The sequence below is a fragment of the Sceloporus occidentalis genome, unplaced genomic scaffold (assembly GCF_023333645.1).
Source record: "Sceloporus occidentalis isolate IW3139 unplaced genomic scaffold, rSceOcc1.0.p SCAF_1, whole genome shotgun sequence".
Classification (NCBI taxonomy): Eukaryota; Metazoa; Chordata; class Lepidosauria; order Squamata; family Phrynosomatidae; genus Sceloporus; species Sceloporus occidentalis.
In genome coordinates, this window is record NW_028316981.1 from 163,474,217 (window position 1) to 163,618,395 (window position 144,179).

Genomic DNA, 144,179 nt, shown 5'->3' on the forward strand with positions numbered 1-144,179 from the left:
TAAACTTATCTGCCTCTGCTAATCTTTTCAACGAGAAACCTCTCTCATTTGTATGTAGGGCTCATCCCAAAAAAGGTAGAATTCAGTTCCACTGCTGTTTGCCGTAAGAGAAGATTTGGTTGAATGTGGACTGCTTGGCCTGTTGAATCCCAAATAGCAAGTAATATCCTGAAATCATTCTGTACATATCCCTGGGCTAAATATCCATGTGGAAATCTGTCTTTTCCCAACATGTGCACCATTTGATCTGCTAGCAGCTCTGATAGGCAATTGTATTCCTTCCTCGCTGTTTTGAGCAGAAATGAGGATCTCACATGGATAAAGTCCTACCACTGTTCCTGTGGTTTGCATTTCTCTTTGGTTCTGTATTGTCTTAATAAATCTGTACAGCATATAGCTTCCAATGGGATGAAATATTAGCTTTGTGAAAAGATGCATGGCTACTATTGCTACTGTTATATACAGTTTGCCTTGGGATCTAATGTGACTTTGTTGTATGCATGTATGTTATTTCCAGCTTACAGCCTCCCTAAGGTGACCCTATCATGGGGTTTTCCTGGCAAGATTTTTTTTAGAGTGTGTTTTGCCTTTGCCTCCCTCTGAGGCTGAAAACGTGACTTGCTTAAGGTCAATCAATGGGTTTTCGTGGCCGAGCGGGGATTCGAACCCTGGTCTCCAGATGCTAATAACTGACCTGATTTGCTGATTGTTGATCTCTATGTATCAAAAATGGCACCATCCATTTTCAGGAAGAAAATGGCATTGCAAAAGTATAACAGATATTTAGGGGGAAGGGAGGAGCATTACAGGAATGGATCCCAAACAACTCAGTAAGTTCTGAATGTGCTCATGGTGCATACAATGCTGACTGAATAATTTGTTAAAAGGAAAGAGTTATATGAAGAGAACAGAGACTCATTGACTATTAAGAAAGATGGGAAACTGAGGGATGGGGGAGGATAATGCAGTGGAGTACCTTGGCTCCTGAAATCATATCCTCTTTTCAATCACTAATAATGTGAGGCAAGAATTCTGGAAATACTTTTAAATTCTTGCCAAGGTTTATGCCCAAAGTGCCATTATGATTCCACATTTTGAAACAGCGCCACCATTTTGCATTCCATCAACCATGTGTACTGTCTCACCCATTCCATGCCTCTATTTAATTTTACCTCTCCTACTGAGGTGGGGTGGGAGAAGCAACATAGAATGGCTGGTGTGCCTGATTGATTTCTTTTAATAAGTCCCTCATGAGCAAATATGCACAAATGCAAAATGCAATAAAGTAGCTTTATTGGAAACAAAAAAAATATCCAGTAATGGCATGTGAAGAAAGCAAGAATAAGGAATAGAAACACTTGGATTAGGGAGCGGAAACGTCTGAAAATAGTCAATTAGGCAATCCTTTCAGTTACAGCTAAAGTTTTGCAGGACCAATGAAAATGGCCCCAACACCTAGCATTTAAGACCCAAAGTTTGCTAACTGTTTTGTAGTATTCTGGTTTATCCTAAAGATACTTTATAACTTTTTTATTAGGAAGTTTTGGTTGTTTCTAGAGGTATTTATCAATGGCTTTTTTTCCTGGAAAGGTTGATCAGGCAAATCCATCCAGGTTGCTGTGCTTGTAGCCACAAAACAGTAGAAAGTACGATCATTCTAAAGTTTTTTCCAATATGTCTTTAGTTGGCTCCAAGAGCCAACATGGCATAGTGGTTTGAGTATTAGACTATGACTCTGAGATCAGGGTTCAATTCCCCGCTTGGCCATGGAAACTCACTGGGTGACCTTGGGCGAGACACACACTCAACCCCAGAAAACTTGTCACCTCAGGGTCAACATAAGTCTGAAACACCTTGAAGGCACACAATAACAAGTCTGGTTCAACTTGAACAGTGTTACTAAAAGTGGTGGTTTATGAACCAGTGCTTGCCATAAGGCAACAAATGTTCTTTCCAAGTGAGGTTTCAGAGAAGTAGGTAAATATGATAATGGCATAAATAATCAATCTCTGGCATGGGGAAAATGCTGGTCCATCAGAGCTGATATTAGGTTTTGTTACCTGTTGTTTTCATAATACCAGAGGTCTGAGGTCACATGGAAAGAGCTGGCAACATAATTACCTCCCATGACAGCAACAAACTTTTGCAGAGCTAGATCTCCTAGCTGCCAGAAAAAGAGCCAAAAAGGGGGAGATGGAAAGTGGGGAGGGAGATATAGTAACAAAAGATATAACCTTTCCCAGCCCAGGCACACAGCCACAATGCTGACACAAAGTTAGGACCAGGCAAGCTTAGTCCTAATTAATTTCTATTACTGTACTTCCTAGCTATGAAAGAGTTTGGATTCAACTCAACCCCAGCAAGCCTAGAGGTAGTTCAACTAATTCTCAGAAATAGCCATGTTAGTCTGAAAAATCAGTGTAGAAAGGATTCTGATAGCACCTTTGAGACTAACAGAAAGAAAAAGAGTTGTCTTAGATGTGAATCTGCTTGTTCAAATGCAAGCATCTTAGGAAGTAGACTCAAGTCTACAAAAGCTCACGCTACCAGCTTCTTTCTGTTAGGGTTTGTCCGCATGGGCCAAAAAGCCTGTGTTATTCCTGGCCTTGTGTCATCCAGTTCAGATGATGCAGTCCATAACCCCAGGGCCAGGATCAGGCCCAGTTCTGCCAGATCAAACATGGATCCAGTGGATCTAGCCTGATCCCAGAGTAAACAGCCTTTACCCCTGAGTAATTTGATTCCTGGGTTGCTGCAAAGTTTCCTAGAAACTCTGCAGCACCCCGGCTGTTTAGACAGCTCTTTGCAGTCTTTACCTTATTTACACTGCTGCTCATACTCAGAAGCCCTCTCTCACCATGTCTAATGTGAAAATGGGGTGCCTGGCCATGTAGGTGCAAGCAATGTTGCAGCAAGGTAAGGAGCAGGTGCTGTTAGCAGTTCCTGGATTGGTGTGGGGACAGGCGTGTAAACACTCACCTGTCACCGCTTACCTGGGTACTGACCTGAGTGAGCACAGAGGCCCGAATAACCTGGACTCAGCCTTTGCATACTGGCCCTCAGAAAATTAGCATGGCACTGTCAATCAGGAAGTTACTTCAACCAGAAAACAGATATTTTATTTGAGGACCAGATATTTCTATTTTTCTATTCCCACTTTCTCTCTCAGTCCACAAGGCATTAACAATCTCTTGCTTGGCAACAATTTGAAGGACATTTCTAGTAGCAGGTTCAGAAGTATTTGTATTTTGTTCTGCCTCACAGACTCCTTTATTTTCCACACAGAGGCACAGATTAAGTATGCAGGGGACACAAAACATAGTGTGGTGTTTGATAATTTCACAACTTGAAGCTCTAATGAGAGACATGTGTTGAGGAACCAGAAGAACTTTCAGGCATCTTCACAATCTGAAGGGACACTTTCTGAGGTTGGACTGCTGTCATGGGTGGCACTAACACTGCCAGAAACATCTTCATTACTCTGGTTGGTTTCACATGGAGAAATGTGTCCTGGTCCAAGACGGAGATTACCATTATGGACAACTGCTCCCTCACTTCTTTGGACACCTGAGGGAAAATGTTTACCATACATGTTCATTTTCTAGAGTATCCAGAACTGGTTCCCTGTTAGCATAAAAGACACGCCCATATTGAAACTCCCTACTTTGGTGATAAATTTGCTTACTTAGCTCAGTAGTATATGTAGGCAAAGGACCTGTTGAGGTCTGTAAATCATAATTAATAAATAAGCATGGAACCTCCATGTTGAAAGCCACCAATTATACATGACGGTTAGTTATAAGGGGAAAAAAGTCATAACAGTAATAGATAAGCATAGAACTGCCATCGTCAGTGTTAGTAAGACCCCAATGACACATAATAGTTATAACTTTTAAAACTCACAATGATAAAGATGCAAAAAAATCTCCATATTTGGAGGCGGTACACCACAATTACAAGTGTTGGGAATAATCAGTCAAAGATGCCTATTTCCACTAGGGCCTAGTTATGATTTACACTGGAGTTAAAATACTGTACTGAACCAGATAAAGAATGGATCTGATCTAGCAGGGCAACTCTTATATTCCTAAACTAGCAAGCAGGTGACCAATTTGTTCTTGTTCCACACTTACTACTTCCTTTGCGGTGTGGATGGATGGAACTCAGAGCTGTACACAGTTGAAAATTCTCAATTGAATGAAATCAGCCATTTGAATTTTTCAATTGGTTAGTTGATGGATGCAGCATTTAAATCTACATCATTTTTTTGAATGAGAATGGAAAAAACAACAGTATCTTTGAAGGAAATAGGAATACTACTGAAGCTTCAGATGTTAGACTGATACATCCCACTAGGCACCATTTTAGATGGTGCATTCTGTCACTTGGGAAAAGTTTGGAGTAAATTCTCTTCCCAGCCTACAACTTATAAGTACTTGAGTTTTTAAAAAAGATTCCTGCCTGCTGATTTAAAAGGTGATACCATAAAATAGGAAGAGACCACAAAGGCCATCCAGTCCAACTCTCTGTCATGCAGGAAGACTCAATCAGATCACGTTGGTTTAAGATCAATCATAGGTAGGAAACTTGGTGTCCTCCAGATATATTCCCAGACATTTTGGAACACAGCTTGCATAACCTCAGACCACATTCTATGCTGACGGGCTGAAGGGCCCTATGGTTCAAAAAACCTAGAAGGAACCAGGTAATCACATCCTTGCAATTAAATATGATGGGCCTATGAATGATATTTGAGGTGGAGTTGTAAATATGTGTGGTTTGTGGGGAAATATGGAAGTGTATTGGGAGACGATCCATCACCATAACCACCATCAGGACGTGCACTTGTATGTTCTGCACAGTACTTGTTGGATAGTATTTCTGTCCATAAGCAACTTACGTATGTTCACAGCACGATCTCCTTTGTTCAGCCTAGTGGGAGATAGAAAAAATGAAAGAAGACCTCTAGTTATATCAATGGTTATTTCAGATTATCTCTTAGGGCACATTCACACATGGGATGTTCTTTCCTAATAACCTGAAACTGGATGACCCTCATTCTAACGAATGAAGCATCTCTACTGAAAAGCAGTGTGCTTGTGTTGACTAGCCAGTGTGGTGCAGTGGTTTGAGCACTGGACTACAATTCTGGCGATCAGAGTTTGATTTCCTACTTGGCCATGGAAACCCACCTCGGGAATGTCACACACTCTCAGCCCCAGAAAACCTGCTAATAGGTTTGCCTTAAGGTCACCATAAGTCGGAAATGGCTTGACACAACAACACGGTTTGAGGAAGCTTGAGCAAAATACTCTTTGCCTCCTTTCCTACTGCCATGGTACCACCTGTCACCTCCTAGGTTAGCCTATCTGGTAGAACAGGTGTTTCCCCCTCTATTTTTTAAAATTAGAGCAACTGGAAAAGCTAAGGTATTCATTTTGCTCCACACAGCCCTGACTGAAGTGCACTGCTTCCCACTAATGGGAAAAAGTGTGTGTGGGGGGGGGGGATGTAGAAAGGGGGGGATGTAGAAAGGGGGAAGCTGGCAACTGATGTAATCCTCAGTGGCTCCCACTGTCTCAATGCTGGCCTGTATAAAGGTCCTACGGATGATGATTTATCAGTGATTACTGTTCTGCATATGGAAATCATTGCTTGATGGTACTTTTAATGGCTTTTAATAACATTGGTGCTACATTCTAGAATTTGAAATTGTGACAAGCCCAGAAAATAGAAGAAAAGGCAAGATTTTGAAGCCCTAAGGGTTAAACTATGGGTGACACATATATTTGAAATGCATTTTCTTAGTTCTGAATTTGAATTCTAGATTTTTCATGAGACAGCCACTGAAGATAAGCTATTTTAAATATTATCACCAATTTTAAAGGCTGGGTTTGGGTGAAATCCAACATTTGGTAGGAGACAATAGCCTTCAAACAAGGATACTAAATCCTTTATCTCTATAAAGGTATTGTTTCAGTCTTCAGCTGTCTGTCTTCAGACATGTGAAAAGGCAAACATTCAGGAAACCTCTTGCATGTTAAATTTTCTGGAAAGAATTCACCTGACTTTTAACCAATGGTGCTTGAAGGTTTCCATATCAGCAGGGCTGTGGTTCTGTTCCAAGTGTTACTCTTAATTCTAAAAGAGATATCCAAGGGTGCTGAACGGTATCCCCAAAATTGTGAACAGCAGTTTTCAAAGTAACCTCTTAGGATGCCTAAAATTATACTTACCAGCATTCCTCTCCTTCCATTAGCTTCCTGTAAGTAGGAATAGGAGGGAAATGTCAGTTTTGCTTTTTCTGCAACCAGCTTTTTTTAAAAAAGTTTTTTTTCTGTCTTAAATATGAAAAAAACTGACTTTGGAAAATCCTAGTGATGATGATCTGAAACAACATTCTTCAAAATTTGCATTGGCCAAACTCAGTAGGCACACCTAGTCCCAGCATAGATAGGAACATGCTGTACCTGCCTCTTAAGTAGCCATGAAAAACAATGACCAGAACTGAGAAGTGGCAACCTTAAACAGCATTAAACCAGTTGAATACCCAGGAACTCAAACCCTGATGTGTTAGTTGTTAGGTGGGGAGTTTTGGTCCCTACAGATGAATCCAACCCTTCTGCAGTCCTATTCCTGATATAGCATTTCATAGCTGGCCACACATCTTTCTCCATGACACCATTATTGGGTCACTTCCCATTTTTATATCTTTCTTACTGTTCTTAAATGCCTTCTAAGACTTAGGGCTCTTTCACACTACACAATTAATAGTACTTTGATTTCATTTTAATTACCATAGTGCCATCCTATGGTATCTTGCAATTGGTAGTTGAGGAGGGGCGTTTAGACATCTCAGTCTCACCAAACTACAAATCCCAGAATTCCATAGGATTCAGACATCTCCTAAAGTGGTATCATAGTGTTATATTTGTGTAGCATGAAAGGGTCTTTAGGTAACTGGCAATAAGAATTTGAAGCTAAAATATGTTATTTTTGGATCTATCTATCCTTTTGCCTTTGGCTCTGTCCACCACTGGAAGGCTGCCGCCCTTAAGAATGTATGCAATTTCATTTGGTTTTCACTCAGCAAGAAGTTTTCAACCCTTATTTTGGGTTAAGTACCCAAAGACACCACAACCTGTCTGATCTTAAAAGCTAAGCAGGATCAGCCCTGATTAGTCTTTAGATGGGAGACCATCAAGGAATACCAGATACTGTCAGCTAACTTTCACAGGAAGAAATTAGCAAAACCATTTCTGAGTATTGTTGCCTATGAAAACCCTATGAAATTCATGGAGTCTCCATAAATTGACAGGAGACTTAAAGGCACACTCACATACACCCAAACACCCAAAGTCCTAGATTTGGATGGACAAATATCTTTCTTTCAGTTTCTCCTATGTTCTGAATATTACAATCTATTTCCTCCCATTCTGAATAAGAAGATTGTAAATGTTAGTTAAATTCTAATTTCTCACCAAAAGCAGGCTAACCAAAATTCTCACTTATCCTTACTTATAAGCAGCAATCTCAATCTTTAGAGCTATCTTGACATTCATCAGGCCCTGATATTCCCGTAGTTGGCATGCCATGTCCTGCTTTGCCTTGATCAAGGCCTCCTCCCGACCATTCAGCTTGGACTTGGCTTCTTTCACTGCCATCTCTCCACGTTCTTTAGTTCCAGACACCTCCTCTTCCAACTTGCAACACTGTGAATACAGAGCATACAGGACATGTTCCCATGGATCCTGGTAGGAATACTGAAGAGCCATTCCCAAGTATTTTCCCTTTTCCTTTTGTTGAATTCTTACTGCCAGTTAGGACAAGGAGCATTTGAAGGATGCCCTCTCTCACCTGAGGGTATCTTAATGGGAGTGGATTGGATTACATTTATTTCTCTACTCTAGAGATCAAAATATTCTGGGCCAACACAGACATTATAGAGGTCAATCTTCTATTTCAAGGATATCTCTGTTTGAAGCACTGCCCAGTCCATGTCCAATTTAAAGTGTTAAAGAAAAACATGAGAAGAGAGAGCAAGGAGGATCATTCAAGCTGCTCATACATCCTAAGGGACCACATGGATAGCAGACTGAGGAGACAGGCACACATGGCACCTGGTCATAGCCTTCTCCGCCATAGTGAGGTATACTGGGTTTCTATATAAATTACAGTGGTTGCTTCCAAATGTGTACCTATACATCTAAATTGGCATATGCACAATTCTATGTAAATCTGTGTATTCCTTTGCTGTACTTTTGGCAGTGCATAAGGAGCCAGCCTACATACACACAAAACATGTGCTTTACCATTGTTCCTGAGATAGTCCTTGACCTAGAACATCTCCCTGAAAGATTATAACCTTCCTATCTCATATCAGTTCATCAGCTGCTAAATTTCGCATGCACCACCCTTCTTGGAAAACAATACAGGTTGAGAATCCATAATCCCAAAATCCAAAATGCTCCAGAATGTGAAACTTAGCTGAGACAGAGACAGTTTTGCTTTTGGATGGTTCAGTGTACACAAGCTTTGTTTCTTGCACAAAATTATTAAAAATATGAAAAATACTTTCTGTTTATGTGCATAAGATGTACATGTAACATATGTTTTCTATATGTGTTGTGCAGTGCAGCTGCTGCAGCACCGACAAGTGGGAAAGATGGGCGGCACAGAGCCCTCCGTCTGTACCAGGCCCAAATCTTAAATCTCCGCACAATTATGTCCACTTAAAAGCAGCTTTATGGGGCCGCTGAGTAGATTAGAGCAGTGCTGCCAGGGGTAGTGTCAACCTTTCATATCCTGATCCAACCTGTCCCTCACAAACTGCTGTTGTTTTCTTGAGGGAAATATACATAGATTTTTGTCTTTAGTAAAGCACATGCGTAGAAATACTGAGGAAGACTGGGATTTTGATTAGAAAACAATAGGAGAAAGACTTTGCCACCCACTCCCTGCTTTCTCAGTTCCACAACTCTGAATCATGCATGATCATTGTAGGGCAATTGAGAGGGAAAGTGGCATTCATAGGCCACAATCCTCCAATTCCTGGAACCACATATTATGAGTATGCACTGGAATGGCCGCAATAAGGAAAGTATGTGGCATTCATAGGAATCTGCCCTTCTGTAGTTTTCACATATGATGATGGAGTTTCCAAGATCTTCTCTTCTGCTAATACAGTCAATTCTCCATATCCACTGAATCTGCATGCACATATTGAATCATTCAGGGTTTGATTTTTTTTAATTCCAAAACTCAAACTTTGATTATGCCATATTAAATAAGGGACACCATTTTACTACACAACTATGTATAATGGGACTTGACCAGCCATAGATTACGGTATCCATGGAGGGTCCTGGTACCAAGCTACAGCAGATGCCAAGGTCCCACTGTACGATATTCAGAATTGCTGGCCATGCACCTGGTGACTTCATGAGACATCCTTTCAACTCACCTCAGCTTTGATATTTGAAATTTGTGATTCCAACTGGTGTGCAGTGCGGGTCAGAGCCTGGATTTCTTCCTTGACATTGTTCAGGCTATCATTGTTCCTTGCTGCTGTAGTCCTGAGCTCTTGATACTGCCATGAGACACAAAATTCCTCATTTAGAAGTGGGATGGGTCATAGTCCCAGCATGTCTCTGGATGGGTAAGACTCAGTGATGCTTCCCCTACTTGCTTACCTGATGCTGGAACCAAGCTTCAGCCTCAGCTCGGCTTCGGGAAGCAATGCGTTCATACTGACGCCGGCACTCCTCAAGGGTACGGTTCATATCTAAGGCTCTCCTGTTGTCCACTTGCACCATGATGCATGTCTCTGAAATGCAGTTCTGCAGCTCAGAGATTTCCTGCAGTGACACAGAGTGGCTCATTTGTCATTTTCAAGTCAGGCTTCATGAAGTACCATTGCTCTGAGGTCCCACACTTTCAACCCAAAGTCAGACATTGGAAAAATAGGTTGCTTGGACCCTTCCCATCACTGCTGATGTTGGGTGCATCTACACTGTCGAAATATTGCAACTTGACACAACTTTCAGTGGTGCAGTGTCATCTTATGGAATTCTGAGATTTGTAGTTTTACAAGGTCTTTAGCCTTCTCTGCCAAAGAGTGCTGGTACCTCACCAAACTAAAAATTCTAGCATTCTGTAGGATGGAGCTAAGGCAGTTAAAACAGTGTCAAACTGCATTATTTCTACAGTGTGAATGCATCCCTAGTTGATCACCTTGGTAAAGGTGTGTCCACTACTGTAATGGACCCCTATGTAAACACAGGGCACAAACTGAATTGTGGGCATATCTTTAACCCACATTCTTCATCAAGAATAAGGAAGGAGAAGAAACTGGTTTTGTCCACATTTTAATATATTCTAATTTATACTTGTCATGCCACTACATGAACTGAAATTCAAATAGCCTACATTTTTCACCCTACACTAAATTTTAAGCTGCAATTTTCCAATAAAAAACAAATGTGCACAGAAATGTTCACATGATGGAAAGTACATATAGCAATACATATGGTGGGGGAAACTGTATAAAAGAGATGCATATATTTGGGGGAAATTGCTTACAAAATTGTGTACAATAGGTGAAATGTGTACAAAAATGCAGAGATAGTTTTATGTGAACTTTTAGACAAACATTCACAAACTGTTGTGAAATGGGAAGGAACACACAAAAAATGCATTATAGGAACTGAAACAAATTTTATTTCTATCCTGTGTTCCCACCAAAATTGGGACTCAAAGCAGGTCACAATTTAAAAGAACAATACAAAAAGAAAGCATTACAATAGAATTAAACTATTTACAATATTAAAACAATTCACATTCAGTAAATGAATAAAGTGCAATTTAAAATATATATATTTTTAAAAGTCATTAAAACAGTTTATTTAAAACAACACAGCACTCCCTAGATCATTCTGTAAAAACTCTCTGTTTTAAAAGCCTGTCTGAATAAAAAGGTTTTCATCTCTGACAGCAAGACAACAAGGAGAGGGCCATTCTGGCCTCCCTGGGAAGCAAGTTCTAGAATCTAGGGGCAGCTACCAAGAAGGCTCTCTCTCAGATCAGCACCAACTGTGCTTGTGATGGTGGTGGGACTGAGACAAGGGCCTCTTCTGATGATTTCAAAGCCTGGGCTGGCTTGTACATGGAAATATGGTCTGCTAAATAGTCTGAACAATATAGGGATTTATAACTCATAACCAGCACTTTGAATTGTGTCCTCAAACAAATGGGCAGCCAGAGGATTTTCAACAGGGGCACAGTATTGTCTCTGTAACCTGCCTCAGTTAATATTTTGGCTGCAGCTCTTTAGACCAATTGAAGTTTCTGAACACTCTTCAAAGGAGCACCAAGTAGAGTGTGTTACAGTAGTCCAAACAGGATGTAACTAAGGCATGTACCACTGTGGCCAGATCTGGAATCTCAAGGAATGGGTTCAGTTGGCACACAAGCTTTAAATGTGCAAAAGCACTTCTGGCCATCATATAAACCTGGGCCTCCAGTTCAAAGCTGAGTACAAGAATACCACCCATGGTTGATGGTACTGAAAACCTGCTAAGAGTTCCAAAAGAACCAACAGGATCACATTCCCGCTGTCCAGTTCCTTGCATAGGTCATCGAGGTGACCAAAGTTGACTCTGTCCCATAGCCAAGCCTAAAACAGATTGAATGGATCTAGACAATCCATTTCACCCAGAAACCTGGAGTTGGGAGAATATCACATGCTCAACATCCTGTCCAAAAATGGTAAGTTGGACCCTAGCCAATAATACATATTGATACAGCATGTACTACACCACTGAGGGTAATGGTTTCCATCTGATGTAAGAAAAGCAGGGAACAAAATGGCTTCTGATAAGGAGTCTGAATGGCCTTCTCTTCACACACCAGAGGCACTTCATGTTTTATGTGCCATTTTCATGATGCTGAAAGGCCTGTGAGTCTACAGACCCATCCTTCTAGATCAGGGATGGATTACTTGCTACCCTTTGACTGGCCTCATGTAATCCTTAGCCCAATTTCAAAAGCTCTCTGCAAGGTCAGGTTTTTCAGAATATGCTGTACTGTTTTTTTTTGTTGATTTCTTTTTAATGGTCATGCTTCTAACTTCTTTAAATTCTATTGTTAGTTTAATTAACTTTGGTATGATGTGCATTTTTTTTCTGTATCTGTTTTGACCTTTGTAAGCTGCCTGGATTCCTGAACTGGAAAAAGGCAGGATATAAATAACAGCAGCAGCAGCAGCAACAACAACAACATCTTGACCACTTTCCTATTAGGTAAAGCGAAAACCACCAAAATACATTCATTTGTACACATACTCACATGCATGTAACTCACATGCAAAGTTATCATAGAAAAAGAGCAGAGAATCACCTGGTCATATATATGTTTCAAGAAGCTGATATGTTTGGTCAGTTTTTCAATCTTGGCATCAAGTTCTGCCTTGTGTGCAAAGGCACAGTCCAAATCCTGCAAGAGAAACAAACCAAAGATTTGTACCATACTGGATCTCTTTGCTGTAGTATTTGCTGTAGTAAAGTCAGGAAATCATGGAGGCAAATGTGGGGGTGTCAAGAATATAAACAGGGGATTGAGAGGGAGCAAGTAAATGCACACATTTAAGGAAACACATTAAAACGTGTGAATGTCAGTGTGGGAAGAAAACACAAAGTCTAGAATAAAGCCTGATATGAACTAAGGAGAGGAAGAAAATGAAGATAGGATAATCAAAACTGAGGGATACTCGCATCTGTAAACGTGAAGTGTTAAGTACCACAGGATTTTTATGTGAAATAAAATGTGTTGTGCCTTTGTGTGTGTGAGGGTGCTTCTTATGAGCAAACATTTCAGACAGGTATGAAAAAAGCCAAATACATTTCTATAAAATTTATAAAGTTCCATATATCCCTCGACATTCATCACCAGATTTAATCTAAAACTGTGCTTTCTGAATTTTCTGGTTGGGGGATTGACAATTATTGTTCCCCTATGTGCCAGGGGTTGGCACCCATTGGCTATAATTGTTTCTTTCTTTCCTGGAAACTCTTCAGGGCCCATCAGCTGATGTGTTGTGGTCTCGCACAAAGTATAAATGGGGCAGAACAAGTTTAGCTAGGGATGAGGAAGATAGAAGGAGTCATGGACAAACTGGACTTTCCCATGCCTTGTGGGGCAAAGTGAATGAGGGGGTGGGTTCTTTCCCCTTCCCTCTTTCTTTTCTAGCTTGCTCAGTCCCTTGCTGTTAATGAGAAGGAAATAAACTGCCCAGATCCATAGCTGATACCATTTCTCCCTAATTCCTGGGACATGCATCAGGAGGCATCCATGTCAGTGGGGTGATGAAGATGCTCCAGATTTTAATCTGATCATTAAAGGAATTATTGAAGGCATTGCATCCACCCTCCAAACAGGCTCACCGCCTTAGATGTAGCTCCTTTACTGTTCAAACTAAACTCAGAGACAATTCACTGCCCCACTGTTTGGAAAACCACCAGCTCACACTGTTGTTGGGGGAATGACAGGCCATTGGATCATGAAGATTCACTGCCTCCCCTGGTCCAGCTCCCCCACATTTCCTCCTCATTCTTCTCTGCCACTGGAGCATCTATCAAAGGAGAAATACAGCAGCAAATGTTTTCATGGCTAGTTGAACTGCTTCCGCAGTGCAGAAATAATCCAGGTTGACACCACTTTATCTGCCAAGGCTCAGTGCTGTAGAATCCTGTGAATTGTAGTTTTGTGAGCCTTCTCTGTCAGAGAGCTCTGGTGCAACAACAAACTACAGTCCCAAGATTCCAAAGCACTGAGCCATAGCAATAAAAGTGGTGTCGACCTGGATTATTTCTGCAGTGTGGAAACAACCTTAGAAGTGGGCTTTCAAGACCCCTTCCCCACAAAGCAGAAGATGCATCCGCCTAGTTCTACAGCCCCTGAGAGGCTCTTCTAAAGTAACATCCTTGCAAGGTGACCCTACTCACAAGGAAGTCCAGATGAGTTCAGTGTGACATGCTCCTGTGTAACTGGGGTACAAGATTTCCCTAGATCTGTTTTATTGCTGGAAAAATATCAGAACAATTCCAAAGGAAGCTACAAGAGATGAACCAATTTCTCAGGTGGAAGCCAAGTAGTAGTAAAGGTATGAAGTCTTGGAATGAAGCTTAGAGAATGGAAAATTCTACTTCTGCTCAAGAGAAAATGGAAAGATGTTGTGGATTGGGAGGGGGGAACACTATTCTCCACTTTCAAACATTTGAGTGAAGAGGCCCACAACTTGGACACATGCAAAAGTGCGCACAAGGTGTCATAATCTACTGTGGGGAGAGAGTGCCCAACTCTGATTGATTGCATAGTGATAAAAATGATTATATAGCTGCCAAGATAAAAGGAGCAAGTGCCAGAAAAAATATTGCTATACTCACCTTTTTAAGTAAGACAAACTCATTCTCAGCAGTTGCCCGTCTGTTCAGTTCTTCCTCATACCTAACCCAGTCAGAGAAAAGATTCTTGAATCAGTGCAAAATAACAAAACAGTATTGAAGGACATCGAAAACTGCAACCTGGGCATTGCATGCTTTGCACATTTAAAAACATGACTAGACTATATACCAATGCTTCTCAGACTGTCTGACATGGGAGTGTGGCTTTTTTCCCTAATGTGGGAAAAAATCAGTACTGTATTTATGCCCATTGGCATAAATAAAAGAAATGTGCTTGTTATTGTTGTTGTTGTTGTTGTTGTTGTTGTCGTCATCATCGTGTGCCTTCAAATCCTTTATGACTTATGACAGCCCTAAGATGAACCTGTCACACAGTTTTCTGGGGCTGAGAGTGCATGATTCACCCAAAGTCACCCAGTGGGTTTTCATGGCTGAGCAGGGAATCAAACACTGATCTCCAGACTGACAGTCCAACACTCAAACCACTATACCACACTGGCTCTCATCTTATAATTACACCAACCTATTTGTAGAATATACTGTTTAAAATTGTAAGTATAGTTAGGTTCACCTGCTTTTGTTGTTCTCCAGAGTTTGCTCCAAAGTGTCATGCTCAGTCTTCAGCTCTTCCCTCTCATGCTCTACACACTCCAGCTCCTTCTTGAGTTTGCTGACATGTTCATCAAAGAGGGGCCCCATGTCACTCTTGTGACATTTCTTTTCTTGCACAAAGTCCCATTTTGTCTTCAGCATCATATTGCGCTGCTCCAGCAATTGGACCTGAATCCCCAAACCAAGGAGAAAATGTTTGTGGCTATCCTTTTTAGAAACCGTATTCCATTTGGGGGCAGGTTCCAGTTATCAAAGGAATGAACAAGAAGCAACTTTGAGGCAATGAGAGAGGTTTCCCCATTGGCTTCATCTCATGGCACTGTGGTAACTTTTCAAAGCCAGATCTCACCACATGTATGGCACCAGTTCTACCAGCTTTTTAAAACTGTGATGAGGTTGGTGGTCATGTGGGAAAACTTTAATTTTTTAAAAAATGTTCTTTTAAAATTTTATTTGAAAACATGATCTTTTACCACATTTTCACTTTAACTACATGAAATCATGTACATGCAAATATATTTAGGATATATGTATGATATTGTAATTTAAAGGTATAATTTCAATTTTGCTAGTTGTTTATGGACTTTTTCATACGGGCAAAAGAGAAGGGAACATAGCATGACGTCGTGATAATCCCGCCATTATCCCGTGAACAAAGAAGAGTTTTCCAGCCACTTTTTATTCATGGGAAAGCCCTGTGAATGAAAAGCGGCTGGAAAACTCCTCTTTGTTAATGGAATAATGGCGGGATTATCTCAACATCATGCAACATCATCTGAAAATCTTCACCAAATCGTGTGACATTATACTCCCATCTCTTTTGCCCATATGAAAAAGCCCATAGTCATAACTATTACCATTACATTAAGTGATATATGGAAATTATGATTTATGAGCAACATTAGTGCAACAAACATTACTAAGGATTCTGTATAATGTTGAAAGGGAGGAGGTCAAGAAGAGGACACCATTAGTTACCCTATTGGGTGACACCAACCCTAGTGTCACCATTCTAGCTCTTACCATAGGAGTTCTTAACCTGTGGTCCACAGGTTATCTCATGGATCTTAGAGATCCCATGAACCGGATGCAAAACAAAAAGGGGTGGGGAGGGGGCTAAGAATCACTGCCTTGCCCTGAAGACCAGGCCTATCTAACAGTACTGAGTCTACAAGGCTCCATGGCAGTTCTTTTGCAAGTGCAGAATCAGAGTTTATATTAACACTAGGCCCAAACCAACTCCCATGTAACTAAAGGAGAACATCAAAACCCTAAAATTATGCATCTTTGAAAGGATATAACCAACAGCACTCCCTGATTCTAGATTAATCAGGTTAGACTGGTTAATTAGGTCCCTTGGCCTTTTGCGATGGGCCTAAGAATTAACACCAGGATCTCATTCAGAACTCCTTTTCATGATAATCACCCTCACACCAGTTGATTCTGTGTGAACTCCATTTTCTCCCTTTTCACCCTCAACTCACCTTATCAATGAAAGATGCCAATTTGCTGTTGAGACTCTGGAGCTCATTTTTTGCCTGACACTTCAGTGCTAAGGCTGTGGTGTCTATTCCCAGGTCAAGAGGTTGCAGCAGGGACTCATTGCAAGTGACGGCAGTTATGCCTGATTTGCCAGGAGAACCTCCTCCGGTATTCATGATGACATGGCTAGACCCAGTGCCACAAAAGTTGTATGTGACCCCAGCATTACCCTGATGCCCATTTCCAGGGAAGCTGCTCTTGAAGACAGGCCAAGGTCCACAGGAGTTGACACTCTTGCTGCTAAAGCCACCTGCCCCTCCGTGACACATTCTTGTATCTATAGGAGGGCAAAACATTTGTTTGCAATTGCACTGGCATCTTCTATGGGACAGAACCTCTGAACAGGAGCTGTAGTTTCTTGGACCACATCCAGACATGATGTGATTAGGCATGATTTCTCAGTGGAGCGGGATGAAAGCAGATGAAAGAAACTATAAAAGAGACATGCTGGGGGAAGAAAAGGGAATTATAAAAGAAAGAGAGGTGAAGGCTTTGTAGAAGGCAACTTGTCCTTTATATCCATTTTGGCAAGCTGGATTTGATTGCCTCCTTGTGAGGGAATAGCAATTTCATGGCATTTATGAGCTGGGAGTTTTCAGCAATGCTTCTCATGTGTGAGGCTTAATAACCAAGCCAAATATAGCTCCCTTTCTGAGTATGTACATGAAGAAGCTCATATAAAATTACTGGATCAAATGCACCCTGGAGGATATTATATCTGGAGCAAGACAAAACCCACTCTGATTATAAGTTTTTCTATAAAATGCCTGCCTCATCTTTTGTGCACTTTGATTTAAAAAACAAAACAAAACCTTGCAACTTGGCTAACTAAACCTAAATAGGAAAGACAACTAGGAATAAGGGCTCTTGATCCTAAATGGAAACATTAGCAAAAATGTTGTGATAACTACACCAGAAGCACATTCTTAAGTGCAAGACACTGCATGCTTCTTGCTGAACATGATGCATACTGATGACCAGGGCAACATGCTGATATGATGCTCAAGTCAAATGCTCAGCCCTCATGATGAAGGATGCTGCAAAGGTAATAATTAACCTTGTATTTTTGTTGCCATTCTAGTTTCAATTACTAATAAAAACTATAATGGTGGCGTCTGTCGCTGGTGCTGTTGACGCCCTTTGGAGGGCCTCCTTCACTATCATTAATGGTCGTAAGAAATAAAAATCAAAGCTAGTAAAGAAAAGTTATTTTAGGTATGCTTCATGATGATTAGCTGCTGTGCTGCTGTTTTGTTTTGAGAATCCATGGTATATATATGTAGTCTAGGTCATCCATGAAGGCAAAAGTGGAACAAGGCCTGAAACTCTATTGCTCTTCCTCTTCCTAGATAAAGAGACAAATATATGCTGTCGGAACCAGCTTTTCTGGCACATTTTTGCTAGCTTTTGCATTGTTAATTGACACCTGTAATTCCTATAGTGTGCACATCTCTGGGGAAATGGAAACCATGTGCTGTTGCTGACAAATTCAGTGTAGAGAAGAAGAGACAAAGTCAAAAAGGAAAATAGGAACCCAAAGAAAGTGTCAGTGCAACCCCCCATAAATGTATTCAGAATTCTGTGCCCTTTGGTTTAATGAGTCTTCATCCCAGGAGAGCTGTCATAAAACTGAAGCCTGAAGAAAAATAGAGAGAACATTGTTGTGTTTTTCCACAATGGAGAATGGAGAAACAGAGAACTTTAGATAGGGCAAGGTGAAATTTCACAGCCTCCTTTGCTGGATAATGGTTGGGAGTATGGTGTCTTGGAAGGTGATTTGCAGGATTTGCAGACTTCCAGGGTTTCTTCAGACTTCCATCAGGTTGCTACTCAACATTTTCACTGTCCCATATCTTGTATTCTGAATGGTGTAGGAAAGGGTTTGGGGATCTGGACTGACAGCTAGATAGAGCTTTTAAAATGTCACACTCCAGAATCACTCTCTGACTCCTAAAAATGAAATTAAAAGGAAAGAGGCAAAGATTGTCTTGTTTCCCTTTCCCCCAAAATTTCTACCCCCCCCCCCAAGAAATGGAGACCCTCTAGATTTAATAATAATGTGGATATCAGAATGTATTCCATGTTTTCTCAGATCCCCTGATATTTAGCAATACAGCCACACATTGGATCAATTTCCAGGGGGTTAGGCATGTTAGTCTATGGCATCAAAAACAACAAAGCATTTTAGCATTTTAAAGGTTGACAAATTTTACTGACACATAAGCTTTCATGGGCCTTTTTATTCTGCGGGGAGCCTTTTTTTATTTCAGCAGTTTGTTCACAAATTTCCTTGAGTACTCCAGGAGGTACCTGTAAAAATGGATTTCTTTTTGTGTGTATATTTTAAATTGTGTTTTCAAATCTGCTATAATAATTAATTTAATTAATAATTTGTTTTATTTATATACCGCTATTCCAAAGATCATAGCGGTGAACAGCAAGTAAGCTAATTAGCAAGTAAGCTATGTTTGGGTTTGGGGTTTTTTTGTAAAAAAAAGTATTTGTTTTGTCTAGTTTTACTGCAAATTGCTTTGAGTTTTAGTTCTGGCAGAAAAGTAGGACATAAATTCCTTAAATAAATAAGTTGTTTTTTTAGGTGCCATTCTTTGTGTTATTTTATTTTTTATTTCATCAGGCTACCACTGATCAAACAAACACAAGGCATTAACTGTGTCACAAGGACAAAGCAGGTGCCAAAAGTACATGTGCAGCAGAAGCCAAATGTTGGTATTCCTGGCCTAAAATAACAACATGAGAGGTAGATAACACAGACTTAGTTAAGAAAGAAAGCAGTTGGAGAGGGTGCTGCAAAATAGTGATCCATGTTATAGACAGGCAACACTGAGGCTGAGACAAGTCCCAAGGGCAGTCATACAAGTCATGGTGCATAATTCATTGCACATAAGGTACACACAAATACATTAATTTTATTATTATTATTATTATTATTATTATTATTATTATTATTAAGCTTTATTTATATAGCACTGTAAATTTACACAGCACTGTACATAAAATCATTTAATTAGACGGTTCCCTGCCTTCATGCTTACAATCTAAGAAGACACGACACAAAAGGAGAAGGGAATGGTTGAGGGGAAGGAGATCAGATCCAGCATTCTTCTCTCCCTCTGAGGCCTGGACCAAGGCAGATGGACAGATGGAGGGCTCTGTATCTTAAGGATAGGCCTGATGGCATTGGCCCACCCTCTCTACCAGTGTTCATAAGTGTACACATGCATGTGTATGTGTGCCCTCATGTGTACACACATACATGTGTATGTGCGCACACAGAGAGACAGAGGATGTTGCCAAACTGCACAATTAATGCATTTTGACACCGCTTTAACTGCCATGGCTCCATCCTATGGAATCTTGGAATATATAGCTTTATGAGGCACCAGAGCTCTCTGACAGAGAAGGCTAAACATCTCACCAAACTACACATCCAAGAATCCCCTAGCATTGAGAAACACTGAGTTTAGGGGAAATGAAGCTAAAAAACTGTAATTTTATTGGAACAATATGTTGAATACTAAAATAAGAGTTAAAACCTGCTGTGAGGCTTAATCTGGCTCGTAAGCCACACTTAGTAAGTTAATAGGCAGAGCTGGGCTTGAAAACTGCAATTCCCAAAATAATACAAAACTATAACAATTCCTCTGCGTCTCACACCTTGTATAGAAATGAGTACACACAATATTATTATAGTTGCAGAGTGCACAGACAGAGGCTTGGATGGAAAGGGATATACAGTATGCCCAAAGCAGATAAAAGTGTACAAAAGATTCAAAAAAAGACCAGACGCGTTTCGACAATTGTCTTCATCAGTGGTCCAAAGAATTAAGCCACCTTGTAAGGTAGAGCATGTGGGAACCACCTGTCCTTTTGGTAAGTGGAAGGTCAACTCAGACCTTGAGCCGTGCCTAGGCTGGGGTGTCCCACTCTGCAACTATAATAATATTGTGTGTACTCATTTCTATACAAGGTGTGAGACGCAGAGGAATTGTTATAGTTTTGTATTATTTTGGGAATTGCAGTTTTCAAGCCCAGCTCTGCCTATTAACTTACTAAGTGTGGCTTACGAGCCAGATTAAGCCTCACAGCAGGTTTTAACTCTTATTTTAGTATTCAACATATTGTTCCAATAAAATTACAGTTTTTTAGCTTCATTTCCCCTAAACTCAGTGTTTTTCCATTTGCTTCTTCGTTTAGGGAATCACCTCCCAGTTTCCTTTTTTTGCCCCTAGCATTGAGCCAGAGCAGTTAAAGTGGTAGCAAAATCCATTAATTCTGCAGTGTAGGTGCAGCCCAAGTCATAATATTTATGCAAGAAATATGTTTACAAAACTAATTATTAAAAATAAGAAAAGGTGAAGGAAAAACAATCACACCTCTGTCATTTATATGATGATTTCCAACCCTGGCCATTAATCTGCTTATGAATAATTAGTACAATGGCTGTGCTATGCAAATTCCCAGTCCTATTTTTCCTTGTTATGATCAGCATGCTACTGTCATGCACACCGCTTTGTTCTTTGCTAGCAGCAAGATGAGTTGTTCAAACATTCAGATATTTAACTATTTACAACATGAGGGTTGTGCAGGAGGGTGACACCACTATTCCCAAAACATCTGCCTTTTGGTCTGTGGCGTTCACCTGCATCCCTTTAAAAAGCTGAAGAGATGGGGTGAGTGGATGAGGCTCAATGTGATGAGAAAGGAGAGGCCTCAGGGTTTTTTTTAGAAAAAGTTTTTTAAATTATTTTTAATTTTTCTTTAAAAACATCACATATTACCAAATTTTCATTTTAACCACCTGAACCTATGTATATGTTAATACATTTAGGGTGTGCATATGATATTGTAATTTAAAGATATGATTTTAATTTTGCTAGCTGTTTTACGTCAACATTATTGCCATTGCATTGAATTATATGGAGGAATTACTACTAAAAAGTAACATTAATACAAAATAATAATAATAATAATAATAATAATAATACACTAAGGATTCTGTATGACCTGTTATGGGAGGTGTGTGTGTGTGTGGGGGGGGGGTGACACTATGAGTTGCTGCACTGAGTGACACCAGCCCTGGTGATGCCTCTGCAAATGTGGCTACATTTCCAACATTTAGTCAGGTCACAAAATCTGGCTTGGTGGGTTCAGAACTGAGCCTTCTTTCAGGGCTGACCCACATTCAGAATTCTGTGTAAATATGCATGAAAACATATATTTACATATATGTCATTGTGCTTATTCAAGTTTTTGAATGGAAATTGGAAATGGAACAGTTTGTATGTATGAATGTGTGTACATCAAAACTTATCCTGAGTTATTTAGGGTCCTTTATAGAAATAAGCATGTTGAAATAGAGCAGGCATAGTATAAATAGTCTGAGTATTGGACTATGACTCTGGGGACCAGGGTTTGAATCCCTCATAGCCATGGAAACTCACTGGGTGACCTTGGGCAAGTCACCTTCTCCAAGCCTCAGAAGAAGGCAAAGGTAAACCTCCACTAATGTCTCCACTAAATACAGACATGATGCTAGGTGGTTCTTATGTCCCACTGCTGTATTTGATCCAGAACTGAGGAGCAGGAAAGGAAAACATTAATGTACTCACCCCTTTTATTTCGCCCAAGTACTTCTAGTAGGGAGAAGTTTAAGAACATTAGCTGCCATCCTGTTGGGAAGTTATGCCATTGTAACCCAATTTATGATTGTGTACAGCATGGTGGTTTTAGTGTTGGATTACAACTCCGGAGACCAGAATTCAATCCCTGCTCGACCCCAAAACCCACTGGGTGACCCTGGACAAGTCACATTATCTCAGCCTCAGAAGAAGACAAAGGCACACATCCTTTGAATACATTTTGCCAATAAAACATGTGGTAAATTCATCTCAGGGTCACCATAAGTCAGAAATATCTTGAAGGCACACAACAACAACTATAACTGTTGAGATATTTATTCCTTGGGAAATATGTTTTCATTTATATTCTAGATTTATCAGGAAATCCTCTCTCTGTGTGTATGTGTGTGTGCATGCGCGTGCATGTATATACAAGTATGTATAACATTTATTCTAATAGGAACAGTACATTTTGTTGTTGTTGCTGTGTGCCTTCAAGTTATTTCCAATTTATGGAAACCCTAAGGTGAACTTCTCATGGGGTTTTCTTGACAAGATTTGTTCAGAGGTTTGCCATTGCCTTCTGTTGAGGCTGAGAGAGTGTGACTTGCCCAAGGTCACCCAGTGGGTTTCCATGGCAGAACTGGGGTCCAGAGTCATAGTCCAACACTCAAAACACTAAATCACACTGGCTCTAACAGTATACTTGAGATATTATTTACCTCAAATAAAAAACTTAAATTCAAAATAATATTAGCCTTAAAACAGCAGCAACAACCACTGCCACTGTTATCATCACTTGGAAGTACACTCATCCCTCCATATTTGCAGATTTGATATTTGCGGATTTGATTAATATGTTCTCTTTAGGAATACCTAGGTCCTCCAGTGCAACTCTATGGTCAACTTTAACTAAAAGTTGCACTGAAAGACCTAGAGATTCCTAGAAAGAACACTCTACTAGGCATTTGTAGCTCCTCCAGAGCAGTTCTATGGTCAGTATCTGTCAGACATTGACCACAGAGTTGCACTGGAGGACCTAGAGATTCCTAGGGAGGTGTCCTCTTAGATAAAAACATGGCATTTTTGTTATTTGCAGTTTTTCCACATTCACTTCTGCCCCTAACCCTAGTGAATATGGAGGGACAAGTGTAATTCATTTGGAAACAACTAATTACAAATTGTTGCTGCGTTCAAGTCATTTCCGACTTATTGAAACCCCAAGGTGAACCTATCATGGAGTTTTCTTGGCAGGTTTTATCAGTCTCTCTCTCTCTCTCTCTCTCTCTGTGAGTGTGTGTGTGCGCGTGCGTGCCCCATTGCCATCCTCTGTGGCTGAGAAAGTGTAACTTGCCCAAGGTCACCCAGTGGGTTCAGCTCACCGAGCTGGGATTTGAATTCTGGTCTCCAGAGTTATAGTCCAATGCTCAAACACTATACCATATGGGCTCTCACTTATAATTAACATTCTGGTAATGAATATATAACTACACCAGATTGTGATTGTAAGCTAATGAGCAATATGCAGTATAATGAGTTATACTGTTATGCAACTAACTGTTAGGTCTACAGCTACAATAATGGAGTCTCACTAAGCAGCGGAGGTGGCATATCTCTTAGTGCCAAGGTAGTTCATGTTGCTGCCTTGGAGCTCTGCCATAGGCACTGGGAAACAATGAGGTGGGCAGGCAGTGTGTCAGTTTTGTGCCATAGTTTGTTTGTTTGGTTTTTTCATTTCATTTTATGCCATCTTTCTTCCAAAAAGAGACCCAAGGTGGCTCACAAGATAAAACATTAAAAAAATTAAAATAACACAGTTAAAACAGTATAAAATTAAGATTAAAAACATACAAAAGTTAAAACACAGCTACCCCACATAAAAGCCACTCTGCCATGATTTTAAAAAGCCTGCCTGAATAAAAATGTGTTTATTTGCCAGCGAAAGGCCAGCAGGGAGGGGTCAGCCTAGCCTCCTGAGGAAGGCAGTTCCAGAGAGTGGGAGCAGCCACTGAGAAGGGTCTCTATCATGTCCTTACCAAGCGAGCCTGGGATCTTGGCAGGACCAAGAGAAAGTCTTCTCCTGAAGATCCTAGGAATCTAACAGATTCATAGAGTTCATAGTTTTCTTGGCATATTTCTTCAGAGAGGGCATGCCATTGCCATTCTCTGAAAGGGAGAGAGTGTGACTTGCCCAAGGTCACTCAGTGGCCTCCAGAGTCATAGTCCAACGCTCAAACCACTGCACCACAGTTAGCGACACTTATTTTAAAATTAGGCATGTTCTCTTCCCCATGTAATGCTCAACACTGAAAATAAATTATTTGTCATAACCAGAGGTGTATGTACTTCTGAGCCTTTCTGGTTCTGTTTTCTGGCAGTCCCTGAAACCTCTGGAGCAGTAGTTCTCAAACTTTGGTTCTCCAGATGTTTTGGATTTCAGCTCCCAGAATTCCTGATTGTTAGCCAAACTGGCTATGGTTTCTGGGAGTTGAAGTCCAAACACCTTTGGGAAACACTGCTCTGAGGGGTCCCAAGGAGCTGACAACCCCAATCCTCAACCATGAAACTTTCCATGGGCACACTAGCAGAGGAAGTTGACTTGGGCTGGAAGTATTCAGAGTATGGAAAATACACTTTTGGGTACTACATTACCCAGAACATTCCAGCCAGTGGCTGTGCCAAATAGATAATTTGAGGAGTCATCCCAAAAACCCACTTGTGGAGTGAAAAGTGGCATTCCCATATTTGGGCTGGATCTTGGGCTTGTGGGGGGGAAAGATGGAGGATATTGAGTTTATGGGGTTGGGGTGAGGGGAGAAGAAATGCATCCCTCAGAGCCAGTACAGAGCCCACACACACACCAGGTTTGTCAGTGGCCATCTTGACTTTGGCGGGTGGAAGCTACAACAACTTACTAGACGAACTGTTTGGATAAGAAATAATTGGATACCATTATTATTATTATTATTTATACCCCGCTGTTCAGCCAAAAAGCTATCAGAGCAGCTTACAAATTGTTAATTAGACATTTCCCTGCCCTCAGGCTTACAATCTAAAAAGACAAGACACAAAGGAGAAGGGAATTGCAGTGGGGAAGGGGAAAAGTCCAGCAGATCTTCTCTCCCTCTGAATCCTGGACCATGACAGATGGACTGGAGGGAGGACCCCTTCCTCTTACTCTAATTAGGCCCGAAGCAGCTGGCCTGGCCTTCTCTCTGGATGGTGAATGGAGGGAGGGCCTTCTTCTTTTCAGGTAAGGCCTGATGGAGTTGGCTTGCCCTTCTCTCCCTTTGGATGATAGTGGATGGAGGGAGGGCCTTCTTCTTTTCTTTTCTTTTCTTTTCTTATTATGCAAGCTTTAAAAAAATCACAAGTGCCTGCATAAGTAATGTTCAAGTGGAAAATATCATATGAAGAGTAGACTTAGACTTGGGAAAAGGAGGAATAAAGATAAAAAGAAGGAACATCAACAATCTAAGATATGTGGATGACACCAAACTATAGCAGAAAATATCATAGATTTGGAACAATTATGAAGGAAGGTAAAAGAAGAATGGGTAAAGGCAGGCTTAATGCTGAACATAAAGAAAACAAAAATAATGACTATGGATGATTTACATAAATTCAACCTAGACAAAGAGGAAATTAAAATAGTAAAAGATTTGTCATAGCTTGGATCAAGCATCGACCAGAAGAAGACTAGGAATGGGAAGGGCTGCTATGAACGATCTAGAAAAGATCCCAAAGAGTAAAGATATACAACTGAGCCCTAAAGTCAAAATCATCAAAATCATTGTATTCCCCATTACCATGTATAGATGTGAGAGCTGGACCGTGAAGAAAGTGGATAAGAAGAAAATCAATTCATTTGAGAACTGGTGCCAGAGGAATGCTGAGGATACTGTGGACACCCAAAAAGACAAACCACTGGGTTCTTGAGCAGATCAAGCCAGATCTCTCTCTGGAAACCAAGATGATCAAACTGAGGCTGTCATACTTTGGCTACATCATGAGAAGGAATGGATCATTAGACAAGACAATAATGCTAGGAAAGGTGGAGGGAAGCAGTAAGAGAGGAAAAGCACATGCTAGATGGATGGACTCAATTTGGGAGGACAGGCATTAAGTTACAGGATCAAAGTGGAGACAGGAAGACTTGGAGGTGTTTCATCCACAGGGTCGTCGTGGGCCAGAGATGACTGAAAGGCAGTTACCAACAATAACAGTGCCTCAATTTCATCCTGTCCCCCAAAATGTGATTGTTCCAAATTCTGTTTTTTTGTTTTTGTTTTTGTTTTGAAATGAGGTTGTTGGGTTTTAAACAGATTGCCTTTCCTGATGTTGAATTTTCAGTCTCCCACCCTGTCCAACTGAATCATTAATGCCCCGGTCCACTACAGAAACCAGAAAAACTGGGGGGGGGGGGGGGGGATATGAGTAGTGTTTTTTTTTCTTTAGGCAGGGCATTTTTGATTATGACTGTTAGCATACAGAGTATTATTTATAGACTCCATAAGCTACACTTTCCCTTCTTTTATGAAGCAAAAGCAAAGCCTTTGAAGCTCATAAATGCTAGATTTTTTTTCTGATCTCCTCATGATGAAGCAACCAAGCCCAGATCCCCAAAGAAATATAAAGGCCAAGCTGTTTTCGGACAGAATCAGACTGTTTCTCACTGGCCCTTCCTGCATTCTTACCCTCTTTGTTTTGCAAACACATTCTCTAGAGAAGCAATGTCTTCTTCCCCGAGCCCTGGAAAGAGACCTAGTAGCTTCACATCTTGCTCAGCTCTCCTCCCATCAATTGGGAGCAGAGACCACCTTGGTTTTCCTTCTACTTCCAAGGGATATCACTCTGGTTTCAAGGGAGCTGGTTACTTTAGCAGCCAAAGTCTGAGTGGATCCAGCTCTCATGGACCTAGGATCGCAGGGGGTAGCTACCATTCTGCAAGATATGGATATGGCCAACGGGGAATTGGCCCAGGATATGGCAACTCTGGTGCTGGATATGGTTACAGTTTGTTTAGCTCTTATGGACTCAATCAAGCTGGGCATGGTATGACTGGTAATCCCTCCATCACACCAGTAACTTGTAATAAGGCTTTGCTGCAGCCTCTCAATCTAGAGATCAACTCGTCAGCTCAAGCAGTGAAATGCCAAGAGAAGAACCAACTCCAGTGCCTGAACAGCAAGTTTGCCTGTTTCATTGACAAGGTAAGAAGGAAAGAAGTCCTCTACTTTATAGATTGGAGAAGAAATTCATTTTGGTTTCACATCCATGCAAACTCACAGGATTTGGCACATTTGAAGCCATATGTGAGCCAAATTTTATTTGTTCAGCAACACGTTGTTGTTGTTGTTGTTGTTGTTGTTGTTGTTGTTGTTATGTGACTTCAAGTAATTTCTGACTTATGGTAACCCTAAGGTGAACCTATCATGGGGTTTTCTTGCCAAGATTTGTTCAAAGGAAATTTGCCATTGCCTTCCCCTGAGGCTGAGAGCATATGACTTGTCCATAGTCACCCAGTGGGTTTCATTGGTGAGCGGGGAATTGAATCCTGGTGTCCAGAGTTGTAGTCCAATGCTTAAATTACTACACCATACTGGTTAGTTTTCTCAAAATTTCACCATAGCATTATCCACTTTTTAAAAATGCATACAAAAATGTGCCAGTGGCAGAAATAAAAGTGAAAATCCAATATAGTTGGGAAACTGTTTGCAAAAACGTATCTATTGGGGAAAACATTATACAAAAATGCATCCACACAAGCAAGTGCAATTTTTCACTTTATATAAAAATGCATCCATACAAGCAAGTTTAAATTTCCACTTGAAGTTGGCGGGGGAAGGGGATCTTAAAATTGGGGAGTAATCAAATTAAATGGTGCAAAAAGATGGGCAGGAATCAGCCTTAGGAATAGCTGGACTTTAAATTGGAAAAATCTGTTTTTAAAGTGTTGTTTTAATGTGTGTGTGTGTGTGTGTGTGTGTGTGTGTGTGTTGTGAGCCACCTTGGGTCCCAACTTGGGAAAAGGCAGGATAAAAATAAAATCATAGAATCATAGAATCATAGAGTTGGAAGAGACCGCAAGGGCCATCCAGTCTAACCCCTGCCATGCAGGAAATCCAAATAAAATCAGATTGGAAAAATGAGAAGTGTAGGGAAAGCAAAACTGACAGATCTGGTCATCCTTACTCTGAACTATCTGCACCAACCTCAAATCCCAAGATTCCATAAGGTGGAACAAATGCAGTTAGAGTGGAATCATAGTGCTATAATTGCATAGTGTGGAAGGCTCTGGCTCTCTTTCAATTTGTTTTCAGTGTTTTATATATACAAATGCAGTTTTTGGGGGGAGGGATTAGAAACAAATGAGAAGCAAATGATTGACTGGTATGTTTTAAGGATCTGATGTTGATGCAGCTAGTGTAGAGCAATGGCGTCACTTGCTAGGGTGTCACACAGTTGGAAGGTGTCACCTGGGATTGGAAGGATGTGATGCCCTGCAATGGAGCAGCCAAGCAGGGTGCACATCTGCCCCTCCTGCACAGAAGGCAAAGGATGGCCTAACCAGGTGTCACCCTTCCTCTGGAGTATAAGCTGGAGTGATCACACACACACACACACACACACACACACACACACACACACACACCCATAACACCATTGGTGTAGATTAAAGAGAGACAGATATGTCAGTTTTGGTTTCTATACACTTCTTATTTTTCCAGTTTTGTCTGATCCTTTCCCAACTTTTTATAGCCTTAAATTTGATTTATCTCAAATTTTAAGATTTTTCCCAATTTTTTTTACCGCCAAGCCATAAATTCACTGAGTGACCTTGAGCTATTCACTCTCTCTAAGCCTGACTTACCTCACAGGATTCTTGTGAAGACACCTTGATCTCACCAGAGGAAAGGCATTAATGGCAGGTGATGGCTTCAATGTCAATGTGGTGGTGAATTCACTCTGGGTATTAGTCTGAACTTTAAGGAAGGTATTCAAGATGAGGACCTGCATCCCCCAGGTTCAGTGTCTTGGAAAATTCCTTTAAAAGTGGAAGTAAAACCCAGAGTGGATTCACTGCTCTGTTCCTCCATGGAAGCCACCAACTGCCGCTGAAAGGAATAACTAAATCAATGTAACTAATTCATAAAGAACTTAATTATGTCTGGGCTTTACCACTTGAAAAATACTTGATTTTCAGATTAATTACATAACTACTTACCATTGACTATGCTCTCTGGGACTTCTGGAAATTCAAGTCCAAAATGTCTGTAGAACCAAAGTTTTCCTACCCTTGTCTTAGAGTTTTGGATTTTAGTAATTAATATTTGGTTGACTGAATGTCCTGGTAGTCTGGTGCCATGGGATCAGAACAGTGTCAGTTCAGGCAATTCACTCATTCTCAAGACTGACTTATTTAAAGGATGTTGGAAGAAAAACGTGTCAGTCTTTGGAAATAGGCCCTAACCTCCACTCTGCATGCATTTCTTTTGTGATCTTGGGCAAGTCACATCAAGTCCAGTATTGTGCCAGAACGCTGGGAAAAACTAGCAAACAGTACATAGAGTCAACCATTGTCTCTTTTTGCTCATAATCACTCATCACTTCATCCAGCATCAGATGGATGCTGAAAAATGTATATCATTTTACATGCAAAATTTGGAGGAGTGTGCAACCAGGCAGGTGAATAGATTCTAGTGTTCGTCCAGGGAGTAAAAATTTGATCAGTGCATTTTAAAAAATGAACAAAACATCCCCCCCCCCTCCAGTTTGAGCAACAAATTCCTATATAATTTCTCTGTAGTAATAATTTCTCCAAAGGGAAAAATATATTAATTTTTTTTTAATTTTTTTATTTAAAAAAGGTTTCCTAAATGTTGCAACAAGTGAGAGTTTTTGCAGTTTGGGGCTTATTCTGAGGAACAAAGACATGTGGGTTTTTGCATACAAAACACCTTTTTCTCTGCAGAAGTATTATTTTCTGTGCAAGAATATTATTTTCTGCACAGAAAATGTTCTTTTCTATACAGGAAACTAAATTTCTGTTCATTTAAAAAAATGAATTGTTTTGCACAGAACAGTTTCCAAAGGGTGATTAGTCTTCAACACTAGTACAGTTTTAAGTGATTTCCCAGAAGCAAGGACAAAAATGGATAAATGGTTCATTCTTGCCTGAGAGAATTAAATGTATGATGATTAAGATCACTATGCAGCATCTGATATTCAGGGTTATGCTGCTTTGAACATGGAGGTTTTCTTTTACTTCTCATGGCCATGAGGCTTTCATGAGAAAAATAATACTCCTGGTTGCATGATTGATCCATCAGCATTTCATTTCTGCCTTGAGTGAATGCATCCCTTTCTAAGGAGCACTGCCTCCACTATTGAAAACATGAGGAAGGAAATTGTACAAGACTATCACATATACAGGACTGAATCCTATTCTTAGTCCCAACGAGAGTCAACCCACTGCATCAATAGGACTTAACATAAGTGTAGACTCTGTTGTTGTTGTTGTTGTTGTTGTTGTGTGCCTTCAAGTCATTTTTGACTTATGGTGACCTTGAGGTGCACCTATCTTGAGGTTTTCTTGACAAGATTTTTTCGGAGGAGGTTTGCCATTGCCTTCACCTGAGGCTGAGAGCATGTGACTTGCCCAAGGTCACCCAGTAGGTTTCATGACCAAGCAGGGAATTGAATTGTTCTCCACAATTGTAATCTAACATTCAAACCACTATGCCATATAGACTTACCCAGTTAATTCAATGATTCAGTTATTGTAGATGGGAACAATAAACAGATCATGATCAGGTCAGCTCTACTATTAGAGAGGCTGAATTAAACAACTGACAGAAGTTCCCAGTCATCCTCATTTATTGGAAGGCAGAGCAACAGATTCCACATATCCTTTCTTCTTTGTACCCCCCTGCCCCCCTCACACATCAGCCCATTGCTTGTTTTGTGGAATAATAATAATAATAATAATAATAATAATAATAATTTATTTATAGCCCGCCCAATCACAAGGAATCCAGGCAGGTTACAATAATAAAAATAAAGAGAATAAAATAAAATACAAAAAAATAAATAAAATACAATAAAATTAAAGAGAGTGAAGTGAGTACATTCACAGTTAGGCCTGATGGAAATTGGGCCTCTTTTTTTCATTCCCTCCCAGGTCTGATGATGATGTCATGGAGGGAGGGCTCTTCTTCTTGAGGCAAGGATTTTATTTTAAATAATTTTAATTTAATTCTTCTCATTAAATTTAAGATAAGAATTGGTGGACAGAGTGACGTAAGTCACAGTAAATGGGGAGTGGAACTAGGTAGGGAAGGCCTGCCGGAAGAGATCCGTCTTAAGAGCCTTCTTAAAGGCTGTAAGAGTAGAAATGCCGCGGATCTCCTTCGGCAGGTCATTCCATAGCTTTGGAGCTGCGGTGGAAAAGGCCCTCTGGCTGACTGAAGTTAGCCTAGATTTTATTGGCTGAAGTAGATTCTTCCCCGAGGATCTTAGAGTGCGGGATGGACAGTATGGAAGTAGGCGATCTTTTAAGTATTCTGGACCCAAGCCATAGGATACTGTCCTGTCAACTGGCAGCCTATTATTCATCTACTCCGCAGGGAATGGGAAGGAGATGCCCTCTTGTAGGCAGCAAAATGTATTGGGCTAACCCAGGGTAAAGGTGCATGACATTTGGATTATTTACTATTTCAGCAAAGATTTCTCCCTCATTTGGATAATACTGTTAACTGTGCAAGAAACCAAAGAAAGAACATTAATGTGCTGGCTGTTCTTGGAAATGTCCCCACCAATCATTGCTGCCCCTATCCATTTACTTTAGGTTCGATTCCTGGAGCAGCACAACATGATGCTGAAGACCAAATGGGATTTCTTGAAAGAAAAGAAGTGCCAGAAAAGCAACATGGAGCCCCTATTTCACGAATACATCAGTATACTAAAGAAGGAACTGGAGTGTCTTCAGTGGGAGAGGAATCAGCTGCAGGTGGAAATGAACAATTGGAGAGATACAATGGAAGGGAACAAGAAGAAGTGAGCAACAGGGGTGGATTAAATGTTATGTTAAGTACTCTGAAAGAAGGGTGCTCCAGCACAATAGCAACTACTTTGCTTCAATTATCTAGAGCTTCATTGTATGTAACATACTTACTGACAGATTGTCCAGTTGGCCATTTATCATGGAAGGACAGGATGAACCAAAGGGTCTTTGTGAATTATTCACTGAATTGCTCAGACAAGGCAGAAGAAGGTATAGGGGGGAAATCTCAAACCTACAAAAGAAGAGTGCAAGGACATGAAGGAATAGCAGGGGATAGATTGGCAAAATATAATGCTGAAGAGTTTGACCCAGGGGACTATGATGAGATGGCCAAAGGCAAGTGCCTGCAATGAAATAAAAACTGGAGGAAAAAAACAGAAAGAAGAGAGGCGTGTGGTGAGAAGCTGCAAACATTAGTAAAGCTGGAATTGATTCACATTGGTTTTGAGGAGGTAGGCAGGGAACACAACCCAGAATTGATTAAAAACACAGGACACGTGAAAATGGGGAAGAGTAGCTATACAGTCGGCCCACCCCATACGCAGGCTTCCCATACACGGACATGATGTCACACGGAAAGGAAGCCCCATTTAGATGAATGGTGCACGTGCCTGTAGCATGCACGCTACACCACACATAGGAGTGCCCCATTCACCTAAATGGGTCTTGAGCATGCGCAGAATCCACTTTATGTGAGGGGTCCGGAATGGATCCCCCGCATAAAGCAAGGGTCAGCTGTACTGTGAATGGACACTGTTGATCTCTGTGGTTGATATCTGGTCTGGGTGCTGTCCAACAAACATTTTATTGTTCTACCAACCTGCCTCTAGAATGGAATGGTGGGGAGGTTAAATGCCTGTATGGTAGCAACTCACTCACAAACCATAAGGTTGTGAGTTCAATGGCTCAGGCTTGTATCCTTCCAAGGTCACTCAAATTAGTACCCAGATTGTTGGGGACAATTAGCTTACAGTTGTAAATTGCTTAGAGATTGCTGAGGTGGTATGAAGTGGTATATAAATGTAGCTGCTATTGCTATTAGAAGCCTTCTGCATGGTAGCATCTTGGGAGGCAAGTGGGGAGCAGAGATAAGAGCAGAGTATGGAAAATTACTTTTTTGAATCACCACTCCCAGATCTATACACCCCTACCAGCATATCCAGTGACCATGTTATTTGGTCCAAAAAAGTAATTTTTCCAAGCTCTGAACTTAATAATGTATACTATAACTGGTCCTCTTTGAAAGGGTCAGACTACAGCTTTCACAATGCTGGGTAGGAATGATGGGTCCTTCAATCCCTCCAGTTCAATCCATGAGGAAGACAGCTTTACCAAATCCAGCTTTACCAAATCTATGCATTCAGGTACATGCATTATATTTTTTCAGGCCTTGCACGCAATAGGATGCAGCATGATAGTTTGACAATGCAATCTAACACATGTTTACAGAAAAATAAGTTTCTATGGGTTCAACAGGTCTTACCCCTGATCATGTGGATACAGGATTATTGCCTAATTATTATTAGTTCCTTACTAATACATAAACTCTTGCTAATCTTCCCAGATACGAAGAAGAATACAATAGGAGAGCCAGTGCTGAAAATGAATATGTGATACTTAAAAAGGCAAGTAGTGGCTAAAATACATTTTTGATAACCACCTTGGACTTCAGTCTGGAGAGCCAACATGGTATAATATCTGTAGAGTAAATGAGAGAGTCCTGGATTCAGAATTGAGCAATTAATCATAATACCAGCCAAATCTATGTCAGGAAAAGGTTGTGGTGCCATCTTGGTCTGTTTGTGGGTGTGTTTTTCTTGAAAAAATGTATCTTATACACAAAACCAAATGCATTTTGCACAGAAATAATGAAATTTGCACCAAAACTTTTTTTTTAAAAAGTGCAGACTCTAATACTCTCACCCAGTGAGGAAAGACAAAATCTTTTCAGATTTTACATTTGTATATGTTAGAACAAAATATAGAAGAATTTAGATATTATCAGCCCTTTTGAACAGCTGACTGAAGGAGGTTAGGTGGAAAAGGGACAGAAACTTCAATTCTCTATGGAGGCCCAAGGATTGGTCCCATTCATAGAATGTGTTGGAAGAGGCCTTTCTAGATGGGCACTGCTATTACGATGTCACAACCACGCCGCCTCTAAATGGGGTGCCTATGGCGCCCTTTCAGCGGTGCCAGAAGGAGCTCTGAAACGGAAAGAGATCCGAGCGGCCCCTTTCTCTTGTTCCCCGCCGCTGTCGGGGTGTCCTTGGGGCATGAAGCCCCAGGGACACCCCTTTCCAGGTTTGCAGGGAAGCGGCCTTTTGCCGCTTCCCTGTGGCCTGGAAAAGCGGTGGATCAGGGCCTCAGGGCTGCTGCTGTGGCAGCTGAGGCCCTGATCTGTCAGGGAAAGGTGCGGGTTCAGGCTGCCCCAAAGGGGCAGTCTGTACAGCGCCTATGACTATATTTTGAAATGGGCTGAAATTTCAAAGGTCCAAAATCTTGTTCAGTATGTGCTGAGCACATATACATACTAGTATATCTGTGTGATACTATGCTGCAGTTGTACCACTCTTGTACAACCAGTGGCAGAGCATATGACAATGACTTCACACTTGCCTATTGCAGAAGAGTACTTTCATTTGCACACCCCTGATAAGATGTCTAATCTTGCACAACCTCCAAGACAGTGGTATCACTTCCATCCTGATATTTTGTCATTAACAGCCCTTTAGATGGCTCCAACTCATGGTGATCCTGTGAAGGAGACATCTCCAAGACCCGCTGTCCTGTACTGCTCTACTTAGGTCTTGTCATTTCAGGCCCATGACCTTCCTGATTGAGTCTATCCATTAGGTGTGCAGTCTTCCTCTCTTTCTACTGCCTTCTACCTTCCCTAGCATTATCGCCTTTTGTAGTGACTCGTGCCTTCTCATGATGTGGCCAAAGTACAACAGCCTCAGTTTTGTCATCTTGGCTTCTGGGGATTGTTCAGGCTTGATTTGTTCAAAGACCCATTTGCTTGTCTCTTTGGCTGTCCACAGCATCCTTAGCACTTTTCTCCAGCACCACATCTCAAATGAGTTGATTTTCTTTCTGCTGGCTTTATTCACTGTCCATCTCCCACATCCATACATGGTGATGGAGAATACAATGGATTGCATGAGTCTAACTTTTGTTTACACTTTACACTTTACACTTTAGGATCTTGTCTAGTTCTTTCATTGCTCCTCTTCCCATTCTTGGACATCATCTTATTTCTTGATTGAAATCTCAATTCTGATAAATGTTTCATCTAAGGTATGGGAAATCTTCAATGATTTCAATTTTCCCATCATCTAGGTTGAGTTTATGTAGATCATCCATAGTTATTATTTTTGTTTTCTTTATGTTCAGCAGCAAGCCTGCCTTTGCACTTTCTTCCTTGACCTTCCTTAGTAGTTATCCCAAGTCTATGATGTTTTTCGCTAATAGTATGGTATTATCTGCATATTGTTAAAGTTCCTTCTTCCTGTCTTCATTCATCCTTCTTCTGAGTCCAAACCTATTCTTCATATGATATTTTCTGTGTACTAGTTGAGCAGGTAGGGTACTAGAATGCAGCCTTGCCTGAGCCCCTTGCCAATTGGAAACCATTCTGTTTCTCTATGTTCTGGCCTAACAGTAGCCTCCTGTCCAAAGTACAGATTTCTCATCAGGACTATCACTCGTAGTGGCATACTCATATCTTTAACAGCATTCCATACCTTTTCATAATCTATGCAATCAAAGGCTTTCCTATAGTCTATAACAGTGATGGCAAAGCTTTTAGAGGCTGAATGCCCAAATGCAACTCAAAACCCACTTATTTATCACAAAGTGCCGTGTCCCTCTGGCTTTCTAGTAAGAAACTCTGGCAAACTCTGTGCTGGGGCAACGGCACACATGCCCACAGAGAGGGCTCTGAGTGCCACCTCTGGCATGCGTGCCATAGGTTTGCCACCACTGGTCTATAAAAAACATGCTGAAATTCCTTTGTGCTCTCCATTAACCATCGTATGTTTGTAATGTGGTCCCAAGTGCCTCTTCTTTTTCTGAATCCTGATTGCATCTCAGGGATTTCATTCTTCATATATGATTGGAGTCAGTGATGCAGAATTTTGAGCATATTTTATTCATGTCGGAAATTAATGTTGTGTTCCTATAGTTGCTGCAGTCTTTTGTATCTCAAAATCACCAGCAGCGTTGTGAAAAATGACTGTTAAGGATCCATACATTTCAGATTTTGTGGAATTGTGTAGATGGGATAAGTTTTGAGTGGCTGAATTTTTAAGTCACATACATTCTACTGGGCAAGCAATACCATGCATTAACAGTTCTTTCTTTCTTTCTTTCTTTCTTTCTTTCTTTCTTTCTTTCTCAAATGTATTGGGCTGAGTACAAATTTGATCTTTTCACATTTGGAGATTTTAGTGAATGTTGAATTTTAGTTAAAATTTGCTCCACCATCATTAAACATGTTTTTCTTCCTCCAGGAAGTGGATTGTGTTTTTATGGACAAGTCAGAGAAAGAAGCCAAAGTGGAGACCCTGATGCAAGACATTTGCTTTTTCAAAACTAGCTTTGAGGAGGTAACAGCAACACATTAGTACATTAAATAATCCTCCATCACCACTCTAGGAAAGTAGCTTCATGTGTTTTTCTCACAAACAGTTATGTAAGATGAGAGGGAGGGGGCAAAGTGCAAATCCTGGGAACCACCTACAGCCCCCAAGGATGGAGCTAGAGCACTAAAAGTGGTGTAAAACGGCATTAGTTCTACACTACAGATGTACACTGTACCCATGGGAAAGGTAACCCTCCCGTATTCCAAACTCAGCTTTCCTCTTCAAGGCTTCATCTGTACTACAAAAATAATGTAGTTTGACACCACTTTAAGTACTATCAAATGGAATCCTGGAAGTTGTATTTTTACAAGGTCTTTAGCCTTCTCTGCCAATGAGTAGTGGAGCCTCATAAAACTACAAATCCCAGGATTCTGTAGGATGTAGCCATGACAGTTAAAGTAGTGTCAAGTTGCATTATTTCTACAGTATAGGACAAAAGGGTGAATTTCTTCTGCACTGTGTAGTTTCATGTTGTATTTAGAGTCCTCAGCAAGGGAGTTCCTCTGGGGCCTCTGACCAAACTACAAATCCCAGGATTCCATAGCATGGAACTATGACTGTTAAAGTAGAACCACAGTGTTGTAGCTGTGTGAAAGGGCTCTAGGAAGTCACCAGGCTTTGATATTTACAGTATAAATATGTTGCAGGGGCCCTCACATTGTTAAGCAATGGACTTCTAGCAACTATCAGGGCTTTTTTGGGGTGGGAGGGAGGGAGTAGCATTTTTGGCAATCTGTCTAACCCTCAATGTCTCTCAGAGACAGAAAATTGCTCCCTTCAGTCGCCAACCATGAGTTCCTAGGATTCATTGAAATAAATGGAATGTCCGTATAAGTTATTATATATAGGCTCTGGGGAGGCAAAACCAGATTAAAGTAGTTAGAGCCCTGGAGTAAAAACAATGGGCCCATATGCATACCCTCTAACAGATGAAAACTAGGGCACATATGGCCATGCAGCATCAGAATGTGATCAAGAAAGAATAGACAATCTAAGAGAAAATGAAGCATTCTGATTGTGCCTGAACCTACTGGGAAAGACAAGATTCCACCCTCCTCCCCTGCTAAATTAAATACTTGTTCAGTGATGGAAATGCATTGGGTGACCTTGGGCAAGTCGCATTGTCCCAGCCTCAGAAGAAGACAAAGACAAACCTCCTCTGATACAGAAATCTTGCCAAGAAACCTGCCATAAGACTTGAAGGCCTTTAACAACAACAAAAGAACTGAGTTGTGAAAGCAAGACAGTCCAATAGCATCAGGTGAAATACTTTGTGTTCTCTGCAGGAAATCTGTGAGCTACAGTCATCTATTTCAGACACGTCTGTCACAGTGAAAATGGACAACAGCCGAGACCTGGATGTGGCTTGCATCATTGAAGAGTTCCGCTGTCGGTATGAAGACATTTCATCCCGGAGTCGAGCAGAGGCCGAGGCTTGGTGTCAATGCCAGGTATGTTGATTTCAGTATCCCTAGTATGATCTTTGCAAATACAATGCCCATGCTTTGCCACTGAGCTGAAGGTGTCGCATGTGAATTCTGATTAAATATATACAGCAATTTTAAGGGTTGGACTACTTATTTTTATTATTATTATTATTATTGTTATTATGTTTATTATTATGTTTATTTATATCCCACCTTCCTCCCAATACAGAGACTCAAGGCATCCATGCAGCAGGGTTGGCATTAGAATGGCTTCCCTGTGTTGTATTTTACCCTTATGCAATCAATGCAGCACTAGAGTGAGAGATCTCTGGGTTTCCAGGTTCTGTTGGTCTATAGTTTCTGCAGCTCCTGACCATTGACTATGTTGGCTACAGCTGATGTGAGCTGAGATCCAATAGCATTTGGAAGCCAGAGATTCCTCGCCTCCAATGAACAGGAATGTACAAATAGACCAGAATCATATTGATGAGTCCTGACTAGAGTAAAACCAATTGGATCAATTGTTCAATGATGATTCAACACTTATGTCAATCCCAGGAATTCAGTGGGTCTGCTCTAGATGGAACTACCAAGGATTACAGCTCAGGGATAAACTAAACATTTTGTTGTGCAAAAAGCTGCAGGTTCAGTGCTCCATATATTCATGTGGATTTCTGGTGCACTGATCGTTTTTTGTTCTTAACTGCCATCAAGTTGACTTTGACTTATGGCAAGTGTATGAATGAGAGACTTCTAAGCCAACCTATCATTAACCACTCTGCTCATGTCTTGAAGACTCAGGGCCATAGCTTCCTTGATTGAGTCTATCTATCTGGAATGCAGTCCCTAAACAAACATTATCTTTTTTAGGGAGTCATGTCTTGTCATGATATGGCCAAAGTATGACAGTTTCAATTTAGTCATCTTGTCTTCTAAGGATTGTTCAGGCTTGGTTTGTTTGAGGACCTGTTGATACTTTGTTCATCTGTAACTTCTTCCACTGCAGTATCAGGAACTGAAGACCACAGCTGCCAAACACTGTGACAACCTCCGCAATTTCAAAGATGAACTTGACGAACTGACCCGGACAGTTCAGAGATTGCAAGCTGAAATCTGCAATGTTAAAGCCCAGGTAACCAGGGACTTAAATCCAACAGCAGTGCTACAGTAGTTGCTATCTTTATTATGCTACTATACCATGGGATGGTTTTCTGGCTATTGTACAGTCAGCCCTTCTTATACACGGATTTGTTATACACGGATCCAAGCATACACGGTTTGAAAATGTTCCAAAAAAGGATAAATTTCAATGATGAAACCTTGATTTTCCATTTTTTATAAGGGACATCGTTTTGCTCTGCCATTATATTTAATGGGACTTGAGCATACACGGATTTTGTTATACATGGGGGATCTTGGAACTAAACACCAGCGTATAACAAGGGTCCACTGTATTTCTAAATAACATGTTATCAAGCTAGTGAAGGGATATATTATTGGGGAACTACTGGGCTTGTATTGGCCTATAGAAAGAAGTAGGCTGATTCAAACATTCTCACTCTGCTAGATGACACAATAAAATAATAATAATAAAATAAAATTTTTATTTATACCCCGCCCTTCCGAATGATCAGGGCGGCTAACAAAATGCACCGAAGTGCAAACAAAATACAAAGTTAAAAACATACAATTAACATTAACAATCCTAAAAACAATAAAAACCCCTTAGCCCATCCTCACGGCCACGAGAGAGGAGGGAGGCCCACAGGATGTTTCAGTCGGGGAATGCCTGATTAAATAGGAAGGTTTTTAGGCCCTTCCTAAATTGGGCCAGGGTGGTAGATGAGCGGAGCTCCGTGGGCAGCGTATTCCAGAGGGCTGGGGCAGCTGTGGAAAAGGATCTTCTGGTCGTAGCAGCCAACCTAGCCCCAGGCACCTTCAGGAGTTGCTGCCCAGATGTTCTGAGGGTGCGAGGCGGAATGTATGGGGAGAGGCGGTCCTTCAGGAATCCTGGGCCCAAGCCATTTAGGGCTTTATAGGTAATAACCAACGCCTTATATTGCGCTCGGAAGCGAATGGGCAGCCAATGGAGGTCTTTAAGCACGGGTGTTATATGGCTGGTCCTGGGAGCACCAGTGACCAGCCGTGCTGCCATGTTCTGCACCAGTTGCAGCTTCCGAGTTTGGTATAAGGGTTGCCCCATGTAGAGTACATTACAGAAGTCCAGTCTCGAAGTTACCAGAGCGTGTACAACAGTTTCAAGGTCCCTCTGAGCCAGGTATGGGCGCAGCTGGCGAATCAGCCGGAGCTGATAACAGGTACTCTTGACCATCGCATTCACCTGAGCCGTCAGGTGAAGGGAAGAGTCAAGAAGCACCCCCAGACTGCGTACGGAGTCCTTCACGGGGAGCGTGACCCCATTCAGGACAGGTGGAACCACCGCCATTCCTGGACCAGGGGAACCTATCACTAGTACCTCCGTTTTCTCTGGATTAAGCTTGAGTCGGTTTTCCCTCATCCAGCCCATTACTGACTCCAGACAGGCCACGAGAGGAGAGACGCCATCCCTGGTCACTGCATCAGTCGGAGACATAGAGAAAATGATTTGGGTGTCATCAGCGTACTGATAACCCCGCGCCCCATGTCTCCGGATGATCTCTCCCAGCGGTTTCATGTAAATGTTGAATAGCATGGGGGACAGAATGGCTCCTTGAGGAACCCCAGTTTTAAGGGGCCGCTCGCTGGAGCACACGTCCCCCAGCTGCACCATCTGGGACCTCCCAGAGAGGTAGGAGCGGAACCACTGGAGCGCAGTGCCCCCGATTCCCACCTCAGCCAGGCGGCCCAGAAGGATACCATGGTCTATGGTATCGAAAGCCGCTGGCCCATTAGAGCCAGCTGCCATGCAAGGATGATCTTGTCCCTACTGATTCCATGGCAAGCAAAAGAGACCAAATATTCTACTTTGCTTTTTGGAAAATTGTAGTAGAATTTTCTATTTCATTTTTGGTTTCAGGTTATCATTCTGTTCAATATCATTTTAGGCTATGGAGAGAATTTTTCTGTCTGCAATGTTCTGGTTTTCTATCTGGTGGGTGATACATTGTTTCTTCCTAAACCCCCAGGTAGTAATGGTAATCCTGGGAGTTAAATCTCAAAGAAGAACCTATTCCAAGCTTTGGTCATTTTTCATGGGAAGCATTCACCTGTTCCTTCACTGCCCACTAGTAGCATGAAAAGGGACTTAATTATGTAAACAAAGTGGCCATGGGAATAGGGGTCCCTCTTGGACACATCAGTTCTGGTGATATTTCCAATAATGAGAAATGGGCTGCCTTCACATTTTAAGTTTACGTCTTCTAGAACTTGAACACAGAACCAAACACACTTGTCAGTCACAAATCTGTATATTTTTGAGCTTTAAAAAACCTTCACAAAACAAATATAACGTGTTGAGCGGGAATCTGCCCATTTGAAAAAAGAAATGTGCACAAAAATGCATCATTTTTAGAAAATCTGCATGGAAATAGAAATTTATGTATGAAGCATAAAGACGATAATCCCAAAGATGAGAGCTTCAGTGGGAGGGAACACAAGATGTGTATGCATTGCTCATTTCCAATATTGTCTAACAAGAAGAGAGGTGAATCTGGCACAAGGCATGGAACACACCTGACCATATTGTCACAGGCCTGGGAATTTGCCATTCACAAGCTGTTAGAGGTTTTCCTATGTAATAACCATAGGAGCCCTGGTGGCGCAGTGGTTAAATTTCTGTACTGCAGCCACTCACTTAAAACCATAAGGTTGCGAGTTCAATACCAGCGAAAGGGCTCAAGCTTGACTCAGGCTTGCATCCTTCCGGGGTTGCTAAAATGAGTACCCAGATTGTTGAGGGCAATTAGCTTACAGTTGTAAACCGCTTAGACACTGTTAGTTCAGTATGAAGCGGTATATAAATGAAGCTGTTTGTTTGTTTGTTTGTTTGTTTGTTTGTTTGTTTGTTTGTGATGAGGCCCTGAGTTCAGTATAGGTGGTATGGATATTCATCTCTCTGTGTTAATGGTATGGCACCTTGCTCTTGTCTGTTCCCCTCCTTGTTTCTTGCCTCTTCTCTGTTTCCCATGCCCTACAGCGCTGCAAACTAGAAGAGGGGGTGGCTGGAGCAGAGGAGCGTGGGGAGATGGCCGTGAAAGATGCCAAATGCAAGCTGTTGAATCTGGAGGATGCTCTGCACAAGGCCAAGCAAGACATGGCTTGCCAGCTACGGGAGTATCAGGAATTAATGAATCTCAAGCTGGCCCTAGATATTGAGATTGCCACCTACAGAAAACTTTTGGAAGGTGAAGAATACAGGTAAAAGAGATGTTTCTGGAAACAACAGGAGGGCTATTTATGAGGCTCTGCTGGAATATCAAAGTAAAGTCGTTGGCAGTGTATTAGCAGGCAGCAGATGGAAATGTTAGGCTTGTTTGGAACTGTTGGTAAAGTAAGACAGTATGGCATGGTGATTTGAATTTTGGACTAGGACTCTGGGAGACCCAGATTCAAATTCCTGCTCAGCCATCAATATCCTTGGCAACTCACACTCCCTCAGCCTCAGGGGAGGGCAATGGCAAACCTTCTCTGAACAAATCTTGTAGAGAAGACTCTGTCATAGGTTTGCCTTAGGATTGTCATAAGTCAGAAATACCTTGAAGGCATACAATGACAACAACAAGTTGAGAAGGTGCTCAAATCTGAACAAGACCTCAATACTGAAAACTGCAAAGAGTAGGCACATTGGCCCCTCCAGTATTTCATATGTTTTCTTGCAGTAAATCTGACACATGTCTATTCTGTACACCCAAAGCTGTATACAAGTACAGTGGAGTTTGATTCCAGGACCTCCCATGGATACCAAACTGCATGGATGCTCAAGTCCCATTAAGAACTAAGCAGGGGAAGTGGTGGTGGTGGTGATTTTCTTCTTAAGAATTTACTACTGAAGCTTGTGTTTAATGTTATCTATTTGTGAACTCTTAATATTTTTGCTGTCTGGACAGTGCAGCTTTCTTCTTTAAATACCCAGGTAACTCCAGCTGATATAGGTGTACATGTGTCTGCAGTGGTGGAGTACAGGGCTGAAAATGATGCAGTCGTCCAGATGCTGTTGGACTGCAATGCCTATCAGCCCCAGTCAGCATAGCTAATGGTAGCAAAATGCTGGGAGCTGTAATCTAACAACATCTAGAGGGCTATGTAAGCCCAGCCCACCAGGTAGGAGCACATTCTGAAGTGCAAGCATCCATCATGTCAGTGCTCATAGCTCCTCCTCCCAACCTGGGGAGTCCAAAAATGCAGATGGCAGTGTGGATGCAACCCAACAAACCAATTCTAGCATTTTATCTCCGCCAGCTACAGGTCTTTTTTGACAGTTGGTAGAGACTGCCATAAAGCATTGTATTCACGCCGATACTAAGGTTAGGGAGCGCACACCAACCACATGCTCCCTAACCCTAGTACGTGTGGACAGTGCCATCGTTACACAGCGCCGTACACACGGGGCATGTGACGATGACATCACGCATGTGTCGCGTTCAAATAGAGTGGCACATGTGTAACGTCTCCACGCCGCCCCAGGCCGCTTATGGTGGCCTGGCTACAGCATGGGAAGGGGCTCCGAAATGGAGCTCCTTCTTTTCGTGCATATCGTTCCTGCGGCAACCAAACAGCCACGGGAACAATGCCAAGGGGAAAGAGGCCAGGCGGCCCCTTTCTCCCATGGCTGTGGCTCCTGGGGTGTCACTTTTTGTCACTTCTCTGTGGCCTGGAAAAATGGCGGATTGGGGCCGCAGGGCTGCTGGTGAGGCTGCCCTGGCCCCAATCCAGAGTGAAAAGAGGCGGTGCAGGCCGGCCCTTTGGGGCGGTCTGTACTGCGCCTTAATTAGTCTCAATTGCCCATTCAAAACTAAGTATGTTGCAGTACATCAGGCGGGATTGCTCATAGTGACTCCACCACCATGAGGCAGTGAATCCTCTCTGAATTGTACTGCTGTTTCTCCTGCAGCTGCTCCAAGTTGTAGGAAGCTCTGTTAGTGCTGAACCTCTGAAGAGACAGATCTCAGGCCTGATAGATTTCCACCAGCTGTCCCCCTGACAACAGGGATAGCTTTTACCAAGGTACTGTTGTAAGAAAAGTACATCTTCTCAAACTGGTGTGAGGAATGCGGCTAGGTTTAGAGGTAAGACAGAAATCTGAGCAGGATAACCAAGAAGAGTATCAACCCTGCAGATCAAAACATCCCACCACTTTGACTCTTCCAGCCCTGACTCCACTATTACAGTACCTGTCAGGTTATAAATCCACATTCTGCTGCTATATGTTTTAGGTCATTTGGTAGAACCCCACACATGGCTCTGTAGCCTCACCATATACAGCAGAGTGCAGATATGAAACTGCTTGTGAACTGGGTCTTCATCTTCAGCTGCTGAGATTTTTCACTCTGTTTTTTTCCCCTTCAGAATTGGTGATGGAGAATGTGCTGTGAACATCTGTAAGTAACTCAGGGAGACCCCCTTTCCCCAAATTGTTCCTGCTAATTTCCTTCATTCTGGTGCATTCTTCCTGTAAACCTCACTGTGTGGTCCTTCTCTTCCCAGCCGTGCAAAAGAGTCAGGGGGCTGTCGTGTGCAACAGTGATCTCACCAGTGAGCCAGGGAGAGGGGGAAGTATTCGGATGAATGGAACAGACTCTTGCAGCCCTGGAGGCTTCAAACGAGGCTTGTCGCCGGGTGGTGCCCCCTGTGCAGATCCAGGTCCACCAGATGGAGACATGTGTAGCCCTCCTCCACCACCACAACCGCATGAAATTGTCATCCCAATTGGGAAGGGCCCTAGTGGGATTTCTGGAACTGCACCAGTTCCTTGTGCCTCAAGAGGGTAAAGCTAGACAGAGGTTTCCTAGCACAGAGAAGCTTAAAGAGTTGTAGTGATATGTCAAAATATAACCATGTTAGTCTGTTACAGTCTAAAGAGATATAAAGAAATCAAGTATCACCTTTGAGTCTAACTGAAAGAAAGAAATTTCTAGCATAAGCGTTTGTGGATTCCAGTCCACTTTTTCCAAGGACTTCTAAATAGTTCTGTCAGTGTTCTGAGCTTGAGTCAGCAATTTTCCATCTCTACATAATCCCAGTGCCTCTTAGTCTTGCTATCTAATCTCGAATCAGTTTCAGTTCAGAGTATGCCTGAAGTAAACTCTACATGTCACCAGGATCCTGACTGCATGGGCCAGAATACTCTGGGAGCAGTCTGGAGCATTCTGGCCCCAAATCTGCCTCAATATCCCCCATTATCTGGGGCTCTTCATTACGACACCAGGTGGCTGCCCACAGTTGCGTCATGCTGTGGCATCTGGTGCTACCACAGCAAGTCACTTGCTCTGAGGTCAGAATGAGACTCCCATTATCAATCACATGTTTAGGTACCTTCCATGTGAATGACTTGTGCCGGAGGCAGTGGCCATAACAGGTGACACAGCAGGACTCATTGTAAACAGCTACCTAGTGTCGCAGTGAAGAACTCTCGATTTTTCCAGATCTTCCAGGAAGAGAATGATAAAACAAGAGTCCCTAGCTGTTCCAGGGCTTTCCTAAACACTTATTACAGTGGATGTTGCTTATTTCAGGGTAAATGAAAAGTCATGTTGCAATTGCTAAAATGCTGAAATATATTGAGACTTTACTATTTGTGAAGTCAAAGGTTTTCATGGCTGGCTTTGGGTTTTTCAGGCTATGAGGCTGTGTTCTAGAAGAGTTTGTTCCTGATGTTTCACCAGTGGCTGTGGCTAGCATCTTCAGAGAATGCTGGCATGGAAGAGAGTGGTGTATATATACTGTTGGCTGAGAGGAGGTGATTTATATGTTAATCTATGTATTTTTCTATGGTTGAATGGACAAGAAAATCTAGCAAATCTATACAGGGACCACCAAATGCAGTGTTCAAACATGAATCAAGGAACATGAGAAACACTGTAAACTGGGGCCAACCAGAAAAACCAGCAGTAGCAGAATACGTTATATACCACTTTGAGCATGAAATGCTGTTTGAAAACACTGAATTTCTGGACCATGCCAGCAGCTAACAGATCAGAATGCACAGGGAAGCCATTGAAATTTATAAACACCGGAACAATTTCAACAGGAAACCCTTAAAGTAAACAAAGTTTGGCTACCAGTCCTGAAAAACACCAAAATCTAGCTCCAGGAAATACAAATGACAACCACCCAGGGTGAGGGGGGGTTCCCAGCAGATAATGGATTATTAAATAAATGGACACCCTGTAGGCTTTATCATTCAACAATAAAACAATACACAGATTAACATGTAAATCGCTTCCTCTCAACCAACAGTATATATACACCACTCTCTTCAATGCCAGCATTCTCTGAAAATGCCACCCACAGCTGCTGGAGAAACGTCAGGAATAAAAACTCTTCTAGAACACAGTCTCATAGCTTGTAAAAACCACAAAAAACAATAGTTTACTATTTCTTTTTTTAAAAGTAATACTATGTCTGCATGATCATTGAAAAGAGGGGAAACCTTTTTAGTTGCAAGGACTTGGAGACATCAGAGTGGGGCATGCTCTACCCCCAAGACCTGCCCTTTCCTCTGATATCATCAAGGCTCACTCTTCCTCATTTTCTCTGTGACATGATCTTCCAAGCATCAGCCAAAGCATCTTGTATGGTGCTTGCCATTCCAAATGATTGAATATGAAAACATGATTCTTTTTTAACATGGATATCTTTCTGTCCCAATTGGGCGTAATGAGCAGTGTGAGTGGGGAAATCTAATTGTTTTCTCCAATAAGTGATGACTAAGATTCTCCCCTGGCCACCATTTCCCCTGTGCCTTTCATACCAGAAGGACTGGCAGTGGAGGGGGAAGCCCCACTGCTCTCTCTAGTCAGTGATCACCATTAATAGGTGAAATTCTCTGCTGTGCTTTGTCTGTCCCAGCTAGGAAGTTATACAGTATTTCCCATTCCAGTTGGAAGGGCTTGGAGACAGGAGTGGGAATTTGGGAGAGGGACTTCCCACAGTGTTTGCAGGCCAGATGAGATCTGAGACCAGAGGTTTCTTTGATTTAGAAATATACACCCTCTATATTTGGATGTCCCATTTTGCTATTTGAATTAATAGCCAGGTCAGGTTCATTGTTCAAGAATTTGTCTGTTTTAATGTTTTTATGCTATACCCTGGTTTATAATACTAGCTGTTTATTCAAGTACAAGATATATAACCTAAGCCTTTTAACATAAAGAGACAAAGCATTCTCTGTGATAGTGGTGAAGGAATTCAGACAGTCTAAATGTTGGCACCTGACGAAAACAGTCTTCTTTGGTGAATAAGCAAGGATGCTGGGTTGCTTGTTATGAATCTGCCAGCTTGCATTTCAATGAAATAACTTTGCCTTTGCATGCAAAGAACAGCAGAGAAAGCTGTGCGAACCTGTTTTCAATAAAATAATTACCTAAAATTCCACTCTACAAAACTTTTTCTTTTTTACTAACAGGGGAGTTCATGGTAAGTTTTAGCCACTTCCCAAGTATTGCCCAGCATCTCTGAATCTGTGGATAATCTCACAGCTGCCTTCAACCACCATATCCAACTTCTGATGTCTGTATCATCAAGTGATGGTACACAAAGGTGGAGAGACTATCACCAATGGAGGCTCATGGAAGGAGCTTTCCTGTCTATTCTGATAAGCTCAAATGTGGGACAACTTCACCAGTGCAGTTGCCAATGCACCACCTTGGGTAATTGAGTATACCGGATGGTATAGCACTGGATTACTTGAACTAAGGAAATAATGTCATAATCAATTTTAGGATGACATTAGTCTCCACACTTAACACCCAACCAACAGCTTTGATGCTCTCTGTCCAATAGGTTCAAGGTACATTTTGATAGCTAGGCACTTATTGTAACAGTTGCATGGTCACATAGCCCTCCCCAAAGAGAATCCAAAAATGGAGGCAGATGGCTTGTTCCATCTCTATATGTACACACATTTTCTGTTAACAATAGTGATAGCTAACAGCAATATGTTGTTGCTGGGGAGATCTATTTCTGCCTCCAGCTACAGTCAGAATTGGAGAGGCTGAGAGGGTGACAGACAAAAACACTTCCCTGTTTATTAGAAAGTCCTAGTGTTCTTCCCCACAACTTTTGACTGCTGTATATATTCATGTATAAGTCTAGAAAAAATTGACCCCAGAAACCTGACTCAACTTATCCATGGATCAATGTAAGTTCCATACTCTAACTCTTACAAAAAACAAAAACAAAAAATGGAACTAGTCTCTAAGAAAAGGTAAGAACTTACTCTGTCCTGGAAGCACTGATTCCCCTCTGTTCTCTCATCCATCCAGTCTTTAGTTTGAGCACAAACGGTGATGTCTGCTTGAATTTTGTAAGTTTTTTTGGCATAATTTTCCTCGACTTATCCACATGCCATATCAAAAGCCATAATGTTGGTACCCAAATTTGCCCTCAACTTATACATAAGGTTGACTTATAGTGGAGTATACATGGTAACTATAAAATGATCCCCAAGCATAGGCTAAAGCCTTATATGCACAGGTCAGGATACCCCAGAGGAAGACCACAGAATCCAAGCCCTAGAGTGCCTTTACCTTCTGCCATTACCTGGCCCCCCATTCCCACACAGGGGTGTCTGTCTTCATGGGCATCCTGCTGAGCCTCCAGACATATCTGCCATCACTGTGAGTTACTCACTTCTGAGGTCAGAAGAAGGTGGCCTGTGATGATCACATGGCTGGACACCTTGTCTTGAGCTCAGAGAAGGCGACTCACAGTGGCAGTAGGCATGCCAGACAGCTCAGCTGGATGCCTGTGTAGCCAGCTGCCCCTGCATGAGAGGAGAAGTTTCCAAACAGGATGCCACCAAAGTGGGGACAGGACAGGATGGGACAAGCCTTTTGGCCTGGGCTGACAAGGCCTATGTTGATCTCACCCATCTATTCTGTTTCTTTCTCCTCCTCACTTCACTCAGTGACAGAAGAGGGTGGGATGCTGATTATGCGAAGTGATGTTTTCCACAACACTATAGAGTCAAAATTTCACAAGCACATGATATTTCTATCCTGCATACTACTAAAGATAACTCTGCAGCTCACCCAGGAATTTCTTTAGGGTCCTATAACTGATAATCTTTGCACAGAAGAAATCACACCTGTTTGCTTCAAAGCTTCTTCATTTCAGCAATACTTGTCAGGGAGACACTGAGAGACGAGGGGCTTCTCGCATCTTTGGGCAGAGGAAAGGTTTTATCTCTGTGATCACTGCTGATCAGAAACAAGGCCTTTGGGCTGGAAGAGAGAGAAATCTGGGAAGGAGGCTGGTGGGAGACATAGAAAACTCCTGAGGACTATATGTGGTTTGCCAGGTATAGTTTCTACATCCCTGCCCCAGGCCATGCCTAATAAAGGGTGTGTCTACACTAACAGGAAAACTCATACTCACCTTGTAGCTGCAGCACATATTTCTGGTCCATAGTGACCCTGTTAATGCCGAGATTGGAGTAACCTGCCACACTTTTCTCTCAGGCAGACACATACTGGTATAGAGGGGTAGTCCTATGATGATCTTGTGTTCCATACTTCATAGTGTTTTTGGCCACATGCCAGCCACACATCTGATTATCTGGATTTTCCAGGCAAATGCAGGGTAAAAAGACATTCTCTTTTAACTGGATTTTTGGCAAAAAGCCCCACATTGCCTGTGAATTTTCATAAACATGATGTGCCAGGGTTGCAGTGGCTACAAAGACAGTACAGGTTATATTGGACAATGCAGACATACACATAATCATTAAAGCGTCTTATCTGCTATTTTGTAAAGGAGCTGAATGAATATGTTTTATTTAAAAAACAAACTTTTTTTTCTCGAGAAACCTCTAAGGCAGGGATTCCCAACCTGTGCTCAGGGGAGCCCTTAGGGTTCTGCATGCACCTCCCAGGTGCTCAGCGGCTGCTCCAGGAAAATGAAAGAAATAAAAATTCTTAGATATAGTCCTAAACATCATTAATTTGTAAGACATAGGGTAGGCCTCTTAGGTGTTCTGCCATAGAAATAAGGGCTCTATGAATCAAAAAGGTTGAGAACCCTAGATCAAAAGTATTTCTTGTTTTGCCCTCCAACCACCCTGTCTTTTGGGCTTTCTCCCCAGAAAAAAAATGACATTGTGGAACTCCTGAAGCTTTTACTGAAGACTGAGGTGCTGTGCAGACTGCCCCTACCTTCGCCAAATTGGGTTGCAGCAACAGCACGCTGTGGCCCTGATCTGGCTTTTCTGCAGCACAAAAAGGAGCTTGGTATAAAAAGCTCCTTTTTGCAACCTGGAAAGGGCACCATAGCTGCTGGTACCGTGGCTTTACAGTGCTCTTTTGGTGCTGTGTCATCTAGGTGTAGTGCCAGAGGAGCGTCCTGATGCTATGCACAGTGTGGTGCAGCGTGCAGTGTCATGCTGGCCTGGGGTAGATTCAGGGCATATGTTGTGTAGATGTCATGCCCCAACTCCACCCCCAGACCAGCCAAAGATGCCAATCTGCACAGCCCCTGAAACCACCTTTGGAAAGGACAACCTAACTTAATCCAAGCAATATAAACAAGAGGAGGCAAGGAGCCTCTTGGTATAATTTCCTTTTAGCAACTCTATACTAAGCAGTTAGGGTTCTTCAAGCCATGCTGCATCTGGAAATGGCTCCTCCCACATTTTAACTTTTAAATTCTCTGCAGTACTTTAGCACCCAAATATACTACATTTTTGTGCTTGGTGGATTTCCTTACACATACTGTTCCATGCCCTGCCTGCATGCCCAGGATACTCAGGAGCAGCCCAGAATATTCTAGCCCCATAGTTGCCCCAACCTCCCCCATTATCTGGAGCCTTCATTTCAATTTCAGGCAGCTGTTCTGCCATCTGGTGAGGCCACCACCATGTTGCATAGCTGGGCACCTTGTTCTGAACTCGGAGTGAGCAATACACAACAGCAGGACTGTACCTAGTGCCAGAGTGGGATGCATTTTAAACAGCCACCTGGCATGACAGTGGCGGGCTTCCTGGAAGATCTGGAGCAAACAGGGAGTTTTTAAAAACTCTATGGTTTTTAGACTATAGCAAAGCCTTTGACTGCATAGATCATGGATAGCTCCCTTAAAGATATGGGAGTACCAATACATCTGATAGTCTGGTGAAGAATCTGCACTCAGGACAAGAGGCTACTGTCAGAACAGAATATGGAGAAACCAAATGGTTCCCAATTGGCAAAGGGGTCAGACAAGGCTGCATCTTATCACCCTACCTGTTCAGCTTATATGCAGAACATATTGTAAGAAAAACAGGCTTGGACACAGAAGAAAATGGCTTGAAAACAAAAGGAATGAATATTAACAATCAAAGATATAATACTAGCAGAAAACCTCACAGACCTGGAACAAGTATTGAGAACTAGGAAGAAAGTGTAAAGGCAGGCTTACTTTTGAACATAAAGGAAACAAAAATAATGACCATGGAGAATCTACACAAATTTAACCAAGACAATGAGGAAATAGAAATAGTAAAAGAATTCTTACATCTGGAATCAAACATTGACAGGAACAGGGACTGCAGCCAGGAAATCAGAAGAAAATTAAGAATGGGGAGAGCAGCTATGAAAGAACTAGAAAAGATCCTAGAAAACACTGACACAATTTTGGACTCCTTCTTAATATCTGCTGTACAGTGTATCCATCTGAAACTGTGCTGTTCCACATGGCCCTTAGTGTTTGAACAGCTTTGTTTCAATTGTTGAAAATTTGTATTTTAGGGTTGTTTTGTGTCTGTTTTAAAAGGTTTTTAAAGAGTATTTTAATATTGTTGTTTTTTTCAAAAAAAATCTTTGTACTGTTTGATTGCTTTTATTTGTAACTACTTCAGGAGCCCTTCTGGCATAGAAATGCCAGAAGCAAGCAAATTAACAGGCAAATTTATTTTAGAGAATTTTAAATGTATCATAAGTTGTTCTGATAACATTGTTTAAAAAGTAAGATATATCAAGTGGCTACTGTTAAATAAAAGAAATTTGGGTATGGAATGAGAAGCAGCTTACTCCATGAGTTTCTAAAGGTGCATCTACGCTAACAGGAAAATCCTGCTTAACTTTGGGTTACCTTGATCTGCAGGGCCACAGGCTTGTCTACATACACTGAGGCAAGTTTGGGAGAACTGTTCACACAGTTTTTCTTTCCAATACATCCTGGTCCAATAAATTGGTATGTACAACCACAAGGCCTAGCTACTCTGGGTTTCCCCCCTCTCTCCGGCCCCAATGTGTGGGAATGTACATATTTCTGAACTCCAACCCTGGCCTCACACCAATGCTACCATGGAGCACAGTCCACACATGCACATTAATATCTCGATTTTCTGGTTGAAACCAATATAAATCTCCATCATTTCCCCTCCAAATTAAAGCCCTGAGGTGATGAAAAAGTCCAGATTTAGCCCCAATTGTCCTCGATGTCATTTGGACAGCTCACTGTAGAAACTAGGGGAGACCATTTTGTTTGACACATGTAGATGTACCTTAAGGAAGTCTTTAACATCAGAACTCACCCACATATAATTGTGTTGTATATGCAAAGGCTGGACCTGTTGCTATGCCAAATGCAGTGATCTCAGGAAAAGGATACTGTGGGCAGCAGTGACAGACTCCAGCCATTCCTCCTGGATCTCCTAACTGTTTTCTCACTAACCATGTCTTCTGGTCTGTGAAGGGTTAGATAGTGTCTGCAAAGAGAATCACCCCATGCATTAGGCAAAGTGAAGTTACTTCCTCAGGCAGCAGATATATTGGGAGTAGAAGTGGGAGCCCTCTAGTCTTTGCTTCTTGGTGTCCTGGCCATTCTCACCGCTGGAAGATAGAGATGTGTAAGGTAGCCACAAGGACCATTCTGTATTGGTTAACCCAGCTGTCCTCAGTTGCAATGGAGAATACAGTCCAATTGTTAGAGTTGAAGAAAGATCCAACCACTTGTCCAGCTTGCTTTTCTACATGGAATTTGAAGCTGGTATGCATGTGTGACAATGTTGTATCTTGTTCTTTAGCTCAATCAGCAAAATGTTTAGGCCAGAACCAAGGTATGGACCACTGAATTTCCATGTTAAGATTCCTCCATGCTTCTGGTAATTTCTCAGCATCAACCCCATCATGCAATGGATGTATATACTCTAAGAAGCCAAGCCCTGTGTATGACAATTTATAGACTGCTCTAGTAATAAAATTATAGGCTGTGAAGATTTTATGACCATACTATCATAGCACAGCTACAGCTTCAATGAGATAAAGCAATGTCATGAAACTATATAATGGTAATTGCAAAACATGTGGGGTAATCCATTTTGCAACATGTACTCATTTAGGCCATGATTAGTAACTTGATATCTAGCTCCTTAATACTAGAGATGTTACTCCATAAGAAGATTTAAAAGAGCTGTAGCTTGATGATTCTCTTTGCATGATAGAGAAAATGAAGGTGGAACAACAGCAACTCATCCTAGATCACCTGCTTTAATAGGAGAGAGAATGGGTTTGTAAATTAACAGCTAAATTTGGACTACATTAAGGGATGCAACATTTCCTTTCAAATTGTTGCTGACCTTTCTCATTTTCCTTGAAATCTCTTCAAATGTTTCATCTTATTAGGATACTCCAACCAGAAACCTCTTGCTGTCTTAGGTTTTTGTAAGTTTTCCTGTGCCATCAGTTGGATCCCCCCCCCCCTTATTCAGAAGGATCATATTCAGTTCATGCTTTCAGAAACAGAGTTGTATCTGTGCCACCTTTGCACATGCCTGTGGAGTATACCTGTCTGCACATAGACTATGTGCATTGTGCATGGATGAACATGGGAGCTCACGCATGTTGTGTATCTTTGTGTGTTTGATTGCCACTCATTTGTGCAATGTGGGAATTCATTAACAAGATGGTATTGCACAATGTTATGCTCCAGCTCCTTGATGTAGGATCTTGACCTCTGACTTTACCTTTCATTAAGTATCTGATAAAATTGTCTAAATATGTTTGCCCCTTGCTTGAACTTAACATGCAGCTCCAGCCCCCTTCTTACATTACACACACAAAGGGGGCCCTACACACAAGGAGTAAGGGTACCATGCTCTGAGCCTACCCCTGATGTCAAATGACCAGGGTTTCACTCCTGCATTCCTTTCTCACCCTATCTGTATGCAGCTTCCTATCCTATCTCCAGTTAATGAGTATGGGGATTTGAGTAAAACTCCTGATAGTCTCATACCTATGCAATGAGATTGCCTTGGGTCAATTCCTATCTGGCGAAATTCAAGAGCCATAGCATAACAAACTATTTCAGTGAGATCCAAATTTGCACTCTGCCATGGCAGGAGTGGAGGAGGTCTCCATTCAGAATGAACCCACAGGTGAAGGTGCATACAGCATGTTGGAGAGCTTGCCACTGTTTCTAACAAGTGGGTGTTCATTTCATGCCTATAACTGGTTTCTTAATGCTTTGACTTCATGGAGAGCTGCTTCCTCCGCAGCTTAGAGATTTTGCAAAAGATCCCATTACTTCATGAAGCAAATACTCACCTACATCAAAGAGGCCTTTCATCTGCAGGCAACAAATCTAATAATTGAGCCTTGGCAGCATTTATTTATGTGTTTATTTATTTATGGAAAGAGAGGGAGAGATAGAATGAAGGAGAAGGAAGAGGGAGAGAGAAGGGGTGTATCACTACCTCTAACTGGTCTATAAACTGAGCCAAAGGGAGGTCATACAGCTTGTTGTCAGCATAACCAGAAAAGGTAGGCAAGCCAAATCCAAGCTTCTTGATACATCCATGTGTTAATTACAAGTCTTCTTTCCTCCATGTGTAAAAAAAAGGGGAGGATGGAAAAAACATTTTAATATGGCATTGTAAGTACTGTAAGCAAAGGATTTGTGAAATCTCTGAAACTTTTTCATGTGCCAGATGAGCAGCCATGGGGTGGGGTGGTGAGCATCACAGGACTTGGTTCCCTTAAACGTCCCAAGCTAATAAATTCTGGGAAATTGCTTGTTCCCCCATTTTTATGCTGGCCAAACCCAGCTGGCCCAAACAGATATAAAGTACATCTTTCTCATTTGGGAAACCACAATATCTTTGCACCTTTCACTCTGCAGCTCTGCTTTCCCCCTCTTACACCTTCTCTTCTCCTGTCAAACCATGTCTTTTCACTCAGTCCCTGCATGTTGCCCTAGAAATTTCAGTTCTTGCTCAGCTGTCCTACAATCCACAGGGAATACATCTCAGACCAGCAATCCCTGCTCTCCTCAAGTCGCTGGGATCAATCATGGAGGAGCAGGTTGCTTTAGTACCAGGAGTTTAGGAGGCATCAGACCTTGTGGTCCCAGAATGGCTGTTGGAAACTGCCCGCCTCCTAGGTGTGGATATGGCTACCAGAGTGGATATGGCTATTGTGGTGCTGGATATGGCTGTGGCTACAGGCACCCTGGGATTTGTATGCCTTGCTCCCCAAACATCGCCTCCGTGACGTGCAACCCGGCCCTTCTGCAACCGCTCAACTTGGGGATTGATGCCACAGCCCAAGCAGCCAAGTGTCAAGAGAAGAATGAACTACAGTCCCTCAACAGCAAGTTTGCATGTTTCATTGACAAGGTGAGCTGGGCAGAGGAATGAAAAATTGCTTTAAACCCAAAGCTGGGTGATTAAGCTCTGTTCTTTAAATATATTTCTGAAGCATACAGTAACAGCACAGAGTATATATTGGCCTGTTACTTGCTATAGGATTGGGAAAACAACCCATTCCCATCACTCCCCCCTTGTGTAACTTGTATTTGTCTCAGTGCCAATAGACTTTCCTGTGAACCAGCTTAGGCTGCATCTGCACTGCAGAAAAATGCAGTTTGACACTGTTTTAACTGCCATGGCTCAATGGTATGAAATTCTGGGATTTGTAGTTTTATGAGTTATTTAGCCTTCTCTGTCAGATAACTCTGGTGTCAGAGGAAATTAAAAATCCCAGCATTAAGCCATAGCAGTTAAAGTGGTGTCAAACTGCATTAATTGTGCAGTGCAGATGCACCCCCAGGCTATACTGGTCTTTCACTGCTCTGACCCTATTTTTAAAATGATTCTTTGTCTACGGACTCGAGGTCTACTTCTACTTACAATATCCATGCTATTCATTCTTTGGGTGACAGGTCAGATTCTTGGAGCAGCACAATATGATGCTGAAGACCAAGTGGGACTTCCTGCAAGAGAGGAAGTGTTGTAAAAGCAACATGGAACCCATGTTTAAAGAATACATTGCCAACCTGAAGAAAGAGCTGGATTGCCTGGAATGTGAGAAAACACAGTTGCAGTCAGAAATGAAAAACTGGAGAGAGACTATGGAAGTCAACAAAAAAAAGTGAGTGTGTTTATTATCATGGGCCTGTGATAAGAATGACAGGTTGAATGCATAGCAGTAGTCCACGTCTATTGACTTGATGCAGGTGCCAGACATGTATGGTGACCCACCAGGGATGTGATAAATTTCCTGCTTGCCTGGGATTAAAACAATTCTAGGATGGGATGAAGGCCACAATGCCCAGTTAATAAACAGCATTTAGCAAGTTAGGTAGTTTTCCTCTAACTATTCCTTCCCTCCCTTGTTATAGCTCTGCCATATTTGGATGGACAAGAAAGAACACCTCAGAGCTTGGAAAATTATTTTTAAAATTAGATCTTACAGTGGACATGGAATTCTAGTCATAGCTCCCAAAATGTAATTTTTGTCTGCTCTGCCTCTTCTGTGAAACATAGTTTACAAGTATTGCTGTCCAAGCAGAGTGGGACTTGTGAACTTTAGGAAGTCCAAGGGCTGATGAATATGGAACTGAATAATCTTTTCAAGGAGATTATTACAGTAGGAAGGCTTTTGTTACTGAGGAAGGCTTTGCAAGCTTGTCAAGTGACTCCCTAAACACAACAAAAGGAGAGTGAAAGAGCAAACAATTAGCATAAAGTGTGCACATGCCAATTAAGATGTTTAGGTACATGTTTGGAAGCAATAATTATAACTTAAATAGAAACCCAATATATCTCACCATGGTGGGAAAAGCTATGTCCTGATAGGTAGCCCTAGTGGCACAGTGGTTAAACACCAGTACTGCAGCCACAAGGTTGTGAGTTCGATTCTGAAGGCTTCAAGGTTGACTCAGCCTTCTGTCCTTTCATAGGTCAGTCAAATTGGCTTTCACTTTATAAACCGCTTGGAGACTGTTTAGCTCAGTATGAAGTGGTATAGAAATGTAAATGCTATTGCTATTGCTTATGTGACTGTCTGCTCAGCCTTCTGTCCAAATATTAAAAGTTGATAGGTAGCTTGAAGGCCTTTCCCTGGTTCCGCTTCTTGTGGCTTTACATCTCCATCTTTAAACCAGACTTCATCTTAAATCTAGCATAGTCTCAACTAGAGTAGACCTACTGAATCAATGTAAACTTAGTAACTCAACACTTTCATAGGTTCCATTGCTTCAAGACGTGCAATCTAAATGGGGCTAGAAATTGAGTTTGGGTCTTGGGCCAAGAAACCCTTCCAGTGGAGATCACTTTCAGACAGGGACTATCCCCCTCACAGTTCTTCGGGTAGAGGACTGTGAGCATTAGACTATAACCCTGGAGACCAGAGTTTGAATCCCTGCTCAGCCGTTGAAGTCTGTTGGGCATCCTTGGGAAAGTCACACTCTCTCACTCTCAGAAGGCAGCAAAGGCTCTGAACAAATCTTGCCAAGAAAACCCAATGATAGTGTCAACCTGAGGGTCACATTAAGTCAGAAACTACTTGAAGGCACACAACAACAACAACAACAACAACAACAACAACTTCTTTTTTTAAAAAAATCACGTGGCCAATACTTCAGGAGTTTTTGGCTACATACTTACTTATTTTATTTCTTGGATTTATATGTCACCTTTCTCCCAAGAGAAAGCTGTTTTTGGCATAGTTGTTGGCATTGGGTTCTCTGCTACAGTAGAATTCACAGTCATCTTAGTCTCGGTTATCAGTATGCAAGGGGATCTTCTAGCTCCTTTGAGATTAACTGAGTGAAAGATGTAGCATAAGCTTTCACAGGAAGTACACTCAAAGGTGCTTCAAGATTCCTTTGCATACTAATATTCCACACTCATATGGCTATGACTGTCATTTTTCACTCAGTTAGTCTCAAAGGGTTTGCTAGAGGAAGTCATCTATGGAAACCTAAATGATGTATGATACAATTCCAATTTAAAGATTATATTCAAGTCTGATCCTAAATTTAGGAGGAATGGGGAATTTTATGAGCACCACCTGAAATAGCAAACTCTTTCAAATGTGAAGAAAAAAAATTTCACTTCCCTTTTCAGGTTTGAAGAGGAGTGCCACCGACGGACAAGTGCTGAAAATGAGTATGTGTCCATTAAAAAGGCAAGTGGCAAAAACACTTCTGAAAAACACCCTTTGTTTCTGTATTAGGTGTGGTTTAGGGTTTTTCTCTTTTCCAAATCTTGACTGGTGGTTATGGTCAAGGACTGAGATTTCTTCCTGAAATTGTTCAACATTTCCCCCTTTAAATTCCATATTCCTACAGGAGGCGGATTGTGTCTTCATGGACAAATCAGAAAAGGAAGCTAAAATGCAGGCTTTGATTAAAGATCTTCACTTTTATAAACCCACTTTTGATCAGGTAAGATGTTGTCTTCTTCTAAACCTGCAATGCTATGACCCTAAATGTGCATTCTGAGGAAGGATTGCTAAAGCTCAGAAAGAAATCTAGAGAACTGAGATGTTACAGCACTTCAAACATAAAATGGATGCTTTGGCTATAGCTTCCATATGGCTTTGTAGGTTCAGTACTAACAGCTAGCATGGTGTAGTGGTTTAAGTATGCCCTAGAAATCAGGCTTCAGATCCTGCTTAGCCATGGAACCCTTGGATGAATCACACTCTCTCAGCCCCAGAAAACTCCAGGATAGGGTTGCCATACATCAAAAATTCCTTGAAGCCACACAACAACAAACCTCTGCTATCAGCTGTAAGAGTGGAGTAGTGCTACCTCTGGCAAGGAAGGAACTCATAATCTAGCCAGCTAAAACTAAGATGCTGTGCAGTGGTATGGAGCTCTCACTCAGAAGCTATTCTTTAACCACAACTATAGCATAGAAAGTATGGGTGAATTAGGCCATAGTCTAACCTTCCCTCCTTATGTCAGGTAACATATTAAATGGTGAGTAATCATGGGAAATTAATAGAAAACACCTGGAAAATTCCAGAGTGGGGAAGTTGCCTTTGTCTTACTTTAGAGTAGAGGCACATAGCACAGTGTGGGACTGCCTCATGCATACCATCCTGAGATCTCAGGAAGGATGGTGAGATAAAGTATGACAGACTAGTAAGGATATAAAGAATATTTGTGAGTTTTCTCATCCTGGTAGGAAAAGGGGTTTCAACACATTGTCTCAGCACATTGAGACACCCCACTGGAAAGTTGTCAAGTGCTACAAAATTAGGCACTGCAGCACATCAGTAAAAAAAAATGAGTGATTTGTGTGTAAGTGTGTGTATGTGTATCTGTGTGTATGCAGCAATAAAAAGGTGCATTTTGCACAAAACATTCAGTTCTTTCTTGCACACACCTCCTCTCCTTTCATGAAATCTTCGCTGTAAAAATCCCAGAAAAATAATAACAATTTTAAAATGCACAAAAAAATCTTGCTCAGTAGTGAAAAAGCTTTTGAAATTTTTCATCCTTGCACCTGAGAATGCAAGAATCAAAGCCATGCATTCCTGCTGATTATAACTGTTTCAGGGGGAAAGAAGAGAAGAAGGAGAGGAAGAGTTAAGCTATTATCAAGGCCAGTGGTTTTTAGATTTAGATGCCTGGGATATTTTGGTGTTGCAACTCTCAAAATCCTTTCCCACTGCCTAAGCTGCCTGGGGATTCATGGAATCATTGAGTTAGAAGAAACACAGGGGCCATCTAGTCCAACCCCATGTCAGGCAGGAACCCTCCATCAAAGTATCCCCGACAGATGGCCAACCAGCCTCTGTTTAAAGACCTCCAAGGAGGGAGACTCCACTACATTCCGGGGGAGTGTGTTCCACTGTCAAACAGCCCTTACTGTCAGGAAGTTCCTCCTAATGTTGAGGTGGAATCTCTTTTCCTGCAGCTTGCATCCATTGTTCCGGGTCCTATTCTCTGGAGCAGCAGAAAACAAGCTTGCTCCCTCCTCAATATGACATCCCTTCAAATATCTAAACAAGGCTATCAAATCACTCCTTAACCATCTCTTCTCCAGGCTAAACATACCCAACTCCCTAAGTCTTTCCTCATAAGGCATGGTTTTCAGACCCTTCACCATTTTGGTAGCTCTCCTCTGGACATGCTCCAATTTGTCAGCATCCTTTTTGAATTGTGGTGCCCAGAACTGGACACAGTATTCTAGGTGAGGCCTGACCAAAGCAGAATAGAGTGGCACTATTACTTCCCTTGATTTAGACACTATATAGCTATTGATGTAGCATGGACTAGCATTGGCCTTTTTAGCTGCCGCATCACACTGTTGACTCATGTTCAACTTGTGGTCTACTAGGACTCCTAGATCCCTTCCAGACATAATCTCATTCAGCTAGATGTCCCCCATCCTGTATTTATGTATTTCATTTTTCCACCCTAAGTGCAATACCTTACCTTTCTCTGTTTTGAAATTCATTTTGTTAGCTTTGGCCCAGCTTTCTAATATATTAAGGTCATTTTGAATTTTGGTCCTGTCTTCTGGGGGATTAGCTACTCCTCCTAATTTGGTGTCATCTGCAAATTTGATAAGCATGCCCCCTATTCTTTCAGCTAAGTCATTGCTAAAGATGTGGAATAGCACTGGGCCCAGGACAGAACCCTGTGGCACCCCAATGGTCACTTCTTTCCAGGATGAAAAAGAGCCATTGCTGAGAACACTTTGAGTTTGGCCAGTCAACCAATCACAAATTCATTTTAACAGTTGCCTTGTCTAACCTACATTTTACAAGTTTCTTTGCAAGAATGTCAGGGGGACCTTGTCAAAGGTCTTACTTAAATCAAGATATGCAATATCAGATTAGTCGGGCATGACTTGTTTCTCAGAAACCCATGTTGACTTTTTGTGATTATGACATTCCTTTCTAAATGTTCACAGACTCTCTGTTTAATGATCTGCTCTAGAATCTTTCCTGGACAATAATTGTTGGGATCCTCTTTTTTTCTCCTTTTTGAAGATGGGGACAATGTTTGCCCTCCTCCAGTCTGCTGGGACTTCTCCTGTTCTCCAGGAGTTCTCAAAAATTATTGCCAATGGCTCTGAGATTACATTTGCAGGCTCTTTTAATGCCCTTAGATGTAGTTTATCTGGCCCTGGAGATTTGAATTCATTTAGATTAACAAGGTATTCCTGTACTATGTCTTTACTTATTCTGTGCTACATTTCCCCTATTGTGTCCTCTGCTCCATTTTCCTCAGGTTGAGCACCCTTTGCCTTTTCTGAGAACACTGAGGCAAAGAAGGTGTTGGGTAATTGTGCCTTTTCTCTGTTCCCTGTTAACATTTTGCCATCTTCTCCACATAATGGCCCTTCCATTCCTTCTTCTTCCTTTTGATGTAAACAGACCCCCAAAAAGCTTTTTAAAAATATTCTTAACCTCTCTAGCAAGCCTGAATTCATTTTGTGCTTTAGCTTTTCTGATTTTACCCCTACATGTGCTCACTATTTGTTCAAATTCTTCTTTGGTGATTTCCCCCTTTTTACATTTCTTAACCATGCTCCATTTAAAACTTAGCTCCATTGAAAGTTCTTTAATCATCCATCCTGGTTTCTTGAGACACCTCCCATTTTTCTTCCTCATTAGAACCATTTGAAATTGTGCCTTCAGTATCTCCCTCTTGAGAAATTCCCATCCATCCTGGACTTCCTTCTTTTTTAGTATTCCTGACCAGAGGATCAGCTTTCCTGAAGTCTAGAACGTGTGGCTTCTCCTTTCCACTGTATAACAAATTGCAAGAGAATATGATCACTTCCACCTAAACATCCCACCACTTGCACCCCATTATTCAAGTCATCCCTGTTGGTTAGGATCTGATTTGACCGCCTTGTTGCTTCTTCCACCTTTTGGACAATGAAATTGTCTTCAAGGCAAGTGACAAATTTGCTAGACCTTTAAGTTTTGGCTGAGTTTGACTTCTATCAAATATCAGGATAGTTGAAGTCACCCATCACTACTACATCTCTCCTTTCTGAGTGTGTAGTCATCTGTTCTAGAAAGGTTTCATCCAATTCCTCAGTTTGACAAGAGGGTCTGTAGTAGACTCCCACAAAAACATCCCTGTTGTTTTCCTCCCCTTTTATTTTTATCCAGATGCTCTCCACCTGGCTCCCAGAATATAAATCCTGGATCTCTTCACAGGTGTAAACATCCCTGACATATGTTGCTATCCCTCCTCTTTTCTTGTTTGGTCTATTTATCTTTAAAAGGTTATATGCCTCTATTACTATATTCCAATTATGAGACTTATCCCACCAGGTTTCAGTGATGCCTATTATATCATATTTGCTTTGTTGTGCTAGGAGTTCAAGATCATTCTGTTTATTTCCCTTCATCTGTGCATTAGTGTAGAGACATCTAAGATCGTGGGCCCTCTCGACTGGCTGCCTGTGTAAGGCTTTTTGCCTCTCCTTGTTGGGTCCTTGCCCTATTTACCTTGTTCCCTCTCTAACTGTTTGACTATTATCTCCAGCCCTTGATCAACTTCTGCCTTCCAATATGCTGTCTCCCTCCCCCATATAACTCAGTTTAAAGCCCTCCTGATCAAATTTTTGAGTCTATTGGCAAAAACGTTTCTGCCAACTGGCTTGAGGTGCAAACCATGTCTTGCCAGAGGTCCCACCTCCTCCCCCGCATGGCCCTCTGAACCAAGAATCCAAATCATTCTAGGTGATACCATCTGTGGAGCCAATTGTTTACATCTGAGATTTTCCTCTTCCTTCCTGGACTATGACCTCCCACTGGGAGATGAGATGAGATGACAACTTGTGCATCCATCTCTTTCAGCTTCCTACCCAGAGCCTGATAATCCCTTCTGATATTCTGAAGGCTGTGTCTTGCAGTATCATTGGTTCCCACATGAACTAAAAGAAATTGGTAATGGTCAGTAGGCTTGACAAGTCTTGTCAGCCTCTCTGTCATATCACGGATCTTTGCCCTAGGGAGACAGCACACCTCCCAAGAGTTGTAGTCCAACAACATCTGGGAACTCAGGCCTGGCAACCCTTGATCTAGATTAAGTTGAACTCAAGAGACTTAGGTTAAGATATTTATGAGCCAAGCTCCCAAAACCTTAGATCGTATTTATAAAAAATGGAAATCTATTATGCATGACTGACTTTTGGCACAAATGGATTCCCACAGCATTTCACCTGGCAAGCTTCCACATGTTTCTGGGATGTTATCCAGAAGGTGAATGGATATTTGAAACTTGAAAGGGTAACCCACTCCTCACATTGCTTGAAGATAATATGCATGAGGGGGATATCAATTATGATCTTCTATCTCCTCTGGTGTCATGATGTGAGCTGGACTATGACTCTGTAGACCAGGGTTCAATTCCCGCTCAGTCATGAAATCTGAAGGGTGACCTCGGGCAAGTCACATGCTCTCAGTCTCAGGGAAAGGCAATGGAAAACCTCCTCTTAACAAATCTTGCCAAAAAAACACAACCCCAAACCATTGTAGGTTTGCCTTAGGGTTGTCAAATGACATGAAGGTACACACCACACATACACCCATCTCCTCAGAAAGCTAAAGGATCAAACCCCAAGTCAATTTTGTGTTAATGAAAATAGAATTCTGTAGTATTAGCAGTTACTCCCTGCTTACTGTCTGATCTGTCCTGTAGGAAATCCATGAGCTTCAATCTTGCATCTCAGACACCTGTGTCACAGTACAGATGAACAACAGCCGAGGTCTGAGTATGGATCGTGCCATTGAGGAATACCGGCAGCTGTTTAATGAAATCTCCTCCAGGAGCCGGGCTGCAGCTGAAGCATGGTGTCAGTGTCAGGTAGGCCCCAGATCCAAAATGCAAAGGCACCAATGTGCTGGAAAAGCAGGTGAAGGGAGATATCTGACAAGTCACACTGACAACTGCAAGGAAAGAGTGGGCACTCTGAGAAGAACCGAAGCAGGCATTGTGGTGAGAGCAGTGTCCTTTATGGATGGGAAGCAGGAAACAAAGCCATGGCCACCCATCCTATGAGTTAAAGTGCAACAGTCACTTTAGTACATTAGAGCATGGGAAATCAGCCAAGGGGTACATATGGTTTCTAACCATAAGAGACTGATCTAACCACACTTCCCCATCCTTGGTCAATAGGCAGCCCATACCCAACCTGGGCTTATCCAGCAGCCTTCAAGAATGGAAAAATCTCATTCCTGAAAAGCTTCCAGAGAAGCCTATAGGCTGCCTACTGCCCGGGGACAGGGCAGTGCTGTAAGAACCATCTCTTTCGGTTAGAATAACCCATGGCTGATTTCCTGTGCGATAATCTCTTTAGACAGCTGATTTAGAGTGCTATGAAAAAGTAGCAAATGGTTAGCTATGTAATTCATTGTTATTGTACTTTTGCTCCCAGAGAGAAGAGGCACTTGTGAGATTATCTGCCTCAGGTGCCAAAACAACCTGGAAAAGTCAAAGGCTTTCATGGCCAGCATCCATAGTTTTTTGTGGGTTTTTCGGGCTATGTGGCCATGTTCTAGCAGAGTTTCTTTCTGACGTTTCGCCAGCATCTGTGGCTGGCATTAGCCTCCCAGCCTGAGGCCAGCCATCAGCACAGAACAATACACATGCAAATCACTCCTGCATTCTCAGGCTCACACAGTATATATACACCCAATTTTTCCAGGCAAAGCATTCTCTGAAGATGCCAGCCACAGATACTGGTGAAACATCAGAAAGAAACTCTGCTAGAACATGGCCACATAGCCCGAAAAACCCACAAAAAATCTTGGAAAATGTCTGAATAAGGCAAGAGAAATGTCTGAACAAAGCAAGAGAAATAACCAAAGCAGGTAGTAGCCAGAATCTCCCTTATCCAGAATTCTGAAGTCTGAAATACTCCAAAATCCAAAATTGTCCACATGGGTGGCTGAGATTGTGACATCTTTGCTTTCCAATAGTTCACAAAATTGGCTTCATGAACAAAATTATTTAAAATATTATATATAAATGATCTTCAAGATATGTTTATAAGGTATATGTGAAAAATAAATTAGTGTCATGTATAGACTTTGATTCCATCTCCAAGATATCGCATTATGTAGTTGCAAATACTTCAAAATTTAAAAAAATCCAAAACATTTCTGGTCCGAAGTATTTCAGATAAGGAATCCTCAACCTGCACAGTGTCCCTTCAAATTAACTGTGGTAAGGAGTGAAGGACCCCCATGAATATGGAAAAACTGCAAATAATAGAGTACTCTTCTTTTTATCTAAGACACACTGCTCTAGAAATTTCCAGTTCCTCCAGTGCAACTCAATGGTCAACATCTGCCAGAAGTTGATCATAAATTCATGCTGGAAGGCCTACAGATGCCTAGAAAAATGTTTTCTCTAGGAACTTCTAGACTCTCCAGAACAACTCTATGGTCAACGTCTGGCAGAGTTGTATTGGAGGACCTAGAGATTCCTAGAGAGAACATATTAATCAAAACTACAAATAATTAAACCCACAAAAGTCAAAGCCGCAAATGCGGAGGGCCAACTGTATTTAACTAAATAGTTAATATAGAATAATGGCTTTGTTTCTTCTCCAAAGTGTTTTTGAGTTCCATTTTTTTCTTCTTCTTTTATTATAACTTTCTTTACTGGAGGCTGGATATTATGCCTATAGCTACACAGTAAGTGAACTTTTGTAGGGGAGCAGAAGAATGAGTGACACATGTATGATCCAGTTTCCAGTGTTTCCAGCAATCTTCTTTTCTCTTAATCGTCAGTATCAGGAGCTGAAAACAACTGCTGCCGAACACTGTGACAACCTACGTCTCGTCAAAGAAGAACTTAGTGAGATGACAAGGGTGGTCCATAGGAAGCAGGCAGAACTTTCAAGTATCAAAGCCCAGGTGAGAAGGGACAGAGTTGGCCTTGAACTGTGGCTGTGAAGTTGGCTATATGTGTTGCAACAGTCTATTGGAATAATCATGGCCACTGTACTATATGTGTTAAAGGAGCCACTTGACCTCTACCTTTGAAATAAATAAGGTGCATAGGCCAAGGTCTTGTGCATTCAACTATGCCATAAGAACATCATTTCACAATCTGAACACATATTTAACTCCTATTCTTTTCTAAAACAAGCAAGAGCAGGATTGTTTTCTGATAATGTCGCTCGAATTAAGTTTAAACCCGGGAAAATCCTAAAGTTAAAAAGCGCTGTGATTTTGCCACTTTTTGTATGGGTTAATGTCACATTAAGGCTTAATTCGCAGGACATCTCTGAAAACAATCCCACTTTTGCAGGATTTTCCCTGGATTTAAACCCTGTTTATGCACGAAATTTGGATTCTTTGCCTCCTGTGTGATAAACTCCTTAATTAGTGTCTATTTTTCAATCTGTTTTGACATTAAGTGATTACAGAGTGGGGGGATCTTTGGGATCCCTGAACTGGTGTGAATTATATAGAAGCATTCCCGACCCTACTTCTTTGGATTTTGAGCTGAAAAAGAGGAGCCATTACAAGAACTATGCAATGCACACATGTCCTGCTCTCATGCTGCAACAGAATGTAGAATGCAACAGAATGAGAGCAAGACACCTGTTCATTGCATAGCTATTGTAATTTCTCCTCCTTTCAGCAGTATCCAAAGAGACAAGTGGGGTCCAATAAATAGTCTGGGGCAAGAGCCATAAATCAAAGCAGAGCCTGAGTAGGAGTAACAAAATATCAGCATCAAGAAACAGTCCAGGGTTATAAATCATAGGGTCATATCTCTCTGCAAATGCAGGCTGAGAGATAAACCAAGGCGGGTTACAGACCGCCAAAAAATACGCTTCTGCACCCCCTAACCCTAGTACGCATTCCATACGTACAACATGGCGGCGCCCCTTCCACATGGGGGCCGCCATGTTTACATATCGGACGCATAGCATCCAGACGTGTTGCGGCGCCTATGACGTCATAGAGGCGCCGCAAGAAGGAACTCCATTTTGGAGCTCCTTTTTTGCTCCATGCAGGAGCCGCGCGGTGTGGCTGCTACAGCTCCCTCACGGAGCAAGAGGTGGCGGCGGCAGACCGCCGCAAAGCGGTGGTCTGTAACCTGCCCAAGTTTGCTTCCAGCAAATCAAATGGAGAAAGGCCCCTGACTTATAAAGACCATATTTTAAGAGGATATTTTCCAGCTGCATGTGCACAGTCTGTCATTTTGCATGTGGGGAAGGACAGGGTTTTTGCCAAATTCTGAAGCCTTTGCCTTTCCTGAGGACTTGGAGGTCTATCTCTTTCCTCCTCCTCTGGAGAACTCTGGTGGCTATCAAACTGAGCCCCATGGCTACATTAGGTCTGTTTTGTCTTCTGATGCTCAGTTCTCAAGGGGAGGTGCATGACAACAGGTAAGAAGATTAACTAAGCTTGGTTCATGTGTTATTAATTAAGACCCTGTGACTTAAACATTAGGAGGAACTTCCTGATAGTGAGAGTTGTTTGACAGTCAAACACATTCCCTCGGCGTATGGTGGACTCTCCTTATTTGGAGGTTTTTAAATAGAGGCTGGATGGCCATCTGTCAGAGATGCTTTGATTGTGAGTTCTTGCATGGCAGGGGATCGACTGGATGGTCCTTGTGGTCTCTTCCAACTTTATGATTCTATGACTTTCCCTCATAGCGGGCCAAGCTAGAAGAAGAGGTGGCTGCTGCTGAGGAACGTGGGGAGATAGCTGTGAAAGATGCCAAATGCAAATTGGCTGAGTCGGAAGATGCCCTGCACAAGGCTAAGCAGAATATGGCTTGCCAGCTGCGGGAGTATCAGGCGCTGATGAACATCAAGATATGCTTGGATATTGAGATAACAGCATACAAGAAGATGCTGGATGGAGAGGAAATGAGGTGAGCATCCTACAAAAGAATTTGGTTAATGAGCACTGTTTATTAAATGAAGTACATCTATTATGTGTTAAAGAAGCCCTTGAGACAGTTTTTTGTGGATTTTTCGGGCTATGTCGTCATGTTTTACAGGAGCTTGTTCCTGACGTTTTGCCAGCATCTGTGGCTGACATCTTTAGAGAAACCCCTGAGACTTCCTAAATCACCTGTTTAACTCCTCTCCCAAGACAATCTGCTCCCTGAGGCAAAGGACAAGATGGTGTCCACTTTCTTTCCATGAACAGAACCAAATTGGACTAGCAGTTGAATCTTAGTTTAGTGGTGACACTGAGACAGCATCCTGCAATGTTATACGGGACAGCAGACTGCTTTAGGGGTCCAGGCCAGACTGTGTGAAACACCCTCTCACTATGGGAATGGACAGTTGGCTCAGGAGCAGTTGTTGGGAAGCTGCCACTGCTGTCATGGTGTTTTAAGTAGATGTCTATTACCTTTCAACCTCCATGTTTTGGACTTCAGCTTCCAAAAGCTTTAGTCCATACAAAGAAAATAAAAAATGGGAGTTGTAGTTCCATCCATTTGGGAAATTCAAGTTTCCACACCTGTTCTTTGAATGACGGAACAAGCTTTTAAAACTGATATTTTAATAAATCTGTGAACTGTGCATAGGAACAATGTGGATTCCATAGCACAAGAATACATATCTTTAATCTTCGTCCATTTGGAGGGAGCATTTTCATCCCATGAACCACATGTTTTGTTGCAGAATTCAGACAGAACTAGAATGACAAGGTAGAAACTTTCGGAGATTGTCACCTGAAGAGTTGTACAAATTTTTTCACATTTCAGACATGTATTGGGATAAAAATTGTACCCGCTCCTTGCCCAAATCTACTGCTTTTTGCCATTGGTCTGTTTTTTCTCACCCATTGTAATGTATTGGGGCAAATGCCCTGTGCTCTTTATTAGCAAGCCATGATGCCCAGGCACAGAAGATACGTATTCTGATTGGCACTCAGTTACCCCAGTGGGCAGTGGTGTGCTACTACAACTCTCAAAAGGTACAAAATACAGATGATGTGTAACAGTAACCCTTTAACAATAGCCACAACCTTAGCCCTCAATATATTGGAATTGCCATGGAATAATAATAAAAAAATAACCCTGCATTCACTCCATGAAAGTTTTTTTCTTTTAACTACCTGGATGAAGGTTAAAGGTGTCCAAACACAACCTTTTAATTTTGCTTTTTTACATTCATTTTATTGTTTCATGGGGCTAATTTGCACTGCAGAAATAATGCAATTGGACTGCTTTAGCTCAATGTTATGTAATTCTGGGATTTTTAGTTTTGTGAGATATTTAGCCTTCTCTGTCAGAAAGGTCTGAAACCAACTACAGATCTAGGATTCCATAGCACTGCACCATGGCAGTTAAAGTTGTGTCAAACTGCATTATTTCTGCAGTGCAAATGGAGGCCCTCCCCCAACTTTTTTTTTTTTTTTTTTAAGAAATGATTTAATGGAGTTGGTTGGATTTAATGCTTTATAAATTTGTTCTACTGTACTCCATCTGATTGTTTTTATGGAAAGGAAGGATAGAAAAACAATAAATAAATATATTTAGTAACTGACTTTCCATGTCTTTCTCATTAGGATGGGTGATGGAGAATGCTCTGTGAATATCTGTAAGTATCATGATGACCCTCTGCCCTTTCTTTATTGTTATATACAGAACTGTGCATAATACTGTCATCTGAAACAAGGGCAGGAGGTGGTGAGAAACCAAAGCCAAACTGAGAGGAGAAGGATTTTGTGATGACTAAGGGTGGAGGACCAGAGCGTTAAAAACAGGAAAGGAAGGGGACCAGGAGCTGTAAGAGAAAGGCTTACACAGAGATGAGAGCAAATGATTTAGATGGGGAGGCTTTTATAGAGCTGTGAGAATGTTATATTTTCCAGATTTGATCTTGGAATATCCCAATTTCTCATGTTACTTCTTGCCCCAAACCTGATCCTGAAGTAAAATTAATATCTGGGGCAGGCAGGAGTTGCAATTTGCACATAAATTGTAATATGTTCCTAATATGTTTCTTCCTCCTCCCTCACCTCACCCGCCACTGCAGCTGTTCAAAGGAACCATGGAGTAGTGGTAGGTAACCCTGAAGCACGGCCTCCAGGTGGACCTCATGGGCCATGTGGACCCAACAGAAGAATTGTGACAACCTGTGGCCCAAGCAGAGAGGTGTGCACAGGCACTACACCTCCCTGTGCTGCCCACTGTGTCAGCACTTGCCCACCTTGTGTAGAACCATGCCCTCCTCCAAGGGGATTCAGCTGTGGGAGTGGAAGGTGCTCTAACATCAAATTTGTAACACCTGCTGGCCCCTGTGGGCAACAATACTAGGAACAGCAGCAGATACCTGCCACTGTGAAAAGCCAACAACACCAACTAAACATTGCTGCCTATTAAGAGCAATACTTTCCTCAAAAAGAGCAGATTTGCAGATGAGCAAACAAACACAATCCATTGCAGCTTGGGAAGTTGCTTTATAGTCAATCAGAGATGTGTTCAGAAATACTAAAGTGATCCACACCCCACCATACTTTTCTCCAAAGTGTATGAAATCCCAGGTTCACTCTATGATTGTTGCAGTAAAATGTGTCTCTCTCAGTGCTGTAGTAGACTTCAGCTATGCCATCCGGATACTGGAAGTAATTTGCAATTTCTGCCACCATTGTTGCTGTTAGGAGGACTTCAAAAGCATTCTTGTCAGTCAAGATAACAATGTGAAATGCAAATGTAATGAAAGAGCTTGTCCCTTCAAGCATCATAGTTTTGAATAAAGCCTTTAAATGAAGATGGTTGGAAATTCTGGTATGGCTGAACCCTAATATATTCTTTTTCCAAATATTTGAACTGGTTTTGACATGAAACAATTTATTTTCATCAGTTCATACAACGGGTAACTTGAAACTGTAATCCTGTGAACACCTAGTTGACATTAGGCCCCATTTAACACAGTGGAATTTATTTCTGAGTAACTGTGCATAGGATTACATGGTCTGTGTGCCATTCCCCTCCAGCTGATTATCTGTTTCATAGTTCAAAACTCTTCTTTGTGATAAGTTTCCGCTTGCATTTTCTTTTCCATCCTGTTTATGAATTCTCCAGTCCTAATAAACTGACTTTGCTAAGCAAAACAAAACAGAGCAAAAGAGTCCACTCTTTTACATTATCATTGTCTCTCCTGCCAAAATGAGCCAGTATGACATAGTGATTTGAGTGTTGGACTATGAATCTGGAGACAAAGATTTGATTCCCTGTTTGGTCATGAAACCCACTGGGTGACCTTGAGCAAGTCACATCCTCTCAGCCTATGAGAAAGGCAATGACAAACCTCCTCTGAACAAATCTTGCCAAGAAAACCCCATGACATGACTTGAAGGCACACAGCAACAACAAGGCAGGGATGCCCTCGAACATTTCACAGCAACATCACTGTTGTCAAGACGACAAACTACTATGACAAACACACATGTTAGGCAAGTGACATCACTGTTGTCAAGATAGCTAAAGTTGTTAATGAGGAAGCACACATAAGTTAGGAGAGATTGCTGCAGTTTCCTTTTGTCTGAGCCTCCTGGGAAGGGCAAGATTCCACCCCCTCCTCTTTTCTCTTCATGCTGACTTAACTGAGTGCAAACCATTTTGGCATTTTGAGCTCAGGGCACATCTACACAGGCTGCTTAATCCACGCTCAGTCCAGAGCATTATGCCTCAAACTAGACCCAGACTGACCATGATGGTGACCACATGCACTAGGATAAATAAAGTGCAAAGCCATGTTGTTGCTCACACATAGGGTTGCCATAAGTCTGGACCTCCAAACCGGGGACAAATGTAGGACAAAATTTTCAAATGGAGGGCAATTTTTTTTTTAAATGGAGGACACACAAAAACATTGATGGTTTTAAAAAATGTTAATATAAATTCATGTTTCTTAGGCATAATCAAAATGGAGGACATTTGGGCATTATTCCTAGACAGATGACAGAAATGTACTTTCCTTTTTGGCCAACCTCCCCTCCCCCCATTCCAAACAGCACATTTGGGCATTGAACATGGCTTTACTTAACATGGCCTCTTGCATATTTCAGAGGCTTATTTGATAACCAAACTCTTTGGGTTTCACACTGAACATGCTATGCATACTGAATATGTCAAGGTGGTTTAACAAGAAGTGGGTTTGCCCTCGGATTCAACTGTACTTCTCAAGGGACTTTGGTTTTTTTCCCACTGCGCATGAGTTTGTAAAAATCAGAGCAACTTACATTGGTCGTGCCTCAGAGGCTGGCTCATTTCATCATCATCATCATCATCATCAATATCCTCTTCCTCCTCCTCCTCCTCCTCCTCCTCCTCCTCCTCCTCTTCTTCCTCCTTGTCTTTCCTCCTTCCTCCTTCCTTCCTCCCTCCTCCTCCTTCCTTCCTCCTTCCTTCCTCCCTCTTTCCTTCCTCCCTCCTCCTCCTTCCTTCCTTCCTCCCTCCTTCCTCCCTCCTCCTCCTTCTTTCCTTCCTTCCTTCCTCCTTCCTCCCTCCTCCTCCTCTGCCTCCCAGGCCCAAGCAGAGGAGGAGGTGGGTGGCTGCCTTGGCGCGCTACCCCCAGCCCGCACACCAAGGCAGCAGGCAGGCAGCCACCCACCTCCATCTCGCGCGCCTCCATGCGACCGCGCTAGGCACTTGCCTTGGGCCCGGCAGGCGGAGGCAGAGGCAGAGGAGGAGGCAGAGGTGCCTGCCTGGCTTGGTGCTCCCCGCCCGCCTGTGCACCAAGACAGCAGGCAGGCAGCCACCCATGTCCGCCTCAGTCTACTCCTCTGCCTCTGCCTCCCGGGCCCAAGGAAGTGCACAGCGTGGAGGCGCGCGAGGTGGAGGAGACGGTGGGTGGCTGCCTGCCTGCTGCCTTGGCGCATGTGCGGGCAGGGAGCGCCAAGCCAGGCAGGCACCTCTGCCTCCTCCTCCGCTTGGCGTGGCCTGGAACGGAGGAGGAGGAGGAGGAGGAGGTGCGCCTCCTGCGTGCGCCCGCTCACCCTCCCTGCCACCCTCCCCCGCCTCCCTGCGTGGCCGCACTACCCACCTCCTCCTCCGTTCTAGGCCATGCGGCTGCGTGCAGGAAGCACACCACCTCCTCCTCCTCCGCCTCCTCCTTCGCTTTCTCCATGTGGCTGCGTGGCCTGGAATGGAGGAGGTGGGTGGCATGGCCACGCGGGGAGGCAGGGGAAGGTGGGTTGGCGCCGCGTGGGCCCCGAACCAGGGGCTGAGGGCCAAACCGGACCGGGACCAGGAGGGGGCCCCCAAAAGTGGATTGGTCCCGGGGGCCGCCGGGATATGGCATCCCTACTCACACAGGACAGACAGACCTGACACCATTGGCCTGTCCCCTTCGGTGCCACTGCTGTTTCTGCCATGGTCACTACAGCCTTACTGGCCAAGAAGCTCCCTGCAAGAGCCTGGCTGCTGCCAGCACTTCTACTGGGGTCTGAATGGGATGTCCCACCATGTGATCAACAAGGAGGGGAGGTCCTCTACCCCTCCTCATTGGTGGCATATGTGCCCCCTTTTGTCCTCAGCATAAACAATGACAATGGCCAGGTTTTTGCAGAGAGCTGCTTGGTATGCAAGGAAGCAGTAGCTGAAGAGGATTCATCTCCTTCCCTGCACTACCCAGCACAGAGTAAGGGATGGTGCTGTGTTTGCTGTCTGGATAAATGGAATGGGCCAAATCCAACCTGATCCAGCTGTCCAGACAGCAAAGAGAACTGGAGACACTCCAAAGTTTCCTAGAAAAACATGAGTTCTTTTAAACCAGATTAATGGTTTAAAACAGCAGTTTTGTTTAGGATGTGGTTATAAATCATCTGGACAGATCACATCAGAACTGGAGTAAATCTGATCTATATACTTATGGTGTACACGCCCTCAGTCTGCAGCAAGTGAAATAAGCTGAGGACAAAGCGAGGGGGGGAGGCAGGAGGAAAAAGAAAATGGGACATTTTAAAAGCAGCTGAAAAAGTGGGACAGCAGAGGATTAATTGTGAATGTCCCTGCCAAATCTTGATAGCTAGAATGTATGATGTCTGTGTGTTTGTATGCACATATAGACTTAAACAAACAGATATGAAGGTACAAAGCAGGTTGAAATCATTCAGTCCAGAACCGTGGTGGCAAACTTATGACACACATGCCCGAGATGGCATGTGAAGCCATTTTTCAGGGCACACCAAGGGTAGGGGAGAGGAGAAATAGGCATGCACCTGTTCCTCCTCTTCAGCTGTCTCCATAAGGCAGTGCTTCTCAAATAGTGGGGCGGGGGCGCGAGGCTCCGTAAAGGGGGGCATTTTATAGACAAATGATACTATTTACAGTCGTGCAGGGGGCGCGAAATGTTTTCTTCTTCCTGGGGGGGCATGACAGAAAATAATTGAGAAGCACTGCCATAAGGAGACAGCTGAAAGCCTGGGAGAGCAGGGGAAAGAAGTCCTGTCCCAGGAAGGTGGGAGTCCTGCCCCCAGAGGGCATAAGTCCTGTCCCCCCCAGAAGTCCCACCCCTACCACCAGGTAATACCTGGTGCCAAAATGCTTTTAAGTTTGGTCCCTAAAAGGCTCACCATCACTGGTCTAGAGGCTTACTATGGCTACATCTGCACTGCAGAAGTAATCCAGTTTGACACCACTTTAACTGCCTAGGAACTGTAGTTTGTTATGGCACCAGAGCTTTTTCACAGAGATGGCTAAATGTCTCACAAAACTACATTTCCCAGAATTCTATAGCATTGAGCCATGACAGTTAAAATGGTGTCAAACTGGATTATTTCGGAAGTGTAGATGCAGTCTAAGTGTTCTTGGGTCAGTCAATGTCTCTAGCAACTCTACCACAGAAATAAAGCAATCTGACACCACTTTAACAGTCATGGGACCTTATCACACTTGTGGAATCCTGAACAGAAATGGGATTTAAACTAGAATTAAAGTAGAAAAAATCCACAAATGAGGGAAGTTTTTCGCACAACGTTACTGCCAAAGTGAAATAATGCAAAGATAAAAGGGATAAAAATGGCAGCTTTTTTACTTTTGGGAAGTTCCGAAAGTAAAAAGCTACTGTTTTTTGTCCTTTCTGCCTTTGCTTTATCTTTGCGTTATTTCACTTTGGCAGTAAAATCATGTGAAAAACTTCCTGCATTTTTTCTGATTTAATTCTAATTTCAGTCCCGTTTCTATTCTAGTGTGATAAGGTCCATGGCTTCAGTCTGTGGAATCCTGGGATTTGTAGTCTGGTGTGGTCTGTCAGAATGCTCTGGTGCCTTGCCAAACAAAAAAATTGCAGGATTCAGTAGGATAAATTATGGTAATTAAAGTGGTGTCAAGCTGCTTTATTTCTGCAGTGTGCATACACCCTCAACCTAACCTACCTTACAGGATTGTTATAAGAACAAAAAAGCAGGAAGTAGAGTCAAGTATACTGCATTGAGCTTATTGGTAGAAAAGCATGGCATAAATATAAGAAACAAGCATTTGTAGGAACTTCAATCTGCAGGACACAATATATGCTCCAGGTCCTAAATTAATTTTAGAAACTCTCTGTGTTAACTGAAATTCACAAAATGAATCAGAGGGATAATTTGTGAACCAGAACATGGAAAAGTGACATTTTTGCAGAAACAACCCTTAGAATCCTCCAGATGGCAAGACAACCTGAACATGCAGGATCAATGATTGGGGAGTGGTGGACCAAAAAAGTAACTAGCTCCGAAAAGAGCAGAATGAGGGAATAGAGCATAATATTGTCATCGTCATCATCATCATCATCATCATCATCATCATCATCATCATCGTCATCATCAAATGATTCCCCATCTTGAGCAACTCCATCATTTATCAGTGCATAACCTATCTCACAGTATTTTTGTGGCAATCCCTATCTATGCTGTCTGAGCTCTTGAGATGAAAATGAAATGGAGAGCTAAACTAAACACAGTATTTCTTTATGAAATATCATGCATTGTCTCTATTTGCATGAGTTAGATCCAGATCAACTTGCTGGAGAAGCAGAATACAGTATCTGGATCAAGAATGGCCAGAAATATACAGCTGTCTCTCTCAATACTTGTATTGAAGCCTGACAAGTGGAAGTGTGTGACCTCTAGTGGTTTCTGTCTACAGTATAATGGTTGGAAGGTAGAGCATACAGATTCCTCAGGCTGATAGAGACCTGTTGACATAGGCAGGTGAAAGAAAGGTCTAGATAAAAGGAGAACCTTAGGAGAAGTGGATCCTGATGACACAATATAGTGCATGCTTTGCATGTAGGGGGATCCCTAGTAAATCCAGTTTGTGTGTGCATGTGCCTTCAATCGCCTGCCAATTTATGGGAACCCATTGAATTTTATAGAGTTTTCTTAGGCAAGGAAGACTCAGAAATAGTTTTGCCAGTTTCTTCTTTTGAATTATAGCCTGTGGCACCTGGTATTCATTGGCAGTGTCCCATCCAAGTATTAACCACAGATGACCCTGCTTAGTTTCCAAGATCAGAAGGGACCCAATGCTTTTAGGGTATTTAGGCTACATGAAAATGCAAAAGAGCAGAGAGCTCCAATTATACCAGAGGTGGACAATTGTGAAAGGCTAAGGGGCCACATTACTCTCTCCCCCCCAGATCCTTGAAGGGGCACAATGTCCATTATATCCAATTCTACAAGAAAGAAAGAAAGAAAGAAAGAAAGAAAGAAAGAAAGAAAGAAAGAAGTTCTGAGTTCCTATCCATTAGTAGTACAAGGCTAGAGGGACAAATGATACTCTAAGGCAGACTTTCTCACCCATATTTTTACCCTGGGGGAACCCTTGAAATAATTTTCACTTCTTAGGGAACCCCGCATAAAAAATATTATATCAAAAACTTTTTTAAAAAGTTAATTTTTTTCAATGACCTGTTGTGAAACTCTAGGGATCCCGGGAACTGTAGGTGAGAAGCCCTGCTCTAGATCTGCACTTTGTCAGTATCCCTTCATACCCTAAAGCCAGGAAGATAGCCCACCTTAGGCATCTAGTACCTTAGGCATCTAGCAGAATGGAGGCCAGACTGGACATTGTAGATGTCACTCAAATTGGTTTTTTCTACATCACATCTTCATCAAATCCCTCCCATCCCAAATCAAAGGCAGTGCCACAATATCACTATCGTATCAACATCAAAATTATGAGATTTCCAGAACCATTCAAAAACCTTTAAAAATATGCTGCAAATATTTAATAGTTCTTGAAGCACCACAATTTGCTCTTTAAAATGTTCATGTTCAAACAGTGGTGTCACTAGGGTTGGTGTCACCTGGTGCAGTAACTCATAGTTTTTGTCACTCCCCCATTGACCTCCTCCCATACCACATTTCAATTACAATATCATAAGCCCAACCTAAATATGTTTACATGTATATAGTTTCATGTTGTTAATTTTTTTAAAATAAAAAATTAATTTAAAAACAAACAAAGCATCTCCTTTCTCCTCCCACTGAGTCTCGACCCATTCTCACCATTTCCAGTGTCTTAAAGAGATCCAGGTGAACACCACAGCCCTTTTCTGCAAAAAGGCAGATGTTTGGGGAGCAATGGTGTCACGCCCCCTTAGGATGTCACCTGGTATAGTCACACCTCCCATACCTCATAGTGACACTCCTGTATTGATGGTTATTGTGCATTAGCTTCCTATCTAGGGCTGCATCTGCACTGAAGAAATAATGCAGTTTGAGACCATTTGAACTGCCATGGCTCAATGCTTCTAGGGTCTGAAGTTTTTTGAGCTAGGTGGCCTTTTCTATCAGAGAGCTCTTGTGCCCCACCAAGCTACAAATCTCTGGATACCATAGAATTGAATCACAGAGGTTAAAGTGATGTCAAACTGCTTTATTTCTGCAGTGCAGATGCAGTCTACGAGAGACATCCATGTTTATCCCAATGAAGCCGATGCATGAAACTGGCCGAGGGAAGGGAGACATTTGGTCTAGGCAGAGGTTTTTTCTTTTTTCCCCAAGGAATTTCTAATTCTCCTTTAACTTTGTGTTTTGCTGACTTTCTTGGCAGAAATAGAGAGGGATCAAGTAATGACAAAGGCTTGATGCCAAGCAGATAGCTATGTAGGCTCATCTAGCAATTATGGAGATCTGTCAGCAAAATCCCACACACAGTGTTGGTATTCTGGCAATCGCCTGGAAAACAATAACAGGGAGAGGAGGAGATCCTGGACACTTGCAGTGTACTGGAGTTTGGGGGATGTTGACATCGTCTGCCATCCTTCCTGTCCCCTCTGAGCTTAGATGAAATACTCACAGTAGCTGCCCTGGAGGAGGATATGAATTTCCCCAGCCATAGAGCGTGTCTACATGGACTGAATTAACTGGTCCTCCTCTCCACCCTCATGGCGCCATGTCTTCATGACACAGGGCAAAAGCCCCAATTTGACAGCAAACTGTCTTGATGTTGTGAACCAAGGTCCACATTGAATCCTGGCAATCTTTCCCTTAAACTGGACTAAAAAGACTTACCTTTCCAGGAAAATCCAGAACACTCTTGAGCAACACCAGGTAGCTGTTTATACATGTGTACCACTGTGCTTCCCCAGTGCTACTACTGCTAGTACAGGTCGCTCCCTCTGAGGTCACAACAAGCTGCCCAGCCATGTGATTAATGCTGGGCACCTCATTTTCAACCTTGGAGAGACTTGCACCAGCAGTGACAGTGCCAAGCAGCACAGTGGGATGTGTGTTTAGACAGCAACCTAGCATTGCTCTGAACTGCAGAAGTAATGGAAGTAATTGTTTGGGAGGCCACCGCTAAGAACCACATGAAGCCACAGCTGGAAGAAAGGCCACAACTTTATTAACAACAGCAAACAATTGGTAGGGTTGGCCAAAAGCATAAGGTCAGGACCTGAAATATCGAACAACCCCCCCCAGTTGTTTGATAAGCAGCTTGCCTGGTGACCACCAGGCGTTGAGATGACCTAGGGGCTAAGGAACGCCAACTGGCAGCCATGAAACCAGGCGCTCACTTGTCCTCTAAGCCCCTAGTCACCGGGAGATGCACCCACGTTGTGGCCCCCGGAATGACCACAACGCATGCCCTGATTGCCCCCGGGTCCCGAATGACTCCCAAATCAGTGCTCCATAGCCCTGGTACCACACCAACCAGATCATGACCTATGCTGCTGCCCCCAAAGTTGTGACTTGAACCACAAACCCTAGGGAGGGAGGGTGGGAGAGCTGAGCAACAAATGGCACCGGGGCCAGAACGCGTGGCATTTTTATAGGCCCTGGCCCCGGCCCACCATGTGATGGCAGTGGCTCCTCCTCCAGAGCAGCCCAGCCAATGAGCTGCCCTGGAGGACCAGAGTCACCACCATAGAGCGGTACTCTGCGCTCCTAGAGCGGCACGGGATGGAAGGACTGCCCCTTCCGCCCCACACGACCAACAAGGGCGGAGGGCTCTCCCCAGCAAAGCATGCTGGGGCAATATATGTCACCGCGGCCTGCCCGGCGATACAGGTGGCCGCTCCTTTTGGGCAGCTCCAGGGCCAGAATACTGGAAGGAGCCCAGAATATTCTGTCAAGTATAGACAACAGGGAACAGATCCCCATGTAAGGGGAGGGCCCACTGTATTTGTGAGCAGCTTGGTATTCAGACTCAGTGACTAACTGTACAAAAGACATGCTTTTGGTATCAGTGAGAAGCACAAGAAGTAATACAATTGATCTGGTTCAACACAATGCCTGCATTTTGCAGACTTTCTTTATATGTCTGTGATGGTGGGAACCATCATGAAGAGGAACTGCATGTCAGAGCTTATTGCATGGACAAAAACCCCGACTGCACCCCAACGGGATGCAGCTGGATTGCGGGCTGCAGGTGGGAATTATCGCATATAATTTGCCACCGATTCTGCTAGGCACTTCGGAGGCCACTTTTCAAAGCCCAAAATCTCATTTTTCAACTTTTACAAAATTCTGAATGTGGAGCACATTTATATTACAGACTCCTACAAGTGATGTGGGAGACTGATGAGTGGCTGTCCTTATACACACATGCACACAATTATATAGAAATATAATACTCTGTATTGGATCACAGTAGTAATGATGGAAGTGAAATGTTCTGAGGGAGTAGAGCAGGGGTCGGCAACCTCCGGCCCGCGGGCCGGATGCGGCCCGCGAAGGCCTGGCCGCCGGCCCCCGGCTGCCCCTGCCGCCGCCGCCGCCGCTCTGGGCGCCGCCATTTTGGGCGGCAAAATGCCGGCGCCCATAGCGGCCTCTGGGGCTATGGGCGCCGCCATTTTTTTGCCCAAAATGGCGGCGAAGTCTCGCGCGACCTCGGGGGAGGTCGCGCGAGACTTTGCCGCCCAAAATGGCGGCGCCCAGAGTGGCCGCCGCGGCAGCAGCGGCGGGCCTCTAGGAGGCCCGCTACCATCTCTGGGACCCTCCAGGAGGGCTCCCAGGGCGGCAGGGGGCCTCTGGGAGGCCCGCTGCCGTCTCTGGGACCCTCCAGGAGGGCTCCCAGGGCGGCAGGGGGCCTCTGGGAGGCCCGCTGCCGTCTCTGGGACCCTCCAGGCGAGCTCCCAGGGCGGCAGGGGGCCACTGCAGGGCCCTCTGCCATCCCTGGGGCCCTGCTTTAGGGCTCCCAGGGTGGCAGTGGGCCTCTGCAGGGCCCCCTGCCACCCTGGGAGCCCTCCTGCAGGGCCCCAGGGATGGCAGAGGGCCTCTGCGGGGCCCGCTGCCATCCCTGGGGCCCTGCTTTAGGGCTCCCAGGGTGGCAGGGGGCCTCTGCAGGCCCTCTGCCATCCCTGGGGCCCTGCAGGAGGGCTCCCAGGGCGGCAGGGGGCCTCTGCGGGGCCCGCTGCCATCCCTGGGGCCCTGCTTTAGGGCTCCCAGGGTGGCAGGGGGCCTCTGCAGGGCCCTCTGCCATCCCTGGGGCCCTGCAGGAGGGCTCCCAGGGCGACAGGGGGCCTTTGCGGGGCCCGCTGCCATCCCTGGGGCCCTGCTTTAGGGCTCCCAGGGTGGCAGGGGGCCTCTGCAGGGCCCTCTGCCATCCCTGGGGCCCTGCAGGAGGGCTCCCAGGGTGGCAGGGGGCCTCTGCAGGGCCCTCTGCCATCCCTGGGGCCCTGCAGGAGGGCTCCCAGGGTGGCAGGGGGCCTCTGCAGGGCCCTCTGCCATCCCTGCGGCCCTGCAGGAGGGCTCCCAGGGTGGCAGGAGGCCTCTACGGGGCCCGCTGCCATCCCTGGGGCCCTGCTTTAGGGCTCCCAGGGTGGCAGGGGGCCTCTGCAGGGCCCTCTGCCATCCCTGGGGCCCTGCAGGAGGGCTCCCAGGGTGGCAGGGGGCCTCTGTGGGGCCCGCTGCCATCCCTGGGGCCCTGCTTTAGGGCTCCCAGGGTGGCAGGGGGCCTCTGCAGGGCCCTCTTCCATCCCTGGGGCCCTGCAGGAGGGCTCCCAGGGCGGCAGGGGGCCTCTGCGGGGCCCGCTGCCATCCCTGGGGCCCTGCTTTAGGGCTCCCAGGGTGGCAGGGGGCCTCTGCAGGGCCCTCTGCCATCCCTGGGGCCCTGCTTTAGGGCTCCCAGGGCGGCATGGGGCCTCTGCGGGGCCCGCTGCCATCCCTGGGGCCCAGCTTTAGGGCTCCCAGGGCGGCAGGGGGCCTCTGCAGGGCCCGCTGCCATCCCTGGGGCCCTGCTTTAGGGCTCCCAGGGTGGCAGGGGGCCTCTGAAGGGCCCTCTGCCATCCCTGGGGCCCTGCAGGAGGGCTCCCAGGGTGGCAGGGGGCCTCTGCGGGGCCCGCTGCCATCCCTGGGGCCCTGCAGGAGGGCTCCCAGGGTGGCAGGGGGCCTCTGCCGGGCCCGCTGCCATCCCTGGGGCCCTGCTTTAGGGCTCCCAGGGTGGCAGGGGGCCTCTGCAGGGCCCGCTGCCATCCCTGGGCCCCTGCTTTAGGGCTCCCAGGGTGGCAGGGGACCTCTGCAGGGCCCTCTGCCATCCCTGGGGCCCTGCAGGAGGGCTCCCAGGGTGGCAGGGGGCCTCTGCGGGGCCCGCTGCCATCCCTGGGGCCCTGCTTTAGGGCTCCCAGGGTGGCAGGGGGCCTCTGCAGGGCCCTCTGCCATCCCTGGGGCCCTGCAGGAGGGCTCCCAGGGCGGCAGGGGGCCTTTGCGGGGCCCGCTGCCATCCCTGGGGCCCTGCTTTAGGGCTCCCAGGGCGGCAGGGGGCCTCTGCAGGGCCCTCTGCCATCCCTGGGGCCCTGCTTTAGGGCTCCCAGGGTGGCAGGGGGCCTCTGCAGGGCCCTCTGCCATCCCTGGGGCCCTGCAGGAGGGCTCCCAGGGCGGCAGGGGGCCTCTGCAGGGCCCTCTGCCATCCCTGGGGCCCTGCAGGAGGGCTCCCAGGGCGGCAGGGGGCCTCTGCAGGGCCCTCTGCCATCCCTGGGGCCCTGCAGGAGGGCTCCCAGGGCGGCAGGGGGCCTCTGCAGGGCCCTCTGCCATCCATGGGGCCCTGCAGGAGGGCTCCCAGGGCGGCAGGGGGCCTCTGCAGGGCCCTCTGCCATCCCTGGGGCCCTGCAGGAGGGCTCCCAGGGCGGCAGGGGGCCTCTGCAGGGCCCTCTGCCATCCCTGGGGTCCTGCAGGAGGGCTCCCAGGGTGGCAGGGGGCCTCTGCAGGGCCCTCTGCCATCCCTGGGGCCCTGCTTTAGGGCTCCCAGGGTGGCAGGGGGCCTCTGCAGGGCCCTCTGCCATCCCTGGGGCCCTGCAGAGGCCCCCTGCTACCCTGGGAGCCCTCCTGCAGGGCCCCCTGCCGCCCTGGGAGCCCCCAGCTTTTTTGCTGGTCTCTGACGGGGCCTAGGGCCCCGTCAGGGGCCAGCAAAAATGGGGAGGCCTGGCCCCCGGAGGGTGGAAGCTCCGCCCCCGGCATGCGGCCCCGCCCCTGGAGGGTGGAAGCTCCACCCCCCAGCACACAGCCCCGCCCTGGAGGGTGGAAGCTCCACCCCCGGCATGTGGCCCCGCCCCAGAGGGTGGAAGCTCCACCCCTGGCACGTGGCCCCGCCCCGGAGGGTCGAAGCTCCACCCCCCAGCTTCGGCCCCCCAGTCGCCTGAGGGACAGCAACCCGGCCCCCGGCTCAAAAAGGTTGCCTACCCCTGGAGTAGAGTATGTCCAAAAAAGCTTATGCTAGAATTTTCTTCTCTGTCCATCTCAAAGGTGTTATGGAATTTCTTTTATGTCTTTCTATGCTAAACAGACTAACACAGCTATCTCTTTGAATGCTTGTCCAAAAAAGTTGCTGTTTGAAGTTTTGATTCCAGACCCTGGGCTATTCACTGCTGTGTTGTTTGCTTGTTTTTATCTCAAGGATGTTGCCAATGGCAGTGATTTGTGGTCATCACATCATAGCTGGATAGGACCTACCTATTTTTTTGGGGTGGGGGGATGGGGGTCCCCACTGGCCATACAGTATTTGCATTGTAGATCATAGGGATGTGGGACAGGTAAGGAAAAGCAAAGTGACAGCCCTGATCTTATTTGCCAACTACAGCTTTCCCATAGGTTTTAAAAAAAGAAATTACATCATCATTAGATTTGGCATGCCTTCGCACCCTGGGAAGCAAAAAAGAAAAGAAAACAAAAAAACTGAGCTTCAATTGAGGACAGTGAAGTCATGTATGCATGTAAGGACCTGCAGAAAAGGACGTTCTCATGCAACAAGTTCAGAGCATCTAGTAGCTGGTCTGCCCCAGCCTTGTATCGTATGCACACATGCTAGAGACTGAGGTTATCATTACTATTAATTGCCTTCGAACTTGGCAAACAAGTTTCCCTCCACAGATGTTGCCAAACACTTCTCAGCTTATGAATTTTTCATCCTGGTTAGTTTAGCAAGAAGCCTGATGTTGCAACAGTGGTTAAGGCTGTGAATATGGTAATAGAGGTCCCTTGGCAAAATTCTCCCATAGGCTTCAGACTCTCTGGGTGGCCATTGGTAAGCCATGACCTACCTGTCTAGTCAATCTCCCATTTGAAGAAATAAGCCTTACTGCCCCCACCTATTTTGAAGAAGTCTTGTAAGAATTGCTTAGAGAAGAGAAATATGATTTGTCAGTTCCTGGAGTAATTGGGCATGCAAATCAAGATTTTTTCAAGCTGCCTCAGTGGTAGTGGTAGTCACAGCATCATCAGTACAATTATGCTGACAAAAGCCAAGTATAAGTGGGAAGTAAGTAATTAAATAGCAAATAAATGGGAAGGATGCCACCTGCAAGACTGAGCAAATAAAAATCATTTGACCAAGTTGCTACCACACTGCAGAATTAATGCAGTATGACACTGCTTTAACTATCATGGCTTCATCCTATGGAATCCTGGGATTTGTAGTTTGTTATGGTACCAGAATTCTCATTGATAGGGTTTCCATAAGTCAAAACCGATTTGGTGGCAATAAACAACAATGGTGTGATTGCTCTTTGGAATTTGACCATAGATATTGGACAACTGAATTATAACAATGAAAAGTCATTTGTAAGCCTGCAGGGAAAGACCCTGAATGTTATGTATAGTGCAGATTCATAAAATTCAAACAGAGATTCATTCTTTGTGCACTCCTGGTAACAGGTAGCTTATGCAGCAACCTATGAACAAAGCTTCACAAGTGCAGTATCTGTAGCAGCTTTTGATTGGGACAATTATTGCAAGCACCAAAACAAAGTCTCCTTCCAGACCTCCCACAACTTCTTGCTGATTCCTATACTGTCTGGGTCTTTTGATCCAGAGGTGGAAAAGAGGTTGCTGTGATGCACCTTTACCACAATTTCCCTATTGTTCTGCTAGAAGAGGCTGGGCAGTGCCACACATTACAAGTTAGGAAGCAGCAATAATGGCATAGAGATTATTAGGGTAGGACCTTCATGGATGCTTTTTGTAGCTGTCAAAACTAATAGCTGCTTCAGGCATCCAAAGGCTTCTGTCTCCATCAAACCATGATCGCAAGTTGCTGTGTGAACTCTTCATGACTTCTAAAACCAGGTCTTTCTATTGTTTTTGCAGTGACATCACAATTCCAGTCCTCAAATACTACAAGTTCATTGATTGCCCATCTCTTCTCCACTGACAGCCTTAAAGAAGGAGCTCTAGTGTGACACCTAAAGATTTCAAAAGGCCTGTTGAGTACCAGGATTTAAAAGTAGTTTGTAATGGTGTGAGCAATGTATTGTTTTTACTTGCTAACAGCAGAAGCCCTTTATATATCAGTTGCTGGGGAATGAGAGATAGAGGATACAGTTCTACTCATGTCCTGCTGGTGGGCTTCTATGATGCACCTGGTTGACCACTGTGAGGAGAGAATGATAGACTAGGGAGGCCTTTGGTCTGATTCAGCATTTATCTTCTTATGCTGTTATATGATTACAATGTGGAATGGCAAGTATCAGAAAACAGAATATGACTTTTTTGGGGGGGGAGGAAAAGATTACTCCAATTTTATTTCAGTGATGTTTACATGTGTCTTTCTTCCTGGGAAAATTAGACAGATAGGATAAAAGGAGATAAAGGGGATGCAATTTCTGCATCAAAAATAGACAATATGACATTTACCTGGGTATTTTAGAACAGCTTTTTGCAACTTGGTGCTTTCCAGATAGGTCAGACCACAATGCCCACAAACACAAGAACAATGTTCACAACATCTACAATGGTGTGAAAAATGAGAATTGTAGTCCAAGACATCTGAAACACATGAGGGTGCAAGAAGGCTGGGTTAGAATTTCACTATACAGGTTAACTGTTTTGTCAGTAAAATCAAATACAGCGCTCCCCTTCATCTGAATGGAGCCAACTCCAGAATTTAGGCTGTCTGGGGATGACACAGCTGTGTCTTCACTACCGATCCTGATTTAGCAGGTGAATGCTGGGTAAAAGGGTGTTACTTTTTCCTCTGGATTTTCAGATAATGTTTCACATTGCTTGTGAACCCCAAATTATGTTTTATGCCCAGTTTGCAGCCACCTTGGGGTGAGAATGGGGTTTCCCACCATTGTAGACAAGCCCAATGAAACACACATTCATTCCCAGGACAGGTTGAGTATCTCTTATCTGCAACTCCAATATAAAACTTTTTAAGCTATGTACCTGTATTGTATTTCCAAGGCATGAGAGAGATGTTAGAATCTATGAAATGGCAGGAGGTGTGGATTCACACTAAGCACTGTACTTGGATTTCCACCATTTCAGATTCTCTCTCCAGCCTCATTGTGTTTCATTATGTATATGCAAATACAGATATTCCAAAATCTTGGGGGGGGGGCACCCTGAAATATGAAGCACTTCTGGCCCCAAGGATTTTAGATAAATGATACTCAACCCATATTTTCTTTCTTTCTCTGTGTGGGTGTGGACAGCTAATGCAGTATGAGGGAGACTGGTTATGTATTTTCTTTGTTTCAGGCAGTGATGACCGTTGCTGTTTGGAGTTTAGTTTCTGACACTTCGCCTGGTTGAGCTTGTGGTCACGCTGTATGTTGATTTCAGGCTGCCTGGGCCACCACCAGAGGAAAAGCTCAGGCCTCCACTGCCCATTCCACTCCCCAGGCTGATTCCTCCACCGTAGCCAAAGCCACCTCCGCTACCATATGCAGAACTACCAGTAGTATTGAGCACAGCTGCCAAACAGAAGAAACACAGTGTATTTAGATGAGACATAAGAGCAACCTGGCCTTGTTAATAAATGCAATTGACTTCACTTGTCCTCAGACATTATCAGGTTGCCAAGTCTGACATAGCACTACCACATTCCCAGTCATGGCATGATCTCTAATCAGCTGAGATCAATTCAGTGACTAATCCAGGAAAAAAAAGCTGCAGCCAACCCTACAATAAGATGCCTAGTTTTGATGGATAATACACCATTAGTGTCAATGAGAAAAAAAAAAGATTCAATGGACATTCTCCCAAGGTTGCAACCATGGCTGCCTGCCCTAAAGCAGAAACCACCAAAATACAGTTGGCCCTTCTTATACACGGATCTTTTACACATGGATTCAAGCATCCATGGTTTGAAAATGTTCCAAAAAAGTATAAATTTCAAATATCTAACCTTGATTTTCCATTTTTATAAGGGGCACCATTTTGCTATGGCATTATATTTAATGGGACTTGAGCATCCACAGATTTTGTTATCCACGGGGGATCTTGGAGCCAAACCCCAGCGTATAACAAGGGTCCACTGTATAAACCTATTGGATCTGAAAGAGCTGTAAAATTTTCCCTTTTAAGTGGTATTTAGTGGCCAGTTCAAAGCAAACAGGGGTCTGTAAAGTCGAAGGCTTTTGTGGCTAGCATCCATAGTTTTTTGTGGGTTTTTCGGGCTATGTGGCCATTTCTAGCAGAGTTTCTTTCTGACATTTCTCCAGCATCTTCAGAGAGGATGCCAGCCACAGATGCTGGTGAAACATCAGAAAGAAACTCTGCTAGAAATGGCCACATAGCCAGAAAACCCCACAAAAAACAGGGGTCTCTTTAACCAAAAGCAGGGAGAACTACATCTTCCCTGAGGTGGCTGAACTATGATTTCTGTCATTCCTAATCCCTAACCAGGCTTGTAGGCTATGATGGCTGTTTAGGTCCAGCAACATTTGGAGTGTCACCGTTTTAATTTTCCCATTTTGGTTCAACTGATGTGTTGTTGGTTTTAAGCTTGTTTTATTTGTAAATGCTGTTACTAATGCTTAGCCTTTGGGTGGAATCAGAATGAAAAATAATTATATAAACAAATAACCTTTATTTCAGAATTTGACAGTTCCTGAGTAAGCTAACTGGTGTGGCAGAACTGAGATCACTAGCTGAATCACAGAGTGCTCAAGAATATAAAAGTTTCAATTCCCTTGTTATATATGATCATCTCTTCCTCCCTTGCTCTTGCCATCTCTATTGTTTGTACATCTATCATGAGGGATAGCTTGACAATTCCAGCTACACTTTATTGTCTTTCAGTGGGTTATGCTTGTTGGGTTTAAATGTGTTTCTAAGGTTTACAGCAGAACCACAAGGAATTCAAGAAATAAAAAGGAAACTTACTCATGCTCACAGAACCAGCTCCATCACCAGACAACCTATTGAGAGGGGGGGAAAGAGTATAAGCTAAATGAGGATTAGTTCTCATCTTTCCAAGCATGTCCAGAGGATATTAATTCACAAAGAAACACAAAAGAATTTGTTTTTGATATGAAATATTCAGAGGGCACAGCCGTGTATCATTTGGTAGTTGCTAATGATTAAAGCACGTATTCCAGCTCTGGGAAATACAAAAGAACCATCATACTGGATCAAGCTAAAGATCTCTTTGATCCCCTGGTTTGTTGTCTGATATTGATCAGCTCACTGAGCTCACAGTTGGAAAGCCAAGTTTAAGCCAATAGTAAAACTACCTTACCTTCTTCAGAAATGGCTTGTCCAGACTTTTCTAGGACTAGAATTTCACTTGGCAAAAGTAAACATGAATAGGGACTGTCTGGTATTGAGTCATACAGTTTAGCAGCAGTACAGTTTGGGTACCATAATAACTGAGGTACTGTACTTTAATTTTAAAAAGAGCCAACATGATATAGTTTAAACATTGGCCCACAACTCTGCAACCCTGGTCTATAACCCTGAAGATCAAGGTTTGAATTCTAACTAAGCAACCTCTCCTAGCTTGAACTTCAACCCATGCTTTGATCACCCCTGCTCTGATTAGATCACTACAGCAAAATGGATCTCCTTCTCCCCATGTACTGATGCCCAGCAAAGCAGGTTGGAGGAAAGTTACGATCATGGCAATAGTGTCACAACTGTTACTATGTAGTGATTGTGAATATGGATAGTTGCAGTTATCTAGAGAGGTAGTGTGGTGTAGTCATTTAATCAATGGACTGCAATCCTGATTATTAGGATTCAAATCCTCATTTGGCTATGAAATTCCACTGGGTTACCTTAGGCAAGTCACACTCTTTCATCCTCAGAAGAAGGCAAAGGCAAATCCCCTCTGAACAAATATTTCAAAGAAATGCCTGCAATAGGTTTGCCTCAGGGTCACCATATCTCAGGAATGACTTGAAGGTACTCAACAATAAACTTTAATATCCTTAATAAAACCTTGGCTATGTTCTCAGAAGGTTCCCAAGGGAAAAAGAGGCAGAGTTAGGTTGCTGAAAGTGTTTTTGACTGGTAGGGGAAGGCGCTCAAGGACAGCAGTATATAGTGGGTGTTCTCTATTTTCATGTACAATTTTTATAACTGCCTATATAATGCTCAAGTAATAAAGTTCTAAGCCTTTACACTCCATAGTGTCAGAGGCATATGTAAATTGGAATAGGAGAAAAGAATGAAATCTTAGAACTAGCAGTGGATCAAAGTAAACAGAACAAGTGTTTGGAATCTCATCCTTTTTACACTTGCACAACTAGAAGACTTCTGATCTACAAGGAGCATCTGTCTGATATGCAGTGTCATAAAACATGTGCTAGATTGTAAAGAAGAAACATGCAGGTAAAGCAGCTTCAGTACAGCTTTCCTTGTAAGAAATGAAACCTCCAAAGCAGAAATATAAAGGAGGCAATCTTTATTGTTCAAATGAATCAAGATAATAAATTCTTATCAAAACATAATGTTTATAAATGGGAAATAATTAGCTGTTTGGCACAAATGGTGGCTGTTAGTTTTTCCCCTTTGCCTATGGTTTATAAAGCCAACATTCTAGCACTTTCCTATGTGGGACTGAAGCAGGGATCTCATGCTAAAATGTCACATGAACTGATGTGTGAAATTGATGGTTATGGTTTGGGTTTTGTTTAGGAGTACAGTAAGTTTGTTCACTGCACTGCATATAGACTTAAGTAGGAAAGTTGTCAAACATCAGTCAGATGTCTTTTTTTTTGTTGTTTCTACAGCAGAGGTGGGAGGAGAGAGCCACCCCCTGCCCCCAGATACGCACCTCTGGCCCACTGACACTGCTTAATGTTTATGAAGGGCGGAACCAGGGTTCAAGCCCTTATGATAATCTTCCCACCAGCATTGGAAGAAATCACTTCTCCTTCATTTTGAGTTTGTGTGGAAACAGCAATGAGGGGAAGGCAAGCTGTGGGATGTTCCTAATAATGCATACAGCGTTGCTGTTTGTTCTTGTGTGCCCCCAACTCATTTTTTATTTATGACAAGCTTAAGGAAAACCTATCATAGGGTTTCCTTGGCATGTTCCTTCAGAGCGGGTTTGCCATTGCCATCCTCTGAGGCTGAGAGACTGTGCCTTGCCCAAGGTCACCCAGTAGGTGTTTATGCTTTAGTGGATTTGTACCCTGTTCTCCAGAGTCCTAGTCCAACACTCACACCATTAACCCCTGCTGGCTTGTTATTGTTATCTTTTACCTTCAAAGCAGGTTACATCCATAAATGTGAGGGGATAGTGCCAAATGGGTGTGCTTAAAGGATGAATGGAGCCACAACAAAACCACGATTATCATAGCTTTCAGGACATTGCTTGTCCTTTCACACCACTAATACCATTATCAGCTGAATGGCTCCAGAATAAAGATGTCTGTCAGTCAATTAATCATGAGTTTCAAACAATGAAGTTATTGATTAAATCTACATATGGGTAAAAATAATAGTTCCAAGAGAAGAATTAAATATTGTAGCTCTAGTAAGTAGAGTGTGTGCATATGTGCCTTCAAATCTGTGGACTTATGTTGACTCCATGAATTTCACAGGTTTTCTTAGGCAAGGAATACTCAGAGGTGGTTTTGCTAGTTCCTGCCTCTGAAATATAGCATATATAGCACCTGGTAGTAAGTAGGTATCATGCTTGAAGCATTGCAACCTGACACTCACCGACTCTCTTCTCCTTCCAGCAGCTTTCTGTAGGTGGCAATCTCAATATCCAGGGCCAGTTTGACATTCATCAGCTCCTGATACTCTCTCAGCTGGCGGGCCATCTCTTGCTTCGCTTTGTTGAGGGCAGCTTCCAGCTCCTCTAGTTTTGCCTTGGCATCTTTGACAGCCATCTCACCACGTTCCTCTGCCTCAGCAATGGCTGCTTCCAGTTTGGCACGCTGGAAAGAGAAGACATAGGATTATTCAGACATTCATTCTGTTCTTCTCTCTGTCCTTTGGGATGTAGGGTGGGGAAGTTTGTAGAAAGGGTTACACAGAAAATGAGCATGTAATATTGAAACCCAGGATGGAAGTCTGTCATCTATTTTTATATAAACCATGGGAGCTTTTTAAAATGGGGAAAACATTCAGTTATGAGATAACCTTCTTATAATCTGACACAGTACTGTCTTATCTCAAGGATAGTGTCACCATTTCATGACACAATCTTTGTTTGGAGAGCCTCTGATACAAAAGACTGTGCCTATTACTTCTATTTCACTACATGCCAAGCCTTTCTCAGCTGTACTTTTTAGATTTTCCAGTATAGTATTGAAGAATTACTGTATTTACTCATGTATAAGTCTACAAATTTTAGTCAATAAATTGACCCCAAAAACCTGGGTTGACTTTTCCATGGGACGGTATAATTACTCTACCTTAACTCTTATATATATATATATAAAAAGAAACCATCCCATCTCTGAACAGAGTGGCAAAAGGCAAGAGCTTAGTCCATTCCAGGAGAACCTAAAAGAATCACCAATCCCCCTTTATTCCCTCCACTGCAGTGCCCTTCTGGACTTTTTGAATGGCTGGGTGGGAAAACAGTTACGTTCTTTGGCATCATTTTCCTTAGCTTCATCCTTCATATCCTTTGTTACATGCCCTTAGGTTTTACCCTTGACTTATCCACGGGTCATATCAAATTCCATAATTTTGGTTCCAAAATCTGCCCTCGACTTATACATAAGGCCAATTTATAGCTGAGTATACATGGTAGAACAATTGATCAAAAACCACAAGAACTGAAGGAGGGATGATGTGCCAAATAATCTATAATGCACTGAGCCACTTTATCCTAAAATTGGGAGGTGCCATCTATTAATGTTTCCATGACACTATAAAAAATAATCTCCCTGAAAACAGAAACGTAGAAACATCAGAGAAAAGGTGTGTCAACCATCCTTTTGCATCATGTGCAAGTTTCCTCTCTATAAGGAGCCTTCTGCCTAAGGTACTGCATCACTTACAAGCTGGTAAGTCAACACTTATATTTCATTGATTCAATGACTCTACTGTACTTGAGACAGCCAACTGGATTTGGGCATGGGGAGCTTTAATATCAGCATTTGTACAAGTTCCTCTGACTTATACCAAGAATTAGTCAACTTCCTTTTAGAAGTCACAGCTGTAACTAGGACTGGCAGCATTCTGTGTTGTATCCTTATCCTGTCCACCCCCCAAAGAAAAGAGAAAATAAGGTGGTGCTACACTTTAAAAGGAGAGCCAAGACCATAGCTTGACATAGGAGAATTTTTGCATTTAGTAATTGCAAGATTCACCCTTTTACATCTCCATGTGAAAAAATATCTCAGGTTGAAAGGCTAAAGAATGTGCCTGCCTGAGATCTGAGGAGACACTGGTGAGACAGAAGGCACCAGAGGTGGGGACCATGCAGCCCTTCAGAAGTTGCTGGACTGTTGCAAATCTTGCAGTGATCCCTCACCAGTGGCTAGGTCTGTTGGGCTGTTGGGATTTGGACTCCAACAACAGCTGGAAGGCCACATAGTCCCTACTCCTAGATGGCAACATTAATCTAAATGGTCCAGTAATCCATCCCTGAGAAAGGTGGATGTTTGTATCAGAAGAGGGACCACCTCTGAGTGCCAGTGCACTTGCTTTGAATGTAGAATATCCCCAAGCTCAGTCCCTACCATTTCTAATCAAAAGGTACTAGCTAATGGGAGATACCTCTCTCTGTCTGATATTCTGGGGAGCTGTTGCCATGCAAATAAATAGCCATTATTAGCTCAGACAAACCAATGGTCTGATTCAGTATATAGCAGTGACCACTATATTTCTGGACGAGACAATCTTAAACCAACTTGCCCTTTGCACCTTATTCTTGCTGAACCTGCAGCTGCTTATAACCAATAAAACATTCATAAGAGCCCAAATGATAACTAATCACTACTAAGATGTCAGTGTCAATGACTAATGTAGTCCTTGCACTCCCGTAGTACATTTATCAGTTCTATATTCTCCTGTAGCGCAATGCAAAGGGCGCAATGCAAATATCAGAGAGGAAGGGCGTGTTGCTGGACATCTGGGCTTCAAAACCCCCATTCAGTAATCAAAGGTATAGTTTTCTGGGTCACACTGTTTGCATTGCTTCCATGGGGATGTTTGCTTAAACCGCCCTGCCTTAAAGGCAAACAAATATGATGGGAGTGATTCAAGATGGCTTATCTCTCTGCTTTTGTGAAAGCTCTCTGGTTAATTCATCATGAAACATGCAGTCCTTGCGGGCACCCATCAGTGCAATTGTTTCTTTTCTTTTCTCTTCTCTTCTTCTCTTTTTGACATGGCATTTTCTAAGCAAACTGCCAATGCTTGTCAGAGGACAGAAAAGGAGACAGTAGAAGAGAAAACCTCCTGGGGTGAACATTGCACAGCTGCTTTAGATTTTGAATGAAGAGGATAAATTCATCCATTGAAATTGGGTCAAGAACAGGAAGAAATTTAGTAACGTATGAATCACAAGGTAAACTCATGGGATGAGTGGGATTGGGACCCCTTTGGGTTGGACAACTGAGGATGGGGGATCCTGTTGCATTCATTTTTCCTCAGTGTGTTAGTTTTCCATTGCTAAAGCCATTCCACCTATTTCCACATAAAATTGCAAATGTGTTTTTTAATTATTTATTATGGCATTTATACCCCACCCTTCAGCCCTAAAGGGGTATAGTTGTATGTGTGAAATGTTGTTGTCTGTGTGACTATGTATGTTTCTCCTAGTATACACATTTTATATGCACTTTTTCGAATGGACACATTGTCCCCACATACAGTTAATTTGTGCACACATTTTTCCTGAGCTCTTATGTGAAATGATGGGGTATAAATTAAAATAGTGACAACAGTAGTAGCAGCAGCAGCAGCAGCAGCACATTTGTGCATATTTTTCAATGTAGAACTTAACTGCAATTTTTAGAAAAGTGTGGATATTGAAAGACAACTGCATTTTAGTTCACGTATATGAGATCCAGCATGATGCAGGGTTTGAGAATTGAACTACGACTCTTGATATCAGAGTTTTATTACCCATTTAGGCATGGAAACCCACCAGGTGGCTTTAGATGCATCACAGTCTCTCACTCCCAGAAAACTCTTTGATAGGCTTGCCTTAGGGTCACCATAAATCAGAAACAACTTGAACGCATACAAAAACAAATACATTCAAGAATGTCTTATTAGCCAAGTGAGCACAAGACCTGAATTGAACAAAAATTTCCCCACTCCGAATCGCACCCTACCTATAATCTGTTAACTCACAATATGTTCTGCAGCATAAAAAACATATTGAGTTCCTTTTGCCTGCTTACCTGATTTTTCACATTTTCAATCTCAGACTGCAGCCTCTGGATTGTGCGGTTAAGCTCTGCAATCTCTGTCTTGGTGCTCCTCAGGTCATCTCCATGCTTCCCAGCAGTGGCTTGCAGGGCCTCATACTGAGAATAAAAACAGAAAAGATGCTATTGAAGGTGCCTGAGGAGCCATTAATTGATGATAGAGGCAAAACATCTTCCCATCTGAGAGGGGTTGGGAGACATTAATTGAGGATAGAGGCAAAACATCTTCCCATCCTTTCCCATTGCACATTCCTCCCTCTGGAAGTAAGATCACCATAGTAGCATGCAGGTTCTTGACTTCATTACAAAGAAATGTAGCATTTTATCTTGCTTCCTCAGGAGTAAATAACAACCATGCTTTACTTTACACCAGGGGAATGAATGATAGCCAGTCATGCTTATTCTGCAAATATATGAGTAGAAACCATTCCGTGAGATGAGAGAAGGTAAGGGATGAACTTCCAGACATGAGTTGAAGGTGGAGTTATAAGCAAGTCCCTGAAGAGCAATGAGAGCCAGTATGGTGTGGTGACTGAATTGGAACTTGGGCTATTTGGATTCTAGTAACCACAGAGTGAGCAATTAAATTTTCATAAATTTAGTTGTTAGCCATAAGGATGAATAATTTTACCATCTACCCCTTCACTCTGAGAAAGTCCTGAAAAACTTCACAGTTTCCAAGATCCCCTCACAGATTGAATTTAGCACACACACAAATCCTCACAGCATATTTATTTATTTTTTATTTTTTTAATGCACAGAAAAATTGCATTTTCTGTGCAGAAAACATCATTTTCTACTTTTTTTTCCTGTGTAAAAATCGTGTTTTCTGTGCAGGTTGAGAGGTGGATGAATACTATACGAGAGAGTAGGAGGTGTTTGTGTGCTTATGGAAAATGTAAGTTGATAGAAAGTACAAAACAACCCTAATCTCAGCAAGTCTGCCATGATGCTGTGCAAGCTGTTACATCTGTTTGTTCATCAGTATGTTTACTGTTTGAATCTGTTTGCTGTTTCAAGCATCCTGGAGGACTGCAGCAAGTAAGGTTCACCCAATAAAGTAATAAAAAGGGAAAGAAGGGCAATTAGTTAGATTGGTGATGATGAGTTAACAATGGGTTATATTCAAGATATAACTAAGAACTACAAAGAGCAACAAGCAAGTTATGAAAGCCTGGGAGAAGCAATAAAACATGTGGCTGCAGCAATCCCAGGCGAGTCATTTGTGCAGATATGAAATGTTAAAAGACATAGCTGATCACCCAGTCAATATTCCTAGCAATTTTTTTTCTTTATAAGTTCCACTTTCCCAGCCCAACTCACCTTGCTTTGATACCATGTCTCTGCCTCCATCCTACTCTTGTTAGCAACTTCCTCATACTGAGCTTTGACCTCAGCAATGATACTGTCCAGGTCCAGGTTTCGGTTGTTGTCCATTTGGAGGACAACAGAAGTATCAGAGATCTGGGTCTGCAGTTCACGCAATTCCTGGAAAATTAAAAGACACATGCATTAGTTGTTCACTGTCCTTCTGAGCATTTTCCCTTTACTTCAGGTTAGCAATACATAGGGTGTACAATGAGCCCTTGGTATCCACTGGGGTTTGGTGCCAGGAACCCCACCCGCCCCCACCCTGGATACCAAAATCCATTCATGCTGAAGTCCTATTAAATACAATGGTGCAGTAAAATTTTATCTCTTATATAACATTGCAAAATCAAGATTTGCTTTTTGGAATTTATAGATATATTTAATATTTTCAAACCATGAATGGTTGAATTTTTGGATATGGAGGGCTGACTGTATAGCAACACAACAGTCTGGAGATAAACTGAAGACCTGGATAGCCTTAGATCTTTCTTCCAAGCTTCCCAACCCAATTAAAGGCCAAATCCAGTCTCAAATGGGAGAGAGCAAATTAAATTTTCTCACCAGGCCCTGGGCCTATCATTCCTTCTGTCTGACAATTGATTTAAATATTCATCATGCAGATCTGTAAGGGCCTGTACTAGTTTTAGAGTTCATGGGAGATCACTTGCTTCAAAGCACCAGTACCCTAGAGAAATATCTCATAATCTTCCAGAAGCAACCATGAAAAATGGATTCTTTCTCTATCAAATGAATGGTTCCAAAATTCAAAATATACATCGGGCACTTATCTCATGTTACTTCCCACTAGCATAGATAAGACCATCTACCTGATGAAGGAGAGTGAATGGCCTCTTTCATGAAAGCTGCTGGGGAGCAGCTGTGAAGTGCTAGAGGCCAGAGCTGTATGTGCCATATAACTTGTGCCCATCTGCACCTTTGGGTGCAGAGAAGGATCCTCTTGCCTTGTCAGTGCAGAAATCAGTTTCAGCTGGCAGTCAGTTGCAAAGGGAGTGGGGAGAGTGCGCCATCTCATTCTTTAACTCAGGCAGCAAACTGCCCTGTTCCAATCTTGTATGTGTGCATGTGTGTGTACTCCTGTGTACACCTGTCCAGAAACACACACTTTCTTTATGTTTTTATCTACAACTCAGGTGAGGCAACTACAAGGGTGGGGGAGGTTCTTATCCCTTGCTTCCTTACAAGTTTTCTTCCTCCCACAGTGGTTATGGTCCATGGGATTAAGGGTGCAGGCAGAGACATACCAAAAAATAGAGTCTAAAGCAGTTGGAAGATATGCTATAAAAATTCTTATTGAGAAAAGAGTAAGGAATCCTCTGTCTACCATCTTGGTTAACTGCTCTGATGTAAACAATAACGGGATATTGAGAAAAGGGAGAGAGACATGTATGATTAACATTATGGATGTTGTCTGAGTCTGAATTAGACAGAAGGAGTTCATTCTCTGGGTCTAGGGCTCAAACTGGATCCGGAAAATGGTTTCTTTCTTTCTTTCTTTCTTTCTTTCTTTCTTTCTTTCTTGAATGAGAGATTGTATCATGGCTAAGAGCCAAAGAATTATGTATCATGAACAGACACTGTCTGTTTGGAACAGAGGGAAGACTACTCTGCTTGTTTAGTTTTGTTTTTTTAAACTGAACTGCCTGTCCCCACCAAGAGTCAATACAACTTCCTCTTTTATACAGGTTCCACCTTAGTGAGTTTATTAGAAAATGGGATGATGAGCATAATTCTCTTATATTGGGGTGAGAAGGAACCATCACTTTTGCTCCAAAAATCTTCAGTAAAGCTGGGAATCAATTCATTCTGTTCCAAACAAACAAACCTGTAGATATATCCAAGTCCCACAATTCCTCTTTCTTCACCTATGTCCAAAACCTCCCTTGTGGAACCAGACTTTTTTTCTTTGCCCATTTTTTAATGCATTTCCTCCCAAATGTACTCATTTTCATCTTTATCTTCTAACCTAGGTATTTTTGTATACAGTTTTATACTGGCTAAAACAAAAAGAATGATAGATTTTAGTTGTGTATACATTGGTAATAAGAGCATGCCCATATTGCTCTCATTTCCAATGTATGGAAATGAGAGCAATATGTTGGCAGTCTAAGGAGGGATGAAATGTGTGTTTTTATACAATATAGAGATGGGAATCATGTAATCCTCCAGGCATTGTTGGACTGCAAATGTCATAATTGCTCACTATTGACTATGCAGACTAGGGCTCAGAAGACCTGCAATCCAATAGTATGTGGAAGGAGCATTTGGCCCACAACTGCTGTAGAAAAAAAAAGCAAATCCAACCCATTTATTTCCTACTTCTAGGGATATTTTCTTCTGCATATGATCCATCATATGCAGAAAATAATAGGAACACCAAAGCCTTGGCACTGGTATTACAGTGAAGCCTTGCTTTCCGCTGTGGTTTGGTTCCAGGACCTCCCACGAATATCAAAATCTGTGGATGCTCAAGTTACATTAAATACAACGGTGTAATAAAATTGTGTCCCTGCTATAAAATGGAAAAATCGAGCTTTGCTTTTCATATTTGGGGGGGGGGTATTTTCAAGGCACTCGGAGGGCCGAATGCAACAAAATTGGCACAGACATGGAAATAACCTGTCCTCCACTTCTTGCTGCAATGTGGCCAGCAATGAGCTCACTGCCACAAGAAAATCAATATTGAAACAGCATATTTGATAAACTCTCTGTGGTTCTTGTCTATTTCACAAAGAATCACATGGGACAATCAAACAGATATGCATACCAGATGTTTAAGGTCTTATCTGAAACAAAACCTTGGCTAGTCTGGAACCCATTTGTACATTTTCTGAAGTCAAGGCTGCAGTCAGCAAAAAGCCTGGAGTCCATGAGTCATAGAGATGTGGTACAGTGAAAAGTAAATGGCCAGATTATAATTCTGTAATATCTTCAGTGCTTGAAGCTTTCATCACAGAGCTTCCACATCATAGAGAAGAAACAATAATCATTTGCATTCAATGGCTTTGCAAGTTTCAGTTAATTTATAAATGGGGTATGTTCCAGTGGAATATCTTCAGCCTGTCCTGTTCTCATTGGCAAAAAGTGACACTTCTCACAAAAGTCTTTATATCTTAATCCCCCTGCAAATGACACGTTACCCTATCTAACCAAGGGGTGGATTAACCACTGTCAGTTAACACAATGAAATAGGGCCCAAGCCAGACAGGAGTCAGTGGCGTTCCCATGCTGGGTGTCACCTGATGTGGGAGTGAGCTGCTGGAGAGCGGTTGGGGACATGCTGGGGGGGTGGGGGTGGCAGCAGCCCTCCAGGCTTCACTGCAGTGTGAGCTCCTCCTCCTCCTTTTGGGCCAGAGCAGCCTGCAAGGGCACACATGCATTCCTCTGTCTTGGGCTTCCTCTCCAGGGTAAAAGCCCAGGATGGAGCAGCCTCCAGGGGCCTGTACACTCTTCTTCCCCTTCCTCTGTCTAGGGATTTTTCCATGGAGAGGAAGCATGGGACCAGAGCAGGCAGAAAGGGAGATGAGGGTCCAACCGGTGTTACCCCTCTTCACCCCCTGCAAGCCCCTAGTGACAGAAATAATATCTGAATAATCCCAGTCCAAACCCCCTTGGTCTGATTCAGGTCCCACACATGTTCACGAGAGATTACAGGGAGATTTTTTACTTACTGTTTCATAGAGTGTTCTCAGGAAGTTTATCTCATCAGTGATTCCATCCACCTTGGCCTCCAGTTCCACTTTATTCATGTAGGAAGCATCAACATCCTAAAAGAAAGAAAGCAAGTAAACATCATTGGAAAGGTCAGTGATTTTGAAGGAATGGTCAAGAAGAAGGGGAAGTGAAGGCTGTTACTATGTGCAGCAGATGAAAAATATCCTCTTCATGTTATAAGAATTCGTCATCTTCACAATAAAAGCAACTCGTTTAAAACCAGGGTGTTAGTCCCCAATAATAGACCCAATGAATCAATGGAACTGACATAAGTGTTGACTAATAAAGTTTTCCCATTGATTCAATGGATCTATTCTGACTGGGGTAAACCATTTGATTATGTTATTGCCGCCTGTTGACAACATGAAATTGTCCTGGTGAATGATGGTCAATGTACACATTTCCCTAGAGTCACAAATTTCAGCTACATCTGGGTTTTTTCTCTAATTGATCTCAGATGCATCATTCTTGTGAAAATTGCTGCAAGCTTGGCAGGGAAGAATATCTCTTTCTTTGTCAGCCAAGACCAGAACAAAGCAAAGCTGAAGAAAAATCCCACTGCTACATCTGCACTGCAGAAATAATGCAGTTTGACACCACTGTAAGTGCCATGGCTTAATCTAATGGAATTCTGAGATTTGTAGTATTCTGTGATATTTAACCTTCTCTGTTAGAGAGCTCTGGTGCTGCAACAAACTACAAATCCCAGGATTCATAGCAGAGAGCCATGGCAGTGCAGATGCAGCCTGATACCAGTGGAAACTTTTCTAAACCTCATACCTGTGCTGCAGCTGGGATGTTGCCCTCATCTGGAGATGAAGGAAAGGGTAAAGCTGGGGATGGGAGGTGAAGGATATAGCTCCCCTCTCCATTGCAATTTAGTTACAATGTCCATAATTCATTAAAGAAAAAACAGAACCCTAGCTGCATGCTACATACTGAACATAAAAAAAAGATAAGGGAATCAGTGCATCTCATTGGACTCCAGTTGTCATCAGTCCCACCAGCCTGACCAAGAGGAAGGGGTCACAGGAATAATAGTGTGTCAACATCTACAGGGTTCCCTACTCCTGGTGGAATGTGCACTTTGGTCCTTGGTCCATCCTCAATATTATCACTGACCTTTTTAACCTTGGAAAACCACCTGTCCTTTCTCTGTGTCTTTTATCCTCTTTTTCTCTCTTGTTTGTTTGGTATGTAAACATGGGAAGAAAAGGCTAATGGCTACACAATGGAAACGCTGCTTTAGGTGCCCAACCCAAATCAGGAAGCATGTATAGTGCTCAGTGTAATTAACTGTATCAGTATGCAATGATTCCTTTAAATCACACCTTTGGAAGAGTTGAGCAGCCTTGCTCCAGTGGAAGTCAAAGGCTGCAACACCATCCATGGTGAACTGGACAAAATATTTTCTGCGGGATTCCCCACCCCTCACCCCAGTCTACATTAAAATGTCACCCTCATATATTAGTGAGTTGTTTGACTCTTTGTTCATAAAGAAAGAGCAAATGGGTTTTTTAAAAAAACAACAAATTGCAGACTGTAGGGATGTAATTCTTTAATAATATTGTTCTTGAAGGGAGTTAGATGTAATTTTAGAAATTTTCTTCCTGTTGTAAGAAAGCCTTTGAAAACTGCACCATTTTCAAAGATGATTCACAGTTCAGGGCTTATCCCATGCAAAATTTGTATGTGGTATTTTTGCACAGAAATAGCATCTTCTTGCAAAGGAAACAGCAACTTCTATATAGAAAATGTTGTTTGCTGCACAACAAAATCCATATGTGAATTTTGCACAGAAAAACTCCCCAAATGATGAAATTCTCATCAGCACAGGATTCTTCTCATCAGGGTTTCCTGACTCTTGAGAAACATGTTTCTCTAACCTTTTCTGGAATATTTTCAAGTATGTTCCTGTCCCGAGAGGTCTGTACCACTTTATAGTGGTGTGGGTTCAGAATTACATGATTAAATGCTTCCCCTTGGGAAAATCCCTGCACATACAAAATTAGTTTATATCATAGTGCTCTAATTGTGTGGTATGAAAGAGCCCTGATTACCAAGGATGGTGTGAACCAATGAATGCTAAGAAAACATAGTGCTTCTCACCCACCTTCTTGAGCACAACAAAGTCATTCTCTGCTGTTGTGCGTTTATTGATTTCATCTTCATATCTGTTGGGAAGGGAGAATGAAATAGATCATTTAAAACTACGGATAGAATCAGCTAGAAAATAACACATAACCTTGGAGTGAAAATCTGTTCTCAAAGAGATCAACAGCATTCACAGTGGCATCCTCCTCCCCTTTCAATACAGAACTCCTCCCTTCCCCCCATGTGTAGAAAAGTAACTGTACCTTTAAAAATAATTCTTTATCTTATCTTCTTAAGACTTGGGAGATAAAAAAATATCTAAACTGCAGCTATAGCCTTTCAAAAGCTAACAATACAAGCATATACAGAATTATATCCCACTGAATTGAAGGGGAACTTCTTCCAGATAAATGTGTATAGCAGTGTTCCTCAACCTGACACCCTCCAGATGTGTTCATCTACATCTCCCATAATCTCCAGACAATCTTTTCACTGCACTACTAGCTAAAAATGATTTGTGTGAGTATTCTCTAGGTCCCCCTTCCTTCTCCTGCCTCAACTGGATGGGACTCCTTGAGGCCACCTTTTATCTGAAGAACCACTGCCACCACCTGATGATTAACTCTTCCACTTTAGCAATGCACCAGGACATTGCTGGGAATTCCACTGGCACTTCCTTTGCCAACTGTAGGGAAGAACTGGGCCAAGATAAGGCATGCAAAAAGGAATGAAAGAGAGGTCTTTCAAAGAAATGGCCTTATTCTAAGTAAGGAAATTCTAAAACAAAATGATATCTCTTACATGAAGAACCATCTTGTCCTCTAGGCACAGATAGAAAGTCTAAGTTACAAAATAAAATAAGTTCATCCAAATCAAGAAAAGAATCAAAATACCCTAATGTGACTGGCTGATGCATCAGATTGCAACACAAACTCCCAAAAGTTAGATAATTTTAGACACTGGGCATTACACAGACCATTTGAAACATCCCTTCCCCCCTCAATCCTCATGGTACCCTGTCTTCATGATATAGGGTCAAAGCCTCAATTCGAGTGCAGACTATCTTCATGATGGAAGGCCAGTTCCATACTGAATCAACCTCATTCCTTTTAAATTGGAATTTTAAAAAAAACTTACTTTTTGCTCTGGATTTTCCAGGAAAACCTGGAGCATTCTAAAGCAATGCAAAGTGGCTTTTTACACCTGCATCCTGGTGTCATGCCCATCACTGCTGCCATGGTTCACTGCTTCTGAGGTTATGATAAGGCAGACAGCATCAATATTGTGATCAACATTGGGCATCTCATTTTGTCCTCAGAGGGAGTCACTTGCACCAGTGCTGGTGCCACCACCTGATGTATGTGTACACAGCTGCCCAACATCACTCTAGAGTGCAGAGTTAATGGTAAGGGGAAGATCAGAGCAGCCTTCGAGTCAGAATACTCCAGGAACAGCCCATGATATTCTGGCCAGTGTAGACATGCCTACTGACAGCCCCTACTATGTTAGAGGAATAGAGTAACTTGGCGGGGAGTCTGAGCTACCTGCTGGTATTGGCTGATGCTGGCAGCAAAGGTCATCACATGTAGATCCTTGTTTGCTGCATTATAAATCTCTTTGCTTGCTCATGTTAAGCAATCTTGCCAAACAGGAATGCAGCAGATACTTGCTTCATTTTCAGGAGTAGAATTTCATAGTTGCAGATGAGCATCCTAAATGCAGTAACCATTTCCAAACAGGTATTGTGTATTCTGGGGGAGCAGGATGATGGTAGAGGACATTGTTTTGTTACAAACTGTTTTTCACAGTTAAGATTAGTATTGCAGAATTGGGAAAGAGTTCCAATAACCAAGATCAAGTAGACTAGCAAGATGACCTGCTCTTTGTAGGGGGGTACAGCAGTAAGTGATATGTTGGAGGGGGGAACCCTCTGCTTTCATGGAAATGAGATTCACTGGTTCCCTGGGCATGCATAAAACTTTCTCTTTCTTTCTTTTATTCTTTCTTTTTTTAAGTAAAAATAGTTGCAGAAATAATACTGCCATACCCAGCAATTCTGATTCCCAGGCGCTTAGAAGAATATGAGGGTCCGATCTGATGTTCATGGATAGGAGAGAGACAAGAATGTGATACTGTTGCAGAGAAAAAGAGGAAACTGTTCTCCCTTCCTCCTCCTCCTGCCCCCCTCCCTGCCAGCCACTGGGTCTTAATTCTTACTATGGTTAACTGGTTAAGCAACAATCCTAGGTATAAAGGCACAGGGGCAGCAATGGAGCTCAGTTTCAATATTTACCAATACAGTTGCATAAACCAGAAAGGTGAAATACAGAATAATCTTTTCCTCTTGTTTGAGTAGTGCCCAGACCCTGTTTGTTGGGCTGTTCTTGCTTTTCTCTCAGCCTTTAATAAGCAAGTTTGCAAAGAAAAAAGAAGAGGGAGGGAGGGAGGGAAAGAAGGAAGAAAAAGGTGTGCAAAAGGCTGTGTTTCCTCTGTGAGCAGTGCCACACCCTGAAAGCCTGGGTTACTCTATGACTGTCATTGACACAGATTCTGTTATTGGACTTTGCCCTTATTTCATTTGTGGTCACTGTAAAGAAGTCATTTATGATAGTACTTCTGATTTGTTTTACAAATTGCCGTCGTAGTAACATCAGTTATGACTGCTGTTACTACTACTGCTACCACCACAACTATTACTAGTTGTAGCAACATCAAGATGAGTTACTAACACTACTACTACACCTATTCTAGACCCTAGGGCATTAAGACAGCACAACAGTGAGCAAATCAGTCAGTTATGCAAGCTCTCTCTGAAATGAAATTTTCACCCAATCTTTAATGGTGGAGAAATCTGTCAGTTTTACTATATTTCATATTCATGTTTTCTGGACTGGATAAATCAAGGTCAAAACCAATTTGAAAATAAAGTCACATCTATCCCTAGCTAACACAGATTACAGGAAAAAATATGTTGTTCATACATCTGTTGTTCATCCTACAGTGTGGCCAGTATGGTGTTATTCTATTTTAGCCTCTAAACAACTCTTCACCGCAGGCTAGATTGAGAGCAGTGCTGTCTCTGGAGGTGTGCAGGGGGTGCGGACCACACTAGGTGACACCCCAGAGGAGGGGTGACACCCAGTCAAGCCATCCTTCCCTTCAGTGCATGAGGGGCAAGTGCTCACCTTTCCTAACTATTCTATCATGGGCTTTTCTCCCTGGAGAGGAAGCCCTGGGATGGAGTAGCAGGCCTGGGCAGGTGGCCAGATGAGGGGCTGACACAGTGACTGGGGAGTGGAGGCAAGGAGAGAGGGGAAACTGGGTAGCCAATGGGGAGGGGGCAACCAAGGGAGGAGGTCAAGTGGCCAGGGAGGGGTGCAATTAGCACGATGGGGCAGAACAGCCATGTACTCCTGCAACCAGCAACCCTCCAAACCAGCTGTCACCAAAGGTAGAGATGCCATTAACTGAAAGACAGTGCTCCAAAGCACCTTATAGTTGTTAGCTTAACAGCACTATTTGCATGATAGAAAAGAATCCTAATTAATTAAAACTGGAATCATGTTTAATCACTTGCACAAACTGGTTAAAGAACAGTGAAATGGTTTCTCTCTCTCTCTCTCTCTCTCACACACACACACACACACACACACTGCGTGCAGATTCAGAAAAAAAAAAACATTTGTAAGTGAAGATGGGGAGATCAAGCCTGAACTCTTCTTGGAAGCCAAGATGACCAAATTGAGGGTTTCACACTTTGGACAAATCACAAGAAGGCATGATTGATTAGAAAAGGCAATAATGCTAGGAAAGGTAGAAGGTAATAGCAAGAGAGGAAGGCCACATGCCAGAAGGATAGATGCAATCTGAGAGGCCGTGGGCCTGAATCTACAGGACCTAAGCAGAGCAAGAGAGGATAGGGTTCTGGAGATATTTCGCCCAAAGGATCACCATGAGTCAAGGTTGACTCAAACACAGTTAACAACAACATTCTAAACATCTAATGCATAGGTATACTCTGTATCACAGGCTAAAACCCAGGAGACCTAGGTTCAAATCTCCACTCAACCATGAGACTTCCTAAGTGAACATGAGCCAGTCAGTGAACTGTCTCCCAGACTATATGAGTAAGTATACAGCTCATTTGATCACAGCCATCCCTACTGTTTGTTAAATTGCAACAATTATCTTAACATTTGCAATTGTTTTAAAATTACAATAATTTTAAAATTGTGGCAAATGAAAATTATATGAAAAACTATGCCCTTTTTATTCTTGTCCTCTTGTTGATGGGTGGGGTTGTCACTGCATTTCCTCTTTTTTGACTAGTGGTCACCCTGGCAATGGCTGATCTCTTCAAGAAGCATGGGGCAAAGACCATCATAGAGATTATAATCCACTTTGGAAATCTCCTGAATAACAGTATTCCATATCAGTGTGGAGACTTTCAGATGGAGGACCAGAGTTGGGGAAAAGAGGTGTTTCCAGGGCCACAAAATAAATTCATGGCCAAAGAGCACATCTGAAGAACTCAAGGACCTGCTGTATTGTTCTGAGGTCTTCCAAACTGACCATTTGACCACAACTATGATTTTGATATCCTGTCCCACCTCCCAGCCCTCTACCCACACCAACTCGATGGTGAGGCAACATAAACAAGGTTGCATTCACACTTAATTCTTACATCACCTTTGTTTTAAATCAGCATTCACAGACCCTGCCCCGGTTGAAAGGTACATATCTTTTCTTTTCTTTTCTGAATTGTCTGCCATAGCAATAGCACTTCTACATGATGTGAAAAATTGTAAAGGTCTCTCAAAGGCTGCTGGCGTATTGCAGAAATAAAGCAGTTTAACATGGCTTTGACACTGTCGTGTCTCAATACTATGGAGTTTGGGGAGTTGTATTTTGGTGGTGCTCCAAAACTCTCTGACAGAGAAGGTTAAATATTCAGACAAAATTAAAATCCCAGAAATCCATAGCAATGAGTCATGATGGTTAAGGTGGTGTCAAACTGCTTTAGATCTGCACTGTGGCAGCAGCCCAAACTGACAAATCCATGCTAGAAATGTTAACTCACATGGCCCACCTCATACTCCCACACTAAAAATTCTTGAGAATTACAGAGTGCGGGACTGCCTGAAGACATTTTGTAGCTGAAGGCAAAAGACACATGCCCTCCCTGTCCCTAAAGTTAGCCATCCAGAAACTGACCAGACTGGTATTTGAAATACTAGCCATGGGGTAATGTCCTCCCAAACACCTCAGGGCACCAGGCCAGTTTAAGGGATGGGCAACAGGGTGTGTTTCAAATGCAGCTCTGACATCCAAGAGGACAAGAAATTCAGAAGAAAAAGCGGAGGGGAAGGAAGCAGTTCCACTGTTGCCTTTCCTCCATCTTTGCCAGCTGAAGCAGTTTTCCTTTCTCTACTCAATGACAGAACTGCCTTATAAAAAAAATTGGTGGGGGGGAAGAGGCATCTTTACAATCTTATTGTTGTTGTTGTGTGCCTTCAAGTCATTTCCAACTTATAGTGATCCTAAGGTGAACCTAGCATGTTTTGGGGGGCTGAGAGAGTGTGACTTGCCCAAGGTCACTCAAGGAATGACTGAGCAGGAAATTGAACCCTGATTTCCAGAGTCATAGCCGAATGTTCAAACCACTATGCCACACTGGCTCTCTTAACTCACACACAATTAATTCCCTGGTTTCTCTGAGAGGAAAGATGGAGCAGTTCAAAGATGCCGCAGAGAGGCACCTTTTTTGTCACATATGAAAAGACTCTTTCATTCGAAGGCAGTGGCTCTTTTACTAAAATGATTAATAATGCAGGAACTCCAGCTAAACCTTTCCCAACGTTTTCCCCGTCCAACTCCAAGCTATAATACCGTGGCTGCACCTGGAGAAGGATTACTAGTTATTGACTTTTCTCCTCTATAGGGACACACCCTGGAGGTTTATCTGGGCTGTTTGCTTTCCATTCCTGTCTGAGCCAGCTAGCCAACTGGTATTTTTTTAAAAAACAATTATGGATGTGGGTGGGGGAGAACAGGTGAGGAGCTGGCCCTTGTTGGACTCTCCCTAGGAGCCAGAGGGAACTCTTAATCCAAAGCAACGGCCAACCTTTGCTCCTCTTGTCTCCATAGAGTGCTTTTTCATAACAACAGGCAGGTTCTTTGTTTAATGCCTTGTTGTGGATGGATACAGTGTTTAAATTCTCCCCCCTCCCCTGCCCAACCCTTATCAGTCTTTTGCCAAGAGAAAGAGAGAGCAGAGAGAGCAATAATGACCTTTCACTCAATGAATACAATTTTTCAAACCAATTGCACAAAAAAACTAATCGGAATGGTAGGGATGTGCGTGTGTAGATTTTGCTTTTTGAGTGCATGCATAAAAATGGCATACAGGTATAAAATAAAATCGTGATTTCCAACGGCATTATATGACACCATATATGAAATGGCAGGGCTGCTCAAGTTCTATAGAATTGTTGACGTGGGAATAGGAGCTGAGAAGGAAAATTTCTTCTTTTAAACAACTGCTCTCAGAATGACAACTGCTGCTGGTCATGCTGGCTGGAGGATTCTGGGAATTTTGAATCAAAATAGGAATGTTTCCAATTTCTAATCAGTTGGCAGAGCATGCGGCTTGACCTGGGGGAGCTTAGTTCAAAATCCACACTCAGCCACAGATATGAATTTGGGTCAGCTGAATCTACTTTGGGTGTGTGTATGTATGTGACCAAGGTTTGCTGCCTAGAACTCCCTGAAATAATTTAAAACTGAATGAGTCAAAGGAGTCATGTAGCCCATCCCCATGTTTTATCTGTAAAACAAATCCTTTCGATACAATGCCTCACAGACAAGGCAGATGTCTCTCTCAATTCTACTTGCTAGGGAGCATGAGATGGAAAGTGCAGTTACACTTACATTCCACTTAGGGACTTCTCACAGGGGCAGCTGATTGGCAACTGCAGAAACAGAAGGCTGGATTGCCTGGACCTTCAGACCAGATCAACTCCGTCTTATGTTCTTCTGATTTTTACATCTCCCCAATCCAGACCACAATATGTCCTAGAAGACTTATACAGCTGAACCAAGGGCTTTTGGGCTGTGAGGAAAGGAATCTTGCCCACCCCAACCTCACAACACACACATAGCACCAAGAGCAAAAAATGCAGTGGCGTCATTAGGGCACTCCTAGGATAAGAGCCACCAAGCCAAGGGTGCCTCAGAAGTAGATCAGGATGCTATGAAAGAGAAAGGCTCCAGTCAACTTCATGCCAATGGCTGGTGGACTGCAGCACCCAAAGGCCTAAGTTGTTCTGGTCTAGCCACTCTCAAAAGGTGAGAAGCCTGCAGGAGTTTGTTGTAGGGTACCAAAAGCATCCCTGCCAGTCTCATTGCTGCTTTCAGGTGGGTGAATTGAGTCTGTGGGAGTCCAGAAGATATGCCTCCTTCACTATCAGGACTGCTTGAACCTTGAATCATTTTCAAGGGGGAAGGAGATAATTTTCATCTAGTCCTTTCCCCAGCATGGCTACTTTCAATGTGCAAAGAGCTGTGTGTAGGAGTGGGGAGGAACTTGCAATCTGCAATCTGAATGGTACAGTTCAAAGCTGGCTGTGTCACACCCATATACTATTTTGGCAAGACTGAAGCTGCCCTCAGGCTTGATATTTAGAAGACACAGGCTGAAGTCTTAAATGTCTCATGTCCCATACAGCTAAAATGCTACACAATTCTAACAGTTCTATACCTATAAATGTCTAAATCATTTGAACCCCTTTGGGGGGTGATTTTATCTTTGTTCTTTTTTTAAAAAAAAATCTAAATAGGTCCCTCCCTTTAATATGTATAGTGGTTGTAGAATATTGCCATTTCCCCTTAGAAAGTTCTCCTAGGATCAACAGGTCATAATTTTCTAACCTTTCTTTCAACAACCATTTAGTTCAGTGGTTATCATACTTTTGTCACCCATAGGTTTTGGATTTCAGTTCCAGAATCCCTCACTAATGGGCAAAATGGTTTCTGTAAATCCAAAATACCTGGAGGACCAATGTCTGAGAGCCCTGTTTTAGTTAGTATTCTTTCCAGGCAGAATTCAACTTTTCTGATTCTACCTTGAGGCATGGTATGCTAGATAAGGTTCACTAGCCACTTGTTCATGGCTACCTAACACAAAATATTTAACTCAATGCATCCAAGAGTGGCATTTACCTCACTCGTGTTGAAATCATATTGGAGAACCTCAGAAATCAGCTTATTTTCAACCCACAATCCAAGGGCTTTCCCCTCCTCTGATATTTCAGGTGATCACAATGACAGTTGTCAAACCTACATCATTCATGGTGTAATGTTTTAATCCATTAACAGTATTTCTTCTTGTCTAAATTCTTGACATTTTACTCTCTACACTGTAGAAATAATGCAGTTTGACACCACTTTAACTGCCATGGCATCATACTACAGATTCCTGGGAAATGTAGTTTTGAGAAGCACCCAGCACTCTTTAGCAGAGATGGCTAAAGGCCTTGTTAAACTACAAATCCCAATATTATATAAAATGGAGCTAGAACACCTAAAGTGTGTCACATTGCATGATTTTTATAGTATTGATGCACCCTAAATTCTTCTCTTAATCTGGTGCTGCAACACTTTTATATCAGCACAGCCCTACTACCTTTCCTAAGGTCACTTACAAAAATATTGAATAAAAGTGGCCCACCCACTGCATGATAGTGAATGATTCCTGAAAATCTGTGTGGCTAACTATCTGCAGTTTGGAAACTAGTTGAAGAGAAAGACCAGGGATTAGAATGGAAGCAATGCAGCGAGAATTATCCAGTGGTTGAAACTGTCTCAATCCTGTGTGCAAGCTGTTGCAACAGCACTCATGTTGGATTCTCCCTGCCATTCATGAAGACAGACTTTGGATGTTCATGGGAGCAGGTAGGAGAACAACAAAGACATCTTCAGACATTATGAAGATGTACTAGGCCTTTGAAAATCACCCAGCAGAAACCACCCTAAAAACAAGTTTATAATGGCATGTGTGATTTTTAAATCCACCATCCTCTGGAACTTCAATGGAGTTCCTCTCTGACCTTGCTAATGTATCTCCTCCATGTGGAAGTGGCATTAAACCTCACACTGATGCAAATAATCTAAGGGTGAATCCCAGCAAGGATATTGGTCTCCACTTATTTTGTTTTTGCATGCAAGAATGAATTTTATATATATATATATATATATATATATATATATATATATATATATACACACACACACACACACACACACACACACACACACACACACACACACATACATATAAATTCTCCCTACTGGATGAGATTATGAGAGGCTAGATGAATCTTTGATGATTTTTCACATTTGATGGACTTTTCCTGAAAATTTCATGAAGAGCTTTATGTTTGTGTATGCAAAAACATTGTACGTGTTTATAGGTCTCTGCTGCCCCTTAGCACACTTGTTTGGGAGTCAGCCTCGCTCAAACCAATGGGGGTTGACTCTCAAAGAAAAACTCACAGGGCTGCAGCCTTAATGTCTCTGATTTGAGTACAATTCTTTTAAAGGAGAACCTGAAATGCACCATGAAGATGCTGTATGAACCTCTCAGTCACAGCAAAAAACCGTTATAAAGATACATTACTTGTTCTTGAAATCCTCAACAAGATCCTGCATGTTCTTCAACTCTCCCTCAAGGCGTCCCTTGTCATTCAGCAGGCTGTCGAGCTGCCTCCTCAGGTTGCTGATATAGCCCTCAAAGAGGGGCACCAAGTTGCTCCGTGTGGTCTTGTGCTCCTGCAGGAGACTCCACTTGGTCTCCAGCATCTTATTTTGCTGCTCAAGGAACCGGACCTGGAAAATGCCCACAGGTGAAATTTCAGAAAGCCTTCCATTCTTCTTGCAAGGACTCAAATTGCCACAAAAGCAAGAGAAAATTAGAAGTCTACATGGCCCTCAGTTCCCAAATATGGTAGTAGATGTATGATACTAAAACCATCTGAGGAATGTTGGCCAGCTGAGGGTGTGGGAGGAAGGGAGACCAACTGCAGGGGCAGAGGGAGGCCAAAACTAGAAACTTCTAGATACAGAAGGTATGCAAAAAACAAAAAACACCCCATTTTTCAAAAGACTTTCACTTGTCAAATATTTAAGATCCAGAGCAGAGCCTGGGAATGCTACTTCTTTTGGACTAGACTGTCCAGAATCCCCCAGCCCCCGTGGCCACTAGCCATGCATGCTTAGGAAAGTGCTGGAGTTGTAGTCTCCAAAAGTAACTTTGTCCAGCTGTGTCCAAGAAGCAGAGCTAGTTATGAACAGCCTCAACTTCAAATTGAGGCCTATGATTTGCAAGATTTTTTGATCTATGATACTGATTGAGATTTCACTCAAGTAATATCCTCACAGCTCAAGGTGGTTTACATTCGGTTTGACAGTCTCCCCCACCCTCCATTAACTGCCTTAAGAGCTGAGTTAGGCTGAAGGATAATGACCCAACATAGATCACCTAGATTACTTCCTCACTGACAAAGGATATTCCCTCACAGAGAGAGATCTTTCATTGTCTGAAACAATAGCCTGGTGATCACACTAGATGTGGATGGGTGGGCATGTGAATGGATCATGCTACATATTCTTTGTAATATGTGTAATATGTCACAGAACATATATTGAATCCAGTTGCCTATAGAGGTCATTTTGGATTAATTATAAAACTTACCACAGCTCCCCTTTAGGTAAAGAACAGATAAACCCAATTACACCAAATCATGGAAATGGATGCTTGTGAGATACTACAGAACAAAGAGGACAAATGTGTGTGTATTTGACAACACAATCCTCAGCATGTCTACTCAGAAGTATGTCCCACTGAGTTAACAAGGTATGGTTATTTCAAGGTAAGTTCATCTGAGCGTGCATCTACATTGTAGAAATAAAGCACTTTGACACCACTTTAAGTGTTGTAGCTCCATTCTGTGGAAAGCTGGGATTTGTAGTTTTACAAGGTCTTAAACCTTCTCTGCCAAAGAGTGTTGGTTCCCCAGGATTCTGTAGGGTGGTGCCATGGCAGTTAAATTGGTATCAAACTGCATTATTTCTACAGATTAACAGGGCATGGTTATTCCCAAGTATATGTCTCTAAGATTATATGTATGCTTATCTGGGAATAATTGCATATAGGACTGTAATCTGAGGCTATAGTCCTATATAAATGTACATTGATGAGATTATAAATGCATATGGCAGTAAATTTGTATAGGATTGTAACCTGAAACACATAAAGAGGTGACTCAAGGGATGGAAGCAGGTTTAACAAATTATATCCCCTTAGGGTGTGAACCTGTACTATTTTAGCTTGCAAGATATTGTGCACAGTAATGATGCTGTATTAACTGAGTGACTAATATGTGAAAGAAAATGCAACTAAAGTTAATTGATTTTAAAACAGGCAACCTTGCCCAGATAATGGGTCAAACAAAAATATGAATATTACAGAATCTGTTCCCTTGACCCTCTGTTTTTAGAGAAGTGGACTCAGAAGCTATGCCTTACTGTAATTCTGTGTTGTTTTGCATAAACATTCACACTCTCACACAAAACTTTTTCCCCTCTGGTGTGCTGGCCAACCATGTTGACAATGTGAAAGAATACAGATTCCATTTCCAGATCTGGAAGATGTTGCATCTTTTACAAACTGTTCTTGCACTTTGAAAAGTACTACAGCTGCAAATGCTAACAAAATTCCTCTATTCATGAGGCAGATGATCAGGAAAACCACCAGGATATGGCCAGCTCACCTGGGCTGTTGTGTTCTAACTCTGAGGTGGAGGAACTGGAGAAGGAAAGTTTTGTTTGCTGACTCATATAAAACATTCTGAGAAAGATCTGGAAGGGTTACTGGCTCTCTCTGACTGCAGAGCAATTTCAGTCCAGTGTGAGTTTGAGGGGGGACTTTGTTGACTTTAAGGATGTCAAGAAGTGGTCTCCTGTTGACTTTAAGCATGTTAATAAGTGGTGCATCTTACCTTGTCAATGAAGGATGCAAATTTGTTGTTGAGGGTCTTGATCTGCTCCTTCTCCTCCTTGCGCACCTTCTGGATGGTAGGGTCAATTTCCAGGTTGAGAGGAGACAAGAGGCTCTGATTGATGGTGACCTCTTGAATCCCTGGCGATGGAAGCCCACCACCAAGCCCTCCACCATAGGCACTGCCAAGGCCTCCGCCAAATCCATAGGAAGACCGGACACTGAAGGAGCTGCCTCCGCCACCACCTAGGGCAATCCTCTTGTTGCTTGAGCCCAGGTTGTAAAGGCTGGAGCTGCCAAAGCCTCCTGGCTTCCTGAAACTGCTGCCCCCTCCGACTCCACGAGATGAAGAGACAGTGCTGACTCGGACCTGGGAGAACCCACCAGGCCCAGCTGCTGAACGGGAGCTGTAACCAAACTGTGACATGGCTAATTGAGGAACAAAGCAGGGATAGTCAAAAAGTTACAGATGGAGGGAGTGGAATTTTTTTTACTTTACAAAAAAAATAGCCAGGAAGGTTCTGAGTGGAGAGAAAGAGAGAAGATTCCTCTGAGGCTGTGGTCTGGCACTTCCTCTCCTTTTATCCGCTAGAAAGAGCTGGGGGGCAGAAAAGGGATCATTTTACTGCCTGAAAGGACTGGGTGTGTCCTGGCTTCCGTCACACTCGCCTTCAACCTGCTGAGCTTCAAGCAGAGGAGGCAGGCAGGGAAATCAGCTCCACTCCCTGCACCTTGCACTTTTCCTTCTGTGGCTTTGCATCAGGAATCTCTCTCTTGGAATAGTTTAATAATCTTAAGCCTTCCCGCTTTTTATTTCTCTATGTGTGTATATAGAAGGAATTAGGGAAAGGTTTCACCCCCCCCTTTTTTTTTTTTTTTTTTTTTTTTTTTTTTTTTTTTTAGGTTTCCACTCAAAGCACACACAAAAGCCAAGATGGTGCAGAGTTTAGGAAAGTTTCTTATTTTGGATACTAGCATGCTGGAGCTTTGTAGGCCAAAAAGGATCCCCACTGCCACCAGTGTCTCTCTCTCTCTCTGTGTGTGTGTGTGTGTGTAAAAGAAGTGAAACAAGTAAGAAGCATATATATTAAAAGGGAGTAAGGGGAGAGAGAAAGGTATGCCAAAATGTGGCATAGGGAGCGTCACATTGGAGCCTAGCCACTGTGCACAAATGATGTGTCATTTCTGAAGCTTCTAGTTACTGTTTTCATCCCTTAAAAAAGGTAGATTCATCTATCTTGCAGAGTTCATACGAAGGCTCCGATCTCCTGTGAATTGATTAAGAACAATGTATTCTCCATAGTCCTTGTCTGGATGGGCCAAATAAACCAATCTCCTTGTGTCATCTCCATGAGGAGTCTGAACGATGCATGGCTCAAACCTCAGTTCTGATGCAAACAGACCATATGGTATCTGGCACGTTCAGCATCAGAACTAGGGTATAACACCCTCAATACTGGTTTTTTAAAAATATCTTTTGTTCTGGATTTTCCAGGAAGATCCAGAACCTGCCATTGATATGTAATATGTCCCTAGGCGTCCTATTCTCACCTCTGAGCAAAGCAACCTATGGCAGCACCAGATATGCTGGGCAGTTAAGCAGGACATACATATGAACAACTGCATGGCATCAGAATGGTGGGCCAGATAAGGAGGGGAGATCGAGGCAACCACCCCCAAAATACCATAGCCCATGCAGACAAGACCATTGAGAAGAAAGAAAGAGAACAAGCTGTTAGCTGTTAGACTATACCACTAAAGAGTGCAACTAAGCAATAGACTATACCACTAAGGAGTGCAACTAAGCAATAGCCATCCCTTGGTCAATGGGATCACAGTTTTGAAGGTTTCCCTCATTTAAAAAAATACAAAAAAGAGAGGCAGTTGGGGTCAGGGAGATATTTTCTATCCAAGCTTTCTACCTACCAGGAATTTGTTTTCAGCTGTTTGGGTTTTGTTTGTTTCTAAACTAAGAGTATATATGTTTAATTAACAATTGATTGTACTGTCACAATACTGCAAATCATCCTTCTCAAGTTGCTGCCTCACCTGTAGCGAGGCTTAATGTTGGAGCCAGGCATTAGCCCTACCTGTTATTAGACATTCTTTATTTAGAATAGGGGTGGGAATCAGAGCTCCAGATATTTTTGGCTTATGACTTCAAGCAGTCTAAACCAGCTTTACCAAATAGTGATGAATGCTAGCATTTGCGATCTAACAATGGTTGGAGGGATGCGTAAATCCCACCTCTGAATTAGAAACTGTGCAAACATGCATTGAATCAGCCAGCAGGAGGCAAATCCAGCTTTGACTCCCCAGGAAAATATGCCACATGATCTATCTCTGTTGAAAGAAAAAACGTAGAACTGAAAATATGGCAGCCTGGATTCAATGGTACCCCCACTTGTAGTAGTGGCATCCCTAGGGTTGATGTCAACCAGTGCAGTAACTCATGGTGTCACTTCCACTACCACCATCTCTTAAAACATTTTAAAGGGAAGCTGAGGAATGCCACAGCCCATTTCTGCCAAACAGTAGGTGTTTGAGGAGCAGTGGTATTACCCTGCTTCTCAGGGGGGGGGGGGGGGGCTTAGAGTATCACCTGGTGCAGTATGAACCCCACACACTCTCCTTATGTCACCACTGACTTGAAATGGTGGATAAATCTGTCCATTTCAGTTTCTCTTTTTCCCAACTTTCCATCAAGTCCTTCCCATTAGTGCATCACTTTCTTGTTTTTTATTTTTTTATATTTAAAAACGCACTAAAACATGCATATATTCTAGTATGTGTGTCCTCAGCTATATATGTTTGTATGCAATTTTGCATTTTCACTCTATTTCAAAACTTTGGCCTGTTACAGACTGCCAAAATAAAGCTGCTTCGGGTCTCTTTGGAGGTATGCTATTTAAATGATGCATGCATCCTAGGAATCCGGAAGCTGCACCAAAAGCTGCACTCCGGTGCTTAGGAATGCAGTGTGGCTTTGGTGCGACCTCCAGACTCTTAGGACCCATGCATCATTTATATAGCATACCTCCAAAGAGACCCGAAGCAGCTTTATTTTGGCAGTCTGTAACAGGCCTTTGTTTTATTCCACAGTTAATAATTTCACTCTTTATGGTAAGTGGTAGTATGACTTAGTTCTTTTTATGCTATTAAAATAGTACATAGAGTTGGGAGACTATGGGCCTAGTTCTTTACTGATCTCATTCTTAAAGCAAGCAGTGAGTAATTTTAGCAATTGCATTCCCATTGTGAGCTTTTCAACACTTTTTCAATTTTTGCAATTTTCAAAGACCATTTGCAGTTCATTCTATGCAAAGTTTGCACTTTTTTGAACCAATATTTTCTGCATAGGAAATAGCATTTCCTGCAAAGAAAATAACATTTCTATGCAGAACAATATACAGAAAATATTTGCTGGATGAAATTGTTTCTTCCTGCACAGAAATACTGTTTTCTATGCAAAAATACCATGTGTGAATTCTGGACACAATATTTCCCAAATTGTGAAGATTCTCATCAGTCCAGGTTTCACCTTGTCATGGTTTTCCACTCTTGAGGAATATGTTTCTGACCATTTTTCAAATATTTTCTAATTTTCTATCCCTCCTTAATATTCAGCAAGTGAGTAGAATTTGAACCTGGTGCTCCTGAAGCAATGCTTTTCCTGGTATATGGCACTGGTTGACAGAGATATCCAAGCTGAACAATGGCATTCTCTAATTTTGATCTAAATCAACAAAAGCATCAGAGGAGCTATTCAATGGCCAATGTTCTTATCCTGTCTGGGTTTTCAATCTACAGATTGCATTGTTTCTGGACAATTACATCCCAGCAGGATATCCCAGATTCCCCCCATTTGTAAATAAGAATACAAACATACTCTGTTTAGTAGGATATACTTTAAACAGAGGGGCCAAGTAAGAGCAAGGGGATTAGAGACCTCATTCTGCTCTCTTTAAAATCCATTGTAAGCAAACGACAATCCTCATAACGACTTTGTAGTTGTTAATTGCCTTTGAGGTGACCTTGCTTCATGATGACCCTGTGGATGAGATATCTCCAAGATCCGCTATCCTCCACTGCTCTACTTATAGTACATTTTGGTTGGCCAATGAAGTTATCACTGATGGATTTTTGTTTGTATTTGTTTAATTGCCAATACAGTTACTGTTGCATGTGATCCATATATAGGCCCGTTACAAATGGGCACCCTAGTACGCGATGAGCGCACACTGGGGTTAGAAAGGGGCGTCCTTTCTGGACGCCCCTAACTCTAATACGCGCTCTGCATGTAGAAAATGGCAGCAGCCGTTCCGCACGGCCGCTGCCATGACTACATCACGACCGCGCCGCCTCAAAACGAGGCAGCGTGGTTGTGACATAGTGGGGCCGCGTGAGGGCGCCTAGTGCGCCCTTTCCACGGCCCTGGAAGGAGCTCCGTTTCGTGTTTCAAATAATCTTTATTAATTTTCAGTACATAACACTTAAGGAACACAAAATCTAGTTCGTTTCGGAGCTCCTTCCAGCTTTGCATCACTGGGCGCAGCCTTTAGATGGCTGTGCCAGCAACACAGAGGAGAAAGGGGCCAGGTGGCCCCTTTCTCCTCCTCCCTGCCGCTGTGGGGTGTCCTTGGGGCTTGAAGCCCCAAGGACACCCCTTTCCAGGCCGCGGGGAAGTGGCCTTTTGCCGCTTCCCTGCGGCCTGGAAAGCGGCGGATCGGGGCCTCAGCAGCTGCCACTCTGGCCACTGAGGCCCCGATCGGGCGGGGAAAGGGGCGGGTGCAGGCCACCGCTTTTCAGCAGTCTGTAACGCTCCATAGTGATGGGAAATACAGTGGCTTGGAATTTCTAACATTAGTGCTGAATTATATATCTTTACTCTTTATAATTTTGTCTAGTTCTTTCATAGCTGCCCTTTCCATTCCTAGATGTCTTCTTATTCCTTGATTGCAGTCACTATCTTATCAAGGTTCAATCGAAGGTATGGGAAATCTTTAACTAGATTGATTTCCTCATGGTCTAGGTTGAATTTATGTATGTCTTCTGTGGTCATTATTTTTCTGACCTTTTCTGCTGGTATTATGGTATCATCCACATATCTTAGTTGTTGATGTTCCTTCCTCTTATCTTCACTCCTCCTCCTTCTGAGTCTAAACTTCCCTTTCTTATGATATTTTCTGCATATAAGTTGAAAAAATGGATGATAGGATGCAGCCATGCCAGACCTCCTTTCCAACTGGGAAACCTTCTGTTTTTCCAAATTGTGTTCTATCTATAGCCTCTTGTCCTAAGTACATATTTCTCATCAGGACTATCAGATGTAATGCCACTTCCATGGCCTTAAGAGTGATCCATAGCTTTTCATGATCTATACAATTAGATGCTATACATTTTCAAAAATAGTCTATAAAGCACAAGGTGATTTTTTTCTCCCTTGGAATTCCTTTGTGCATTCAATTAGCCACCATATTGCAGTGTGGCCCATAGTGCATCTTCCTTTTCTGAACCCTGCTTGGACCTCTGGGATTTCTATGGAGTCTGTGCTGCAGAATTTTGAGCATAATTTTGCTTGCATGGGAGATTAATGTAGTTACACCAGTCTTTTCTGTAGTTTTTGTGTAGTTACTCCAGTCTATAGTTACTCCAGTCTTTTGTGAAATAACTACTACCACAATTAAATAACTATGAAAGAAGTAGATGCTTTAAGGGAGAGGTGGGATTTCCCATTATAATGCTAATGAGTGGAGCAGGGCAGAGGAGAACTGGCAAGGAGACAGGTGCTGATTTTTCCCTGTCTGTACAAGTTCTCCTCTGGAAATACAGTTGACTCTCGGTATCCAAGGACTTGCTATCCATGGATTCAAGCATCCACAGATGGCAAGCCTGTGTTGTGCCCAATGGTGACATGTGCACATAGCCACACAGACTTAAGAGAGAGCCCCTGTTGCCCCATAGTGGCATTAAGTTTTGTTGTCCCCAATGGCAGAAGAGCCACGTGGACATGCCACCATGGGACAATGGGATGTCCCTAATGGCAGCATGGCCACATGCACACACGAGTAAGAAAGGACAAGCTAGGAGAGGCTGCAACAGTTTGCTTTTACCTGAGCCGTATGTCTACTGGGAAAGGCAAGATAGCTGTAGCCTTAGTTCCTGGAGCTTGGCACAGAGAAGCAAGGCCAACAGGTGTTTTATGTGGGCATTCTGCAGGGCAGTTTTGAGGGGGAAGCACTGAATTCTATTTCACAGCCTCCTTAAGACTAATGAATATGGATGGTGGGAGAGCTGCAGTCATCTGCAACAGCTGTGGTATGTTTGTGTTCTTGCTGGAGGATGTGGGTAGTTGTACCTGCAACAAGTGCAAGTTGGGGGCCGTGTTGGAACTTGAGACCTGTGTGTATATTCTGCACCATATTAACGAGCAAGAGGTTTTCTTGGACAGAATGGAGTAGACTGTCATGGATGAGGAACACACAAGGGATGTGACTGAAGAAGAAGTCAGTTCCCAAACACAGAAGTAGATGTTTGGAGGAATGTGAAACCTAGGAGATTATCACATGGGGGATAGGGCATCATTGTCCCGCTGCTGTCCCATTCTTGCTGCCCGATCATGGGAAGGACTTTCACATATAATCTGACATTGACCCAGCAGGGACGTGCCAGTGAGAGAGATTGCATGAATCACTTTCACATGCAAAGTGTGCTGAATCTGATATTCAGCCACCGGGAAGCGCTAGTGAAAGCGATCTCATGAATCAATTTCACATACAAAGCAGGCTGAAAAGCACTTTTAGCTATCAGCGGAAAGTGTTCCCTTCTGTCATTTGCAGTCTTTTATATTAACGGAAGAACCTGTTATTATCGTGACAGCCGAAAGCTCATGGCTAAAAGTGCTTTTCATCCCACTTTCATGTGAAAGTGATTCATGCAATCACTTTCACTAGGGGTATAGATGGGTCACGGATGGGATAAAGAGAAGGGAGCAACCCCATCCCTATCCTGTCCCCCATGTGATAAACTCCATAGAAGCAGAAGGACCAGGGATTATTCTGAGGGTTTGGAGCTACTGAATTGATTCAAAGCTCTCTCCATTATCAGGGATGATGAGGAGTAGAAGCAACAAGAGCAACAGTGTCAGAGAACATGCAGGTAAGTTTGGAAGGTTCAAAACATGGAATGGTCCCTGCCAATCCTCAGAGGAGATATGTACTGGTGGTAGGGTACTGCCTGCTCAGAAGGAAAAAAGGAGTCACTTGCGGGTCTGATAGGATATCTCAAGAAGTATACTGTCTTCCTGAGGCAAAAGACTCATCAAGCCTACTAACCATTACCCCTTTCTTTTGGTCTACATGGGAACCAATGACACTGCAAGGCATAGTTTTCAGGATATCACAAAAGATTACAAGGCTCTAGGTAGGAAGAGGAAGGAGCTTGATGAACAGGTTGTTATTTCATCTATCCTCTCAGTTGAAAGACACAGTCCAGGAAGGGAGAGAAGAATGATGGAGGTGAACAACTGGTTCTGCAGATGATGCCACAAGAAACTATTTCACTTCTTGGGCCATGGTCTATGGTTTCATGAAGATGGACTTCTGGCAAGGGATGGATTGCATCTCATAGCAACTTGCAGGAATGTCTTTGGTAAGAATCTCATGAACCTGATTAGGAGGGTTTTAAACTGAATTATGTGGAGGAGGGAAATAGTATTCTTAAGGGCAGGAGTTCATCAAGTGTTGGAGACAATAGCTTGAACGTTATAGGTGAATAGTACAAAAACCCAATGGTGGAACAAAAAAAACTTAAATAAGCAGATAAAATAAATGATCCATGGTCTTATATGTCTCTACACTAATGCACAGAGCATGGAAAATAAACAAGGTGAATTTGAACTCTTAACACAGCAAAGCAAATATGATATAATAAGCATCACTAAAAACCTGATGGAACAAGTCTTATAATTGGAATGTACTAACAGTGGTGTATAACCTATTTTGGAGAAATTGGCCAAACAGGGAAGAAGCAGGAGGAGGAGCATTATATGTCAAGCATGCTTACACTCGTGAAGAGATCCATTGCTTAAATCCTGGAAGCCACGTTGAGAGCATCTGAGTAAAAGTTAAGGGGCAGCGAAATAATAGGAATGTCATTGTGAGGATCTACTAATGAACTCCAAAACAGAGTAAGGACTTATTATGCTTTTCTGGAACAGATAAGCACACATTCAGAAAGGGGAGATGTAGCAGTAATGGGAAATTTGAACTATTCTGATATTTGTTGGAAATCAAAGAAATTCCTTACTTGTCTTGCAGATAATTTTATTGTACAGGAGATGGAAGAGGCAAAAAGATGAGATTAACAAAAAAGTGGGATTAAGAGGATTAATCAGGAGTGTTGCTGCCAAATTTAGGACAGTTGAAAGTTATGCTATATAATTCTTACACACATACCCCACATCCCCACACACAACAGAACTGCAAAGACAGAAATGCTGAGGAGACAGGGAATTTGGAGAAGTTGATGGTTTACATCAAAGAGAAGTTCTGATTTCATTGTTTCATTGGGACAGGGCTGGCAAAGAAATATGATCCATCCAGATCATCAGCCCCATCAACACTACACACAGCCTCCCGAGGCCATGATAGAACCTCTGTTATTTATGCATATACTTCAAGAGAATTGTCATGAGCAAAGATTGGCGACTTTTCTTTTTTCTTTCTTTCTTTCTTTCTTTCTTTCTTTCTTTCTTTCTTTAACTGGGTTTATTCCTGTGTTGCTTAATAGCAGATTTATGAGCTGATATCAGGCTAAGAATATTGACATACATGTTGTTGTAAAAAAGTTCACTTGTTCTTTACAGCAGATCAAGGTACTTCTAAAAGACTAAAGGGAGCACATGGAGTGGGACCCTCAACTAAGATAAAAACAATTTGAAAATTAAAAATCATGGGCCTTGTTAGCATGGGCCAAATAAAACATCTTCCCTCCATCCTCTTGATGAGAAGGCCTAATGAGGGAGGGCCCAGTCCCTAGCTCTGGTTTGCACTGTTTGGATGATGTCCAGACAGTTCAGCACAAACTTATCATATACCCCCACTTAATTTTTTTAAAAGTTCACGTTTTTGCTTCGGATCTTCCTGAAAGATTTGGAGCCCTCCACTGTGACACCGGTTCATTGTTTACAATGTATTCCATTGTGTCATTTGGTGCCACCACTGCTGGTGTGAGCTGTTCATTCTGAGGTAAGAACAAGGCATTCAGTACAGTGCTTCGTTCTGACCTCAGAGCTAGCAACACATGGTAGTGGCACCAGGTGTCACAATGGGACATGCATGTGAACAGCTGCCTGGCATTACAACAGAGGGCCCAAATAACAGAGGGGTGTTGGGGCAGATCCAGGACTAGAATACTGTGGGCTGCTCCCATAGTATTCTGACCTGTGCAGACAACACAATTGACAAATTTTACTTTTTACAGTGCCTCAGTTTGTCTCCAGATGTAGCAGTACAGAGGCTTTCCAAGGGACTCACTGTATACTCTCTACAAAGGGGCTTGTAGCCTTAAACAAAGACAGATATGGACTAGATCTCAAAGGAATCTGCCTTCTAACAAGGGAGAGAAATAAGCCTTAACTTACTTTGTGTCCCAAATGTGCCATGGCCAGGATGCCTTTACTTGCATCAAACCTGCCCCTACCACTATTTTAAGCTCAGTTTTAACATCTCAGGAGGATAAAGCTCTGTGACCCTCCACTATCAAATCCCCCCCTTATAGTAACTGTTAATATCCATGCATGATGAAAAAGCCTGTGGGTTTTGAAAGCTTGTATAATGTATTTTGTGTCATTTCATTAACCTAATAAAGGAATCACCACAATAGGTTTGTTTTTGATTTTGCTGTATTTTGTTGCATGGACAGCATAGCTTCAAGAGTGGGTCTGGATCTGAATACTTTTGCTAGTTCTAATTAAAGTAGACCCACTGAATCAATGAGATTTGCATAAATGGTGAGTCTCCTTTCAACAGTTAGTTCAGTGGATTTACTCTTGTTTGGACTGCCAGAAGATTAAGGCCCAGGTATTTTGTGTGTTTGAGAGCAAGTAGTACAATTAGATATTTTTTAAGATGCCAGTGATGATATTTGGCCCTTCCTTGGATGGTAATGAGATTTGTTTATTTTTTCAGTTAGTTCTGAAAACAGCACACCAGCCCTGCTGCATTGGAGTGGGGTGGCTCCTACACCTTTTCCCAAGTAGAGCTCTGGACATTTGTCCCCAAATCCTACCCTGATACCAGCTCTTGTTGACAACTGTACAACACAGTATATGAGGAATGAGCTGCATTTTGTATGGTGAGCTTCAAATTGTGAAAGCCAGCTTTGGCTGGAACTTGGTGGCAATAGATTTCTAGCATGACTCCACTGTGACATAGGTAGTCAGGTAAAGAAAAGGAATTTCTCAGGCAGAAGCAGGAATTTGCCCTGAGACGTTATCAGAAGCAAAGTTGTTCTCTGTTTTGGATGCTATGGTAACAGTTGTATGGCTGAGCAATTACAGGGACAACAACCTTGAAGCCCACAGATTTGACCCTTGGCATCCCTATCTCCTGCAAAAAAAGAAAGCAATACTTCCTGTGATAAGACATCAAAGACATGGAGCTTCCTTGTCACCTCCCTTCAAGCTTATCCTTTCCCTAGTGTATGCAGTGCTCATAAATATAGTCAGTCTTTCAAAGTCTGCCCCCCTCCCCCTAAAATCTATAACCCTTAGAATTCTCACTCTAATGAGGCTGTTCAAGAATTCTGGCTGTTATCATCCAGAAAAGAGGTAACCCTGACAAGGTATATCTGTAGCTAAGAATAATGATAGAAAGAAAATTTGCAAATATGTGTTCCCTGATATATTTTTTTAAACATATTTCACAACACTTGGAAAACTTCATTGGTAAGAATAATAGACCAGTGAGAATTTTGTAGTTATTCTGTGGAGAAAAATACTTTTTTCTATATAAAAGTTTTGTTTCCTGCACGCACACGCGCGCGCGCGCGCGCGCACACACACACACACACACACACACAGACACCTTTCCTGTGCTGGAAATCTGTTTTCTCCACCAACCATTTGGATTGAGTGAGTAAGTGCATAAAAAACGACATAGTTTTCTCTGAGAATATTTCCTCCACAATTGAGAACATTCCAGCAAGCGGAGAATAGTGCAGAGTAATGTTTGCTCTCGCTTGCAGAAATGAGGAAACAACCACAGTTATTCATCCTTGCACAGGAAGACCCTGTAGTCAAGGATTTGCAGTCCTAAAAAGCAATAGTCTTACTTCCTTCTGGCACATGAGGATTTGTGGGGTGGGGATGGAAGCAAACAAGATAATATAGACCTAGGTAAAGCAAACACTGAGGCATACTTTATGCATGATGAAGTCTGGGCTCTGCAGATCTTTACAAAGAATATAGCAAGCACAAGACAGCACAAAGCACTCCATTGCCAAAAGATATTTATCTGGGGGCATTTTCTGGTTAGGTGGTAGGTACAATACTTTGGCATGTGCAAAGTCTTAGGGGCTTTTGCACACCTGCTTTGCTCTATTCTTTTGCATGGTGTGTGGTTTTTAAAGAGGGGGAGAGAAAATGAGAGAGGCCTGGACAAAGGAGAGCAAAGAAAAAATGTGTCTGACTAGAACAGTTTTTAGTCAATCATTGTCAAACAACAATGAAATAATCAAACATGAACATTTAAAGTACTGAAAGCAAACAGGCTTGTAAAAACAAAATACTGTTCATGGTCATTGCCTGCTGAAAAAAGGCACCTAGGGCTTGCAATTGACTATATATGAGCAAATACTCTGAGACATTCCTGTTACAGAAATTCCACTGAGCCACACCTTGTCTTGCAGGCTTATCAGAGGATTCCTTGGTAAGAGGGTCAGTAACACAGCATGAGAGACAGTGTAGTGTAGTAGTTTGAGTGTCGGAGTGTTGGACTATGACTCTGGAGGTCAGGGATTGAATCCTGGCTCAGCCATGGAAATACAGTGGGTGACCTGGGGCAAGTGACACACTCTCAGCCTCAGAGAGGCTCTCAGCAATGGCAACTCCCCTCTGAAGCAACTAGCCAAGAATACCCCATGATTTAGGGTCGCTATAAGTCAGAAATTCCTTGAAGACACACAACAATAACAACAATACAGCATACAGGTTTCTGTGGAAAGACAGCTATCCTTCACCAGGATGTCTCATATCCCTCTGCAATGTGGAGATTTATCAAGTCAAAGCAGAACATACAACTGGGGTCTTGCAAAATCCAGCAGACTTAGTCAACACCCAGTGTAAAAAGAGCATGGCATTCTGTCCAATGTGTCCCAAGCCTCTGCACAATTGAAGGATTCAACATTAATAGCGGACATGGGTGGATTTCCTGACAGACAAGTTCATGGGAACATTATTTCTTGAAGAGAGAAATTTTTTTGCAAAGAAAAAAGAAAGGGAGGGAGGGAGGGAAAAAGCCAAGCCCCATTCTATGCAATTTTAATTAATGAGTTATGCAGTACTGTCCAGAAGTCTTAGCAAATGACCACATTCTGGTGTGCAAAAGACCAGACACCATAATTATGAGTTGAATGGTAGACACAACTTTAATACAAACTACAAACACAAATAATATACATTCCTAATACAGAACTTTATTGTTAAAAGCTAAAAGCCGTCACAATATAAAATAGATCCAATCAGAAAATACAAAAACAGTATAAAAAGATCAAGGCACAAACACCACAAATAAAACAACATATTAAAATTAATAAGAGAGGTCCATCAACGAAAAACAATAATACATCATTAATGATAAAATAATAGATATGTTCAGTGTATATACAATGCATAGTCAAATTACGGCTGAGGGGAACACGAGGCCTGAAGGTTTTTAAGACAACAGATGCTCAAGTTGCAGGACTATAAATCGCAAAGGAATGACAGACATTAGTGCAAGAGTTTTCATTTCAGCCTATCTGTATGTGATGTATCGAAAGGCTGGAGGGTGGTAAGGTGATTTGCATCTGCCTTGATTGCATGTTATCCCTGTCTTTGCCCTTCTAATCAATCCAGGGATTTCCTGCCCCCCTTTTTTCTCTTCCATGAAAAGGTAAATTGACAGTTGTTGTCAAGTTGTGTCTGATTATAGGGGATGATGTTAATCTCCATTACTAAGTGGAAGAGCCAGCAGTGTCAAAATGACACCATCATCATGTGTCCAGCATGACTTCACAGAACGCTGTTACCTTCCCACCAAAGTGGTAACTATTTATCTACTTGCACTTTTACATGCTTTTGACCTGCTAAGTTGGCAGAAGCTGGGATTATTGATGGAAGCTCATTCCACCATGCAGCACTTGGGCTGTGAATTGCCAACACTACAGTCATCCGAGTCAACATCATCACCGCTGAGCCACCACATCCCTTTTCTCATCCATATCCACCAGTTATGATGAAACAGCAAAAGCAATCAAAATGCTAGTTAAAGGGGAGGAAAGTGATAGGCACAAGGACAAAATGGAAGAGCAAACAACACTGGGCCCATGAGCAATGGGTGGAAACTTCCAGGAAGGGTGGAAAAAACTATGCTACAATAATATGGGGGGAAATCCTTTTCTAGCCCCAGAAAGCAACCAGCCACAGCCTGGGGATTCACTAAAGAACAAGATGCAGCAAAGCTATGTGAAGATTTGGCTGACAATGGTCGACAACCAATCTCATATGAAATTTTGTGGGATTTGCCATCCCACAAGACCTCATGCCAAGATTTGGTATATGAATCATTCCCCAATCATGCTCAAAGTCCTGTGATAGCAAGGCTCTTGCAAGACATCATCCTGGGCTTACTCTGGTGGCCAGCCACAGAGCCTTAGTGCTATGTGAAGCCCCACTGGATGCATTGGAGTAAGCCTTTTTGCAACAATTCCCTCCTTTCCTTACCCCAACATAAGACTCTGTTGCTTGTGGATGAGGGAGAAATTAGGAAAGAGAGCTGGATAGCAGAAGGACAGAAGTCTGAAATTTATTTCAGACTATCCCAGCTTTCCTTGAAGAAATGAGGCTAAGAGCAAAGAGATTTGGATTCAAAGCCAGAGCTCTCTCTGAGTTATGAATCTCCTTGGGTGATCTTCAACTAGTCACTCTTTCTCAGCCTAATCTATTGCATAGGATTGTTGTATATCTTGGATATATCCCCTGAACTGGAAATTCTAAAATCACAAGAAAATTTCATTTTACACAACCTTTAGGACTTAGAATCACAGAGTTTGAAGAGGCCTCAAGATCCTGCTATGAAGGAACACACTGGCGCGTTACAGACCGCCTAAAAGCGGCGGTCTGCCAGCGCTGCTGGTTGCTCCACGAGATAGCTGCAGCAGCCAAAGCTCACGGCTCCCGCGCGGAGCAAAAAAGAAGCCCCAAAATGGCACTTCTTCCCGTGGCGCGGTTATGATGCCGCGAGGCGCCAATGACACACTCGCGACATCATAAGCGCTGCGCGACATGCGGATGCTATGCATCCGGAACATAATAATGGCGGCGCCTGTGTGTATAGGGCGCTGCCATTATTACTCCCCCGTCACGTGCTGGGGTGAGGCCGGTGTGGACGCTAGGTCCCCAGCCAACCCCTAGCACCTGATGGGGGCGCGTCAAGAGCCTGTCTGTAACGGGCCACAGTATTCTTGAATGATGCCCAACCAATATCTGTTTAAAGATCTCCAAAGAACAAGTGTCCATAAACTTTTTAGGCAATCTGCTCCAATGTTGTACAGATCTACAAGTCAAATAGGTCTTTCTAATGTTTGGGTGAAATTTCTGTCCTTGTATTTTGAATCCATTGGCTTGTGTTCTTATATCTGAGGTAGCAGAAAATAGAAGACTTTAAAAAAAAAAACACCAGGAAGGCTTTAAAAACACTCTTGCCTATTCAAACCCAAGTACAAAAAGTGAAAAATGATATGCTGGAAATGGTCAAGAGAGACATGTCTACAAGTGCTAAAACATGCTGTATCTCTGTTTTCCGTCTTTTCTCCACACCAGTAAAAACAAATGCTTGCTTTTGAAATGAAAGCCAAATTTCTCTGACTTCCATGAGCCTAAAAGCCAAAGATAACTAGTTGATATGTGATTGCACAGTGCTCTGAGAGGCAAGTGGGAAAATAAGTAAATGCTGGATAAGTCCAGTCATTTCATTTCTTTCTGTTATTAACCATATCTGGGAATCCTTTTTAACATGATTTACTTTTTTTAAAAGGCATGGGCTTTAAAAATAGATGTTGAAGGGGAAGGGATAGCAGATGAAGCTGAAGAGAGGATTTATTTAGAGAGGGGTAAAAAATATGCAGTCCTCCAGAAGATGTTTGATTGCAAGTTCTATCAGCTCTATCAGCTCTATCTAGCATGACATCTTCTTCACAGGATGTGTGCCATTGCCATACTATGAATCTGAAAGACTGTGACTTGCCCAAGGTCACCCAGTGAGTTTACATGGCTGAGCTGGGATTCAAACCCTAGTTTCTAATGCTCAAACCACTACACCAGGCTGGCTCTCTAATGCGGGCTAAAATAGCATTCACCTTCCTTCCTGCGGCATCACAATGCTGGTTCATGTACAATTTATGATCAACAATAACCACAAGATCCTTTTTGCATGTAGTACTGTTTAGCCATATATCCCCCATTCTATATCTGTGCATTTGGTTTTTGTGGCCTAAATGTAGAATTTTGTTTTTATCTCTACTGATTTTCATTTTGGCCCCATTCACACTCCATTACAAACCAGTTTGGAAACTGGTTTAAAAGGGAGTCATTCATACACCAGTTTTTCCAGACCTGAATTGTGGGGGAGGAGCTGGTACAAACCGTGGCATTTACCACATCTTTTCAAAAGCACCAAGGTTTTTTTAGGGAGCAACCAATGAGAACTTGCTGCTGATCCCATTCGGGGCACCCAGGAGGGAGGGGTAATGGACAGAGGGGCGGAACATACCCATCCCACAGGTCTTGGCTCACTGGTGCACCAGTGCCTGGCTCCCAGAGGTCACCAAAGTCAGGGAGGGGGTTGTTTTAAGGATCATGGTGAGGTGTGCATTTTAAAAAAAGTTTGACAGTTTCTGCACACCATTGCATTTATGTGGTTGGCACTGGGGCTTGCATGGTTGGCACAGGAGAGGTTATGTGGCTGGCACTGGAGAGTGCATGGCTGGCACTAGAGTTGTGGGGTTTTTGCCACTGCCCTGTGTGTCTGTGTTGTTTTCCTTCATTTCCAGGTTCTGGCGACCCTATTGCCACCCTTTCACGACCCTACTGCCACCCTTTTCTCTGCAAGGTTTCTTCAGAGTAGTTTGCCATGGCCAACCTTTGAGGTTGAGAAAGGAAAAGTTCTGTCAGGCAAAAATGGCCCCCTTCAGCACTGAACGGGGATGACTGGGCGCCGGGTGATGGAACAGGGCCTTTTGGAGGATGCTTTCGTGTGTGGTAAAATCCATTTTTACAGGTCACGCACGTACACAAGCATCCTCTTTCCATATGAAAAAAGCGGGTGTGATAAAGTTCATAGTGTGCCTCCCCCCCAAGGGGAACCTATCATGGGGTTTTCTCTGCAAAGTTTTCTTAAGGGCATAGCACCCCCCCCCTCAAAAAAAAAAAAAAAACCCAACTGCAGTTCAGCCCCTTTAAAAATTAAACATCCCACCTGCTTCATGCAGCCCTTTAACAATTAAAGCCCCTCAAAAAAACCCTGCATTTTGCACACTTTACGACTGGCAAAACATCACAGAAACAATGTGATGAAGGTAAGTGTCATTTGATTGACATTTAAAAAAACACGCCAGCTACAATTGCACTTATCCATGATGGAGAATCCATTTTGAACCGATCCAAAGGTAAATGTGAACTTGAATAGGGTTAAATTGCCACGGACAGGTTTGATAATGGAAAACATAGTTGGAACTTCTATTCCAGGGGTCGGCAACCTCTGGCCCGCGGGCCGGATGTGGCCCGCGGAGGCCTTTTGGCCGGCCCCTGCCTGCCCCTGCTGCTGCCGATGCCAATGCTCCCGGGCACCGCCATTTTTTTGAAAATGGCGGCGAAGTCTCACACGACCTCGGGGAAGGTCACGCGACATTTCGCCACCATTTTGAAAAAAATGTCGGCGCGAACTCTCGTGCGACCACAAAAAAGGTCGCGTGAGACTTCGACAAGGCCCGCTGCGGCCGCCGGAGCCCTCGAACAGGGCTCTGACGGCGGCAGCAGGCCTCTGGGAGGCCTGTTGCCATCGCTGAGACCCTCCAGGAGGGCTCCGGTGGCAGCAGTGGGCCTCCCAGAGGCCCGTTGCCTTCACTGGGGTCCTCCTGGAGGGCTCCGGCGGCAGCAGCGGGCCTCTGGGAGGCCCGTTGCCTTTGCTGGGGCCCTCCAGGAGGGCTCCGGCAGTGGCAGTGGGCCTCCCGGAGGCCCGTTGCCTTCGCTGGGGTCCTCCAGGAGGGCTCCGGCGGCGGCGGCGGGCCTCCCAGAGGCCTGATGCCTTCACTGGGGTCCTCCTGGAGGGCTCCAGCGGCGACAGCAGACCTCTGGAAGGCCCGTTGCCATCGCCGGGGCCCTCCAAGAAGGCTCCGGCGGCGGCAGCGGCCCTCTGGGAGGCCTGTTGCCTTCGCTGGGGCCCTCAAAGAGGGCTCCTGCGGCGGCAGCGGGCCTCCCAGAGGCCCGTTGCCTGCACTGGGGTACTCCAGGAGGGCCCCAGTGGCGGCAGCGGGCTTCTGGGAGGCCTGTTGCCTTCGCTGGGGCCCTCCAGGAGGGTTCCTGCGGCAGCAGCGGGCCTCTGGCGTCAGGGGCCGGCAAAGAGGCGGAGGCCTCCAGCACTGGCAGCCCCTGCTGGCTTTTTTGCCGGCCTTTGACGGGGCCTGGGGCCCCGTCAGGGGCCGGCAAAGAGGAGGAGGCCTGGCCCCCAGGTGTGTCAGCTCCGCCCCCAGGGGAAGCTCCGCCCTGGGGTGGAAGCTCCACCCCCGGCACATGGCCCCACCCCTGGAGGGTGGTAGCTCCACCCCCAGCTTCGGCCCCCCAGTTGTCTGAGGGACAGCAACCCGGCCCCCAGCTCAAAAAGGTTGCCTGCCCCTGTTCTATTCAGTGTTGAATCGATTCGGCGATTCTATTGTCTTTGGTGCAAAAACGACCTGCATGAATGGAGTCTTTATTAATTTCTGCCCAATATTCTAGTTTATCTAGGGCCTATTGAATTCTGTTCCTATCTCCCAATACATTGGTTACTCCTCCTAGTTATTTGTTACTGCAAACCTGATAAGGATTTCCTCCAGCCTATCATCTAAGTCGCTAATAAAAAATGTTGAAGAGTAATGGCCCTGGGACAGTACCCTGAAGCATTCTACTCGAGACTTCCCTTCTGTTTGATGCTCAGCCATTAATGATGACTTTTTGAGCAGTTTTCAAAACAATTATCACTCCATCTGATGGTGCTCCTATCTATCCTACATTTAGTCAGTTTGCTACTCGAAATATTACTGGGGTTTTATTAAATGTTTGGAAATAATTAATTCATATTATATTTCATATTTATACTTACCTGGCAGGGAAGATACCATGATCATATTTATACCTGTTACCCCTAATTTGTTACATTTTTCAACAACAATTTAAAAATTCATTTTAAAAATCATTATATACTTATGACATTATTTCTAAATAATGTTAGCCACTCTTGGTGCTTTGATTTGTTAGTTGCCACATTTTGGGTCATTTTTAATGAAAAACCAAACACTTCCTTTGCCTTAAAATGGTTCTCAAAAAGTGCTGATACAGTGGTGTGTTTTGTTTTGAAATAAACAGCAGCAGAAATGGGAAATGTGTGGCCCTATGGATGTTGTTGAACTGGAACTCATATCATCCTTCCCCACTGGTTGTCCTTCCTAAGTCTGCTGGGTATTCCAATTCTGCAACCCTGGAGGGCACCATATATTTTGCTCCTGAATTAAAGGATACAGGGCAGGTCTACACTGGCCAGAATAATCTGGGAGTAGCCCAAAGTATTCTAGCACCAGAGCTGCCCCAAATTCATCCCATTATCTGTGCATTCTGGATTGACACTAGGTGGCTGTTTACACAGCATCTTGCTGTGCCACCCTCTGTGCTATCACAGCTCACTGTGGCATCTGATGCCAGAAATGAGGAACCCAGCATTAATCATATGGCATAATCTATTCTGATTATGTTCAGAACTGCTCTCATGGATTTTCTGTGGAACTGCCCTGATATTGTGAAGACAGTCCATAGCTGAATTGGGCCTTTGGCCCAGCATTGTGAAGACAGGGCAACACAAGGGCAGGGGGCATGTCTACATTTGGCCCATATAGACCTGTCAATTAAAACACCCACGTTGAATTTCATCAGATGAAAGTTTGACCACGTCAGTGGCCAGCCAGATTCCTCTGGGAAAGAGTCTTCACTAGTAAGAGACAGATTTCTTTTTACCATGGCATCTGCTAGTCGTTGGTTGTATCGTGTCTTTACCTGTGGACATTCCATTTTAGCCATTCCAGCTAAAAATAGCTGGGAGTAAACAAGTTCTCTGGAATTTGTCTATGTCCTAGCCATCTGAGATAGGGGTTATCACCATACCTATGTGGTAGTAAATTATAAAAGCTAATTAGATATTGTGTGGTCAATCTGGTCTGGTATCCATCTGAGGCAATTTGTGAGCAACTTCTGGTACAGATCCTCACATCCCTTTATGGCAATGTCATTTAATCACAGATAAAGTGGCACACAAACTGAAAGATGGCAGAATACAAAGATGTGTTTGAGTGTTTTTGTTTTACTGCTAAGATAGCAAGGGCAGTAATAAGAGATAATTGATTTGATTATATGGACGCTCACACCTGAGGGCCATTAGATGTCTTAACAAAATAAAAAAAAAAACAATGTAGAAGCTGCCATTACCTGTACAATGGCATTCAAAAACATGTATAATGACACCTTCACAATAGTCTACAAGAAACTCCCTTTCCAGCACCACACCTGCTTCTGATATCCAATAAACAGCCCAAAGATGGCCAACAAACTGGAGTCTTCCTTGCCTGGAAGGAAACCACATGGATGGACTCAGGGCAGGAATCTGGTTGTACCAGAATATGTGTCATTAATCTGTTTTGAAGAGCGACAAACATTTCTCTGTCTCTGTTGCAGGAGAAGGAAATGGTCTCTAGGGCCAGTAGAATGAGGCATTGTCACCTGTTTCTTTTTAAAAAAATAACAACTAGTAAATTGTTAAAAATACAGATCAAATTTGCAACAAAAATGCTGCATAGAATCAAAGAATTGGAAGAGACTACACGGGCCATCCATTCCACCCCCAGCCCCACACTTAAGACACAGATGACTACCCAGTCTCTCTTTAAAAACCTCCAAAGAAGGAGACCTCACCACACTCCAAGGGAATATTCTACTGTCAAATAGCTCTTATTGTCAGGAAGTTCATCCTAATGTTGAGGTGGAATCTCTTTTCCTGCAGTTTGCATCCATTGCTAGATGTCATAGTCTTTGGAGCAGCAGAAAACAAGCTTGTTTCATCCTCAATATGATATCCCTTCAACTATTTAAACAGAGCTATCATATCACCTCTTAACCTTTCTTTCTCCAGGCTACACATACCCAGCTCCCTATGCTTCTCCTCATAGGCATGGATGATTTCCACACCAGCATTTACCATGGGGTAAGCACTATAAAGCACCAGAAAAACGTTTGTCTTCCCCTGCAGTACTCAGTGCCCACTGAGTATGCATTGTCTTTAGTGAGCTGCTTTTTGGAGGGGATCGTTATTATTTTTACTTCTTGTTGTTCTGCAAACATACCACCTCCTTGTGTAATGTCCATACATAAAACACCTGACAGCCTCCATGAGTTTGGGCAAATGTAGCCATTACCTGCCCATGGTGGTGGTGGTGGTGGTGGCAGGAATTGCCAAGGCAGCACCAAGCTGCACTTCTACTGCCAGGAGAACAGAACTGATATCCCTCTCAAGCCAATTTATAAATGACTAGATTATTGTAACATGATTTGCTGGAATGTTTTTTCATCCTGAACAAACTCTACATGTGATAATAATGTACTCAGGGCTGTTCTCCTTTGCTGCTCTTCTTGACCTAATGTTAGCTTTGACTGTGCTGCTCTTCTTGACCCAATGTTAGCTTTGACTTTGTGTTATAGGAGTTTGCTATATCCATGTGCCAGAGTGGTATCTTCCAACACCACCACTTTTCCTTGGAGCTGGGAGTGCACACCCTTGGTTGCTGAAAGTTTATGTTTTGATTTTCCTGTGCAAAATGGTTGGATGCAGAGTGTTTGGACCTGAAGTTATTTTCCTGAGCATTGTAATGACATAGCAAGGGCAGAGTGTGGTTCAGAGGGAGAGGCTCTGGAATGTGATAAACCAGAAGATCTGGGTTCTGTTTACAGCTCTGCTTCATTTCTTACCAAATGACCTGGGATCAGTTGTTTTCCTTCACTGTAAGATGAGAGTGGAAGTTATCTTCATTAATATTGTGCTGGTGATAAATCAGTCTTCTTTCAAGTAAACCTTGCCCCAGATTTAGTGGTACAAGTTTGATTTCCTCAGTTATTATAACTGAGCTTATAACTATAGTTTTTCTTTAACGTGTCCCCTGGTGATAAACCATATTAGCATGATGACCCTTAAAGGCTGATACTCTTTCTCCAGCCTTTGAAATGTTGTGCTTTCGTATGTCAGAGTGGACACAGAGAGGCAGCATGAAGCAGTTCAAATTTAGGTGGATAACAGGGGCTTGTCTACATTTATCCAAACCCCCAGATTCTCCCTATATCTGCCATGACCTGTTTACATGTCATACATTCACAGCCTTCTGGCCCTTAATCCAATTTTTAAAACTGTGCAGGTTACTCCAGATTTTTGTTTCCAGAGTATAGACAGCAGGGATCTGACCAGATTGAGGGCAAGCGATGCAGAATAGATGGCAAGCAGTGCCATTGTTCCTTGTGCCACCTATTCCACACAGGAAAAGAAAGGGAAAAGGCCTGTAGCTCCTCTAGGACACCAGTGCTATCATCCCAGCGAAGCTCCTCTCCATATCTCTGCTGCCAACATGTTGCTTGCCCGGTGTAAGAATAAGGCACCTAGCCATGTGATCAGAGATGGGGGAGCTTCAGTGTTGGTCACATGGCTGGATGCCTACTTATAGCAACTTTGCCCATGGGGCCCTGCCAGAGTTCTTGCCCAGGAAGGCAGCAGTGGTGTCCTTGAAGAGAAAGGGACACCAAAATGTGGTCCTGATCTGGATTTCAGGTGTGGACATGAGTGCAGCCTCAACTGAGAGTTTCCGGGGCAGGTGTGGCAAAAGCAGGGGTGAATCCAGGCCAAAAACCTCCATGTTGCATCTGGAGTAGTGTAAACAAGCCCCAAGACAGAACTGGGAGTTTGGGTGAAGTCACTTGAACGTGAAACAGTGGCTGAGTGAAGATGAGAGGACCACTTGAAACATCATGCTTCTTAAATGTACTTCTTATATATTATAAACAAATAAATATGACATAAAATGCCTCAAACCATTCTTCTTAATTATGAAGAAACAGGTCATAGAATCATAGAATCATAGAGTTGGAAGAGACCACAGGGGCCATCCAGTCCAACCCCCTGCCATGCAGGAAATCACAATCAAAGCATCCCCGACAGATGGCCATCCAGCCTCTGCTTGAAGACCTCCAGGCAACCAGTGACTCTTTTCTGACAAGGCACAGCAATTTTTTTCCAAATATCCTGTGGGAAACTACTTGAGGAAAGAGACAGAGACCCTCACTTCGCAATGTCTATGTATATGTTTACTTAACCTGCTGCAACATGTTAGCTATTACTGAGGGTATGTACTTTACAACTAAACAATGGGCCTGTTCCATGTTGTAAATAAAACACACACTTGCCTATATTTATCTGTCAAATATAAGAAATGACAAATGCAGTGATAACAAATCACAGATCATTGTGATTTTTTTTTTGAGCTACAGTTACTATGTTGTTGTTTTTGTGGACACCATTTTACTATGCCATTGCATATAACGGGACTTGATCATCCACAGATTTTGGTATCCACGGCAGGTCCTGGAACCAAACCCCTCTGGATACCAAGGACCCACTGTATATTTTTCCAAAATACATGGGGGTGAGGGGGTGAATGAACATTACAATGTTGTTATTTTAAATTTAAATCCCTCCTTTTGATCTTGCTCATGCAACTGCAACTATGGACTGAGCAAAATTACATCAGTTTCCACCAGCTAGAAGATCTAATTTGTAGACACCAATCAGGCAATTAATTTTAAAACTGGGGAGAAGCAGCAACCTCTCTTCCTGTGTTCTTATTTCACTGGTCCAGCCTCAGATTTTGCAACCAAAACAACTGAAGAGGAATTCAAGGAAACAGTTCTGCTTGACATATACAAACATAAATAAGAAGTGGCAGCTGGTGGTTCTGATCTGTCCTGGATTTCAGTCTGAACTTTATAGGAGCTATCCAAGGTGCTGAACATTATCCCCAAATAACTTTAGAACACTGAACAGCATCTCTGAAGGCTAGAGTCGAACTTAGAGTAGATCTACTGCCCCATTGACACTGCAGCTGCCAGCTGCCTCTGTGGATGACCCATGTACCTTTTTGAAAAAATCATACCCACAGAGACTGATTTCCATTACATATGTTGGTAACTAATTCACTTATGTGACCCATGTATATGGAGTATACTAAGCATCCTGTGTAAAGACTGCCTAGTGGATGTGCACAATTTAGAACTCACTGAACTGAATGAAATCTAAGAAATATGGGCAACATTGCATCATCCTGAGGAGTTGGTCAAATGTTCTGTTGCCTGCTTGAGGCAACAAGACTAAGTTGGCTGTAGCACTTAGCAGGTTGCAGTATGTTGCTGGAGGCTTTGTTGAGCTTGCTGGGTCACAAGTCGTACATACCATCCTTGGGAGGGATTCAGTTTTCAGATTCTTCTTCCTTACCCTTGATGAGATTTCATGTGAATGTTCATCTCTGTGTTCAGTCTTCAGTTAGCTCTTTCAGCTACTGTTTCTTCCACATGAAAACTATCAATTGCTCATTTCAGTTAAGCTCCTCAATACAGGTTTCTGACAGCAGTACTACATTACTTGGTTGTTCTGTTGTTGTTTGTTTAATGGTGTATATGTTTGTTCAGACATAAATTCCACTATATTTAGTGAGTAGTAGTGTGTTTAGAGTTGCAGTCATGCATTCCCTTTCATCTACACTGTGCCAGTGGTCAACTGTGTCTGTAGCTCCCATGTAAGAATATATGATTGGCTAACAAAGTGGTCATCGTTAAAAAAAACTGTCTTCATTGCTTCTCCAACACATACATTCTCTGTATGACAGAGAACCAGAGAAACATTACCATATATATCCCTGTGTCCAAAAACAGATTTTCATATATGTAATTGACCAACAAGAATAGGTGAGGATTATGGGGAGACTTCCACAGAATGGAAGAGGGATTCTCAAAAGCATCTTAAGTATAAAAACCAGACAGAAGTGGGGATTTGTAGTTAGCCAAGTAAGGTGCAGTGAGCTAAGGTAATGGCAAGACAGTGGAGGTAATTGGAATACAGAGGTTATAAAGAATGCTCACATTTTTTCCTTGTCTTTGATGAGAACGGATGTCTGAACACACCCCAAAAAAATAAGTGCATGCACACATACATACATACAATTGTAATCTTGCCTAATGGAGAGGAAACCTTTGAAAATCTTTGTTATTTGCACAAAAACAAAATAATGTGCATCTCTCAGAGAACACCTGAGAAGTAACTTGTTACAAATAATAGGTTACTTATCATTAGTTCCAATTTCCAATAATTAAAGTCATCTAGGCTGCGTTTAACAGTTTTCTGCTGAGTATTTCCTTTGAGAAAATGGAAAGCAAAAGTTAAATAGTACTTATAAAGGAAAGTAGACTATAGGTGGGGAATGGAATTATAATTCCACTAATTACTACTTTAAAAGTAATTTCACAAGATCTACCATGGAGGCCTATTCACAGTGCAGGGAACATGTACAGTTGCATGGTCTGGCAATGCAATGTACCCAGAACAGTCAGGTTCAGAGTGATATTAGCAAAAAGAGGGAGAAAGGTATATTCAAAGGAATATATCAGGAGGAAGGGGGAAGCAAAGGCTCTACTATCTTGGCAGTCACTGTTATTCAAAGGTTGACAGTGAACAATGGTTCCTACAAGCTTGATTAGAAATTTATTATGGAGCAACTAATATGCAAAGGGATCTCGTAGCACCTCTAAGACTGAGAGCCTTATCTCATGAGGAAAGGGAGCAGAAGTCCAGCAGAAAAAGATGGCAAGGTAGAGGAGCTGGTTATGTTGGGGGTAGATTGAAGGCGCATGAAACCATCAATCTATCCACCTAGTAAGCTGAAGAAACTTGAAAGAAGGAAAGTAAATAAAATGGTCCTCAAGGAAAGAAAGGTTTAATAATTCTGTTTTGCAATGGGTGTAGGCCCTAAAACAAAAGGAGTAATGATTGGTCTGAAGGTATTTTACCTTCTGGGATCTTTATCCACAACTGTTTTTGATGTATGCAAAAATGGCCTGGCTGGAGATGTCCCAAGTCAAATGGCCATGCCAGCAACTCTTAATTACTTATCTGGAGGCAGGGAAGCTTCAGGAGTGGAGCCTATCCCCTGCTAAGTTTAGCCAGTTTAGGTTGCCCTTGGAGTAGATGAACTGGTGTGGTGACTTATTCATTACAAAGGCAGTTGCATAGATCCAGAATTCCCACACTTTGCATATTAAGGGGAAGGCAACTCCTATAAATTCAATTAGAGTAGAAGACATATAGGCTGTAAAATCTAATTATGTCAGATGACAGTAGCTTGCATGCTACTATCTGGAATTTTCTGATCCTGACTGCCTCCAAGGCTTTTGTTTCAACAGCTATTTGGATCAACATATGTGCTTGAGACACAGGGTTTGTGTGACTGCCCTAAGTAATGTTCTGAAGACATCCTTCCTGCAAAGCTGAATTTCTCAGAAGAAGAAGAAAAATCCCATAGGTACAGTACCTGTATAGGAAGGATGGCACTGGAGAAATAGGTTGCTCAGAACCAGCAGATTGGTCTGCCTTCCTTTGACACCCGGAAAAGGCACCAGTGCAAGTGAAGCACACCAATAGGATCTCTCAAACTAATATCCCTAAACAAATGAAGTATGGGCAAATGATTTGCTGAACCCTAACTTCAGTTAATACTGAGAAAGTGAAGGGACTAGACAGTTGGAGAGTTGTTGGTTTTTTTAAAAAGGTGTAGTGCAAGTGTGTCTGTATAGCAGGGTTTCTCAACCAAGACTCCTTGGAATCCCAACGTTCCATGAGAGGTCATTAGGGTGATATTTTTAAAATAAGATTTAGATATAAGAATGTGTATGCAGGGCTCCCCTGAGACCTAAAAAATATTTCAGGGGTTCCTCAAGGGTAAAAATGTTGAGGAAAGGCTGCTGTATAACATAGGGCCAGAAGAGATGGGTGAGAAAGAGCAACCTGAGTCCGCTCCAGACAAAAACGGGTCTGAAACCATACAATCATAGAGTTGGAAGAGACCGCAAGGACCATCCAGTCCAAAACCCTACCATGCAGGAAATCTCAATCAAAGCATCCCCAACAGAGGCCATCCAGCCTCTGTTTAAAAACTTCCAAGGAAGGAGATTCCACTACACTCTGAGGAAGTTTGTTCCACTGTTGAACAGCCCTTACTGTCAGGAAGTTCCTCCTAATGTTGAGCTGGAATCTCTTTTCCTGGAGCTTGTATCCATTGCTCCAGGTCCTAGTCTCTGGAGCAGCAGAATATGACATCCCTTCAAGTATTTAAACAGGGCTATCGTATCACCTCTTAACCTTCTCCAGGCTAAACATCCCCAGCTCCCTAAGTCATTCCTCACAGGGCATGGTTTCCAGACCCTTCACCATTTTGGTCGCCCGGCGGGCTGTGTGCACAGGAGCCAACAGGAGTCAAATTATCCAGCCAGAAGCTGCTTCATTCCATCTGTATGTTTCACCCCATAGTTGTCCAAAAGGGATGTCATTCATTCATGCTCCCTCTCCCTCTCCCTCCCTCTCTCTCTCTCTCTGTCATCTGCTCAGCAACTGTTTGAAAATCATCTATGCCATGAGGATTCTACAGCACACACCCACACACTCCAGTGTTTCAGCTCACACTTTATTCCTCTAGAATCAGAAGCACTTTTAATTCTGGATGTTGATTATCACCTTTAAAGCCCTATATGGCTTGGGCCTGAGTTACATGAGGGAACGCCTCTCCCTACACAATCCCCCCGCACCTCAGAACATCTGGGAAGAATTTATTGGATTATCCAAAAACTAGACTAATATCAACTTCCCATAGAGCATTTACTGCCATGGCTCCCAAACTGTGGAATAACTTATCGGAAGAGATCTATCTTATTACCACCTTAGACGCCTTTAAGAAGGCACTTAAGATGGATCTCTTCCGGTGAGCCTACCCCCGATCTTCTATAAACAACTGTAAGAAGACACTTATCCTGAGCATGTTTATTTGAAATGAAATGCTGATATAGATATTTTATAGAATTGACATAGTGTTGTGATTTTATGGATTGTATTTTATAAGAAGTGTAATTTTAACTGAATTGTAATTTTAATTTTATTGCTGTAATCCCGCCTCGATCCGTAGGGATAGGTGGGAAATATAAATAAAAACTATTATTATTATTATTATTATTATTATTATTATTATTATTATTGGCTTTATGTACTGAATGATCCTTGTAAAAAAGGATCTAACTGTCTATCCACCAATGGAACAGAAACTACTAGCAAAATCCATTCTTTCACCCCTGTGTAGCCCCCACAAATTTGCTATGGAGAGTGAGGAGACTCTACAGAGGCATGTGCAATTGGTGAAGAAGGACAAGAGGAAATCCACTTCTGTAGCTTTGGATGGAACCCATTTAAATAGGCCTCTGTGCTGGATATGTCTCATGGCACAAATATGTAAAAGCAGCGGTGGGAATCATGTGTCCGTTCAGATGTTGTTGAAGTACAACTCCATACCCTCCAACAATTCACAGATAAAAGCAAAGACAGATGTGGCCAGACAATATCAGAGTGTGGTCACAATGTCAAAAGTGATTAATGAGGAAGTAGACACAAGCTAGGAGAGGCTGCAGCAATTTGCTTTTGTTTGAGCCTACTGGAAAGGGCAGGGTTTATTTTTTATTTTTATTTTTATTTTTATTTAATTTCTATGCCACCTTTCTCCCAGAAAGAGACAAAAGGCGACTCACAAACAAAACAAGATTCCACTCCCCTCCTCTCCTCCCCCTCCCCCTCCCCTGCTAATTTAATTGAGTGCAAATTACTTTTGCAATATGAACTCAGTTTGCAACAACTGAAGTAAACAAGGGACCAGGATGCATCTACACTGTAGAAATAATGGTGCTTGACACCATTTAACTGTAATAGCTCCATTCCACAGAATCCTGAGGGTTGTACTTTTTGAGGCACCAGCACTATTTGGCAGAGGGGGTGTTCCCACTTGCGATTTACAACGCTTTAAAATACACCGGTATCAGTTAAATCGATTCAAAATAACCCTGGTCTTATCCCGCATTCCGAATCGCTTTTTTTTCTTTGTTCTCATTTACCAACTGATTCGCTTTAAGTGATCCTCTTTCGTTCCTATTCAAATAAAACGGTGTATATATAAACTGGTTTTAGCCTTATTTTGTTCCCACTCACCATTTTGGGGCTGTCAATCAAAGCAACGTCATTATAACGTCACTTTTAAATTTCACGGTTTGTTATAAAAGAGCCAATGAGGAGGCGCTTAAAGTGCCTATGAGTCCTGCAATTATTCGTGGGGAAGGATGGTTGAGGGAGAGAAAACTGCCTCCCCAAAGCACTTGCCTTGGAAGAAAGACCCCAGGCTGGGGGAAGCAGCGCTGCCTTGGGTCTGAGATGGCAAGGAGAGAAGGAGAAATTGGCTCGGGCTGTTTCTCTTTCCCTCCTTGCCTTCCCAAACCGAAGGCAGCGCTGCCTTGGGTCTGAGATGGCAAGGAGGGAAGGAGAAGTTGGCACGGGCCGTTTCTCTTTCCCTCCTTGCCTTCCCAAACCGAAGACAGCGCTGCCTTGGGTCTGAGATGGCAAGGAGGGAAGGAGAAGTTGGCACGGGCCGTTTCTCCTTCCCTCCTAGCCTTCCCAAACCGAAGACAGCGCTGCCTTGGGTCTGAGAAGGCAAGGAGGGAAGGAGAAGTTGGCACGGGCCGTTTCTCCTTCCCTCCTTGCCTTCCCAAACCGAAGGCAGCGCTGCCATGGGTCTGAGATGGCAAGGAGGGAAGGAGAAGTTGGCACGTCATGGGTCTAGAATAATGCCCAAATGTCCTCCATTTTGATCATGCCTAAGAAACATGCATTTATAGTAACATTTTTAAAAAACATCAATTTTTTGCGCATGTCCTCCAATTTTTAAAAATGTGCCCTACATTTGAAAATTTTGTCTTACATTTGTCCTACATTTGTCCCGGTTAGGAGGTCCAGACTTATGGCAACCCTACTTTAAGAG

General features: G+C 42.9%; 4 protein-coding genes across 4 annotated transcripts; 2 read left to right on the plus strand and 2 right to left on the minus strand.

Moving 5' to 3' along the window:
* Positions 1–3,391: 3,391 nt before the first annotated feature.
* On the minus strand, positions 3,392–16,882 carry LOC149322618 (keratin, type II cytoskeletal 8-like). Its single transcript, XM_089530191.1, has 10 exons — positions 16,556–16,882; positions 15,031–15,239; positions 14,442–14,502; positions 12,397–12,492; positions 9,693–9,857; positions 9,464–9,589; positions 7,519–7,712; positions 6,237–6,263; positions 4,901–4,932; positions 3,392–3,567 (listed from the first exon to the last, which is right to left on the minus strand). The coding sequence occupies exons 1-10, from the start codon at positions 16,880–16,882 to the stop codon at positions 3,392–3,394; spliced, it is 1,413 nt and encodes a 470-aa protein (XP_089386317.1).
* A 10,103-nt stretch (positions 16,883–26,985) lies between these two features.
* Positions 26,986–45,317, plus strand: LOC149322619 (keratin, type II cuticular Hb5-like). Its single transcript, XM_089508723.1, has 9 exons — positions 26,986–27,465; positions 32,103–32,311; positions 33,883–33,943; positions 36,833–36,928; positions 38,251–38,415; positions 39,398–39,523; positions 42,527–42,747; positions 44,896–44,927; positions 45,034–45,317. Exons 1-9 carry the CDS (start codon positions 26,986–26,988, stop codon positions 45,315–45,317), a joined length of 1,674 nt encoding a protein of 557 aa, XP_089364849.1.
* Positions 45,318–55,876: 10,559 nt separating this feature from the next.
* Positions 55,877–71,034, plus strand: LOC149322620 (keratin, type II cytoskeletal cochleal-like). Its single transcript, XM_089530326.1, has 9 exons — positions 55,877–56,140; positions 56,686–56,894; positions 58,874–58,934; positions 59,098–59,193; positions 64,429–64,593; positions 66,525–66,650; positions 68,411–68,631; positions 70,284–70,315; positions 70,754–71,034. Exons 1-9 carry the CDS (start codon positions 55,877–55,879, stop codon positions 71,032–71,034), a joined length of 1,455 nt encoding a protein of 484 aa, XP_089386452.1.
* Positions 71,035–86,096: 15,062 nt separating this feature from the next.
* LOC149322621 (keratin, type II cytoskeletal cochleal-like) lies at positions 86,097–115,070 on the minus strand. Its single transcript, XM_089480466.1, has 9 exons — positions 114,472–115,070; positions 112,092–112,300; positions 102,435–102,495; positions 100,279–100,374; positions 96,542–96,706; positions 95,192–95,317; positions 91,542–91,762; positions 88,755–88,789; positions 86,097–87,340 (listed from the first exon to the last, which is right to left on the minus strand). Exons 1-9 carry the CDS (start codon positions 114,895–114,897, stop codon positions 87,153–87,155), a joined length of 1,527 nt encoding a protein of 508 aa, XP_089336592.1. The 5' UTR covers positions 114,898–115,070; the 3' UTR covers positions 86,097–87,152.
* Positions 115,071–144,179: the final 29,109 nt, after the last annotated feature.

What these genes read in the sequence shown, in the direction of transcription:
- LOC149322619 (XM_089508723.1), top strand. Translation starts at nt 26,986, where the DNA reads ATGTCTTCTTCCCCGAGCCCTGGAAAGAGACCTAGTAGCTTCACATCT. An exon ending in TTGGAAGGTGAAGAATACAG is followed by an intron (nt 42,748 to 44,895) that starts GTAAAAGAGATG and finishes TTTCCCCTTCAG; the next exon opens with AATTGGTGATGGAGAATGTG. An exon ending in AGAATGTGCTGTGAACATCT is followed by an intron (nt 44,928 to 45,033) that starts GTAAGTAACTCA and finishes TTCTCTTCCCAG; the next exon opens with CCGTGCAAAAGAGTCAGGGG.
- LOC149322620 (XM_089530326.1), top strand. Translation starts at nt 55,877, where the DNA reads ATGGCTGTTGGAAACTGCCCGCCTCCTAGGTGTGGATATGGCTACCAG. An exon ending in ATAAACCCACTTTTGATCAG is followed by an intron (nt 59,194 to 64,428) that starts GTAAGATGTTGT and finishes TCTGTCCTGTAG; the next exon opens with GAAATCCATGAGCTTCAATC. An exon ending in TTTCAAGTATCAAAGCCCAG is followed by an intron (nt 66,651 to 68,410) that starts GTGAGAAGGGAC and finishes TTTCCCTCATAG; the next exon opens with CGGGCCAAGCTAGAAGAAGA.
- LOC149322621 (XM_089480466.1), bottom strand. Translation starts at nt 114,897, where the DNA reads ATGTCACAGTTTGGTTACAGCTCCCGTTCAGCAGCTGGGCCTGGTGGG. An exon ending in GTTGAGGATTTCAAGAACAA is followed by an intron (nt 102,496 to 112,091) that starts GTAATGTATCTT and finishes CCTTCCCAACAG; the next exon opens with ATATGAAGATGAAATCAATA. An exon ending in AGCTGGTTCTGTGAGCATGA is followed by an intron (nt 87,341 to 88,754) that starts GTAAGTTTCCTT and finishes TCTGTTTGGCAG; the next exon opens with CTGTGCTCAATACTACTGGT.
- LOC149322618 (XM_089530191.1), bottom strand. Translation starts at nt 16,882, where the DNA reads ATGTGTCACGGAGGGGCAGGTGGCTTTAGCAGCAAGAGTGTCAACTCC. An exon ending in TGGCATCTTTCATTGATAAG is followed by an intron (nt 15,240 to 16,555) that starts GTGAGTTGAGGG and finishes TTGGGGATTCAG; the next exon opens with GTCCAATTGCTGGAGCAGCG. An exon ending in TTTCAAATATCAAAGCTGAG is followed by an intron (nt 7,713 to 9,463) that starts GTGAGTTGAAAG and finishes CTGTATTCACAG; the next exon opens with TGTTGCAAGTTGGAAGAGGA.